Source organism: Betta splendens, chromosome 8 (assembly GCF_900634795.4).
Source record: "Betta splendens chromosome 8, fBetSpl5.4, whole genome shotgun sequence".
NCBI lineage: Eukaryota > Metazoa > Chordata > Actinopteri > Anabantiformes > Osphronemidae > Betta > Betta splendens.
In genome coordinates this window covers 15,335,273-15,479,451 of record NC_040888.2, presented here as the reverse complement: position 1 = coordinate 15,479,451, position 144,179 = coordinate 15,335,273, and the positions used below count along the sequence as shown (strand labels likewise).

General features: G+C 42.2%; 3 protein-coding genes and 3 long non-coding RNA genes across 27 annotated transcripts; 3 read left to right on the top strand and 3 right to left on the bottom strand.

Moving 5' to 3' along the window:
• Positions 1-10,529: 10,529 nt before the first annotated feature.
• LOC114860649 (uncharacterized) lies at positions 10,530-12,541 on the bottom strand. Its single transcript, XR_003786648.3, has 4 exons — positions 12,223-12,541; positions 11,766-11,897; positions 11,095-11,261; positions 10,530-10,892 (listed from the first exon to the last, which is right to left on the bottom strand). It is a non-coding gene; the product is annotated as an uncharacterized LOC114860649 (long non-coding RNA).
• Positions 12,542-52,688: 40,147 nt separating this feature from the next.
• On the bottom strand, positions 52,689-104,511 carry nags (N-acetylglutamate synthase). Of its 19 annotated transcripts, XR_005897986.2 has the most exons (12): positions 104,135-104,511; positions 103,710-103,987; positions 103,258-103,471; positions 102,523-102,703; positions 102,369-102,408; positions 102,149-102,280; positions 101,848-102,030; positions 99,835-99,958; positions 99,287-99,357; positions 98,954-99,054; positions 91,876-91,956; positions 89,385-89,523 (listed from the first exon to the last, which is right to left on the bottom strand). XR_005897986.2 is itself a non-coding variant. In XM_029159370.3 (9 exons), exons 1-8 carry the CDS (start codon positions 104,498-104,500, stop codon positions 89,343-89,345), a joined length of 1,575 nt encoding a protein of 524 aa, XP_029015203.1. In that variant the 5' UTR covers positions 104,501-104,511; the 3' UTR covers positions 87,247-89,039; positions 89,325-89,342. The 19 variants fall into 19 exon arrangements, 7 of the variants coding, with proteins under 7 accessions (XP_055366641.1, XP_029015203.1, XP_029015204.1 ...); XR_008695271.1 differs by lacking the exon at positions 99,835-99,958 and having other exon boundaries at positions 102,145-102,280; XR_005897984.2 differs by having other exon boundaries at positions 99,287-99,958.
• LOC129604428 (L-selectin-like) lies at positions 58,186-66,026 on the bottom strand. 2 transcript variants are annotated; one of them, XM_055510671.1, is made up of 4 exons: positions 60,184-66,026; positions 59,571-59,857; positions 59,394-59,481; positions 58,186-58,648 (listed from the first exon to the last, which is right to left on the bottom strand). In XM_055510671.1, exons 1-4 carry the CDS (start codon positions 60,536-60,538, stop codon positions 58,608-58,610), a joined length of 771 nt encoding a protein of 256 aa, XP_055366646.1. In that variant the 5' UTR covers positions 60,539-66,026; the 3' UTR covers positions 58,186-58,607. The 2 variants fall into 2 exon arrangements, with proteins under 2 accessions (XP_055366646.1, XP_055366645.1); XM_055510670.1 differs by having other exon boundaries at positions 58,186-59,481.
• LOC121202406 (uncharacterized) lies at positions 68,562-71,907 on the top strand. 2 transcript variants are annotated; one of them, XR_008695276.1, is made up of 10 exons: positions 68,562-69,065; positions 69,178-69,323; positions 69,413-69,590; positions 69,780-69,856; positions 69,946-70,126; positions 70,215-70,463; positions 70,542-70,714; positions 70,790-70,938; positions 71,064-71,245; positions 71,499-71,907. XR_008695276.1 is itself a non-coding variant. In XM_055510673.1 (9 exons), the coding sequence occupies exons 3-7, from the start codon at positions 69,425-69,427 to the stop codon at positions 70,604-70,606; spliced, it is 738 nt and encodes a 245-aa protein (XP_055366648.1). In that variant the 5' UTR covers positions 68,562-69,065; positions 69,178-69,323; positions 69,413-69,424; the 3' UTR covers positions 70,607-70,714; positions 70,790-70,938; positions 71,064-71,907. The 2 variants fall into 2 exon arrangements, 1 of the variants encoding a protein (XP_055366648.1); XM_055510673.1 differs by having other exon boundaries at positions 71,064-71,907.
• LOC129604432 (uncharacterized) lies at positions 103,396-117,000 on the top strand. Of its 2 annotated transcripts, none has more exons than XR_008695282.1 (4): positions 103,396-103,531; positions 103,736-103,995; positions 113,894-113,995; positions 114,242-117,000. It is a non-coding gene; the product is annotated as an uncharacterized LOC129604432 (long non-coding RNA). The 2 variants fall into 2 exon arrangements; XR_008695281.1 differs by lacking the exons at positions 103,396-103,531; positions 103,736-103,995 and adding exons at positions 104,306-104,440; positions 104,509-104,639.
• A 10,592-nt stretch (positions 117,001-127,592) lies between these two features.
• Positions 127,593-130,181, top strand: LOC129604437 (uncharacterized). The gene is made up of 4 exons (XR_008695286.1): positions 127,593-127,740; positions 128,302-128,414; positions 128,487-128,604; positions 128,679-130,181. It is a non-coding gene; the product is annotated as an uncharacterized LOC129604437 (long non-coding RNA).
• The last annotated feature ends 13,998 nt before the right edge of the window (positions 130,182-144,179 follow it).

Here is a 144,179-nt window from a genome sequence, read left to right as displayed (position 1 = left end):
TAACAAGCAGCATATACAGTAGTAGGCTGAGTGCCATATTGTGATGGACAGCTTTGGTTTAACAAGAGGGGTATATATGAAATATATATAGTCTTCTTGATTAATGGTTTATTTAGCTAATCCTAAATATGTGTGATGTTGCTGTGTTGGTGGACAGGTTAAGTTTCTGCTTTGGGCTGTGTGTGCGGGAGGGGGGGTGTTGGTGCAACCAGCTGCTGAATCAAATCTGTTAAGTAAACAATCAGTGCAAAATAAATAAGCTGGGATGTACCCTAGGCTGACACATTCATACCTAAACAACTGTTGTACTGTGGTTTACCTTGGAGATTAATACTAATATCAATAATAGTGTTAAGGTATGTGCACATAATCATACAAACATATACATATCACATACATACACATATGCATTGTTATACATATCCCATACTACTTAATAATAGTCATGACATACAACACCACAATTTCCATATTCACACATTATTGATATTGGTAGTGATAAGTATCAGTAATACCTACAGTTGGGTTTAGAAAGGCTGTTTATCAGCTCAGGTGTTGAGTGTCCCACTACAAGGTTAGTAAAGCTGTAGCTTAATATTATTCACCCCAAGGATGAGGCAGATGTTGGTGCATGAACAATGCCACTTGTGAAAGCCAGGGTGATGTGAGGAGCTTGGCCACTACGCCCATCCAACAAGCAGAGGAAAGAATCCTAGCAGCCAGGGAGCCCACACACCTTCAGTTTAGGAGGGCAGGTGTTGCGACCCAAGCCGCTCACACAGAGCCCCCCAGGCAGAGTTGCAGCAGCCATAGAGACAGCACCCGAGGTCAGAGTGGGCCACCGTGGGTCAACGCTATCCGCCCCATGAGAACCAGGGGCAAACACTCCCCCCAGTCGGAGGGCCGGCCTGAGAGAATGGAGCCTGAGGACCCACAGTCCATAAGAAGCCCGCTAGGGGTTGCGCCCGCGCCCAGAGTGGGGCCCACCCCCAGTCCACCACCCCTACACAAGCAGAGCGGGGCCTACCCCATCGGCCCAACCATATCCCCTGGCACCACATAGCGCCCCCACACACACACTACAAACTATCTCACAACGAACTAGTCAATCACACGTGAACCCATGCACTCTCAGATACATTCTCGCACCCACGCCACCGCACAGGAGCTTGACGTGGCTGGGCGAAAGGTATAGCGGGGTTCAGATGTGGCTGCGCGACAGTCTCAGCGGGGTTCAGACGTGGCTGGGCCACAGGTGCAACGGGGTTGATGCAAGCTGAGGCACAGGGGTTGATGCAGGCTGAGACATGGGGGAGAGCTGAGGGCAGCCGTTGAGGCTTGACCAGGAAGAGGGCGGGGAGTTTTGGCGAGCGCAGAACGCCAAGCAAGATCCAGCTTGTCGCGCTCCACGCGCAGGTTGACTAGTACCTGCCTCTTTTGTCAAGCCACCCAGGCTCTATCGCAAGCATGTCCATGAGACAGTACGTCACACACAATCAAACCTCGGGGGTAGGCGCCTCAGCGAAGACTTTTAGCAGACCTCCATGGCACAAACCATGCTAAGCTTGGTTAAATCCGTCACGACAATATTCATGGCAACAAAAATGAACGTCTCCACCAAGCAGGAACAAAAAGGGAAATAATCCAGAACAAAAAATCACCGACTGGGAGGAGCTGGCTGGGTCCGAGTCTGGCCAGATTGTTCTGTCACACTCGGCAGGAGTAGCAAGGTGAAGGCCCAAACGCACAGTACAAAGAAGAAGAGTTTGTGGGGAAGTTAATGAAAATCAGAGGTCAAAGCAGGCAGAGGCTGGTACACAGGAAAATGGTGAAGGCAACGGTACAGACAAGAATCAGGCAAGGCAGTCAATCTCCAGGCTGAGTTCAATAAACAAGGCAGAGTCCAAAACGGCACAGACAGGGAGTAGGCAAGGCACAGTCAAAAACAAGATGCAGAACCGTTACACGGAAGGACTTACTTGAATGAAAGCTGGAGAGTTGACACAGGTAACGTGATCGAACAATCTGGCAAGAGACTAAGGTGAATACTGGAGACTAAATACTATGACTGATTACTAATTGACAAAGGCTGGAGAATTACATGACAGGAGAGTAAAGCTAAACTAAACATGACAAAACCAGAAATGCATGAAAATAAAACAGGAAATGGCAAAATAATAGTATAGGTTATGACAAGGGGTCTTAGTTTTTGTCTGCATCCAGAGCTCTCTGGGTAAACCGCACCGAATGGGCATTTGGAAATACCCAAGGACAAAAAAAATTTCAAAAATGACTATAGCTGATTATGTTGTGTGTCAGCATATAGTAATGATCCCATGTTCAGGTTCAAGGTCTAGGTCTCAAACCTTACCTTGTGTGAGAGTGAGACACCTGGGGAATTTAGTTTAATTGTATTACTTTTCTATTCTGGTATTTTTTTGTGCCTGCCTTTGCAACAGCTTGAACTTTTCGTTTTCTGTCATTTTGGGGTTTCCAGCATGTCCTGTGATCATAAGGTTATTTTTGGTTTAGCCCTTTTCAGCTCTTCATTAGTAAGTTATATCTTGTGTTCACTAAATGCTGTATTGTTCAACAACAGTGTTACCAGAAACCACCTCCATGTTTAGTACCGTACAAAACATTCACCTGTACATTTACCAAAAACACAACCTTTAGACCCAGCAATCTCAAGACTCCTGAGCGAAGGAAATGATTCCATTGATCTAGTGTCACGTCTATTGTTTCTTTTTCTTGCTAATAATAGTTTCTTTGTTACAGTTGGAGCATGCATTTCTTTATTTTCTCTAATTTATGGTTTAATAAACATATCCTCTGTTGTCAGGATGGATATAACTATAAAGCATGTAAGCCATAACTTTGATACGGTATCAAATGCCAAAATTAGCTATTGCTAAAAAAGCTGATATTGTCAAAAATTTAATTATGAGTAAGGATAGTGTTACCAGGACACATCAACACAATGAGGTAAAAATTATGCATCCACCTGCCAGCCACGCTGACACTTCCCAAACTCCTAAAAACCTTTTGTGACTGGTTTTAAAATGGACCCCCTCCAGCAGTTTCCAGTATGACATCAGGGGGGGCACAGGTCACCGCTTCCTTTCCTTTCTTCTGTTGTTTTTATGTCCCCTTTTCAGTCGCTCTCAGCAATTTTGAAACAGTCTTTCTTTCCACATTAGTTGCTTTAAAAGCCTATTAACAAACCCCCTGCTCCTGCACACCTCTAAACCCACTGCTGTTTTCTGTTAGCACTTAGCCAGGTTAGCAGGGTTTACGAATGGCACGGGTGAAACTCTGCACTGGAATAAAGAGGAGGAGATGTCTAAATTGGACCTGCACGTTTTTGAAGTTTTATGGTGGTGCTTTCCCTGAGCTTTAGGTTACAAAATGTATTTTACAGCTGCCGTTCTGCTTTCTTCATGGTGGGATACATAAATATTTTCCCCGTCAGCGGGGAAAATTATAATTTCTATTACATCCAGGTTGAAGATCTACTGTAATAATTCGTAATAGACCTAGTTTAATATTTTTTAGAAATGCAGGTTAGTGGTTGAAATTTTGAGACAGTGCTGTGCTGGTGACTATGTTAATATTACACTGTAACAGATAGTACACATAGATAGTACACACATAGTAATTCTTAGGATTTTTAGGATTTGTCCTTTAAAAAGCATTATGTTAAAGGATTTAACAAAAGGAGGAGTTTTCAATTCAGTAAAGTGAAAAGCATTGGAGGAACATTTTGATCACATTTAATTACCTGGACAGCAGGTGAATTTTAGTTTTAGTTTCAATGTTTAATCAGCTTGAATGGTTTACATTGTAGAACCCCTTTTTGAGGTACTGTGAATGTCATAAAATATGACTACAGTATACAAGTATACAGTGTACACAAAGTTCAACTTCTTCTCAATAAATGTAAATCAATGGACATTTGCAGTCTCAAATTCAAATTTGCGGTTTTCTCAACCTTAAACAAAGCGTAAGGGCCAGAAAGGCAAGAGTCGCAGCTTTCTGGTGATGTGCAGCATGTGGGTGAGGTAAATGTAAGACAGTCATAAATTAACCCAAGGGTAGGCCTGTAGTCCAGCAAGTATATTTATTCATATGTAAACAGTAATGTGAAATAAAATATGACGGAATAACACAGAAAATTTAATTTACATTCCAGCATTTCTACAAAAATATTGAATGAGGATACAGTTATGTAGTTACAAAAATCTACCTCCAGCTCCTTGATGGCCACAGTTCGCTAGTTTTTCAACTCTTACAATCAACAGCTAGAAATGTAATCAGCAGGAACAGTTGGGAAAACCAGCAGGACAGTGGCCCTAAAAAACTGCTTCCATGTGTCAGTGGATCAGGATCTTCCTGACTGGCAGGAGGCAACAGATGAGGCAGGGCAGCATCACATCTGGCACCTGCAACATCAGCACCAACGCAACACAGGGGTATGTACTCTCCCCACTATTCTTCTCCCTCTACTCTACTGTCTGCACCTCAGGGAACCTGTCTGGGAAACCTCTGAAGTATGCAGATGACATGACTGTCATTGGGCTGATCTGATCAGGCGGGAGGTGGAGCAGCTGGTCAGAACTAGCTAGAGCGCAACACACCAGTGATGTGTTGTTTGTGAACGATTTGTTCAATATGAACTAATCTTTTATATGACTTGGGAGGAATGAGTCCTCTCAGTAAACGATTTGTTCATTTTCATGCATTCCACAGGCCAGCAGCTGCTTAATCATACCAGTTGGGGTTCTTCGTACTACTTTTTCCATTAACAGAAAAGGGTATGCGAATACTCCTACAGAGATTCCCCCTCCATCAGCTTACTGGAGAAAAAGTCCTCACGATCAACCTGTGGACGATACTTAATTTCTTTTTTGGCTGCACCCTCAAGGTGATCATAAATAAAATAAGCCTGATTCAGGGCAGAAACCTAGCCCGCATGCTCGCCTTGCTTCATCCACCCAATCCCCAATGCCAATACCAATAGTCCCTCTAAAAGTTGGGAATCTGAGCTCTCTAGGGACATACAAAATCCGTCCAGCAGAGGAAACGTCCCGAGGATAATGCGACTGTTCATTGGAGGGTCCACTCTGAGAGGGTGGCCCATTACTATTGACTGTCTCATTCTCTGTCTGTAGTTGAAGCACAATGTCCCTAAATTCTTGTAGCTCAGCCTCCATATTCAATTGTGTAAGCAGGGGCAAGGATAAAATGGAACAGACCACGCCAAAAGAAAAATCCAAGGCTCCACAGCAGTCCAGGAAAGACTCTCCCATGCCGGAGCTGCTACTGCTTTGTCTCTGACCACTAATTGCACTTAACACAATCAATAAAAACACAACACATTAAAATCAAGAAGCGGAAAAAAAAGCGAAAGGAGTTAAAACGTATTATGGGGTAAAAAGCAGTAAATAATGTAAATAATTTATGTTTCATGCCACCAGAGAGTAAAAAAAACAGAGTAGGATCATATCCAATTCCTTGCTTGTCCTGTGCAAACTTGGTAAATTAAGCTGATTCTGATTCTGTCCATTAGTGGGTGATTCTTATACACCCACTAATGGGTGTATACAAATGAAATGGGTGGGGTAATCAATAATGACTGGTGCTTATTGGCCCAAACCATAACTGGATAAATGTTATTGGCTGCTGAAATCCCTGCAGGCTGAGAGTTACAGAGGGCCATGACAGTGAGGCAGACCGACACACATGCAAATGACTGAATTACTCATTGCTGATACTAAAAAGTTTTCAATGCCAGTTTTCTTTCACCATGTTGCATTTACAATTTTATTTATGTTTTATTGCTACTTCTTTTTTCTTCCTTTTTTGTCTACTTATTCACAGTTTCCAGGATGTGCAAACTTCCAGCCACCATTTAACCTGAATGCTTCCAATTTCTTCATAACAGTGTTTGTAGTAGGTAGGGCAATGTGCAGGTCTTGATCTTACTTACCACAACACTCCTCTACGCTGTTAGTAGCATTGCCTCCTACCAGTGTTATTAACTAACGTTGAATTAAGCAAAATCTTCTGCTTTTCAAACTCGTTAAAAGTATGCATATGTAGATCTGAGTATAGCCAATGAGCATGCATTATGCAAACTGCAGTTCTCTGGCAAGTTTAAATAAATCTGTTACCTGTTCAAACTTCTCTTTCCACCATGAGTCCACAGCTGTTTTTCCAGACCCTGTCATTCACATTGTCTGTCCTTATGGTATCAGCATATACTTGGAATAAACAGCTGGAGCTTTGCATGTGTTGGTTGTTGAGCAGACTTGAAAAATTGTGTCTGAAGGCAATATTGTTTCCCTAAAGAGTACAACACTGACTTGCACTCTGATTTCTTTTCATTTTAATTTTTTTTTTTGGCAAAAATCCAAAAAAAGTTACTCTATGTAGATGATCTTTAGGGTTCGCACCAGTTCAACCTGCTTCTCTTTCTCACTACTTACTTAGATACCACCAATAACTTTAACAGCAACATCAATTGAACCTCCCCAGTACTCTCCCCAGTATTCTTTTTAGATTTTACGTGAGAGCTCTGCAGCTGAGTTTTGTCAAACTGAACTGTCCTGGCGGCCCCTGGTGGGCACAAGACATATCTGTTCTCCCACAACCAGAACTCCCATTCATACACACAGACCCCGGATCCTTGCAGCTCCTGTAAGATGCTGCTCTACTGGTACTAGTACTGGTCATACTAGTGGAGGGGTTTTACAGGTTTAGGTACATGATGGGAGAATTCACTGAACACTTTGACAACGCCAACAATTACAATATGTGGGAAAGCACAGAGCACTTTGCGATGTCGAGGAGAGATGGAGGGAGGGGCGCAGGAGGCTAGAACCATGGATGGGCCAAGGGTGTGTCTTAAAAGAGAATGGGGAGTGTTATACGAAGGAGGTGTTCTGTTTCCAAACGGAAGGCAAGGTGTGGCAGAACAAAATACTACTACTATCTACTACAAAGATGTAACCACAACACACAAACATACAAGTGTGTACAGAAGGGTCACAAGTTATATGGATCAGAAAACAGAAGAAAAAACATGTGCGGAGGTGTGCTTGTATTAACTTGCAAAGAAAGTACTATATTATACTATAACAGTACTACTGTATATTAACAGAAAGTACTATAATGTGTATTATGTGGTTAATGAATGCATAAAGAATTAATGAAAATTTGTAGAAAATTGTGATCTAAGACATCCCACAGAAGGTTAAGGTGAATACTTGGAACATAAAACAGCAGCATGGAGCCATCAGACTTACCGTAGGTTCTCATTCTTTAAGGTCAGTTTATCACCAAGATACTACTCCATGACAATTGGACTTACATTTAGGGGGTACAGTAGTCTTACAGAAATGTAAGGTGAAACCTCTGCAAAAACACAGTAAAGTTCCTAAACCAATTCCATCTGCCTCCCAACAACATCTTCATTAAAAATGTAGAATTAAGAATTTAAACTTATGTCAGTTTTTTTTGGCAGAAAAATATGTGTGCGTGTGTGTACTTTTACTCACTCAGTACTCTGGATCTTGGAGAACTATAGGGCCATTTCAAACTTACCCTTTATTTCTAAGATTATTAAAAAAATCGTGGCTAAAAAATAATCTGACCACCTGACTAGGAATAGCCTGTATGAAGATTTTCAGTCAGGATTTAGGAAACATCATAGCACATACAGTAAACAGCTCTGGTTAGAGTCACTAATTATCTTCTCTTAGGTTCAGACAATGGTTTAGTTTCTGTCCTTGTCTGGTTAGATCTTAGTGCTGCATTTGGTACAATTGATGATAACATTCTATTACAGAGACTAGAACATAGCATCAGAATTAAAAGAAGAGCACTGGGATGGTTTAAATCCTATTTTTTGAACAGATTCCAGTTTGTTCATGTTAACAACAAATCCTCCATATGCACAAGGATCAGCTATGGAGTACCACAGGGTTCTGTGCTTGGTCCAATACTGTTCAGTCACTACATCTCTCCTCTAGGTGAGATTATTAGGAAGCAGTCTATAAATTTTCATTGTTATGCAGATGATTCTCAGCTATATATGTCTTTGGAACCAAATGAAACAGTCAAAATTTCAAAGTTGTTTAAAATATATCAAATCCTGGATGTCCCAAAACTTCCTTCAACTCAATTTAGATAAAACCGGAATTCCTACCATTGGGCCTAAAATTCACAGAGTGACACTATTGAGTCAGATAGCTGCCCTGCATGGCATAACATTAGCTTCAGATTCTACTGTGAGGAACAGGATCTATCTTTTACATCATACATTAAACAAATCTCCAGAACCGCCTACTTTCACCTTAGAAATATAGCTAAAATCAAAGGCATCCTCTTTCAGAGCGATGCAGAGAAACTGATTGATGCATTTGTTACCTCTAGGTTGGACTACTGTAATTCCTTACTCATAGGATGTCCTAACAGCTCCTTAAAAAGCATACAGCTAATTCAAAATTCCGCAGCCAGAGTTCTGTTAGAGATGGTTCAGGTCAAGGGCAATGATTGTTAGTCACAGGAACCATCTCTTATTTAGGCTGCAATAGACATAGACTGCTAGGGGCCTTAATTTATACACTGAGCTCCTCTGTTTCCTTCTATCTCTTCTGTCTGATAACCTCCCATCATTGTTCCATGTTCCTCTTTCTCTCCAGTAGTTGTGCTTCTCCCCTGCTCTCTCTCTCTCTCCCCCACTCTGTCCTCACCTACAGGTATCATTGGACTCAGAGCTATGTTTCTGTAATGGTGCTATATAAATTGAATCAAATCGAATCGAATCGAATCAAATCGAATCGAATCGAATCGCATCGTATCATATCGAATCGAAAAAGTGAGGACGTTTTGGCCAGTCCTGTCTGAAGGTTAAGATGTGATTTTAGGGCTGAGGTTTGAATTGAGCTTTGGTTGGGATTACAGCAAGGGTTAGATGTCTGCTGCCTTTAATTGTGATGGTTAGGAGTATGGTAAGGGGCTAGAGAATGTCAACGGAGGTCCTCACTTCGACATCAGTACATGGATGTGTGTGCGTGCGTGCGTGCGTGCGTGCGTATGGAAGGCCAATCAGTCCGTATCAAACTATTCATGCGCTTGATCTGGGCATAAGCATGCGCAAAAAGCATACGTAAGACACACAGAATGCCCGAAAATTAGCCAAGCGTAATTTACGCTTGCTTGGCAGGACATTGCAGGCGTAAAATACGCCCGTTCGGCTGCAAAAAAGCACGCGTAAAATATGGCCGTTCGGCTGCAAAAAAAGCACGCGTAAAATACGCCCGTTCGGCTGCAAAACAGCATGCGTAAAAAACGCTTGCTCGGTTGGACTAAGTTGCGTTTACTCGAAATCGGAGAAACTACGGTCCCGTAGTACACTGAGGATTGAGTGCTTCTTCAAGTCATTTGCGGTACATCCACAAACTATTGTACCAGGACTATTGCGAAGACAACACGCAAAGTACAACTAGTTTAATAGGATTTTTGTTTTGTACATTTTGATTGGCGAAGCTGGTTTTTCCCTCAGTTATTTGAGGTCGGTAAAGTACCTCCAGACTCGAGCTACGGGATGACTCGGAAACCAGAGAAACCCTCGTACCTGCGTTGAATGCGACATACATTAGGCTCATTCACCAAAACATTTCGTTTCACAGTCTAAAACGAACATTCACAGATTTATTGGGTAATTAATTATGAAATATCCACAACCAGACTCATACATTCCCAGAGCAAACAGTGATTATTATTGGTAAAACAGTGATTATTGGAATTTAAATCCAAGCTACTGTATGTTTTTCTATTGTTGGTATCCATCACTCAAATCTAAGTCAAAAATCTAAATCAAATCCTTCTAACTGCACTTTTGCTTTCACTGTTTTTTCCAAAGACCACTAAATTATTTTTATTCCGCTATGTGCTGTCATAACATCTAGCACTTGTGTCCTAATGGCAATTATTTCACTCAGAAAAGTTTGTTATACAGCTTTCCATCAGCACAGGCGCACCACAGGGATGTGTCCTCTCCCCACTGTTCTTCCTCTACACAAAAGAACCAGCTGGAGCTCAACACGCTCTAGACTATGAAGATTACGGTGGACTTTAAGAGGAGTTCCTAGGGTCCACAAACTCCTTGGACCTGAAGTGGTCCCCACACATAGACACGCTTCTTCCACCAGAGGCTATGCTTCATTCAGATATCATTTGGGAGGTGAATTTTCCCTTGATCTTCGGGAAGATGTAGCCGAAACCTTGCTTACCTGCTTAGTCCCCAGCGCTGTTCACCCGATCTTCATCAGCACTGATGATCTTCCTGGTCTCTAATATTATATGCTAGATATTACATGTCCTGATTATACCAACACCATGACAAGGTCTAATCTGACATTGTTTAGAAATGTTACACCCCAATTACATAATGTGTCACATTCTACCATGCAAAAGATGAAACAGATCATGTACCTCTACTGTAAAATACAGACGTAACTGTGGACATTTGTAGAGTTTTTTTTATTTACTGGGGAATACTGAAATCTATTTGAAATACAGTCAAGTGTTACACGTGACCACACAGGCGTCGGTGCTATACAACCCAGTACTGTACCTTCTTTTATCTTTCTAAACACTAATATAAACATTACCTGCTATAATCAAACAGAGACAACAGATGTTACAGAATTTGTCTTTGTGAAAAGTGACATTAAGTGTACACACAGAAAACTTTGTATCAGGAGCAATAACAACCACATCATCTTAGGTAAATGGACTCTTTAATGCATGCTTGAGCCCTAGTTGACAGCATTAAAACCAATGGCCACTTGTGCTTCTGGTCTATGATGCATGTGCACGTTAATCTGTAGAGGACAAAAAGACAGTAATTGTTTAATGTAGAAGGCATAATTCATTAGCCAGTAAAAGTCATGTGATCACATGTTTGATAATGATAAATGATCAAAACACATCTCTTGGAAAAGGAATTACTTGTTTGTGACAGACTTGTTCGACTGAAGCATCTATATATGTCATATTTAAGAAAAGTTATTTTCCTGACCTCACCTCTATTACAACAGAAACAGCACTTCAAGCAGCCCTCGGTTCAACGAATATGCAGAGAGTCAATTGACTCTATGACTTGTGAGTTTTACTTTTGCTGACACCACCTCGCATGACAGTCCAGCCATGACGTGCCTCTTTATCGCCGTAACAGCTTGTGTCTATAAGCACTGTGGAAATAAAACAAACGACATGAAATTACTGAAATAGTTTTAAGTCTCAAAATACATATTACAGTACACTAAACAGCAACAGAGCGTAACAGGTTTCAACATATACCTCGCTCTGCTCACTAAAGTGCAATTACTTCTTCATATACAGGGTGGCAAAGATAACGGGAACTAAATTAGGTCCGCTGAAAAGTTCTAAGTGACCGTACTGTCACGCTGTATTAGCGCAGCTAGCTAGCTAAAACATTAGTCCCCTATAGAGCAGAGGCATAGACGTTTTAACAATTATTGATAAAGCAACCGAACAGCTGCTGAACAAAGCAAAACTTACATAACGACACCTTCATAACAGTTCTGCGTAAACACACACCTCCATGTGTTGATGAGTGTAATTCCCACATAATTAAACAAATAGGTAATGAATTAGCATGTAGTATGCAGTTAGTCTTTGTAATCATAAAGGCCTGAAAAACAAGATTTCACTTGTCAGTCTGCAGTTAGTACCTTGTTGAGCCCCCTGTTGCATTTCCTTGACCTCCTGAATATTTCTCAATGTTTTCAAGCATGTCTTGTACTGCTGTTGCATCCATCAACCTCCCTCTTGAGCACTCCAGACAGCGTTTAAGGGTTTCCATTCTGAAATATGTGAAAAAATGTATATATTAAACAGGACGGATTTACCCTTATCATACATATACAGTAAACATATATACTGTATATATGTTTGTTCTTTTTTGTTGCAAAGCATGCTATAACTACTGACATGACAATACCACTTTAAGAACTTATAACAATTAATAAATTGTTAATGTATGCATGTATGCAACGCTTCTGCAGTAGTACTGTAAAAATCTGAGTACATTTTTGTGCACCCAGTAGCGAATCTGCGAATGGCGTGCTAGCTTGACCACAGTTAGTGCATGATAATGATAATGAACAGAATAGCCTAGGACTTTCTTACCTTGTTAGAACTGTTTGAAATGCGTCATCTGGTGGACTGTCCCCTTGTAGAAGTCGAGTACACTTATTAACGATTTGTTTGCATCGTAAAAGGAAAGTTCTCTGAGCCATTATGATGCTAGTGGTAGCACTTTTTTATTGTGTCATAATCTTTAATCTAACGCAGACAACAAGACAGTAAAATTCACTATACTTATTGTAGCGCCGCTCGCTGTACACATGTGCTACTCATTGTCATAAATAGATGCAGTAAGATTAATTACCGAAAGGATCAAACAAGCTACAGTTGCCGTTTGCTCCGGTGTGTCACCACGGTCAAATGAACCCCGTTTACTTTTCCGTGGTCAAATGAGCCGTCGCTATATTCAAGGTGCGCGATTCGTGCTATAGTTACGGTAACTGTTGCGATCACTGAGAAAAGCCGAGACTCTCACTTTTAGGAGCATCTGGGGCGATATTAAGATAAATGTTGCAAGGAAATGAATTAAATTTAAGAAATTACAGAATTTACAGTGAATGTCTAAATATATTCACTAATGGAAAATATAAAGAGGCAATTTGCCTCTTTTCTAAATCTTGGATTTGAATAAATTACTCAAATCGGGACATCACTAACTAGTACTTTATAGACTACTACCACAGGAAATATCAACTTATTTTACTGCATAGTTTTTAAATAATGCATAAAGTATCATTCAGTAAGTTCAACTGACACCAGTAGCTGAACTTTGCCCTTTGATAACTCCTGTTCTACTACAGCAAATATCCGTTACTTTTACTGTATATTTTTGGAGTAATACATTACTAAGTTTTCGTATAGTTAAATAAATTTAAGTCAATGACCAAACTTGACCCTTTAATTAAATAAATTCTGCCAATTTAGAGACTGGATTCCATCGAAGTTGCCTCATAGTTCTACTTAGTACTTCATATACTACTACACAAAGTATAAGCTCATTTCACTGTACATTTTAAGAGTAAAGTATCGATCCACTGTCACATGGTACGTAAACAGACAACCAATTAAGAAACTTTGATTTTGAATAAATCATGTTACTAAAATTATTAGATTAGTAATATATAATCTACTGGGGTAGTAGATTAGTGTCTTGCCAATGGGTAATAACTAATTTTACTGTAAACTCTGTGCAACGTACCACTTTTCTTGTGTGAAACTACATCATATTGTGGGGAGAAGGTGATAGTGAGGCAAAGAGGATCAGCTATTGGTTGTAATGCTAATTACTGTACAATAGTTTATGAATGCAAAATAGGTTGATATTTGCTTTGGTAGTAGACCATGAAGTACTTAGTAGAACTGTAAAGTAATGATGATGTACCAATGTGAGGAACTCATTTTATGGAAGGTCAAATTCAGCTATTGATGTCAATTGAATTTACTGTACACTAGTTTATTTATATATTACTTCAAAGCTATACAGTAAAATAAGTTGATATTTGCTGTGGTAGGAGTCCATGAGGTATTAAGTAGAGTTATAGATGGTCAGACACTTTTGCTCCAAAACTATACAGTAAATATATTTGATATTTGCTGTGGTAGTCGTTCATGAAGCAGTAAGTAGAACTGTGAAGGAAAAGTGATGTAACATTTTGAGGAATAGGAGTTGTCAAAGGTCAAAGTTCAGCTATCGTGTCAGCTGTGGATGAGAGGCTATGAAACGGTTACAAAAGCTGGATGACAGACCTTTTTTGAGTGAAATAATTGCCAATAGGACACAAGTGCTAGATGTTATGACAGCACATAGAGGGAGAAGAGCAGTGGGGAGAGGACACATCCCTGTGGTGCGCCAGTGCTGATGGTGCGAATGCTGCCCAGCCTCACCTGCTGCCTCCTGTCAGTCAGGAAGCTCCTGATCCACTGGCACGTGGGTTTGGGGACGGTGAGCGGGTCAGTTTGTGGTGGAATATTCCAGGAGTGAGCTAAAATACAAAAATAGGATCCTGTTCGTCTTCATGACCACAGACGTCAGGGCGACAGGCCTGTAGTCCTGTATTCAGTCAGGCTGGAGATGGTGGACTGGAGGGGGGTGGCCTTTTGGTTTTTTGCCTTTGATAGAATTGTGTATGATAATTGAGACATTATTGCTGACATGACACGTCTTACTCATGGTCCTGGTAAAACGTTCTAAATTTTTTTTCGTTGTTCCTAGTCAACCTACAAACTATTTGCAGGATGAGGACTCGAACAGGCAACACTGTGGATGAGAGGCTGTAAAACAGCTACAAAAGCTGTATAACAAACTTTTCTGAGTGAAATAATTGTGATTAGGACACAAGTGCTAGATGTTATGACAGCACATAGCGGAATAAAAATAATTTAGTGGTCTTTGGAAAAACCAGTGAAAGCAAAAGTGCAGTTAGAAGGATTTGATTTAGATTTTTGACTTAGATTTGAGCGATGGATACCAACAATAAAAAAACATAGTAGCTTGGATTTAAATTCCAATAATCACTGTTTTACCAATAATAATCACTGTTTGCTCTGGGAATGTATGAGTCTGGTTGTGGATATTTCATAATTAATTACCCAATAAATCTGTGAATGTTCGTTTTAGACTGTGAAACGAACTGTTTTGGTGAATGAGCCTAATGTATGTCGCATTCAACGCAGGTACGAGGGTTTCTCTGGTTTCCGAGTCATCCCGTAGCTCGAGTCTGGAGGTACTTTACTGACCTCAAATAACTGAGGGAAAAACCAGCTTCGTCAATCAAAATGTACAAAACAAAAATCCTATTAAACTAGTTGTACTTTGCGTGTTGTCTTCGCAATAGTCCTGGTACAATAGTTTGTGGATGTACCGCAAATGACTTGAAGAAGCACTCAATCCTCAGTGTATTGCGGCGGGACCGTAGTTTCTCCGATTTCGAGTAAACGCAACTTAGTCCAACCGAGCAAGCGTTTTTTACGCATGCTGTTTTGCAGCCGAACGGGCGTATTTTACGCGTGCTTTTTTGCAGCCGAACGGGCGTATTTTACGCCTGCAATGTCCTGCCAAGCAAACGTAAATTACGCATGCTTTGAGACAGCAACGAGACACCTGTTTTTTACGCTTGTCTTTATTACATTACATGCGTATTTTTCACCCGTTAATGTAATCGCGCGTAATTTACGGGCGTTCTGTGTGTCTTACGCATGCTTTTTGCGCATGCTTATGCCCAGATCAAGCGCATGAATAGTTTGATACGGACTGATTGGCCTTCCATACGTGCTTGCGTGCGTGGGTGCGTGCGTGTGTGTGTGTGGGACTAATTGGGGGACAAAGTCACTGGCTAGTGTGGGAGACTCTGAATAAAAGGCCTTTCTGCTATAAGCGAGATCAGCAGGCCAGATGTGTTTGTGTGAAGTGGTTGGAGCCAAAGGCAGGGAAGGTCTTGCCTTTGGCCGTCTATGGATGACAACATTAGTCACTGACATGCACTTTGGGGAGAAGAAATATCTCCGTCCTGGATTTTTTCCTTCCTTTTATTTTGCTAACACATAAATGGACACACACACACACACACACACACACACACACACACACACACACACACACACAAACACACACTCACACACACACATACACAGGCAGGCAACTCCCCCTTTCTGTCCTCAGGATAGGAAAAGCAGATATCTTCAGGTCATACACTCCTTAAATTGAGATCAAATCTATGGTCTTCCATTAGACTTTCTTATGTCTATCTGAATGATAAGCCTTTGTTCACACTCAGTTATGTTTGTGTTAAGGCTCACACTAAAAAAGGTGAAAGTTGCATGCAGATTTATTTTAGTCATTAAAACTGTACACATGTTTTTTTGCCTCATTGGGGCAGTGCTTTATATTATCAACTTCAAAAGACCAGACATTATTCTCCCCAGTGTGGGATCAATAGTCCAATCCTCAGTTCAGAGGCACCTCTCCTTGTTCCCGCACAGGGTGTGTCTTTTAGTAAGAGCCAGAGAACGCTTCTTGGAATGTGGGTAGAAGAGAGGCAGCCAGATAGCTTCACAAACCTCTAATGTGTTGGTATTGTTTGTATCTATTGTGATTGTATTTTATTCAACAATGTGTCTGTGTATTTTTGTGTCAAGGCAGCCAGATGTATCACACTGTTTAATGTCTTTACTATTGTAAATGACTGATAACCCAGACTGTGAACTGTATGATTATCATAAGAAACTATTACTAAAATAAATATTACTTTAAGTGACAAAGGTATACTCCCGTACTGTTGCCGGTTGTAAATTTGTTTCATTGATTGTACACATCATTTATTTGTTTATTCTAATCACATGTATTATATTCATAAAAGCCTAATAATGGTTACATACATATTAACTGAAGTGTGATTATTTAATTGGTAAAGCAGGGTCTGCAGCAGTTGAGAATTATTACATTTTAAAGTTTGCTGAAATATCAGGGTCATTTATAAAGAGTTTACATTTATGTATACATTGCTAACAGGAAGTGCTAATGGATAATTTGTGACTACATTTGACAAAATTATTAAAAGTATTGCTAACATGATTAGCTTGCTCTTTTGACCATATTCAAATCACAAAGAAAACATATCAGGACAAATACTGTAAAACTGAAACCATCCAGATGCAATCCACATCTCATCAGTATACAACTTAATTCTATGTTTGTTAATGCAATGTCAGTGCTGACAAGTGATTAGAGAATATGCAGCATACAATTACACTGTGTTGCTGCAGATGTTGAGTATGTTTTTGATTAAAACACAGTACATGTCACCATTTACACTGCTGTCTGTTGCTCTCATAACCTCTTTTTGTTTACTTTTGTCCCTCTGTCTCTCTTTCTCCGCTTGTCTTAGCCTGCCTCCAGCATACCTCAAGTGCCAGCCCACCTTTAATGGTTACCATTTTCCCAGCCAGCCTCTCATCTGTACTGATTTTCTTCTTGTAGGCAACACTTATAGTGTTTTAACCCAGTTCACATAGATTACATTGCACAAGTGGGAGGAGTAATTTAAAATAACACTACTACAAATTCATGATTATATTTCTTCAGGACAAATGTGTCTACAGCAGCCCAAACTAAATGACCACTCTCAAACATGTGCGGACTCAGTTGAACTGCTTTGACCTCTGCCTACAAAAACATATAGACAAGCCAGGGCAGGCATGATGCTGTGAATATAGCATTACACACATACACACATTAGTACAGAATGAACTGACACAGAAGAAGATTTGTGAAGAAGAAACAAAAATTAGGTCTGAGTTTTAGTCACCTCAACACAAACATAAGCTTCACTGCAACAAAGAAAAAAGTAACAGTTTATTTGTCTACAAACTTTGTGGATGTGGATGTGATCTTTTTAAACATTTAAATGTCTTATATATAGCTTGTAAATAGGAAGGACAATTTTTACACAGGATTCATATTGATTCATTTTCCTTCCTTTTCGAATTTAGTGGTTTATTCTGTTTTTGTTCCTTTCTTCTACTATCTTTTCTTTTCTTTCTTTATTTCTTGCAGTATGAGTAAACAGTTGATTGTGGTAAATACGTTATCTATCAGGAAATTTGAGACTTTGTCTAGTCTGTCCTGCTGCCCATGTGCAAGTTAGTGTATTTATTATGATTTTCTTTTGAGAACGATGGGCAGATCAGAGGGTGTTTAGAGTCTCCAAAGCCCCCTCTAGTGGATAAATGCACACATTGTTCTCTTTCTTGACATTTAAGAAAGCAGCACAATTGGCCCACTAGCAGTGTCTTTACCACAGCATTAAGGGAACTTTTAGCAAGGCGTGGACCAATCAGACACACACAATGCTTAATATAGTCTTAGCTTGATGCGTTGTTGACCTCAGCTGTATAAAGCAGATCAGCCTGGTGTAATTCTATGTTGTAGTAATAACACACACAGTAAAGTCTGCTTTGAGTAACATGGTTTTATAAGTCAGCACATGATAAACTTTAACTATTTAATTTTTAGTGTTTGTTTTTCCCCTTTATTCCAAAAAGAATAAAGAAAAAACACACTGCACAGAAAAATCAACAACACACAAACTGGATACAAGGTTAAAATGTAGTTCTCTGGTTATCATTACATCCTCTGTATGACTGCTGACATTTCTTGTTGGAAACTATAGCACAACAACAACCACAACCAGACTGCAAATGAACTGGTTCAAGGGTTAAAAGTGTAAACCTACTGACACCATTGCCCCCTGGTGAGCATGTTAGAAGCCAACCACATGGTTCCAGCACAGCTACTGTATATTGGCAAACCTCACTGCTCTGTATAAAGTAATGCAAGCATTTCACGCTTCCATCTGAAATCATACATTCTTCAGTGTGTATTTATCCTGTATTGAACCTATGAATGCTGTGTTGCTGACATGTTAGTCCTTCTAACACATTTTACAGTTCCTTAGCGTTTCGCTTTAACCTAGTTTGGTTTTCATTACGAATTAAAAAATACAGCTGACTGTGTGTTTACTATAAAATTAATAATTATTATTATTCATTCATTCATTAATCTTCCAGCGCTGGTCGAGCTGGCTGCTGATGACAACAGCTCCTGTCCTCTTCCTTCTATTTATTACTTTCTTCGCTATTTAAGCCTATTCCTCTCTTGTTCGAAGATAAGTGTGTACATAACTTGTACACAACTTGTATACAGCTTTTTCTAAGTGTGGCACAGTACAAATGCTGTTTAAAAGCGCTGATGTGCATCAGAGCCAGAGTGGGCATTGTTTACACGAGATCCCTGCCCAAGTTAGCATCCTAGGCGAGATTATGATTTTGCGTCCTCTACTCACTACCACTCCAACACCCTCCACAACCCACAATGGAGAGGAGATAAATGCTCTCACAATATGCATCAAAGACTACTGTATATTACCTTCTGCTGTGAAAACACTGTTCCCTCCAGGGTGGTACGGTGTTTCGCCAACAACAAGCTGTGGGTCAGCTCTGATATCAAAGCTCTGCTAAAAGAGTAGAAGAAAGCGTTTAGATCAGGGAACAGGGAGGAGCTGAGGAGGGTGCAGAAGGAGCTGAGGAAGAAAATTTGCAAGTGGAAGGCCAGCTACAGGAGGGAGACGCAGGAGCAGCGGCAGCAGAACAACGTCAGTGAGGTGTGGAGGAGCCTGAAAACCATCTCTCAAAGCACCACACCCAGAGGCTGAGGGGGACCTGAGCTGGGTCAATGACCTGAACTTACATTTCAACACCCACTTACCACCACCAGTAGCTGCCTCACACCACTAGACTACCCCCCATAGCCCTTCACACCTCTACACAAAGCCCTTTAGCGTCAGCCCTGCAGACCAGCAAATCATCCCAACAACACTCCTTCACTTTACAGTAGCTCAGGAAGACCAAGGTCTACCTGGACCCGCTGCAGTTCGCCTACCAACCTGGCATTAGAGTAGAGGAGGTTTTTATCTTCCTGCTACATCAAGCTCTTTCTCACCTGGAGAAGCCCAACAGCATTGTGAGGATCATGTTTTTTGATTTCTCCAGTGCCTTCTGAAAGACAAACCGGAGGAGGCTGGTGTGGACCTTCATCTGACGGAGTGGATTATGGACTATCTCACAAACAGGCCACAGTTTATGGGAGCCAGGGACTGGGACACTTTGACCTGCAGTGTGGGGGGCCCACAGCGGACTGTACTGGCCCCCTTCCTCTTCACCCTCTAAACATTAGACATTCTGCTAAAAAAGCTCTGATGACTCTGCGATTGTTGGACTAATCACCGATGACAACAATGCATAGTACAAAGGACTTATTTAGGACTGTGGACTGGTGTCAGCAGAACTACCTCCTGATCAATGCAGGGAAAATGAAGGAGCTGGTGGTGGATGGTGGTGGTGGTGGTCATCCCACTGATGCGCATCCAGGGAATGGACATTGTGAGTGTGGACTCTTACAAGTACTGTACCTGAGTACTTGGGTACACACCTGTACGGTGTGGTCTGCTGGAGCAGCAGCGTCACAGTGAAAAACAGGAAGGGACTGGACAGGGTCATCACGAAGTTCAACTCTGTCATGGGCTGCACTCTTGACACGCAGGAGGTGGGTGAGATAAGGGTCCTGGCTAAACTGTCAACTACCTCCCACACCACAATTGATAATTGTTGGGAAAAAAAATATAATCCCTCTCTGTAGTTACACTTTAAATAAAAGAGACACAATCAGTTAAGACCTTTTAGGATTTTTTTACTTGCGCAGGAGTGAGCAGTTTACAGCAAAGGCAACGTCCTCTCACTAAAAGAGAGAAAAGAGTACAGCGTATTTATATACTTTGGTGCGGTGCATGGTCATACAATTAATGGTTAAAATATTCCCTGCACAGAGCAAGCATTAAGGACAAAGATGCTACACAGATGGAGGTTACAACAAATCAGTAAAATATGTTTCAATGATTAAATGCAATATTTTTCCAACGATAACCCACCCACTGCATTAGTGGTTATGCAGACATTCGCTCTGTGCAATATTTGTGCAAAACTTTGCAATATGTAAATTAAATTTATGACTGCATACCTACTCTGACCACTGTTCAGTGTTATACTGCCAACCCAACTCAACCCAATTTTACTAATTTGTTGCATTTTTTTTTTACTTGCTGCTGTAATTTTTTCTTCTATGTATCATAATTTGTGCTGCTTTGAGATAAAATTTCCCCACTGTGGGACTATTAAAGGCGTTCTTATTCTTATTCTTAATTTTTGACGGAACAGGGAAAAGACACAACGATGCATTATTCATTTAAACTTTATATATCATCACATGTTCAGTCAAAACCTTGTCATTATTGAATGAAATGTTCTAAATAATCACAAATCAATTGCGTTATCAAAATGTTATTAAAGCAAGCACAAAATATGGGCCATGCAAAACCAAGTGCAATTCAAACTTGAATTTAAACATATTAAGTTATGTACCATAAGTAATTATGTTCACCTGAATGGTGACGATCACTGTTCAGAAGGATTTCAGTCCTGTACCATCAAGTGAGTATATACTGTGTATGTGTCAGGAACGCATGGAGGAGGACTCAATTGCACAGCACGCAGACGTGATGAGAATAAATGCTGGTTTTATTTCCACAATCAGAGTGAGACGATCCAGGTCATACACAAGAGCACGGTTTTAAAGCACAGTCAGGGAGCAGGCAATCTCGGGTCATATAGGCAGGCAGAGTTCGGTACACAAAAGATCACGGTGACGGTACAGACAAGGGCTAGGCAAACTCACGGTCAGATATTCAAGCAGGGTTCTTATCCAGGTAACAGTGCAAGCAGGGTTCAGGCAGGATTCGGTAGTCAGGGTAAACAGGATCAATGCACGAGAGACAAGATACGAAACGCTGGAAAGAAGTGCTATGACTTGACAATCTGGCAAGGGGCTATGGGAACTGGTGGTGGTTAAATACACAGGTGAGTGATTACAGATTCAAGACAGGTGCGTGACTGAAAACCGGAGGTGAAACGGGAACTGCTGAGGCGTGACGTGAAAGGGTTACAGAATAAAACAGGAAACTGAAACCAAAATACGGGTGAAGAAATAAGTCCTTTCAAAGTAAAAGCGGAAACTAAACACAATGAACAGGAACCGGAGGTGTTACAAAATAAAACAGGAACTACTGCGCTAAACAGGAAACAACAAGAAACAAAACAAAACCCAGATCGTGACAGTATGACCTGGACCGTCTGTGGGTCCGATCTCTGCCTATGAACAACAAACAATGAAGATAGAGTAAACTATTTTTTTTTGACAGTGCACTTACTTACTACTTATTTACTTCTCCAATATACATTTAGTTTAACTCATGAATGGTTTAACGTGAGACAGTGAAAGTACCATTGTTGTGTGTGTGTGTTCCATTTTTTCCAACATCTGCTCAGTTGTTACTGAGTTCACTTGAAGCTCATTAGAACCTATAATGATACGGTACATATACTCCAACATATTGCAAAATTAAGAGATTTCTTACCCATGGTTCCTTTTATTTGCCTTATGTCCGGCAAATATTTCCATCCATCCATCCTGCTTAATCCCATACGTTGGGGTAGCAGGGGGGCTGGAGCCTATTCCAGCTGGCTATAGGCAAGAGGCGGAGTACACCCTCCCATCGCAGGGCAACACAGACAAACAACCATTCACACATGCACTCACACCTACGGCCAATCAACCTTAAGCATGTTTTTGGACCGTGGGAGGCCATTCAGAGTTGAAAACCCACACAAACATGGGGAGAACTTCAAAAGGAACTCCACACAGAAAGGCACCCGTTCCGCGTCTGGGAATCAAACCCAGGACCTTCTCAGTGTGAGGTGACAGTGCTACCCACGGCACCACCGTGCCACCCGCAAATATTTCCTTTAAATAGAAATGGGTCCGGGTTGTTATGTATGGAGGTTTATGTCTGAAAGTCAGACTCAAAATTCAAATGTCATTTAGCAATTCAATATGCAATGTTGTCATTCAATTTGAAAATGGATTTTAAATTTGGCAATTCAATATGCAATCATCCAAAACAGATGCCCAAGCCCTTCAGCTGGCTCACCTCGATGTGGAGGAGCAGTAACTCTACTCCGAGCTCCCACTGGCTGACAGAGCTCCTCACCCTATCTCTAAGGGTGCACCCAGCCACCCTGTGGAGGAAACCCATTTCAGCCGTTTGTATCCACCATCTTGACCTTTCAGTTCTCAATCAATCCATCTTCACCACGATAAACCGGTACACCGACCACATTACTGCAACTGCCACACTGATCCATCTTTTAATCTCATGCTCCTTAACTCCTTCACGCGTCACACTTGGGGAGCAGTGAAAGAGCTCTCCTCCAATCTGGTGAGAGCAAACCACGATCGAGAACTATGGCCTCAGACTTGGAGGAACGGATTCTTATCCCAGCTGCATCATACTCAGCTGCAAACTGCCCCATCGAACAAAGGTCCTCTGCAATCAGTTTGATGCAGCCAACAGGACAACGTCATCTAGGTCCATCCAGAGTTTTTTCCAGAGTTCCATAACAGCTCAGGCTGCAACGCGCTTGGCCTGTCGTTACCTATCAGCTGCTTCAAGAATCGCCAAAGGCCATCCAGGTCTGATAGGACCCCTTTGTCAGGGATCGCTCGGAAGAGGACCCACATGCACAGCACAATACACGATTTTCTGGCGTTAAAGCGTGTGGTTTATTCCAGTATGCGGAGTAAAGTCCAGGCAGGGTCATACACAGGTGATCAGACGGGTTATATGGGATTAGGCAGAGACGTAGTCAGGAGCAGGCACAGATCATAACCGGGAGGAGAGTAATATACCAAACATCAGGCGTAGAATCGTGGTCAGGCAGGCAATGGTCGGCAACAGGCAGTAGTAACAAGGTCGAGCATCAAAAAAAACCAGGAAACACGAAGACACGGCAGGAACAATGAAACTGGGAAGGCACGACGACACACGAACAACGATCTGGCAAGGGACTAAGGACACTGGTGGTGGTTAAATACAACGTGGCTTGATTACTGATACAGTGCAGGTGCGGATAACGACCAGGTGAAGCAGGGGCAGCTGTGACAAGAACAAAAACCGGAAATAAAGCTCAAGCAGAAACAGAAACCAGGAGACTACCAAAATAAAACCGGAAACAACTAGACACAAGACCCAGATCGTGACAGTACCCCCCTCCCAAGGGCGGATTCCAGACGACCAAAAGAAAGAAAAAAAACAACAAACCCGAGCAGGGCGGGCGGAGGGAGGACCGGCGGAGGGACAGAACCAAAAACGACCCGCACAGAACACCGACAGGGCGGGCGGAGGGCGGACTGGGGGAGGGCAAAACGGGAACCCCCATCAAACAAAATTCACGCCCGAACACAACAGACCAGAGGACCCACCAAAAACCCAAAACAAGGACGAGCCTCAAACCCGAAAACAACATGAATGTCCACGAGACAGGAACAAAGTCCATGACCAGAAAACTCAGAGTCCAGGGAGTCCCTCACGGAGGGTGGGGACGCGGCGAGATCCTGCTCAACCGCCGCTGAGGCAGGGGGGCACCCCCAGCGCCCCTGGGCTGGGCCAGCGTCCACGGGGGCCCCCCCGAACGGCGACGTCCTCCAGGCGGACGCCGATCCTGGAGACCGAGGGGTCGAGGTGGACGTCGCCGCAGGAGGCAGCGCCATCCAGGCAGCAGGAGGCGCCGAGGGCGAGGCCACCAGTCCGGCAGCAGAGACCGAGACGAGGCAGGAACCAATGCAGGTGCGGCCGGAGCCGAGCCGTCAGGAACCGATGCCGGTGCGGCCGGAGCCGGGCCGCCAGGTACAGATGCAGGTGCGGCCGGAGCCGGGCCGCCAGGAACCGATGCAGGTGCGGCCGGAGCCGAGCCGCCAGGTACAGATGCAGGTGCGGCCGGAGCCGGGCCGCCAGGTACAGATGCAGCGGAAGCTGCGACGGGCGCGACCCCCTCCTGGAGGTCTGCCGGGACTGCGACGGGCGCGACCCCCTCCTGGAGGTCCGCCGGGACTGCGACGGGCGCGACCCCCTCCTGGAGGTCCCTACTGCCGCCGCACCCCCTCCTGATTTTCGCCGCTTCTTCTTTCTCTACCCCCTCCTCTTATTTCTCCGGGACTGCGCGCGCGACCCCCTCCTGGAGGTGCGCCGGGACTGCGGCGGGCGCGACCTCCTCCTGGAGGTGCGCCGGGACTGCCACCCCGAGACTGACAGGGACAGGAACGGCATCTACTTGGCCGACAGGGACAGGAACGGCATCTACTTGGCCGACAGGGACAGGAACGGCATCTACTTGGCCGACAGGGACAGGAACGGCATCTACTTGGCCGACAGAAACAGGAACGACCCCAACTTGGCCGACAGGAACAGGAACGGGGACGGCCGCAACATGGCCGACAGGAACGGCCTCAACATGGCCGACAGGGACAGGAACAGGGACTGGAACGGCCTCAACATGGCCGACAGGAACAGGAACCGGGACTGGAACGGCCTCAACATGGCCGACAGGAACAGGAACGGGGACTGGAACGGCCGCAACATGGCCGACTGGAACGGCCTCAACATGGCCGACAGGAACAGGAACAGGGACTGGAACGGCCTCAACATGGCCGACCGGAACAGGAACAGGGACTAGAACGGCCGCAACATGGCCGACAAGAACGGCCGCAACATGGCCGACAGGAACGGCCGCAACATGGCCGACAGGAACTGGGACGGCGCCCCCTCCGGAGCCGGCATGACTGCTTACAGCTGCCGAGCTCGACGGAGGAGACGTCGGGCCTGATCGGGTGTGCACAGCACCCGTTCGACAGGTGGAGTCCTCTGGCTGGGATAAGACCTGCGCGTGACTGGACTGAACTGGGACAGGAGCGTGACTGGACTGAACTGGGACAGAGCTCGACTGTACTAGGACAGGGCTCGACTGTACTGGGACAGGGCTCGACTGTACTGGGCTCGACTGGACTGGGCTCGACTGGACTGGGCTCGACTGGACTGGGCTCGACTGGACTGGGCTCGACTGGGCTGGAACCTGAACTGGGCTTGACTGGGCTGAGACCTGTACTGGGCTCGACTGAACTGGAACCTGGACTGGGCTCGACTGAACTGGAACCTGGACTGGGCTCGACTGGACTGGAGACTGAACAGGGCTCGACTGGACTGGAGACTGAACAGGGCTCGGCTGGACTGGAGACTGAACAGGGCTCGGCTGGACTGGAGACTGAACAGGGCTCGGCTGGACTGGAGACTGAACAGGGCTCGGCTGGACTGGAGACTGAACAGCTCGCGGCTGGACTGGAGACTGAACAGCTCGCGGCTGGACTGGAGACTGAACAGCTCGCGGCTGGACTGGAGACTGAACAGCTCGCGGCTGGGCTGGAGACTGAACGGAACACGGCTGAGCTGCAGACCACGGAGACAGGGGACCGCACGAGTGCAGGAAATCCTCCCAGCGGAGCAAACGTGGGGCTGGGCAGGCTGGTGCAATCGTGACGGTCCGACGGGGCTGGGAGGAGGAAACCGAAACCATCGGCGGTGCGACCGGCGCTGGCGTGGTGCGGAGCACGTCGCTTAGCTCATCGAACCTCGCGCACAGCCGCTCATAGAGGCGACGAACACTGGGGCGCTCTAACGCGCTGTCATCGTCCTCCAGCGTCAATATCGCCACCTCCACGGCGCTGCGCTGGTTCTCCGGGTTAATCGCCCGTCGGTAATCCTCCGCGAGGATTTGAAAATAAACGCGTAGGTCGCTGGGTAGCTCGGCGCAGGTGAACTCCATACTTCCTCGCAGGTGAAGGAGACTCGCCGCCAAAAAAAAAACCAAGAAACAAAACAGTCACTGACCTGGGCGACGGCTGAGTGCTGGCTGGGTCCAAGTTGGGCCAGATCGTTCTGTCAGGGATCGCTCGGAAGAGGACCCACATGCACAGCACAATACACGATTTTCTGGCGTTAAAGCGTGTGGTTTATTCCAGTATGCGGAGTAAAGTCCAGGCAGGGTCATACACAGGTGATCAGACGGGTTACATGGGATTAGGCAGAGACGTAGTCAGGAGCAGGCACAGATCATAACCGGGAGGAGAGTACAATACCAAACATCAGGCGTAGAATCGTGGTCAGGCAGGCAATGGTCGGCAACAGGCAGTAGTAACAAGGTCGAGCATCAAAAAAAACCAGGAAACACGAAGACACGGCAGGAACAATGAAACTGGGAAGGCACGACGACACACGAACAACGATCTGGCAAGGGACTAAGGACACTGGTGGTGGTTAAATACAACGTGGCTTGATTACTGATACAGTGCAGGTGCGGATAACGACCAGGTGAAGCAGGGGCAGCTGTGACAAGAACAAAAACCGGAAATAAAGCTCAAGCAGAAACAGAAACCAGGAGACTACCAAAATAAAACCGGAAACAACTAGACACAAGACCCAGATCGTGACACCCTTCTTCAGCTTGATGGCATACCTTACGTACGGCATCCACCACTGGGTTCGGGGATAACCACCATGACAGGCACCAGAGACCATGCGGCCACAGCTCTGAATGGCTGCATTGACAATGGGGGTGGAGACTTAATGTCTCCAACCGCCCTTGGGATCTTGTCGAAACTCTCCCAGAGGTGTAAGTTGAAGATCTCTCTGAGGGTTCAGCCCCAAGAGATGTTCCCTCACAATATATTTAGGCGCGTTATGTCTTTCCTGCCTTCTCTGCCAACAGATCCTTCTATATGACACCACTCACACCACAAGTATTTAAAGGAGACTGATCATACTTTTTATTCTAAAGAATATTCGACTTCAATGTCTCAGTAAGGTCTCTGTAAATTTTCATTGCATAAAACTCTTTAGATCATCCACACTTCCTCTGTCAATGTGTGGTTTTCACTCCCCATTAGTAAAAACTCTGTTTTGTGGGCGTGTCGCAAGCGAAGCTGCTCACGTATACCTTTTTTTGTTGTTGTTTTTTTTTTTTAAATTGGCTTAATGGATAAGAGCCACTACACGGTTAGGATACAATAGGTGGCAGTAGTGCGAGATTGGGAATGCAGTCCAACGCAATCCTTTACAGAAAAAGACCCACTACAGGACTGCAGGACAATAGCCAGCTGGTTTGGTAGCATAGCTCAACCATACATGTACGATCCCGAATCTGACCCTGAAGCTGAAGAGGAGGCTGTTGAAGTCACCACACTTCGGCTGATGCATGATGTGTGTCATTGGTAATGTCGCATTTACTTTTATTTATTTGATTTATGTAATTTGCAAAAGCGACTAGCGGTTGCTACATTATACAAATAAATAAAGGTTTGAGAGCATACAGTAGCTGAAATAATATAAATACATTTTACACTGTTTTTGTCTTACATGTGCTGCTGCTCTGACAGTTTTATTTAAAAAATGTGCATTAATATTGAGAGCAATTGTGGTGGAAATTTTCCATAAAGAAGCAGATAAGAAAGTTCTCCTTTTGTGCGATTTATTGAAATAATAAAGAAAATAAAAATATTGGGTAAAGCAAATAAAAAGCATGGATGTTGATCGTGCACATCAACAAACCAAAAACCAGCTGGGGAGATCAGTGCACACACCACGAAGGTGTGATGCAAAGAGCCCACGATCCTCAAGTTGCTTCTTCCTTTTAGCTTCTCTGTCCGACTAGGGTGGAATGTCTTTCTAACCCAATCAAATTACATGCACAATCTCCTCCCTGTTGCAGTGTGTGTGAAGATGTTTACATTCTCACACCTGCATCGCTGACGTCCAACTATCTGTGAGAAAGGAGCACCAAGTCTCAACAGACAGAGACACAACTCCCTGACCTTGGGTTTGGGCAGAGACAACCATTGAACAATGTAGGTGAAATGTCAAATGCATACAGTAAGACAAAACATAAGATATTAATTGCAGAACATAAGTCATAAATCGTATAATAACTGCATAGAAGTAAGGAAGACACAATTTTTTCCCATAACACTCCCCCCTTTTGATTACACATTAATCAACCACTAAGAAGAAAAATTGTCAACATCACATTCTGTAATAATAAAAGACCCTTGCAAATGAAACAATAAGGGTATTACCTCATCAAGATTCAAAATACACCTTCACATAAAATGCAAGTAACTTAGGGACAAAAGGTTGGGAGCTGTTTTGGTGGGTAGTTATACAAGAATAACCTCTGTATTGGCATGCCAAGCTGCGGACATGAGAACAGATTTCCATTTTCCAGACATTTCGTCTAGCCAATTCCAAGAGGAAGAATCTATACCAGAGTTAGCTGAAGGCCGTGGAGCGCCTTCGCCACAATACCATTAGAATCAGTGTTATTCAGGATGTAAGTACAACATGCGTCTCCAAACATAACACAAACGCCTCTTTTCTCTGCTAACAACGTGTCTACGGCCATTCAATTGTAATGTAATAAAGACAATTAATGTATGATAGCCATAGGTTTCCGATGGGGTTCTGTTTCATATATTCTTAAGATAGATTTCATGCTTTCGGATCTTTAATTGTACATTTGCGTCTAGAGCGAATAGGAGAATCAGGGATTTAACAAGAATGATGATGCATATTTCCGCTTGTGTTGTATTTCATCTGTAGATGAAGGATAAAACTAATTGTAGCAGTGAATAAAGTGATTGTGAGCAAATTAAACACCAAATCAACTTTAGGATATTTAAACTCAGTGTTGTTGTTGTTGTGAATTTTCTCATTCAAAAATAGTTTGTAAAGTTACAAGGAAACATCATATGATAAAGGCAATAATCAGAGTAACATAAAATGTCTAACACAACAAGGTCACAATTGATGTCTCATAACAATCTGCTTCGTCCTGTTGAACAGTAGCGTTAGATTGTTTCCAACCTGTGTTGATGTATTTCCAGTTCGTTGGCGTTCTTCAGGTTGTGATCAGCTGATCACAGAGACACTTGGGATTTGTTATCACCGCCAGGTTTCCTCCCAATGTCGTCTGAGTCACTGTCACTCCCGTGATGTGAAGAGTCTACACGTCGTCCAGCGTCGGCAACTCAAGGCTGCTTGTGTGTGTGTTTTCTCAGGAGCGTGTGTGTAGATGTATGGTCTGATAGTGTGATTCACCGGCGCAGCTTCAGGCGGCGCTTGGCTCACACCTTTAGCTGAACGGTCAACGCAGCCTCGCCTCAGTGCGTGTGTGAGCACAGCGAGGGTCGTCCTTCTCAGTTCTTTTCGTTAGTGGTGAATTCTCTGTGTAGATGTAGATGGAGGGTCGTCTGTTGGATCCGGGACCTTCCTGGAGTAGATGGAGTGGATCCAAGTCGCTCTCTCTGCAATCTTTCAGCCGTGTGGGTCGTCAAAAGGACCTTTAAGGGGCCTCGCCACCGTTTGGAGTCCCAATGCTTCCTCCTGAACTCCTTAACAATCGCCCAGTCTCCTGGTCAGATGGTGTCGTGGTCCTGTCGCCTGCTTTCACCTGTTAGTAAATCTGAATCGTGGGGAAAAAGTGCTTGGGCGGCACGGCTGCCCTCAGGCCCAAACCAGACTCCATGGCTACAGGTGGAACTATTCGTCTGCCAGAGTCTGCGTTCCTGTGAGGTAGAAAATGTTTAAAGCACAGGGAGATGAGGAAGGAAAGGTAGAGAGGAAACTAGGAGAGGGAACAAGGATCAAGAGAGGGAGGGGTTGTCGAGCAGCGACCTTCGCAGCAGCGTCTGCAGCTGCATGTCGGCAGAAACAAAGTTGTCAATGATGTTGTCAGTCGGACAGTTACAAACAGCATTAGCTGTAGGAAGCAGGACAGCGTCCAGCAAAGCAGAACCTAATCAATCATAGGTTTGCAATCATACTTCAAAAGCTTCCTATGCTTCCACAGAGCGTCTGTGGAGTCTGTGTAGATGGTAACAGACTCTCCTTCTGCTAGTTTGCCAGCTTCAGTCAATACGATCAACTCTGCAGCCTGAGCAGAGTAGTGTCTTAGCAAAGCGCAAGACTTCAAGACGACCTCTTGATAGTAATGTTCAGGATGTTGAGTAAGATGGTGTTGCATCTAAGTCGTCGGGCTGTAGAAAGATGTGATCTATTCCAAAAGAATCAAAGACACAGTATGAGGACAAAAGAACAGAAGTCGTACAACCTGATTTCTCATTCACTGTTTGAGTGAAAGGTCGCGTAGGGTCAGATCAGGAAGACCCAAAGTAGGAGCCTGAGGTCAGTGAACGTTGTTCAGCCTCAGACGTTCACGTAAGACAAGAAGTGGACGATGAAGACGTCTGCATCAGAACCCTGAGTGGGGCCTCAGAGAAGGTAAAGTTAGGAACGAAAGTCCTACAATAAGAACAAAGACCTAGAAAAAACATAAGCTGTTTATACATGCAAGGTTTAGACAGGTTTCAAATTGCTTTAACTCTGTTGGGTGCGATGGATTTGCCATCAGCTGTAATTACAATGACCCAGAAAATAACCTTTGTCTGAACAAACTGTAATTTAGACAGGCTCTCTTTGTGGCCTGTAGCGTCCAATGATTCAGTAGCTTAGTGGTGTCTGCAGCTAACGCTGTGTATGGCTTCCTTTAAGAGGGTGTTGTTGTCAGAAGCCGTCTTTTATACTCAGTCCCCCACATGTGGACCACGCACAGATCAAAAAAACCATGTCTGTATCCTCAGTACAGACGAAAGCTCGGTTCCACGAGCCAACCCTTAGTAACCAACGTCTCACCACCCAGAGCAGACTTTCACCTAATTAAGAACATGTATTATTGGGATTATTATTTTTTTTTTTTTTCCCGATCTAATTAACTTTCCTAATCAAATTTAGTGTTTTAACCAAATAGAAGATTTCTTTTCTTTTTTCTTTTTTTTCCAACCAATTAAAATGTTTTAACTAAATTAAAAATAAAAGTTCAAATCTTTTTTTTTTTCCCAAATCAAGAATTAAGAATTAAGAATGCCTTTATTAGTCCCACAGCGGGGAAATTCCCATCAGCAGCCAGGTTGCCCGGCGCTAGTCCGACAGTGGAAGCAAATTGCAGTACAAACAGTAAAAATAAAACGCACACACATACAGTGTCACACAGTACAAGTGGAAACCTTGCTGTAATTTTTTCTTGGGTTCATCAGGACAGATAGATAAGGTCGGAGAGCAGACAGTGAGACTGTAAGGAGGGGAGGGGGGGGGGGTGTATCTGAATCAGTGTAGTGAAGTGTTGTTTATAGAAGTATGACCGAGGCCGACCAAGATGTTTACAGGTCAGTCCAACAGTTGTCTTTGAAGGGAGTCACAATAAGGGGAAGAGGATAGATAGAGGCACAGCTGGTGAGCTAGATTGGACCCGGGAAGGGAGGGGTGAGGGAGAAGGGACAGAGTAATACACAGCCAAAATTAATACATTTTAACAATCCATGACTAATTTGTCTAGATCAATACTCCAATCGGTCAGAACTCAGGGCTTCTTCGCCTCTTGTGGGACCATGGGTCACCCGTGACATCTCCTCAAGCCTGTCAGACAAGGCTGTCACCACATTCACCAAGTGTTCAGTCTGTCTGCAGATGTTATCCCTCAGTCCCTTGTCTTCCTCTGAACGGGCTGAGTCAGTCCTGCAATCCGGGCATCCGAACGGGCTGAGATGTTACTAATCAGTCCCTCAATCCGGGTCATCCTCTGATGCAAATCATCCGAACGAGCTGAGATGTTAATTATCAGTCCTTCAATCCGGGCCATCCTCTGGTGTAATTCCGTCAGACGAGTAACCATGGCCCCCGTCGGCGTTTGCAGCTCCACGGCCGGTGGACACGCCAATGAGCCGGCCACAGATTTTCCAGAAGAAATCTCTCTCACCGAGCCGAGCCAAATTAAGATTGAGTTTGAGATTTGAGATTTGAGTTTGAATCTGAGTTCGTGGATCTCGTCAGAGGCGATCCAGACGGGTGAGCAGTCCTCCCAGCTCTGAATGTCTGTAGAGGTTTGGAGGCTGAGAAACCCTAGTCCTCAGGACTATCGTCCCTGGTCACACCGTCCAGACGACCTGCCGCGGGATCCTGCCGACAACGCCAATTTCTGTGGTGGAAATTTTCCATAAAGAAGCAGATGAGGGAGTTGTCCTTTTGTGCGATTTATTGAAATAATAAAGAAAATAAAAATAATGGGTAAAGCAAATAAAAAGCATGGATGTTGATCGTGTACATCAACAAACCAAAAACCAGCTGGGGAGATCAGTGCACACACCACGAAGATGTGATGCAAAGAGCCCACAATCCTCAAGTTGCTTCTGCCTTTTAGCTTCTCTGTCCGACTAGGGTGGAATGTCTTTCTAACCCAATCAAATTACATGCACCATCTCGTCCCTGTCGCAGTGTGTGTGAAGATATTTACATTCTCACACCTGCATTGCTGACGTCCAACTATCTGTGAGAAAGGAGCACCAAGTCTCAACAGACAGAGACACAACTCCCTGACCTTGGGTTTGGGAGCTAGAGTTGAGAGTCCATCAGGCAGAGACAACCATTGAACAATGTAGGTGAAATGTTATATGCATACAGTAAGACAAAACATAAGATATTAATTGCAGAACATAAGTCATAAATCGTATAATAACTGCATAGAAGTAAGAAAGACACAATTTTTTCCCATAACAAAGAACTCTGATGTTTCCAATCCCTTTTCCTTAACCACTATACTACACAGGACTTAAACAACAGTTGTACAAATGAGCCTATATAACACAGGACTAACGGTGGGAGCCAGTCGCCACATGCTCTTAAATGTTGTACACAAGGTGATACCGCATTAAAGGTGGTTGCCAACCACAGTAGAGGCTGACACTTTTCATGCGATATTTACTTAGGACTTCTGGCAAATTGGTTTTCTCAAGGTCTGCAAAGTAGGCTTCCATGGCGGCAATGACTTCCTCATTTGACTCAAATTTCTGCCCGGCGAGTGATTTTTTTCATGTTTGGAAACAAAAAGAAGTCGCAAGGGGCCAAATCTGGAGAATATGGTTGACGGGGCAGCAGTTCATAGCCCAATCGACCAATTTAGCCATGGCGAGGGCGGAGGTGTGAGCCGGCGCTTTGTCATGGTGGAAGAGCACTATTTATTTCGCCAAATGGGGCCGTTTTTTCTGCAATTCGGCGTCGAATCATCCCAACAATTTGGCATAGTATAGCCCTGTGACTGTTTTGCCCTTCTCCAGGTAGTCGAGGTAGATCACACTGAGTCCCAGAAAACGGTAGCCATCACCTTTCCGGCCGATAAGACAGTCTTTGCCTTCTTTGGAGCACGTTCTCCGGATGAAGTCCACTGTTTCGATTGTTTGACTGTCTCTGGTGTGTACCATGTTTTGTCAACGGTCATGAAACGACACAAAAACTCCTTCGGATTGAGCTTAAACAGCATCAATCACTGCTCTGAAGTGGTCTCAAGGTTGCTCTTGTTGTCCGGAGTGAGAAAACGCGGCACCCATCGCGCCGATAGCTTTCTCATGCCCAAAATTTCATATGACCCAGGCGGTCTTTTACGATGCCTACTGTCTCAGCTATCACACACACCTTCAATCAGCGGTCTGCCAATACGAGATTGTGGATTTTTGTCACGTTAACCTTCGTGGTAGCCATTTTTGTGGCTTATCAAAGACCGATGTGCGACCACGCTGAAATTCACAAAAACAAAAGTTTTGATGGTTGCCATCGAAGGAGAAGAGTCCCCGTACAAAGCATCCAAGCGCTCTTTGATTTCGCTGTGCAATTTCCCTTTTAAAAACAAGAATCGGATAACCAATCAATATTGCTCTTTTTCCATTTTTCTAAAATCCATGGACACGCCCACTTCTACACGCTGTCAAAATGTCCAATTCGACTAAAATTTCAACAGTAACCGTCTAAAAGAATGTACTACACAAAAGTAAATTTTTCTTGTGATAGTTGCGCCATCGAGTGGTGAGGCTAAGTACTTATTGGACCACCCTCATATATCTCCTTGTCTTATCCTGCTTAGGCAGAGCTTTGAGTTTATCAACCTTCTTTGTGTGATGTGTTATTGTGTCAGGACCATAGATCTGTTCTGTCTCACTGAAACCTGGCTGCAGCAGGATGACTATGTTAGTTAAAATTAGTCGACTCTAATGAGTCACATCAACTATCATGTTCCTAGAAGTACAGATAGAGGTGGAGGAGTAGCAGCAATTTATAACTCAGACTTAATAATTATTCCTAAACCCAAACATAGTTATACAGATGGAGCGGCAAATTTCCGTTGCCTCGTTGCTACAGGATTTCACACTGATCTTGTCATGACATTAGCATGACTTAGGTATCATTCCACCAACCCCCCCTACACCAGTCATGACCCCCCACTGTGATATACTTAATTTGGGCTGCCTTGTTAACGCCCCCTAAACCTTTTTTTAAGAAATGACCTGCAATTGCACATTCATGCACCAGGTGGAGCAGTGATGTGTAATCCAGGCCCACAGGCAGATTGGAAGTGCATGAGGTTTGCGTACTATATATATATATATATATATATATATATATATATATATATATATATATATATATATAAACGGAAAAACCCACATTCAAGGCTGACGGCGAAGCAACTAGTAGCTCAGTGTTCCAACATCCACAAACGGCAACTGCTATCACAACTTGAGATTGACGAGATACAACACAAATGCTACGGCAAGGGGGAGCCAGGACGCCAGGTCAGAGGGGAGGCTTCACCGTCTCCCCAACCGGAAATTGGGTATGAAGCCCCAATAAGCACAGATACGCTGAGCGAGGCAGCAACTGACCTGAAAGATAAGATCATGGCGAGATTGAACAGGCAACCCCGAACCCCACTACAACGGCTAGGTGAAGTACCATCAGAAAGTCTCATGGAAGATGTGAATGCAGCATTGAGAGCGATCCCTACCACAACAATCACGGAAACCAATGAGCTGGTATACGCTTCAGCATCAGTGATCCTAGAGGTGCTTGGCTATAAGAGCAACCATGGGAGCCATGAGAAACAATACCCACCATGGAAACGAAGGTTGGAGGCAAAAATCAAGGCAGCTCGGAGGGAAGTGAGCCAAATGACAGAGGCCCAGAGAGGTGCAATGAAAAGACCAATGCCTAAGAGGTACAGCCAGATGACCATACCTGAAGCACTCGAGACTGCCAAGCAAAGGCTACAAGCCTTGGCCAGCCGTCTAAAGAGATACACCAGAGATAACGAAGCCAGACGAATAAACCGGCTGTTCGCAACACAACCTGCGAAAGTGTACTCTCAATGGCAGGGTAATAACAACAGAGCAGACCCACCAAGGCTGGAAACTGAACAGTACTGGAAAGGCATATGGGAAAGGGAGGCATCACACAACAGTGATGCACAGTGGCTGGTGGATCTGAGGGAAGACAGTCCTAGGAACAGCAAAGATACTGCGCAGAACCCTCAAGCTTCCTGGCCTCCGGTAGACCACCCGCGTGGGGTGAGAAGGGAGTTTATATATATATATATATATATACACACTCTATTCTCACCCTCCGCGGGTGGTCTCATCCACTTTCCAAGCTCGGGTCCTCTACCAGAGGAAGTGGATGGAAAGTGGATGAGACCACCCGCGTGGGGTGAGAAGGGAGTTTATATATATATATATATATATACACTCTATTCTCACCCTCCGCGGGTGGTCTCATCCACTTTCCAAGCTCGGGTCCTCTACCAGAGGCCAGGGAGCTTGAGGGTTCTGCGCAGTATCCTTGCTGTTCCTAGGACTGCACTTTTCTGGACTGAGATTTCGGATGTTTTTCCAGGGATCTGTCATAGCCACTCCTCCAGTTTGGGGGTCACAGCCCCTAGTGCTCCGATCACCACAGGCACCACTGTGGCCTTCACCTTCCAAGCCTTCTCCAGTTCTTCTCTGAGCCCTTGGTATTTCTCTAGTTTCTCATGTTCCTTTTTCCTGATGTTGCCATCGCTTGGTATTGCCACATCCACCACTACAGCTTTCCTCTGCTCTTTGTCCACCACCACAATGTCTGGTTGGTTCGCCATTACCATTCTGTCAGTCTGGATCTGGAAGTCCCACAGGATCTTGGCTCGCTCGTTCTCTACCACCTTGGGAGGTGTTTCCCACTTTGACCTTGGGGTTTCCAGTCCATACTCCGCGCAGATGTTCCTGTATACTATGCCAGCCACTTGGTTATGGCGTTCCATGTATGCTTTGCCTGCCAGCATCTTACACCCTGCAGTTATGTGCTGGACCGTCTCTGGGGCCTCTTTGCACAGTCTACACCTTGGGTCTTGTCTGGTGTGGTAGATCTGGGCCTCTATGGCTCTGGTGCTCAGGGCCTGCTCCTGTGCAGCCAGGATGAGTGCCTCTGTGCTGTCCTTCAGCCCAGCCCTTTCAAGCCATTGGTAGGATTTGTTGAGATCAGCCACTTCAGTTATGTTCCGGTGGTACATCCCGTGCAGGGGCTTGTCCTCCCATGATGGTCCCTCTTCCAGCATCTCATCCTCTGTTCTCCACTGCCTGAGACATTCACTCAGCACGTCATCTGTCGGGGCCTTATCCTTGATGTACTTATGGATCTTGGATGTTTCATCCCGGATAGTGGCTCTCACGCTCACTAGTCCTCGGCCTCCTTCTTTGCGGCTAGCGTACAGTCTCAGGGTGCTGGATTTGTGATTTGCTGACCGAAGGGCGAACGATCCTGATAATGAAGGATCCCTCAAAGGGTACAGTCCCATCCAACTACCGGCCAATAACCTGTCTCTCCACAACATGGAAGCTCATGTCAGGCATCATCGCAGCTAAGATAAGTGGGCACATGAGCCAATACATGAGCGAAGCACAGAAGGGCATTGGTAAGGATACCAGAGGAGCCAAACACCAACTCCTGGTAGACAGAACAGTCGCCCAAGACTGCAGAATGCGACACACCAACCTGTGCACAGCCTGGATCGACTACAAGAAAGTCTATGACTCAATGCCACACACATGGATCACTGAATGCTTGGAGCTGTACAACATCAACAGAACTCTAAGGGCCTTCATTGCAAACTCGATGAGGTTGTGGAGAACCACCCTTGAAGCCAATGGGAAGCCACTTGCCTCTCGTGGGGTGAGAAGGGAGTTTATATATATATATATATATATATACACACTCTATTCTCACCCTCCGCGGGTGGTCTCATCCACTTTCCAAGCTCGGGTCCTCTACCAGAGGCCAGGGAGCTTGAGAGTTCTGCGCAGTATCCTTGCTGTTCCTAGGACTGCACTTTTCTGGACTGAGATTTCGGATGTTTTTCCAGGGATCTGTCGTAGCCACTCCTCCAGTTTGGGGGTCACAGCCCCTAGTGCTCCGATCACCATAGGCACCACTGTGGCCTTCACCTTCCAAGCCTTCTCCAGTTCTTCTCTGAGCCCTTGGTATTTCTCTAGTTTCTCATGTTCCTTTTTCCTGATGTTGCCATCGCTTGGTATTGCCACATCCACCACTACAGCTTTCCTCTGCTCTTTGTCCACCACCACAATGTCTGGTTGGTTCGCCATTACCATTCTGTCAGTCTGGATCTGGAAGTCCCACAGGATCTTGGCTCGCTCGTTCTCTACCACCTTGGGAGGTGTTTCCCACTTTGACCTTGGGGTTTCCAGTCCATACTCTGCGCAGATGTTCCTGTATACTATGCCAGCCACTTGGTTATGGCGTTCCATGTATGCTTTCCCTGCCAGCATCTTACACCCTGCAGTTATGTGCTGGACCGTCTCAGGGGCCTCTTTGCACAGTCTACACCTTGGGTCTTGTCTGGTGTGGTAGATCTGGGCCTCTATGGCTCTGGTGCTCAGGGCCTGCTCCTGTGCGGCCAGGATGAGTGCCTCTGTGCTGTCCTTCAGCCCAGCCCTTTCAAGCCATTGGTAGGATTTGTTGAGATCAGCCACTTCAGTTATGTTCCGGTGGTACATCCCGTGTAAGGGCTTGTCCTCCCATGATGGTCCCTCTTCCAGCATCTCATCCTCTGTTCTCCACTGCCTGAGACATTCACTCAGCACATTATCTGTCAGGGCCTTATCCTTGATGTACTTATGGATCTTGGATGTTTCATCCCGGATAGTGGCTCTCACGCTCACTAGTCCTCGGCCTCCTTCCTTGCGGCTAGCGTACAGTCTCAGGGTGCTGGATTTGGGGTGGAACCCTCCATGCATGGTGAGGAGCTTTCGTGTCTTAACATCTGTGGTCTGTATCTCTTCCTTTGGCCACCTTATTATTCCCACAGGGTATCTAATCACTGGCAGGGCGTAGCTGTTTATTGCCTGGGATTTGTTCTTGCCATTGAGCTGGCTTCTTAGGACTTGCCTTACTCGTTGGAGGTATTTGGCTGTTGCCGCATTCCTTGTTGACTGTTCAAGGTTGCCGTTTGCCTGTGGTATTCCAAGGTACTTGTAACTGTCCTCAATGTCTGCTATTGTTCCTTCTGGGAGTGAGACCCCTTCTGTGTGGATTACCTTGCCTCTCTTTGTCACCATCCTCCCACATTTCTCGAGCCCGAATGACAGTTTGGCTTCACTTCACACTTGCAAAGAACTGGCTCGTTACGTGAACAAAAGACACAAAAGTGAGTAGGTGTGATGAACCCTCCCCCAAGACGGACACCAGACTGAAAGAGTTGACATGACTCAACTTCTACACAACTTCACCTGAGCCATGAAAACCAGATATATTTGTAAACTGCTTAAAAAGAAAATTCTTCATGGATCCATAACTTTAAAGGTTCCACTGAAATCAAGGCTCTGTTAACATAATGCTGTATGAAGGAATTTAGTTACTGTCCATACAGTAGGTCTCCCTCAGAGGACCAACAACATAGTGGTTAAGGCACAGAAGCTCCCAGCTAGAGACTCCTGGTGTAAACTTGCCTCTGGTGTCTTTTGTTTACCACAAAAATTTAAGTTAGACAAAATACAGAGATCTTCATACATATGTGTTATGAGTTATGCCAGCTGATATTCTTTCAGTTCTGTGTCATTTCAGCCACCTTTTACTGCCAAATGTCACCGCAATCGGCTGATTGTGACTGCTCGATAATTTTCAAGTTAACTTACAGACTTTTCTTAAAGCAGAAACATTACCAAAAGTGCAGGAACCTTCAGTCTGAGTAAAGTTAGGCACTATCCTCTATTTACAATAGGCTTCACTTCACACCTGTAAACAACTGGCTCATCAGTTGAACAAAGGACTGTGAGAAGGTGTGATGACCATGTCCCCCATGAAGGACATATAATGTAGAAGCTCCTTGAGAAACATTTCTGCTCTAAAAGAATGTAGTGACCCAACTTTCAGACAACTTGGTTTAGAAAATGGTCAAATGAACTGGACGTTTATAAAATCTGTGAATAAAACTTGTTAACACTAGAACTACTGGGTTTTCTAAATATACCCATTACCACTAGAAGGTGGTCAAATGATCTGCTCGGCTATCTGAGACCCTGAATCATCTGTGAACAGCTGCCTTTGTTAGGTAAAGAGGGCCATCACTGACGCACTCTAGGTGGTGGGTTGCGTGGGCTTGCTGACCCTGCTCCTGTCTGCAAGGCTGCACAGTACCTATGAGTCTAAGAGTGACATCTACTGTTACAATGTTCAACCGCTATGTGCTTGGATTTACAACGTGAAAGGACGAGTGTCATTGTTGCGGTCTCACCGAAGGAAGCAATAAGATATCATCATCAATAATACAATAAGACAGTTTTAGATCCTTCTCAAATGTGGCGAAGCTTTGTTTATTTACAAAAAAAACTAGTTCAAATATTGTTTGCACTGTAACGTCATCAAAAATTACAGAAAAGATGACAGTACACTCATCAAGTTTTAACAAATGTGCAATAAAAAATATAAACAGAAAACGCTTGAAAACGTTTTTTATATTCCGTTTATTTCGTTATTACTGCTTTCACCTGTAACACATAAAGTCATTGTAGAGCTACAACCATGTTCCTACAAAGTTAACCAGATGTTTATTTCGTTATTCCCTCTTTCATGTCCGGCTGTTGAATGAAAGTGGGCGTGGCCATCCACGTCCCAGAGCGGTGACACTGGGGGAAGGGGAAACGCTCATCAACACGCAGGACAAAGATCTGCGTTTCTCTGCTGCTACAGCCTCGGCTGCGTTGGGTTGTTAGTGTCCCTTTCACCTCTACCACATGAAATGTGTTCCTACGAAGTTGATCAGCTGCTTTCAGAATCGTTTTTATTCACCGGGTTTATTTTTATTTACAAAATATAAACAGAAAACGCTTGAAACGTTTCCGTTTTATATTCCATTTATTTAATTATTTTTATTTACAAAAAAATCCCATACGCTTTGCACTGTAACGTCACTAAGAATTAGGAAAAAAGACAGTACAAAGCGTTTTACATTACATCCCGTTTATTTCGTTATCCCCACTTTCATATCTGTCTGATAAATAAAAGTGGGCGGGGCTATCAGTCCCGTAGCAAAGGTAAGCGCTGACTGTGGGGGCTGGGCGCATCAACATACAGGACAAAGACCTGTGTTCCTCTGCCACAGCCTCCTCTTTCAGCCTGTTGCTTTGGGCCGTTATTCCCCCACTTACTGGAGCCACATGTTGACAAAGTTGACCAGCCGCTTTCATGTAGACACCAAACTCTATAAAGCATTTTACTTTACATTCCGTTTATTTCGTTATTAATATACATGCAATTGCAAATGCTGCTCTGAGCTCTTTTACTTTGATGAGTTTTGTGTCTACATGAAAGCGGGCAGAACAACGTCCATGCGTGTGTCACGCTGAAAGCGGCTGGTGAACCTCTTGGGAACATGGCTGTAGCTCTGCAATGACTTTATGTGGTACAGGTGAAAGGGAAAATAACGAAATAAACGGAAATATAAAACAGAAAAGCTTTCAAGCGTTTTCTGTTTAAATTTTTTATTGCACATTTGTTAAAACTAGATGGGTGTACTGTCTTTTTTCCTAATTCTTAGTGACGTTACAGTGCAAAGCGTATGGGATTTTTTTGTAAATAAAAATAATTAAATAAATGGAATATAAAACGGAAACGTTTCAAGCGTTTTCTGTTTATATTTTGTAAATAAAAATAAACCCGGTGAATAAAAACGATTCTGATTCTGAAAGCAGCTGATCAACTTCGTAGGAACACATTTTATATGGTAGAGGTGAAAGGGACACTAACAACAAAACGCAGCCGAGGCTGTAGCAGCAGAGAAACGCAGATCTTTGTCCTGCGTGTTGATGCGCGTTCCCCTTCCCCCAGTGTCACCGCTCTGGGACGTGGATGGCCACGCCCACTTTCATTCACCAGACGGACATGAAAGAGGAAATAACGAAATAAACAGCTGGTTAACTTTGTAGGAACATGGCTGTAGCTCTGCAATGAACTTTATGTGGTACAGGTGAAAGAGGTAATAACCAAATAAAACGGAATATAAAACGGAAACGCTTTCAAGCGTTTTCTGTTAACCCAAACTAGATGGGGTGTACTGTCATCTTTTCAGTAATTTTTTAGCATTTGCATGTTGTTGTATATGAATAACGAAATTACAATCTACGTTTGAACAAAACTGTGGAAGAGTTCCGTGTCTACATGAAAGCGGGGCAGAACAAAGTCCGTCTATGACTCACTGCCGAAAGCGAGCTGGTGAAACATGCTGTAGCTCTGCAATGACTTATTATGTGGTACTGGTGAAAGGGGAAATAACGAATAAAATTGGAATATAAAACCGAACGCTTTCAAGCGTTTTTGGTTATAATATATTTTTAATTGCACATTTGTTAAAAACTAGATGGGTGAGCGGTGTGTACTGTCGCTTTTCTGCAATTTTTAGTAACGTTACAGTGAAATAATGTGTGAACTTTATTTAGTTTTTTTGTAAATAAGCAAAGCAGCAAAACTGTTTTATTGTCTTGTTAATGTTTTTTATTGCTTCCTTCGGTGAGACCGCAACAATGACACTCGTCCTTTCACGTTGTAAATCCAAGCACATAGCGGTGGAACATTGTAACAGTGGATGTCACTCATAGACTCATAGGAACATGAGTAGGAACCCTGCTCTGCCTTGCAGGCAGCAGCAGGGTCAGCGAGCCCATGCGTCCCACCCCACAGAGAGCTCGGTGATGGCCCTCTTTACGTAACAAAAGCGGCTCTTGGCAGGGTGCCAGCTGGAGCGTGGCGGACAAGTGAACACCCAGCCGTAGTTAGGGGTATATGTAAAGGTGTACGTCCCTTAGTAGTTCTAGTGTTAAAAAGAAAGTGTTAAGTCTATGGCTTTAGGATATAAAAGTTTCCTATTTTAAACCAGTTTAATTATTATTATTATATAATTATTTATTTTAAACAGTTTAATTAAAATCTGTGGGTGAGAAGTGGGTGAGAAGTTGTGTACTTTAACCACTAGGCTCTTTTAAGTGATGGATGAAGTAGTTCACAAAGTTACCTGATCTGGTTACATCAGGTTACATCAGGTAACAGCGCTGCAGGAATCCGGTGCTTTGGGGAGAAGGGGGTGGTGTGAAACCAGTCTAACTGGTGCTGTGGATGGTCGTTAAATATCTGGAAACATCGACCATCTTCTGTCTTCTTCTGTCATCTTCTTTCTTAACCGCTTACTCCCTAGTGCGAGGTCACGGGGGTGCTGGAGCCTATCCCAGGCAGGGCAACACATAGACAGACAACCATTCACTCACACACTCACACCTACGGGCAATGGAGTCTTTGGACTGTGGGAGGAAGCCGGAAAACCCAGAGAGAACCCACGCAAACACGGGGAGAACGTGCAAACTCCACAAAGAAAGGCAATCCAGGAATCGAACCCAGAACCTTCTTGCTGTGAGGCGACAGTGCTACCCCACCGCACCACCGTGCCGTCCTCTTTTTTTAATTTAAAACAGCTCCTGAAGCAGGCAGAATGACACACGCACAGGAGTCCTGAGAACGCGATGCTGTGAGAGAACGCGATGCTGTGAGAGAACGCGAGACTCTGCGAGAACAGCACGAGAAATTAAACAAGGCAGCGCGACACCGGTAGTAAACAACAGCGCGACCAACTATCCGCCAATTTAAATAAATAAATAACTACCTTATTTTACGGAAAATAATCAACCACCCCTACCATTCTGGATAACACCGAAGAAAGTTTCGAGTACATCGACGAGTGCTTCGAGCGTCTGGTAATGGGGAAAAAGGAGACGGCCCCCAACAAGCGTTCCCGTCCGTCTGACTCACCTGAGTCACCCGGAGCTAGCTCGGCGGACAAAAACATCACGGACATCCTGGAGTCAATCGAGAAAAAAATATCAAGTTGGCTTGATATACGCACGTCTGGCGCAAGAGTTTATGGCCCTCCGCGACTTCCTGGAATTTAGCCAGCAGCAGGTGGTTTCTCTCGCCACCGAGAACGAGGCCCTGAAAGGAACGGTGCAGTCCCTGACGGAGGATGTGGCTCAGCTAGCGGCCGAAATTAAAAAAATAAAAGAAGGCATCATCGATCTGCAGGCCCGCAGCATGAGGGACAACCTGGTGTTCTCGGGATTCCAGAAACAGGCGGACGGAAGGAAAACACGGAAACCACAATTAAAAACTTCCTTAAACAACAGATGAAGATTCCAGCGGACGCAGTGGACAAGATGGCGTTCCACCGTTCGCATAGACTCGGAGGAAGACGACCGGATGGCCAGCGCCCATCGTTGCCAAGTTTCATGACTTTAAGCAGAAGGAACTGGTTAAGAGCCGGGGCAGACAGCTGAAGGGAACCGACTACAGCGTCAACGACCAGTTCCCCAAGGAGATCCTCGACCGCCGCCGCCGACTGTTCCCCATCCGTAAGAGGTTCATGGCAGAAGGCTGCATCAGCGTCGACAAACTGTACGTCAACGGAGAGCTCTACCGGGACCGGGAAGCAACTCCGTGGCTGTACTAGCAGGTGGTATGTAACAACAATGGTTTAATATAAAAGGTTTGTTAAAAAAATAATAGATGCAATGCAACTATGTGTTATAACTTTACATCCAGTATTCAAACTCGTTCTCTCGCAGATGCTTCATGTAAATGTTTATTGTCAATCTAATGTCACTCACTCACTCACTTTGCAAAGCGCTCACCATACGTAATCACTCACTTTCCTTTCACTTTAATTTTCCTTCCCTTTACTCTTTTTCCTTCACCTACTTTCACTCCACACTGTCTACATCCTTTTCTCTATTCTTCTTCCACATAGTCAGCCAGCTATGTAGCCTTCCAGCAGCCACACACAAACATCTACTGCACAGGGGAAACACGTGCACATACATAGATAACACACAACTCAGAATACACAGGTACTTAAGGTTAGCCGCACACCTAAAGTCTGTCACACTACATACACACAAGACTAGTGATCCACAGCAGTCAGGTAAGATATGACACCACTGAAGATTGTCACTTGGAATGTACGTGGAATCAATAAGAAGGAGAAACGATTTAAAATATTTAACCATTTGAAAACCCTACAAGCAGACATTGTTTTACTACAGGAAACTCATATTCCCAAAATTATAAATTACACTCTGGCATCAGCAGAGTTCCCACATGCTTACTTAGCCGGTTACAATTCTAAACAAAGAAGGGTCGCCATCCTGATAAATAAAAAGATTAACTTTACGCATAACGATACCATTGTAGATCCAGAAGGGAGATATATAATCATTAATATCTTGATAGGAAACATTGAATATTGCATAGCTAATGTGTATGGCCCTAATGCTGACGACCCCTCTTTCTTTCACAGCTTCTTCACATCACTGTCTGCTTACTCTGGTTCCAAATTTATAGTAATTTAGTATTTAACCCAGAGTTGGACAGGCTAAGCAAAGCTGTGAGCAACAGGAACTGGCAATCAGTACAGACCTTAAAACAGTACATGGATGACTTCGGTCTCTGTGACACATGGCGTTCTCTTCATCCTACATCCAGGGAATATACCTTTTTCTCACCAGTTCACCACTCTCACTCCCGTATGGATTATATTTTAGTAAATAACTCAGTCTTACAAGATGTCTCTGACACCAATATTCACTCTATCACAATCAGTGATCATGCACTAATGTCCATTTCGTTGATTAAGACAGCCACACCATCAACCAGGAATTGGAGGTTTAATACATCATTACTCAATGATCAAGACTTCATCAGTTATGTCAGGAGAGAATGGAAAACCTTTATAGAAATCAACGATACACCCGGAAATCTCACCCCTGTGTTCTTTGGGAGACTGGGAAGGCAGTTATGCGCGGTAGAATTATTTCATATTAATCACACAAGAAAAAAAAAGGACATGTTACTTAAATTAGAATTAGAGCAAAAAATAAAATCTCTAAAGATTAAATATGCTGCCTCTCCAACCAATGATGTCCTAGAAGACCTAAAGAATCTAAAGCTGAAATTAAATAATATAATTGATTGCAAAACTCAGTTTCAGATAGACCAATTACACTGGGAGAACTTTGACCATGCTAACAAATGTGGTAAATTTCTAGCTAACCAATTAAAAAAATAATAAAGAGAAACAAATCATCTATTCAATAACTAATAAGGAAGGCAACATTACTCGTGATCCCCATGAAATAAATGATTCCTTTAAAAACTTTTACCAAGAGTTATATACGTCCCAAATAGATCCACCCACCTCAGCCATAGAGGGGTTTCTGAATAAACTAGAACTGCCAAAGCTAAATGAAGAACAATCTACAACTCTAGACTCATTGTTATCTTTGGCAGAACTACATGAAGCTCTGCAGGAGATGCCCAATAAAAAAGCTCCAGGACCAGATAGATTCCCAACTGAATTTTATAAAGAGTTCTGGTCCATGCTGGCACCCAGCTTTTACAAAATGGTAGCTGAAATTAAACAACAACATTCATTACCCACAAATATGAATTCTGCCTTCATAAGCCTGCTCCAAAAACCAGGGAAAGACCCTACACTCCCATCGAGTTATAGACCAATTTAACTAATAAATGTACATCTAAAAATAGTGTGTAAAGCACTTGCTAGAAGATTAGAAAAAATCACTCCATATATAATTCACTCTGATCAAACAGGCTTCATTAAAGGTAGACAGTCAACAAACAATATGAACAGACTAATTAATTTAATTGATTATGTCACCATCCATAAACTAGAGTCAGCCATCATCTCCTTAGATGCAGAAAAAGCTTTCGATAGAGTAAACTGGAAGTTTCTTTTAGCCACTCTGCACAAATTCGGCATTGGGGAAACATTCATAGACTGGATCCAAATATTATACAACTCAGCAAACGCTGCAATCAGAACAAACAACCAGATCTCACCAAGGTTTAATCTGCATAGAGGGACAAGAAAGGGCTGCCCACTTTCCCCATCACTATTTGCAATGTTTATTGAACCTCTAGCCGCAGCTATAAGACAGCATGAAGGAATTACTGGAATATCGACCAAATCAGTAAATCATAAAATAAGTTTATATGCTGACGATGTGTTACTGTTTCTCCTAGAGCCACAGACGTCTCTTCCTACAACTATCAGCCTCATAGATGAATTCTCAGGACTTTCAGAGTACTCTATTAACTGGACCAAATCTATAGTGCTACCACTTAACCTTAAGGTGACTAACATCTCCTCTACCACACTCCATTCAGGCAACATTAAATACTTGGGCATTGAATTGTTGTCTAGGCTATCAGAGCTTATTGATCTAAACTACAATCCATTATTAAAACAAATAGAAGCCAACCTCAAAAGATGGCAGTCCTTACCCATTTCACTTATGGGAAGAATTGCCACCATAAAAATGATGATCCTGCCAAAAATTAATTACATATTCTCAATGATTCCAACTCAGCCAGCCCAGGCGTGGTTTAAGACATTAGACTCCTACATCTCACATTTTTTGTGGAAAACCAAGCCACCACGAATTAGTTTAAAAACTCTTCAAAAATCCAGACGCTGCGGCGGCCTAGAACTACCTAACTTCCACCACTATTTTCTTGCCAATAGACTGAACCATGTCCACAAATGGATAAAACCCATGCCAGCAGACTCCTCCTGGATAGACATTGAACAAACATTTTGTGGAAATATTAAAGTTGCAGATCTACCCTTTATCAGCACCAAAATCAAACATCATAGTTGTTACCAGAACATTAGCATAAAAGCATCTCTGCAAGCCTGGTGGGAGTTTCTTAAAAATTAATCGGTCTTCGCTTACTCTTGCCTGCCTGTGCCCGGAGGGGTGTCTCTCCCCTGGGGCGCTGCCCCTGCTCGGGTGGGGCGCTGCCTGCCCTAGCGGTCCAACGCCCTCTGGTAACTGCTCAGGCCTGTTGCAGGGGGGGTTGGCGGACTACTCAGGCTAGAACCTTCATTGGGCCCTGGGTGGAGGCTGGCCCTCAATGCACAACCGCAGAGTATGTGTGTGGGTTTGAGTGTCACAATACTCGGGGCGAGCATGGGCATACTTGAGCGAGAGAATGGGTAAGTGTGAAAGAAGGGTGAGGATGGCTCTGGCTGTGCTGCATGTGGCGCCTGGGCAGTAGTACTGCGGTCCCTGGGTCTCGGCTGTCCCTTCCTGGCTGGGGGTTGTGGGGGGTGGTGGGATAGGTAGCAGAGCCAGTCGGGAACCTGGCTCTGCGGACCCTGGTGCTCTGCTTCCCAACTAGGTGACCCTGGTGCTCTGCTTCCCAACTAGTCCGCCATTTCTCCGCATTCATCCACTTAGGTCTGCAAGGGGCGTCCTTCTGATAGAGGGACCGGGGCTACTGGGAAGTGGTTCCGTCCCTTCCAAGTGGGATGCTCTGCAGTTTTAATTGCATTAGTCATACACACTTGTCCAGGAATCTGGGGGCTCCTTCCGGGGGGGCCAGTAGACAGAGCCTTCCCATTGATGGCTCTGTCTGCTGGACCCCTCGGAGAATTGGGTATCTCCCAAAGTTCCTCATACTTAGCCACATACACATACATTTAGGGCCGGGGGTGGGCTCCTTCACTGGGCCCTGGGGCTAAGGCCAGTTGTGGCCTCGGCCACTGGCTCTGGTGGAGAGATCACCACCCAGTTTTAACTGCAAAAAGACATTTAGGGCGAGGGGGGGCACTGTCCGGGGGACACACCGTCAGCCAGCGGTTGTGCTCCTGGAGGTGTCACCCACCTTCAGTGCACTTTAGTTCCACACACTCACGTCCAAGCTGGGTTGCAGGGTTCTGGGGTACCTTTTTCTGCTGCCCTCTGCCTCCCCCGGGTTGGGGGGGTTGGTCGGGGCTCGGGAGGAGCTGCGGTCCCTGCCTGAGGCCACATGGACGGCAGGCCGGAGACCTACCCTCCCCACGAATGTGATCAAGCGAATGGTGTGGGTGCGAGAATGTATCTGAGAGAGCATTGGTTCACGTATGATTGACTAGTTTGTTGTGAGAGAGTCTATAGTGTTTGTATGTGTTGATGTGATGATGTGTGTTGCACATGTGGGTGGGTGTATGCGTCTGTGTTTGTGTGAGTTGGTATGCGTGTGGTGCGGTTGAAGTGTGGGGGGTCCGGTTTTTCGCCCGGGGTACGATGATCGTCTGCCTGGGTGGTCTCTTTTCTGCTGACCCCACCAATTGCTGGCCTTGTGCTGCAGGCCGCTGTGGCGCCAGGGGATGAGGTCGGGCCGATGGGGTAGGCCCCGCTCCGCTCGTGTGGGGGTGGTGGACTGGAGGCGGGCCCCACTCTGGGCGCGGGGGCATCTTCTGGCGGGCTCCCTACGGACCGTGGGTCCTCGAGCTCTACTCTTTCAGGCCGACCCTCCCGCCGGGGGGAGTGTTTGCCCCTGGTTCTCATAGGGTGGACAGCGTTGACTCCGGTGGCCCACTCTGGCCTCGGGTGCTGTCTCTCTGGCTGCTGCAGCTCTGCCTGGGGGGCTCTGTGTGGGCGGCTTGGGTCGCAACACCTGCCCTCCTGGAACTGAAGGTGTGTGGGCTCCCTGGCTGCTGGGATTCCTTCCTCTGCTTGCTGGATGGGCGTAGTGGCCGAGCCCCTCACATCACCCTGGCTTCCACAAGTGGCATTGTTCATGCACCAACGTCTGCCTCACCCTTTGGGTGAATAATGTTAAGCTACAGCTTTACTAACCTTCTAGTGGGACACTTTCCAAATCCAACTGTAAGTATTATTGATACTTATCACTACCAATATGAATAATGTGTGAATATGGAATTTGTGGTGTTGTATGACATGACTTATATTAAGTAGTATGGGATATGTATAATAATGCACATATGTATGTATATTGTATGTATATGTTTGTATTAGTATGTGCACATACCTTAGCACTATTATTGGTATTAGTATTAATCTCCAAGGTAAACCACAGTACAAAAATTGTTTAGTTAGCCTAAGGTACATCCCTGCTTCTTATTTATTCTTTTTATTTTTTTTTTTGCTCCGATTGTTTACTTAACAGATTTGCTTGGTTTCAGCAGCTGGTTGCACCCCTTAACCTCCAACCCCCCAAATTCTATATATACTCTTCTTGTTAAAGCAAAGCTGTCCATCACGATATGGCATTCAGCGTAATATATGCTGCTTGCTAAACTGCTGGACAGAACAAAAAAAAAAAAAAGAATGACACACACTACATTCAAGTGAATAAGAATAATATATAGAATGAGAATTTAATAATTTCATTTCTGAAGTCCAACTCAACCTAATACAGCCAGTAACTGATAAACCTCCAGAAGGAAGTTTGGCAGCTTTGGCAGCGTGAGCTGCCGATGCTTATCTATAATAAAAAGAAGTTAGTATAACATTTAATTCTGAAATGAAGTCAACTGTTCCAGTTTTCTCAACTTTTTAGTTCACTGTTTACACAGACTATTGTCTGTCTGTCTGTTTGTCTGTCTGCCCTAGCAAACAGTGTAGAACTGACGTTATCAGATCGATGTCCTGTTTTCAGAACTGTGCCTATACTTGCTGTTTGACTCTAACGCTACAGGTCAGATACTAAAGCTCCACCTTTTGGTTTTACCCTGGAATTGCGTCTTTGGTGCTAAAATAGGGGTGGCCTCATAACATTTTTAACACCTTCCCCAGACAGACCAAGGAGGGGGGCTGCTGACAGTCGGCTCATGAGGGTGTGATAAGTGTGTGATCAGCGTCAGAAGAGTGACTGACAGTCTACTGCTCCTTAATAGACACTGTTGGTTTTACTCAGCAGGTAAATGAACCCACTTATCGTTTTAACCATACCCTCGATCTTGTCATGACATATGGGTTTGAAATTGCCCCAAAGCCCTCTGTTATGTGACCATTTCTTAATAACTTTTGAATTTAGCACAACCGACCCTATAACAGCTGGAAAGAAATGTTACTATAGCAGATGTTTATCTGACAACGCTGTTGCCAGATTCAAGCAGATGATTCCATCATCTTTTGCCTCATTGTCTTGTAGATACACAGAGGAGAACAGTCACCTTAATCCTTATGAACAGGTTGACTGTCTTGTAGATGATGCTGCAGCTTCTCTACGTACAATGTTAGACACAGTGGCTCCTCCTCTGAAGAAGGCAGTGAATCAAAGGAGGTTAGCTACATGGTATAACTCAGAGATCCGCAGCCTAAAGCACAGGACCAGACACCTAGAAAGACAGTGGCGTTCCAACAAAATAAATGTAAACTGCATTGCATGGAAGGACAGTCTAATATTATATAAAAAAGCACTTTGTGCTGCTAGAAAAAATATTATTCCTCTTTAATTGAGGAAAATAAAAACAACCCCAGGTTTCTTTTCAGCACTGTAGCCAGGCTGACTAAGAGTCATAGCTGTGTTGAGCCTACTATCCCCTTAAATCTCAGCAGCAATGACTTTATGAACTACTTTAGTAATAGAATTATCACCATTAGAGAAGACATACAGCAGCAACTTCTTCCAAATGACAGAAAGCACTGTCTAGATCCATCAACTTTAAATTTACCAAATCACCTGTTTTACCTAGACAGCTTCTTCCCCGTAAGTCATATTGAGTTAACCCTCAATAATCAACTCTTCAAAGTCGTCCACTTGTCTTTTAGATCCAATCCTAACCAGATTACTCAAAGAAGTTTTACCTTTAATTAGCTCGTCTAGTTAAATTAAATCAACCAATCTTTACTTTATTAAACAAATCTTTCATCTTAGAAATATAGCTAAAATCAGAAGCATCCTCTCTCAGAGCGATGCAGAGAAACTGATCCATGCATTTGTTACCTCTAGGCTGGACTACTGTAACTGCTTACTCATAGGATGTCCTAACAGCTCTTTAAAAGGCCTACAGTCTATTTAAAATGCTGCAGCCAGAGTTCTGACAGGACTTAAAAAGAGAGATCGGGAGGCAAAGCTTTTAGCTACCAAGCTCCTCTCCTGTGGAACCAGCTCCCTGTTTAGGTTTGAGAAGCTGACAAACGCTCCACCTTTAAGATCAGGCTTAAAACCTTCCTTTTTGATAAAGCTTATAGTTAGAGATGGCTCAGGTCACTGGCAATGATTGTTAGTCACAGGAACAATCTCTTAGTTAAGCTGCAATAGACATAGACTGCTGGGGGACTTAATTTATACACTGAGCTCCTCTGTTTCCTTCTACCTCTTCTGTCCAATAACCTCCCATCATTGTTCTATGTTCAACTAACCTTGTCTCTTTCTCTCCAGTAGTTGTGCTTCTCCCCCGCTCGCTCTCTCTCTTCTCCACTCTGTCCTCACCTACAGGTATCATTGGACTCAGAGTTTTGTGTCTGTGGTGGGCAGCTGCTGATCCAACCATCCTGCCTGTATCCAGTCCCTGGTCCTACCATCCTGCCTGTGCTCTGTTGTTGCTTGTTGTTGCTTGTTGTTGTTTCTGTGCTTTTCTCTCTCTCTCTCTCCCCCACCCCAACCAGCCGAGACAGATGGCCGCCCACATCCAGCCTGGTTGTGCTGGAGGTTTCTTCCTCGTTAGAGAGGGAGTTTTTCCTCTCCACTGTTGCTGTCAAATTAAATGCTTGCTGTACAGTATGTGGGATTTGTTGGGTTTAGTTGTGTGAGGTCTTAAACCTTACTTTGTAAAGTGCCTTGAGATAACTTTATTGTGATTTGGCGCTAATTGAATTGAATTCAACCACATTTTCTCACTATCTTCTGTTCTTTTCCTGTTTTAATTTCCTGTTCAACTATAGGTTTCAATTGTACTACTACTTATGGAATCAGATGTTTTGTCTGTACAATGTTTCTTGCTAAACCAGGACCAATATTCACAAAAACCTATTAAACTTGTCGTCTATCGGTGGGCAGATCGATCCTAATATCAATAATATTGATACCAATGCTAGTATTGATATTGATCGATACGCCGACATATCGATACTTTGGTTGAATTTTTACTCCTCCGCACTGCTGCTGTTTTTTCAAAGAAACAACTTTAACTATCTTGCCTGTCTGCACCTCTAAGTGCCTGTGTGTAAGTGTGTAAGCCTGCGCCTGTTTGCCAGAGCAAAGCGGGCACACACAGTAACACCCCTCCCCCTCCTGCTTCGAAATCTCATGTGACTCAGCAACTCAGGCTAGTAAACAAACAAGCATGAGGAGGACACAGACGAAGAAGGATGGAAGAAAGAAAGAGTTTGGTTATATTTTCAAGACAAAAATGAAACAACGGCAACATGAACAATCTGCAGAAAATACACGTTAATCCTAAATACAATATGTTAAATATGTTAAAATGTGTCAACACCACAAATTTATATTACATATTGATATTTACTGTTGAACTACATGTATGTCTGTGTTTTACTAAATTAGTAATACAATGTAAAAACCACCTGTAAGTAATGACATTTTTTAAATCATCAAATCAATTTAAATCTTGGTATCAGCTCAACACCAAAGCTTGCAGTATCACCCACCACTATTGTCTACTACATCCTCCATGCTATTAACCGATGTGTCAGTATCCACAAAATATTGAGGGTAGTCACTGTAACTGTTTCAAATCTGTTTATTTAATATATTCCAAGTGACTCTCATGTTATTCTTATTATCCTTTAATAAATTAGTTATATTGTTTCTTACATCTCCTCATTATCTCAGTTAATCTGTTCTTGTAAGGCTGATCTGCTCTCTATGTATCAGTGTATCTTTGTCTTTGAGGTTGCCTTACATCACAGCACAGATGCAATGCAAATGTATTAAAAATATGCAAAAGACCTTGAATATTCTGCTCCCCAACCTTAAACAAAGGAGCTTAAACAGTTTCCAAGACATACAAGAATGACTTGCATTTCCTCAATTGAAACGTCTCCTATGAAAAAGAAGTATAGTTAGGATCTTGTGCTTAAAAAAAAACACACCTACAGGTCATTTTGAAAGCCTAATAGGTGCTGGAACATGGATCATAAAATTAACCTCCATTTATGAGTTGATGATGACAAAGCATTATCTACATGTAACTTTAGTTTAAATTGGAATGGGAAGAAACACCATTGAGTGACAATGAAGTCATATTAGTATAAATTTTCCAGTTTGACTTATCGTCACTATCTCAGTAAACCCTGTAAATGGTTAATAGAAGAGGGAAGCTTCTTCAGTAACTTCACGTTGATTGAGACTGTACAGAGACATTGATTTTTCTGATAGTTCGGCTTGCTAGTATTGGCCAGTAAAACTTAATAATAGAAAATTTATTGTGAAGTTTTATGAGAAGAGTAACACATGAAACACTCATTCATTTACTGCAATTACCCTCAGCCACCCAATCTAGTTACATTACCTTCTTTTTTACTCTAGAAACATTGTACAGTTACTAATAAAAGTGTTATGGTAGTTTGCTATAACATGCTGCATAGAAATACAGAAATAAAGTACTAGCATATAAAGGTGTGGGCTTTGTGGCTAATTGGAAAAACCTAGGCTGATTAGAAGAGACGGCGTCCATCCCACGTTGAACAGAGCCTCTCTACTCTCTCTCTAGGGGTCAACCCACGGCTCCGGAGCAGCGCCTCTTCCATCCTTATACTGTGGCTCCACGTGGCTTGAAAAAATAAAATAAAATTTATTTGAAAAAAAATTTTGTCACTCAAAATAGCATCGCAGTTGCTGTCGCTCTCCTCCTCAGTCTACACGTCAAACGTGTCCTCACCGCTGCTGGTGTTAAAGATGAACACGTTTCCAAAAAAAATGGAGACCGAATTCAGACTCAGACTTATTAATTACCCTTAGACCTAAACATAATTATAACTCAATCTAAACCTTTTTCACTCAGATTTTAAAACTCAGAAGCCAGTTGCGTTTTGTGTTGTTTACTGTCCTCCTCCTCCATGTTCAGATTTTTTAACTGACTTCTCTGAAATCCTATCTGATTTAGTTCTTAGCACAGATAAAGTTATTGTAGTTGGAGACTTTAGCATGTTTAGCATGTAGATGTTGACAGTAACTGATGATCCTGCCAAAAATTAATTACATATTCTCAATGATTCCAACTCAGCCAGCTCAGGCGTGGTTTAAGACATTAGACTCCTATATCTCACAGTTCCAAGCCACCACAAATTAGTTTAAAAACTCCAGACGCTGCGGCGGCCTAGAACTACCTAACTTCCACCACTATTTTCTTGCCAATAGACTGAACCATATCCACAAATGGATAAAACCCAGGCCAGCAGACTCCTCCTGGATAGACATTAAACAAACATTTTGTGGAAATATTAAAGTTGCAGATCTGCCCTTTATCAGCACCAAAATCAAACATCATAGTTGTTACCAGAGCATTAACATAAAAGCATCTCTGACAGCCTGGTGGGATTTTCTTAAAATTAATCGGTCTTCGCTTACTCTTTGCCAAAACACAACTCTCTGGAACAATCCAGATATCATACAAAAAGGCAATTCACCTTCCAACTTGGCATACCAAAGGGATAACACATCTGAAACATGTTTTCACAAGAGACAAGTTCACCTCTTTTTAGGAATTAGTGTCCCACTATGAAATCACTAGTGCCAATTTCTTAGAATACCAACAACTAAAGTCAATACTTAATGCAAAAAGTAAGAATACTCCCATCCACATGCAACCACCACCAGTAATAGAGCCATTTATTGATATATCAGGGAAAAGGACAGTATCCAAAATCTATATCTTAATTTCCAATGTAGATCAGACAGTGAGCCTTGCGATCTCTAAATGGGAAGCTGATCTTAACATCACCACTAATTACATGTTCTGGAATAATATGTTCTAATTTATTCAGAATGACAAAAAATACAAATTTACAACTAATACAATATAAAATTCTTCATAGAACTCACTATACAGGACAAAGGATGTTCCAAATAGGTCTCTCAAACTCAAATATTTGCCCTCACTGTACACATAACGCAGCAGATAGATTCCTACATGCATTCTGATCATGTTCACCTGTGCAGCAATTTTGGCAAAGAGTATGTGAACACCCGTCAACCCAGTTAAGCTGTTCAATCCCAGCGGCCCCTGCACTTTGTCTTCTAGGAGATCTAAGTGGGCTTGACCTAGAGACAAACTCATCACACACACACTTCTTTCTGCCCTCTGTGTCGCAAAGAAAATCATCCTTATGAACTGGAAAACAAAAAAAAAATTTAGCATTACTCAGTACCTAATCGGCTTGTTAGATTATACCACCTGAGACACATTGTCTGCTTAATCAAATCAATGACCAAAACTATACTCTGATTGATTCCATTTCCAGGTAAGGAACTCGTGTGCTGCGTCATGTCTGGCACAGTGGTGGGTGGGAGACTGGTGGTTGGGGGTGCCTGCCTACCTAAGGAACCGGGACAACGGGACTGGTGGATTCTGGGCTGGCCGCATGGGTCCCCTGCAGCGGGGTTGTGGTGGCTGCTGAGACCGGTGGGGGGGCGGACTTGGGGGTGGACGGAGCTTTCACATTGATGGCTCTGTCTGCTGGACCCCTCGGAGAATTGGCTATCTCCCAAAGTTCCTCATACTTAGCCACATACACATACATTTAGGGCCGGGGGTGGGCTCTTTCACTGGGGCCCGGGGCTGAGGCCAGTTGTGGCCTCGCCCACTGGCCCTGGTGGAGAGATCACCACCCAGTTTTAACTGCAAAAGACATTTAGGGTGAGGGGGGGCACTGTCCGGGGGACACACCGTTAGCGGCCTAGCTGCCTCACCCTTTAGGTGAATAATGTTAAGCTACAGCCTTACTAACCTTGTAGTGGTACACTCAAAACCTGAACAGGCTTTCCAAATCAAACTGTAAGTATTACTGATACTTATCAGTACCAATATCAATAATGTATGAATATGGAAATTTGGTGTTGTATGTCATGACTTTTCTTAAGTAGTATGGGATATGTATAACAATGCATATGTGTATGTATATTATATGTATATGTTTGTATGAGTATGTGCACATACCTTAACGCTATTATTGGTATTAGTATTAATCTCCAAGGTAAACCACAGTACAACAGTTGTTTAGTTATGAATGTGTTAGCCTAAGGTACATCCCTGCTTATTTATTTTGCACCGATTGTTCACTTAACAGATTTGCTTGGTTTCAGCAGCTGGTTGAAATTGATAATTTAATAGTTCTTCCCCAAAACCCTGTGTTATCTGACCATTTCTTATTATCTTTTGAATTTACAATAATTGACCTTGCAGCCGGAGGTGGACAGGGTGCTTTTCTGTGTGGAGTTTGCATGTTCTCCTTGTGTTCGCGTGGGTTCTGTGATGGAAATTTTATATTATCCGTTAATGCTGATCATTTTCATTATTAATGCCTCAATAATCATCTGATTGTTTCTGATTCATGTTCATATTCTTAAGTGTTGATCATACACATCCTTAAACATTCTATGCATTGTTCAAGTATATTGCTGCAAGCATCTGAGCAAGAGGGGTCCTCAGTTATCTTTTGAGCAGGAAGCCAAGTTCTGATTTGATCACTCTGTGAGACAGTGTCTGACTGCCTGACTGACTCTGTGACGTAGCCTCCCTATTTCCTCACCTTTGCTCATGTAGACTTATGTAGACTTGACAAACCCAGCTGCGATAGACTCCAGCTCCCCCTCCATGACCCCACGTATGGGATTAAGTAGACTGGAAGAATGGTAGATGGATAACCTTGCAGCAGCTGGAAAGAAATCTTACTATAGCAGATGTTTATCTGACAATGCTTCTGCCACTTTCAAGCAAATGATTCTGTCATCCTCATCGTCTTGTAGCTACACAGAGAAGAACAGTCACCTTAATCCTTATGAACAGGTTGATTGACTTGTAGATGATGCTGCAGCTTCTCTGCATAAAATTTTGGACACAGTGGCTCCACTGAAGAAGAAGGCAATGAATCAGGAGATTATCTCCATGGTATAACGCAGCCCAAAGCAAAGAACCCAACAAATAGAAAGGCAGTGCTTTTCCAACAAAATGAATGTAAACTGCATGGAAGAACAGTCCAATAATGTATTAAAACGCACTTTGTGCCGCTAGAAAACATATTATTTCATATACATATATTTATTGCTGCATTTGATAAAATTGATCACAGCATTCTATTACAGAGACTGGAACATAGCATTGGAATCAAATGAACAACACTGAGATGGTTTAAATCCTATTCGTTGAACAGATTTCAGTTTGTTCATGCTAATGACAAATCCTCCATATGCTCAGGGATCATCTTTGGAGTACCACAGGGTTCTGTGCTTGGTCCAGTAATGTTCAGTCTATACATGTTTCCTCTAGGTGGTATTATTAGGAAGTATTCCATAAAATTTCATTGTTATACAGATGATACTCTACTCTGCTATTATATCTTTGAAACCAAATTAAACAGATCAACTATTAAAAATTCAAAGTTGTTTAAAAAACATCAACTCCTGGATGTCCCAAAACTTCCTTCAACTAAATTCGAATAAAACCAAGGTTCTTATCATTGGACCTAAAAATCAGAGACAAAGAGACATTATTGAATCAGATAACATAAGTTAAATCTTGTAATGTGTAATCTTTGACCACGATCTCTCTTATACATCACACAATAAAATAAAACAAAATAAATCTCCACCACCTACTTTCATCTTAGAAATATAGCTAAAATAAGGAGCACCCTCTTTCAGATCACTGCAGAGAAACTAATCCATGCATTTGTTACCTCTAGACTGGACTACTGTAACTCCTTATTCATCCCTTAAAAAGCGTACAGCTAATTCAAAATGCTGCAGCTAAAGTTCTGCCGGCCTTTGGCTCTGCTAGACGCCTGCTGTCTGCTGTGAGAAACTTCGTACTCCTCCATATGGATAACCGGATACCAGAGGAATAAATGATAACTTCTCTGCATAACAAATTATGGAGCAATCTCAGTGTCCCTTGATTCTTAAATATTACCCTAGATGGTTTTGGTCAACCCCCATTGAAAATCTGTAAAGTTTCCTTTAATGTATACAATTGCAACTGTTGATTGCTTCCTGACTCTCCCCCAGTCCAATTATTCATGCTAAAAACGTGAAATTTAATACAAATACAATTTTTAATTAATCTATTTAAATACAGCACATGTACTAAATTTACTTAGTTTCCACCAGATAAAGGCTTCCTGTAACAGACAAAGTTCATTTTCAGCTGGCAATTCCTTGTCTCATATGGCGTGGTACCATTCTTCACCAGGGTGCCACAAAATTCTTCACCTGAGCAGTTTTGAATACTCTTGAACTGAGCGTTTTCTCCACCAGCCCATAGCCACTGACCAGCCAGGTAACGCAGGCCCATCCACACCTAAAGTACAGTACCGGCAGTTACAGAGACATATAGGTACAGAAAGAACATGCTCAGTAGCACAAACCCACAACATCAAACTTCCTTACCTCATCAGTGGTGGCGTCTAATATCTTCTGTCTGGTATTAGTGTAGTCATGCTGAGTGATCACAGTGGCCAGGTCAAAGAAATTGTTATCATCAGTGGCTGGGTTACTGGGATTCACCACCTCCAGAGCCCTGCAGTAGTGTAAAGCCTCCTCCCATGTCTTGTTAACTGTCACTAGTAGTGTCTCATCATAACAGTTGAAAGTGTGGGGGACGTTACATCCATCTGTTTGCCATTTCAACGTATTGTTGAATTTAAAAGCACAGTTATTATTTGCAGCTGGCTCTGCTGAAAGAGAAGTAAAGATATGGATTGTCAACTGTAGTGGGCTGCAGGTTGAGGCAGTAGATGTTCAACAAGACTCACCAAGTTAAGTGACTTATGATCACCATCTCTGAAATACGGTACTTTCATTTTGTTTCTGTCTAAGTTAATCTAAGTTAAAGATGCTGACCCAGGGTCATTTATAATAGTCCTGTATTAAGAACAACTTGAAAATAAGAAATTTGCATAATTGTCTGTAACAACACAGCTTCAAATGTTTAGTAGGTAGAAAAAGTCAGCGTAGAAATTGTTTAAATTCCAGGCTTATTATAAGGTCTGGCTTTCCTTACCAGTGTTCCAACTGAAGAAATTGGCTATTTGAGTTCCTCTTGACCATTTCCATGTAGAATTTGAATCTTCACGGTACAATCCTATCCAGCCTTGGGTAATCAAAACCTTCTGATTATCTGCTTCACTTACAATGGTCACCAGGTCAGTGTGATATTCTCTGCAGTAGGCCTGAGCATACCTCCATGTCACCATGTTACTGTAATGTGTGAACATATTAGTTCTTAGGTTCACCACTTGCCCACACACAAGAGGCAAGAGGAGCAGTAGGGTGAAACCAACACACATTTTCCTTTTTGTGTTGTCCTCAAGAAGATTTCCAAATACCTGCAGACACAGGTATTCAGTATGGAACATTTCATTAAAGTTTATTAATCATAAAATATGGACATTTTAATAGTGTAATATATATTGTAATATTGTATCTACTCATAATAAACCAGTTTAAACCAAAATATTGCTATTTGTAGCTAAGGATCTGGAATGGAGCTCTTATTTTGAAAGAATATCGAGGGAGCATTTGTATGCAATTCCTAAATTGTAACATAGTCTCATTAACTACTCATAATAAACCAGTTGAATGCAGAAATATTGCCATGTTTATCTAAAGATTTGGAATGGCTTTTATTATTTAAGGATTCGGAGGAGGGGTGTGTGCTTAATAGCTGAACTGTAAACTAGCCTTATTGACTTCAGATTACCCATTCAAAAAATAAAAAAATAGTGCTATTAAAGCTAAAAAAAATGAATGGTGATTTTATTTTGAAAGGATTCAGAAGAGGTGTGTGATTAATTATCAAACAAACAGTAATGAACTAATTAGTAATATGCATAGAGTTGCTACCCTGAGCAACAGGAGTTTGACCTGTCAGTCAAAGCTGCAGCTGCACTGTTGCCATAGAGATGAAAGGCAGGAAAATTAGGGTCACTCTGCTCTGGGAAAGCAGATTTGCACCCCTGCTAAACAGGCTTATTATAGCAAAACCATAATAGCTATCAAAAAATGATTGTACATTATGAATGCCAAGGCTTAAATGAGCAACTGGTATCAGTTTTATGTTTGGAGACTAAAAATTGTGGCCACAGTCTCAATTTCAAAATGTCGCACTTCTGTGTTTCTCTGAAAAAGTCTCACAGACAAATGTATTCAAGCCTATGAGAGGAACTGCAGAACTCTCTGCACTTTGAAGCAGCTACGGACGAAAGTATAGGTCTGAAGGCTTAACCAGACACACCATTAGAAAGAAGACAAGTATGACTACAAACGTGTGAAAGAATTATATTGATAGAGTGAAAACTGGCTGGTGTGACAAGTTAAAGAGCAAAGCTATGACATCACGCACTCTACTGTAGCTAACACAATAAAACTGAAAATCTACCAAAAACCACACAATATTTAAACTGCCATACATTAAAAATTATTAAAAGTATTTAAAAACTGAACGGAAGATTAATAGTTGAATAGTATAAGATTAGGATAGATTGTTTTGTAGTTCAAATGGTTTCTGTAGCTTAAAATATGCTGAAGTAGTTAAAGCTAAAAGTATATATTTGAAAACGGTTTTCCATTGATTTCAATTGGAAAACTAGCTACAGAATAAGTATAGTTCTGAGTGCTTAACCAGGCACATCATTAGAAAGAAGACAAGTATGACTACAAACGAGTGAAATAGTTATGTCCATAGATTAAAAACTGTGGCTGTCATGAGGAGTTAAAGACAGAATCTCTGGCTTACAAAAACGTGCACCGTCGTTTTTGCTGATTTCAGTCGACTGTCAATGCCCTTTTCGGCGCTGATCACACACTCACCAAACACTCATGAGCTGATGGTCAGTCACCCCCCTTGGTCTGTCTGAGGAAAGTGTTAAAAATGTTAATGAGGCCACCCCATTTCTAGCTGTGATATCACACACTCTAGCTCACGCAATACACATTAATGGAAAAGAAATGGAATTTAGCAAAAACCACCCTATACTGAAACTGCTATGAATCAGAAACCATAAAAGATATTAAAAAGCTCAAAGGGAGAATAATAGTTGAATGTTTAAAGATTGGTTTGTAGTTTAATTGGTGTTTGTAGCTTATAGAATGTTGAAGTAGTTGAAGCTGAAAGAAGACAAAGCTAAAGAGTATTTGAAAAAAAAATTCAAAAAAGCTCAATATTGCAGTATAAAAGATATCAATTAGAAAAATAGAAGCCCACTTTTTAAAAAGCTGCATATGTTGATAGTTGAATGGTTTCTGTAGCTGAAAGTATGCAGGAGTAGTTGAGTACAGATAAACATGTGGAAGGATATAATTATTATTATTATTGTCATTGTACATTGTACAACGAAATTACAGTGGAATAAAATGGTCATAATAGATAAAAACTAAAACCGCTAAATAAGACAATATAAAACACCAGTAGGTTACACCTACTCCAGCTATTACATGCTTCCCTTTTTTAGCAGCGTTTAAGGCCACAATGGCTCTTGGATAAAAGCTGTTTTTTAATCTGCTTGTCCTTGTTTTAATTGCCCTGTATCTTCTGCCTCAAGGCACCAGTTCAAACAGGGTATGTTCCAGGTATGATGGATCCTTCAGAAGGCTCTGAGCCTTTTTTAGGCAGCGGGAACTGTACAGTTCTACGATGGATGGAAGAGGGCAGCCGATGATCCTCTGGGCTCTCGTGGTGACTCTCAGGAGAGCTTTCCTAGCTGCAGCTGTGCAACTGGCAAACCAGGCACAGACACAGTATGTTAAATATCTTTCTATTGAGCAACGGTAGAAGAAAACTAGCAGTTTCCTTCTACCTTTCCTTCTTTCTCAGCTTCTGTTTATCTTTAGAAGACTGAGAAAGTACAGTCTCTGCTGGGCCTTCTTCACCAGAGCAGTGGTGTTGGGGTCCAAGTCAGGTCCTGCTCAATGGTGACGCCCTGGAACTTAAAAGCGGGCCACCCTCTCCACACTATCTACACCGATAAACAGTGGCTGAATGTCTGTTTTGTTCCTCCTGTAGTCCACCACCAGTTCCTTGGTCTTTGTTGTGTTGAGGATCAGATTATTATTTCCATACCAGACACATAGCCGCTCCACCTCGTCACGGTAAGCAAACTCATTTATATCCCAAGATAAGCCCCACCACTGTTGTATCATTAGCAAACTTAATAATGTGGAGGTGCAGTCTTGTGTGTAGAGGGTGTAGAGCAGGGGGCCTCAACACACAGCTGGGTGAGAGCTGTCGACATGTGGGAACCTACTCTAATCCTCTGGGGGTGGGCTGTTAAGAAGTCCAAAATCCAGAGGCATGTAGAGGCAGAGAGTCCGAGGGCATCTAGTTTGGAAACAAGTCTGTGAGGAACGATGGTGTTAAAGGCGGAACTGAAATCCACCAACAGCAGCCTTACATAGCTCCCGGCTGCTCCAGATAGGATAAAGCAGTGTGGAGACTGGTGGTGATGGCATCTTCTGTGGACCTGTTCGCCCTGTATGCAAACTGGTTGCTGTCCAGTGCTGATGGAAGGCATGAGGTAATGTAACTCGGTACCAGTTTCTCAAAGCATTTCATGATAATCTGGGTCAGGGCAACAGGTCTGTAGTCCTTAAGGCTGCTGATTGTGGATGTTTTAAAATGTTGTTTATGATGTTTTTGTCAGGACTGATTGAAGATCTTGGTAAAGACCCCTGTCAGCTGGTCCACGCAGTCCTTCAGCACCCGACCAGTGATGCCATCAGGTCCGGCAGTCCTTCTCAGGTTCACAGACCTCAGCGTGCGCCTCACCTTATGTTCCTCCACACTGATGGAGGGGCCATTGTTGGCGGATCCCTGTGATGCAGCTGTCTCTGGTGGCTTCACCTCGAAGCGGGCAAAGAAGAGGTTAAGCTCCTCTGCTAGTCAAAGATCCCCATCGACAGCAGCGATGTTTGGTCTGTAGTTGGTTAGATGTTGGATCCATTGTCACACCTACCGTGTGTTGTTTGTACTGAGGTTGTCATCAATTATCTGTTTTGTACTCCAGTTTGGCCTGTCGGATGCCTCTCTTCAGGTTGGCTCTGGCAGAGCTGTACAAGTTCATGTCACCGGACCTGAAGGCTGTGTTCCTCTCCCGCAGCAGTTTTTTGAACGTCTCTGGTCATCCAGGGTTTTTGGTTTGGATACACTCGGATGCACTTGTCCACAGTAACTGTCTGTGCAGTGGCTGACATTGCACAGGACTGCTCCTCCAGGCCTGGGTGGTCAGAAAGCTCTCAATTGGTTCTCTCAAAGCAATACTGCAGCTGGTGGGAGGCACCTTTGGGCCAAGTTTTAGTCCTTCTTTTGGTAAGAGCCTGTTGCCTGAGGGTGGTATATGCGGTGGCTTGTTTTGGCTCTTACGCAGCTTCACCAGTACACCAGCCCGGCACCCCCACTTTTGCCTTCTGTCCCTACGCTGCCTTTGTTGTGGATTACCATCCCCTGTGGGGATGGTAATTCACAGGGAACCCGGGGTCCTGGTGATATCCTTCGGGATGTTACGAGAGCAAAAAAAGTCGGCTGTAACCGCTTGTTCACTTCGTAGTCCTAAATGTAGGAGCTCATGCCGGCTGTAAATGTTATTCGCCAAGCAAGATGTAGTCCAAACCAGTTATAACTCACAAAAATAGCCATATAAAACACGAAAAGGCCATATAAACCCCTGAAAAGGAAAGCCCAGAGCCGCTGCGTCTATGCGTGCCGCCATCTTTATGCTTCCGTTTCTAATAAAATACTACTGTAATAAAGCAATTAAGCACTTAAAGCATAGATAAATGTGTCAAACGAGAATTGGGAGTTGTTAAATAAAGCTGAATAATTATAAGCTGAAGAAGTTTAATTTCAAACTGAGGAAAAATTCAAAAAATGAATTAAAATTGAAGAAATGCTGAAAATGTTTTGACTGATTTTGAAATCAAATATAGCTGAATGTATCAAAACAGCTATACAGAGTTTAAGAGCTGAAAAAATAGTTAAAAGTTGTGGAAACGTATGAAACAGTACACACAGTATCTGCAGAAGAAGTGGTTGAAATCTAAATTGAGGAAAGTTGGAGAAAGTATGCGCAGATAATTGCTGAACAGTAAAATAGTCTTATTAATTAGCCGTACTTAAGAGTCAGAGGCAAATGACTAATAAAAACTAATAAATTGAATTGGTGCTTTTATTTTGAGAATATATAAAGGAAGCGTGTGTGGTCAATTGCTAAACTATTAAATGGTCTTATTAATTAGTCGTCATTGACCAGTGGGAGGCATTAAAATAGCTTATAAAGCTACTAAATTGAATGCTGTTGACAGCATGATTAAAGAGATTTTAGTTCAGTAGACTCTGGCAAGGTACAATCTTAGCCCATTACTCACCACAACAGCAAAAATGAGCCCATAGCCATAGCCTTAACCATTTGGCTGCCAAGCAATCACTGAGATGCTTATTTCATAAGATGTATCTAACATATTTAAAGACACTGTGTGTGATCAGTGAAAACTAGATCAACTTGTGACCACTGTGTCTTAGTGTTACGTTAAATTTAGATGTCTACATTTGATAAGTTAGTTTCAGCAGCTGAGTATCCTTGTCTGTTGTTACTGCAATGTCAGATCACACATTTTAACTTGTGTCGAAGTTTTCCTTTAATGGTAGAAAAATCTTGAAAGCGCTGACCTATCTTTTTTTAAATAACTAATATAACACACAAAAAATAAAAGAGGAAATGACAATCACAATTACAAAGCTCTAGAGAAGTGCTCAGAAAATTTATAAATAAAAAAAGGTATACATATTTTTAAATAGCATATTTTAAATAGTAATGCTATCATTTTAAATAAAAACAAAAAATAAAAACTACCCCCCCCCCCCCCCCCCCCCCCCCCCCACACACACACACACACACACGGGACCCCCATAGGGACCAAGTGGTAGGAGATGGATGGGTAAGCATTACATTCAAAAGTTTTAAATAATTTCAAAGGAAGAATAGCTCCATGATACCTAACTCGACTGCCAGCCGCTGAAAGGTGGTTCTATTTCAAAGCAATTAAAATTTAACTAACCTATTGCCAGACTCTACTCATCTTGCTTGTATGTTAGCACTCACCTCAAGAAATAGGAGGACAGGCAGATTTAAATTTGGTTTTCAAGTTCTGTAACTTCTCTTTTCTACTGAAAACAGTAATTTCACAATGCTGGTGCCTAAATCCAAGGTCTGAGGCACTGTGATTGCCAGTCAAAATACAAATTAGAAACAAAGTGGCCCTGTAATATTTACATGTATTAACTCAGTGCTCATACTACCTGTTGCGTGATGCATCCTAAATCTTGATAATCCTACATTGGCCTACCCAGTCCTGGCAAATCAAGCGCCAAAACACTTATCGACTTATCGAAGGAAAACTTGATTGATTTTCAGTGGAGGTTGCCCAAAACAACCTCGGTAACATTTATAAATGAAGGGACATTCAGATTGCTCCAAAAGGTTCTATGCAGAGAAGTTATCATTTATTCCTCTTGTGAGACGCCTTGGCAGATGGTTTGCCATGGGCTCAAAAACTACAACTAATGCTTCCTGGTTTGCTCTGTAGCTGTACCAGCAATGGTCAGACTGAGAGGGGGTAGAGACTGTTCTGTTCGCCATTGTTTTTGGTCGGAGGTCCTGCTGTATATTATTCAGAAGAGAGTACTTCAGCACGCACAGTCTGATATTCGTGGTTAGTTGTATGGGCCAGAGTACAGCACCGACAGGTTACGCCATATGGAGGAGAACGAGGCTGCCGGTGAGCCGAGAGGTATCCTGCAACAGCTGGCAGAGAGTCAGATGCATCGTGTCTCTGTGTCGAAAGAAGCTCAACAATGAATGCAATGAATCTACCGCTGCCAGTTTCTCTAGAAGTTACTACTACTTAGGATGAAGTTACTGCTTTGTATATTTGTTGTCATCAGTTTTGTAAATAGTGTGTATATATTTTGTCATCAGTTTTGGGTTACATACATTCAGAGGAGCTGGAAAGTAGCTTCAGGATGCTGAGAGGAAACAGCTGGAACAAAACTGTCAAATGAGTGCTAAGTAAGTAATGTATTTGACCTTTTATTGTTTTAGCTTGCACTGTGAATTATTTTTTTAAAGGGGTCATAACATGCAAAATCCACTTTTTTGACATTTTGGAGCGTCCCTATGACTCTATGGGTCACACATACACACACTGAGCATGGTAGAAATGCATTTCCTCCTTTTTTCACATTTTGAAAACGGAAATTTTCTCATCCAATGAAAACAGACCACGACCTACTCTGAAACCGTGTCCCAGGTTTCGTCACACTGGTAGGAAGTTCTCCTTGCAAATCCTGAACCGCCACCCCCACAATGATCCTAAACCAAAACTGGACTTCCGCCATTTCCCCCCTCTCACTCACTGCGAACAGAAGAACATGGCAGCACACATGTCCTCTCACAGAAGTTGTTCAGTTCTTGGGTGTTCTAAACAACACCAAAGTCTATTCACTTTACCCAGGGACCAACAAGTGAAGACTTTGTGGGTCACTTTTATTTTTAACGGACCGGTGCCAGAAACACTGCCTCAGTATTTATATGTATGTGCATTTCATTTTACCTCGGACTGCTTCAAGAACGAGGGTGCATACAATGCAGGGTTTGTTTCGCGGCTCCTGTTGAAAAAGGGATCTATTCCAACAATCCGTAATCCACTTGCTGAAGTAAGTACATGTTTGATACTTAAGATGTTTTAAAATGTTTGTCTGTTTAAAATGTAGTAACCCACGTGTGAGGCAAGCTAATAGCTAGCTAGCTATGGTAATGGCTACAGCCAGTCAACCGAGCCTTTGTCCCCTTCAAATGTGCTTATGTGGGCTCCTGCAGCCACACACCTGTGTGGGGAAAAGCTAATGACTATCGGCTTTCAAGCGGCTACAAGCAGGGAACGGTGTGTCAACATTTGTCCTTTGCTTGTAATCACGCACACCTGGGGGGAAGGTAAAGGCTATACCCAGTCCGTCCAGGCGGTCTGGATCTCTCCAGCTGGAATCGTAGGCACGTAGCTTTGCTCCTGTATTTTCTATAGCTGTTAGCGCGCCATTACCTCGCCATTATCAGCTAAACAGACGACTAATTGTGCCACTGCCGTGTTGCAGTTACTGCTAATTACTACAGCCACACAGAGAGGTAAGCTGCAATGTCACACACGATTCCACATGTGCTACCGTGGTCCGCTGCAACCACACACACCTGGGGGTGAGCTAGTAGCTAGTGCCCTGCTAGCGGCTGAGCGCAGTAGAGCGAGCTTTTGTCTGGTTGAAATGTCACAGTAACAATTCAATTTAGTTACTTTGTGTTTCAATGTGTTTTGCTTATCCGGTCAGTTACTGTGTAAGATGTGAGGGAGCAATAAATATAACGGCGTTTTTCTACAGGCGGACACATCGCAGGTACGCAAACGCAAGGCGGTGGGCTGTCAAACCCAGACAGCACTGCGGGCTGTTGGGACACAGCTATCTCGCAGAACATTAGAAGCTCACCACAGGAGTAAAGGGATGTACAGTATGATGATTGTTTTTATATTTTGATTGTTACAACAGTATGGCACTATTCAGTATTCTGTATACTATTCTAGATTTGATTTAGAAGATTTTTTTTCTTTGCTAGGTAAACAGGCTACAGTTGAAAGCAGAGACTTTGGTGTCAGCACAGTTGGTGCTTTTCAATTACCTGTCCTGTCATCTACACCAATTAAAAGACCATCTAAGCGAGCATGTTTGGAGCTGGAGGAGGATGATGATCCTTTAGAGGGATCCTCAGTCACTGAGCCTTCCCTTCAGCATGATGAAACCTATAAACCTGGAGATACTACAACATCCAGATCTGAAATTGACACTTCGTAAGTTCATCTGAATAACTGGCTGTTGATTATTCTAATTGATGTACACATATATTAGAGATATATGGATCATATATTATGTCAATGCGATCCATCTGCTCTTGTTTTTCAGTGCTGTAAAAAGTACCTCACTCCACACACTGTCTGTTTTTCAAAAGATGGAATAGCCAACCTTTAGTTGGTAGTACCCTAGCAGGCAACATTCATCTGTCTGCTGCAATTTACATCAGTGGCGCTTCGTCTTTCAAATTTCAAAACGTGAGTAATTTCTATGTATTTTTTTTCAGCAACTAAACCCAACATTTCATATTTATTGTACAAGTCATTGTGGTTTGTGCTATTTACAGATTGCAAGGCCGATGAAGCTCTATATGTTCGAATTCAACACTTTCCGGCAACATTCCAGGAGCTTTGTGGAACCTGCTATCATCAGTGTCTGGAAAACCTGGCAGAATTCCATACTCCTTCACCTAAGTCAGAAGGACAAGGTTATTTTTGGAGGTGATATGAGGGCTGACTCGCCAGGTAATAACTAATCAGTGTTTGATGGACTGTATGTCATTTGATAAGAAGTACCACAATTTTAACAATAACCACATTTTAATCCTGAAAAAATTCAGTACTTCTCACCCTTTACCCCCCCAAACATACGTGTCTGTGTAATAGATATACCAAGTTCGTGAGAGAAAATAGCATTTCCTTTTTATGTGCCAGGGCACTCGGCTAAATATGGAAGCTATACCATGGTGGACCTCACGATCAACAGAGTGGTGGATTTGCAGTTGGTTCAGGTCAGTTGACAGTCAATGTAATAATGAACTCGTGATTTGTGTCACATGAAACATGTTTACATGTTTTTTTACCTTCATTTGATATTTAGAGTAATGAGGTCGGTGGAAGCCACAATATGGAGAAAGAGGGACTAAGGCGGAGCTTGGCTAAAATGTCACAGCATGGAGTCAAATTGGATTCAATAGTAACTGATCGTCATCCAGCCATTCAGAAAATGTTGAGAGAGGAGAAGATAATGCAATTCTACGATGTGTGGCACATAGAGAAAGGTATATGTATTACTCCAGACATATATATATTTTTTGTGTCCTTTTGGAATAACTTGTTCTGCCATCACAAATTGCCTTACTTTTACAGGAATCACTAAGAAGTTGGAGAATGCCTCAAAAACTAAAGAATGTGAAAAGCTACAGACGTGGATAAAGGCGATCAGAAATCACATTTATTGGACTGCTGCCACATCATCAACAGGACCAGAGAGAATAGCCAAATGGATGTCTCTCATAAATCATGTCCAGGATGTACATACTCATGAGGATCCGAGTTTCCCAAATTGCCTTCATCCTGTGAAGCACACTCGAGACAAACATAAATGGCTGTCAAAAGGTAAATAAAAAATAGAACATACAGTACTTTTTTCCTAAAATGTTCGTTTGGTTACAAATCATTTTTATGCTGTCGTAGGTTCCCCATCTCTTCAAAAGTTGGAGAAAATTATGACTAATAAAAGAATACTAAAGGACGCATAGAAGCTGAGCCCCCTTCACCAGACCTCATTGTTAGAAGCATTCCACAGTGTAATAATTCGATTTGCCCAAAAGAGTGTGTTTTTTTTCCTATAATGGAATGCTATACAGGTATTTGCCAGTTTAAAAATCCTCAGTTATTATAACGTGGACACCACATTGAGTGATATAATGTTGTCCTCATAGACTCTACCTTGCCACATTGCATTTCAATGAAAATGCAGACCGATCACAGGCTACCTCTGCTGCTGGAGACCTGCTGTACAAGATTTTATTTCCAAAGGCAAAGAGGGGCGAGTGTGTTGCTAAACCACTTAAAGCAGCACCGACGTTTTGTAAGTTCACCTCTTTTACGTTGTGTTTGTATGTGTTATAAAAAAAAAGTGAATAACAGTCCTCAAAAACAGATACAATATCAATTACTGTAATAGTTTGCCTTCTTTCATATACTTTGGTCTAGATTACGTTGAAAATCTGCTTGACACTATCTTCGAGAAAGTCCTGCTGGACCCGGGAAGGTATATGGAGGAACTTTGGAACATTCCTGTTCCAGCGCCCCTTTGTGCAGATTTTGAGCGGCCTGACAGAAGGGAGGTCATCGATGCTATGGTTTCACGATTCAACAACCCACAGCAAAACTAGGTTAAAAACTTACTTCACGCCCTATTACGGCTCTTCCTTTTTTTGCCATTTTTTATATAAACTATAGAAAGTTGTAACCTAAATATGACACGAGACACTTCAGTAGTGTACCATTTTGTTTCCTATCTTCTACAGTGATGCCATGAAGGACTTAGAAAGAGATCACATTTCTACTACATTAGCTTCTCTGCACTGGCTGCCTGTAAAATGTAGGATAGTGATCCTCTCCCCCTCTCTCTGTCTTCACCTACAGGTATCATAGGACTCAAAGTTTGGTGTCTGTGATGGGCAGCTAACGGTGTCCAACCATCCTGCCTGTGTCCAGTCCCTGGTCCAACCATCCTGCCTGTGTCCAACCATCCTGCCTGTGTCCAGTCCCTGGTCCAACCATCCTGCCTGTGTCCAACCATCCTGCCTGTGTCCAGTCCCTGGTCCAACCATCCTGCCTGTACTCTGTTGTTGCTGTGCTTTTCTCCCTCTCTATCCCCTCACCCCAACCGGTCGAGGCAGATGGCCGCCCAAAACCAGCCTGGTTCTGCTGGAGGTTTCTTCCTCGTTACAGAGGAAGTTTTTCCTCTCCACTGTTGCTGTCAAATTAAATGCTTGCTGTAAGTGGGATTTGTTGGGTTTAGTTGTGTAAGGTCTTAAACCTTACTTTGTAAAGTGCCTTGAGATAACTTTGTTGAAATTTGGCGCTTTATAAATTGAATTGAACTGTCAAAATAATGTTTGATTAACAATAAAAATTAGCTTGGACTAAGATTGGACTGACTTCAATGAACTCATATAGACATATAGCTTAATAACTTAACTTTTATTGATGAAAATATAGTATTTAAACTGCACATTCTGCATGTGAACCAAGCATCACAGGATAACCATAAAGGGAATAAATAGTAAAAATAAAATTCTTGGAAAGAAAAAAAAAGCTTTGTCCCTTATGAAAAAGGTACTTCAGAAGTTATTCCACTGGTGGTCTGAATCCAACATAGTTCCCTTGTCCGTCGGGGAACTCGGCTCTGATATGCAGCACCACGCATGAGGGAATGACTACCCTGACTCTTCGTCCCAGAAATCCCTAACACCAACTCACAAAACTTCTGTATGACAGAAACCTGTAACGACTTGACACAAACAAACATGTCAGGTTTATCAAAGACTTCTAATCCAGGAAATTGCTATATTTATTAGTTTCATGTTAGTACTTGGCTACTAAACATGCTCTTTATAATTATAGCAAGAATTTTTGTAACAGAATTTTTAAAATGTCATATACATTATAAAAGGCTGTAAAAACCGTTAGGTTAATTGGTAATTTAAACCTACGCCCTCTCAAGTAGGTCATGCTTTGATTCATCTGTAATTAATAAAGTGTTTATAAAATGATGTGACACTAACTGGTTTATTCCACGCACAGGCAACCGTCCATAATCTGCCCGATAAATATTAAATTCTTTCTGTAAAGAATAACAATTCATACTGTACATACAGGCATACTGGTAAACCATACATGATGATGGGTTTGGCAACTGATTCAGACGTCTCTGAACCTTAGTTTCAAAACAAGTGGTAAGGTTAATCTAAAGATTGATATCAAACCCCACTTTATATTAATAAAATTGTTATACATACCTGTGCAATCTCTTGACAGCAACAGTTTTCAGCCTCTGTAGGCATAGACTGGCACTTTCCACATTGGCACCTATTTAAAACACAAATATGGGAATATATAATCTTCAACTAAAACTATAATAATCCCATTTTAGATACATTTTCAGTCACAGCAGCAGAACAAACAAGAACAAGACAAACATTTAACATATGTTTTTAGATTATTTAGTTGAGCTCTGCTCCCAAACATGCTTTTATATATACGTATAATTAAAACCTAAGCAGTGTTTTCTATTAACCACTTTTAGTAAGTCATGTCAACAATGTCTTGTTCAGGTAATTCAAGCTGCATCGGCCATTAGCAACCTAATACTAGCAACTGCTAGCATAAACAGTAGCAACAGGTAACCGCAAGAACCACTAATCACGCTAACCCTAACCCTTGTATAACTGAAATAAATTGATGTAAGTGAGAAATTACCATTGTGACACATCTTGTATCATCCGAAATGTGGTGACTTCAACAGCCTCCTCTTCAGCGTCAGGGTCAGATTCGGGATCATAGACGTATGGCCGTACTATACTACCGGACCAGCTAGCCATTGTCTGTTAGAATGTATTCAATTACCGTGCATGCTGTGAGTCCTGTAATGGGTCTTCTTTTTCTGTGGAGGATTGCGGTGGATTGCACCCACAATTTCGCGCTACTGCCACCTATCGTATCCTAACCCTGTGGTGGCTCGTACCAATAACGCCAAGAAAAAAAAAAAAAAGGTATGCGCTTCCGCACAGAGGTGTGGCGAGCAGCTTCTCTTGCGACACGCCCAGAAAACAGCCTGTTCACTGAGTGTGACTGAAAACCACACATTGACAGGGGCTGTGTGGACGATCAATAGGGTTTTATAGAATGAAAAGGTACAGGGACCTTGCTGAGACATTGAAGTCCAATATTCTTTAGAGTAAAAAGCTGTATGATCAGTCTCCTTTAAAGTTACGAGCTGCTGCTTGGTGTATTTTGTACTGCCAGAAGTAGCATTAGCATACGTTGCTAATGCTAGCTTGTGTATTAGCTCTGAGTGGCTGGCAGTAACTAATTCAATATTACTATTTCATTTTGTAGGCAATATCAGATTCACCACTGCCCCTTGGCTGAAGTTGTGGATTCTACTGCTGATGGGGGAATGTGTGTGTTATGGATTATTAGTTTTGCACTGCATCTAAACAGGGCAGCAGTCGAAACTAGCCTTAGGATGCCAAGGACAAACCAGAAAAAACAGCCAGGACAGAACAGTGGAATGAGCAATCAGTAAGTAATATATATTCGACTGTTTATTGTTTTACCTTGCACTGTGAAGTTTGAGTAGAGTTATAAGCTGCTGCTTCTCCCGTTTTGTACTGTTAGAAGTAGCGCTAGCTTATGCTACTAATGTTAGCCTGTGCAATAGCTTGGGGGGCAGCAACTCTAATACTAATTCAATAATTAATTTAATCCTTTTGTCGGCAATATCGGCCAGTCGCATATCATCACAGAGACTCCATGAAAAGACAACAAAACCAGAGGCTTTTGAAGAATCTGTGGCTTTATAACAGCTGTCTGCTTTGATTCAAAATAAAAAGCTGCTGAACGACTTAGAAACAATGTCTTTATTCAAACACACTGTTAAAATACAACCTTTTGTTAAAAATGTAAAGCAATGTCTGAACGTTTGTTTGTTAAATTCAGTTGTGCTTCTTTCAGCGCACAAACACGATGCATCTGGCTCTCGGCTGTCTGTCGCAGGATGCCGGCCTTTGGCTCTGTCAGCAAGGTGAGGACCCAAACGCACAGCACACAAACTGGGATTAGGCAGGGATTAGGCAAACAGTGGTCAAAAACACGCAGTGATCAAAAACACGACAGGGCTGAGTTCAATACAAGCACAAGGCAGGAGCCATGTTTGGTACATGAGTATGACTTACTGACATGAATGGCGGAATGCCGGATCATAAACACAAGGTAACATGAGCAAACAATCTAGCAAGGGAGCATGGCATGAACTTGAATACAATATACTTGAATATTTAACTAGATAAAGCATTTCCAGAAGTAAATGCACAGTGAATGTGTGGTAAATTCTGTTCCTCCTATGGAGTTATTTCTGTCCATTGCAACAAATGTCAAGTTGACCGTGGTGTCAGGTTGGCCACTAAAACAAATAAACTGCTGCAGCTGAGTAAACATGGACTTTCAATGGACACAGGCACTCGATGGTTGCATAAACAACACAGCTTTAAAAATTGGGCATTGGGAGATGTGTTCTTAGAGTGCTTCGCAGAGGGTCTGCTGCGGACACCCAGCTGACCTTTTTCGACCTCTCAGTTCTTTCTGCAGAAGAACAAGCGGGTGAATTCGGCCACCACCTCTCCCATGATTATTCTGTGATTGTACTATTTCATTCTATGTAATAAATTCATGTGTTAATTTGAGCATAAAAGTTGAGTCTGTGTGAAATCTCTAACAAGGTCGGAACATGAAATACACGACAGAATGGCGTCACGAAGGGCAGGCAAAAAAGGAGTCGAGCGCAGAACCAACTTTTGTCCAGACTGGTCCGGGCGCACGACCATCGTCATCAGTGAAGGTAAATAGCGCTTAAACCTTTTACATGACGATTCTCTGTGTTCGTGACAGTGTGAGCAAATGTCGGTAAGATTAGAGAAATCTGATCATTAAATTCTGATTTGGCTGCTTCTAGTAAAGTATCTGTGTGGGAGAGACAAAAAGAGGCGGTGGAGAATTTAACTGTGCCTGTATTGCTGTAAATAACTGCTTTGCATAACCAACTGCTTTGTGTATGTGCTATCTTGCGCTTGGGAAAAAATGACATGGCCTATTGACCTCTAGAAGTTACGTAGGTTAACTTGAGGCAGGCGACGGATCGGGAAATTTAAAGTATGGGCGTTGTAGTCTGCATTCGGATAAAATAAATTTAAGGCTGTGTAAGTTCTGTGTCGATGCTGGAAAATTTGGCCCAGGTATTGAGCGGGGTCACTGAACCATACCTTGTTGAGCAGCTGTTAAATTAAAGGGGAAGACGTACGGTACCGGCGTGCACCTCGGTGCAACGGGTTGTGAAATTCGGACAATTAGACCTGCTCGATAGACTCGAAATTTTGTAGGCACTGTAGGCTTATGTAATGCATGGGGAATCTACATTAAGCCTTGGACGGATTAATCCAAGTGTAGAGTTTCCCAAGGTTTGTGAGGCCTGGTAACATAGGGATAACCGGTAAAAGCGCTTTCTGTTTATTGTGTGTTGAACTGCAGTGTGTCGATGTGCCAGTATTGCGCAAGTATAGTTAAGGCATAGTGTGATAAGTGCTAAGTTGTTGCGGTGTTAATAATTAACAGGTGTCGAGGTAATAACATTTGAGTTTGTGTCGGTAAAAAGTCTTGAGTGTGTGTTAATGTGCAGAGAGTGTGTGTGTGAAACGGGGGGGATAAAGCCTCGCTGTTCAGTGACTGTGTGTGTGTTTGTTTGTTTTTGAACAGTCTGTGGAGAGCAGACAGGGGTAAGTGCTGTGTAGATTACATTTTTGAACGTTTTGATCATTCTATCATTTTTGTAATTCTAATTCTAATTTGTTAAAAAATTCTGCGTATTTTAGAGACTACGTTTCCGGACTGTGGTTGGGACTGGTCAAGCAGGTCACAGAGTGTGTGCAGATCGCGGCCTCCTGGTTTGGTGAATACTGCCCAGAGCAGGAAGTCAAATAAGTCAACTAAGTAGGATAAAACACCTATAATAAGTCCATTAACATTCATTCCTGATCTTCCCATTTAAGTGTGTCAAATACATATCTATGTATATGCCCTATTTTCATGTTATGTATCTTGCCGGTTGCTTTCTTCTCCAGATATAGGAATAATGAGAAAACATCCCCTATTTGCTCAGGAGATTCAGAAGTATTCGAAGAAATAGAATAAGCGGACGCATAAGGCTACGTCACCCTGGCCAACAGAGGGGACATTTGATCTGAGGCAGTGGGTAGAGATCAAATCTGTGAAGTGAGGCCTTAAACGGGAACGAGAAAATGCAGTGTTGCATTTTATTAGCTGTGTAAAAATGATGGGCAAAAAGACGGCTCAATGTTGTAATAATCAATCTAATCAGATCACTATAATTAAGTCTCTTTCAGATGCGTCCCAGATGGATGCAGAAGAAAAAACCTGGAAGGACAAAGAAACCAGTTCACCCTGTAGCTGATCTAGAAGGGACAGACAGGGCAGTGGAAAGGAATGAGTTATTAGAACTGCCCGACGTTTGTTTAAAAACAGAGAAAATGGACTTCCTCTGCTGGTCAAAGGGGCAAAGCGTCAAAATCTGCCCTGGCCTTCAAGACCGGAACAGAATAATCTGACTGACACTGTGGGACTTTGCAACTTGTCACTAGAACAAATAACTGACCACGTGATTCATGCTGTTGAGCTCTGTCAGGAAAGAAGGCAGTGAAAGAAGCATGGCCACACCTCAGGTGATGTACATTCTACCAGGAGGGTGGACAAGACGACCTCCTATGAGGAGAGGAGGGACTCCTGCAGCCTGAGGAGCAGGACGAGGATGCTGTGGAAAAACTGTGAACTGCTTCCAGTGTGGGAGGTATGGATATGTGTAATGCCAGTGATGGAACAAGAGTCCACCTGGACGGCCAAGGAAGGCTGAGGCTGAAGCAGGGCCACTGAGACAGTGCAGGCTGTCATACATGAACTGTGTCAATGGACGTTATCAAAAGCCAAAAAGCCGAAGGCCTCTGAATCTGTGTTCTCACTTTGCTGCACACTTTAGTACTTTGAGACTCAGACAAATATCTAAATTTTTAGAAAACAAAATAAATAAGTCGAATTGGTGAAAATAACTCAGTCCTTAAAGCTGCCAAAAGCTTAGAAATAAAATAAAATAAAATAAAATAAAATAAAGGGCGGCACGGTGGTGCGGTGGGTAGCGCTGTCGCCTCACAGCAAGATTCCCGGAGGCGGCCCTGGTGCCTTTCTGTGTGGAGTTTGCATGTTCTCCCTGTGTTTGCGTGGGTTCTCTCCGGTTCTTCTCCGGCTTCCTCCCACAGTCCAAAGACGTGCATTAGGTTGATTGGACTCTCTCCATTGCCTGTAGGTGTGTGTTTGTGAATGGTTGTCTGTCTGTGTGTTGCCCTGCGACAATACATACAGGGTGTACCCTGCCTCTCGCCCATAGCCAGCTGGGATTGGCTCCAGCACCCCCGTGACCCCGCATATGGGAATAAGCGGTTTAGAAAATGGATGGATGGAAAATAAAATAAAAAAATTTCCAATTTTACAAGGCAAGGGAAAGGGAAAGGTATAGAGAATATTTCAAAATAAAGTCCCCAATTTACTCACTCTGCTGTTCAAATGCTTCACCTGATGCTCAGTGGTTGACTGTGTTTTATCCTCCAAGAGGTTTGACTGTATGTGGGTTTATATGGACTTTCTTTAATAAGATACAATATTTTAGTTGTAGTTTTTATCCACAGTTGTTACAGTATGTTGTCATTAGAGACTCCGATAGTCACGGGGGAAATTACAATTAGATACAGTAGTGATTGTGGTGTTGTTTGTGTTTCTAGGTTTATTGCTTTGTTCAACAGGTTGAACAGGTTGTGTTATGTCTAATGTGTCATCTCTGACAGTTTGTGAGGATGCATCTTATCTAGTCTGTACGTTAATTTCGTCATAGAGTCACTTAGTGCATGCATTTACAGCACTTCCTGAAGTAAATAACTTTTATCGCAGTGATTCTGTGTTCTTAATCAGGTTAGTTACTAAAGCTTAATCCTACTTGTTTAGCTGTCAGATGACATCGAGGGTGTAACCTTGAAGTTTAGTTGCTGTATAAGGTTCTTAATTTCACTTAGTTTCACACTTCACACTTAGTTTATTAAGTCCCAGTAAGGATAGATAAGTAAGTGTAAGACAGGTGATTGAAATGATTTTTAGGGGTTTTACTAATGTGCCCATCTTAAGTTAGCGATTCGATTGTCCTCACTTTCTAAATTAGTAATTTTTATCACATGGATCATCACTTGGATGCAGTATGTGTGTATGGGAAGTATGAAAATAAAAATGAAGGAGTGAAGGAAAGGGAAAGTGTGAATGTTGACAATAGAGAGATGAAACAGTGCTGTGAACCTTGCATTTCAGTGTGTAGCAGAACGCATAAAACTAACATTGCATGAAGCTTTGCTTGACAGAATAGTGTTTTAATGCATCAACCAGTGACCTACGTTTTTATGTAAAACAGATAATTAACATATGCAGGTGCTGTGCTGTTCCATTGCAGGAAAGAAGAGGGCAAAGAAGATCAAACTCCGGATCACTGATGGGCCCTGAGTGACACTGCTAACTCATTTAGCAGAACAAGGTCACAGGCTAGCCTTTCTAAATTATAGTTCTCATAGAGCAAGATGTTTCTCTCTTAGCTCACGTGCACGATAAAAACCCTGAGCTCATGACAGTGACATGACTGACTGATATATGCTCTACGTACTGACTATGACATATGTCAATGATGTTTATTGTTGTTGATATTATATAATGAGGGTTTAAACATTTTCATTCTGCATCTCAGTGTGTAGTTGCACACAGGAAGATCACATTAACAACTTCAACCCTTCTCTCTACACAGAGCAGCAGTGGAGAAACTGTGTCAGCTCGCTTCAACATCTCGCTTAAACTGATTTTCTTTCCTAACCGATTTCTCTCCTACCCTTAACCTCCGTCCGCAGGTTACTTCAGTATCAGAAGAGGGTCTTCTATCCTCTGACCTGCTTCAAAATTGGTTATTTTATATTCTCTGATTTTCTGACTTCTGCACGACAGCCTGGGACAAAAACAAACTATATGTTCTATTCAGTCTAGCCATAGCTCTGTAGGATGGTTTATGCTGCACTATGGTGCAGAGCTTTCTGCCTCTCAGCTATCAGCTCTCAGGTCATAGCTGGAGCACCAGTCTGAGGGGGACAGAGGATGGTGCAGCAGAGGAGTGCTGGAGCCCTGGACAGTCTGGAAGCGAGTGACTCTGTTCGGTGTGAGGGCCACAAGTGAGCTGGGCCAACTGGGTCGCTAGCCGAGAGGCGAGGCACCAGATGAGGTTCCGAGGACAGCGCAGAGGATGCACTGCCACATCTTCCAGTACAACCATTATGGAAGAGCCACTGGAGCCGAAGGAGCTGATGGAGAGTCCAATTAATCCAATTCCAGCTAGACCAAGACATCTCACCCACCTACTGTAATATTGTGGGGCTGCGCGGACCAACACAGCTATAGGAGGCGGAACAACGTGGGAGCACAGACCTTCATGATTGACTGTTGCTGCATGTGAGGACCTGTTGGAGCTGAAAGAAGAGCCTAGGCAAAAGGAGACGTCCTAGGCAAAGGACGAGTTGGAGCCGAAGTTGAAACCAGGGGATCCAGTGTATATCAAGGGGTTCAGGAGAACTTGGGACCATGCCTGACAAGAAGGTCCAGACATGTTGGTCAAGACGACCTCGAGAGCAGTTCAAGTTAAAGGCTCTCCCACCTGGTATCATCTGAACCACTGTGTTAAAGTATCAGAGGGGGAAATGGATTGATGTTTATAAAATGGTTCATGATAGTCAGGTTAATCATTGTATGAGTAATGATACCTGTGTTGTTTGTTATAATGTATCTAATTGACCTGCCATGAGGGTCCAAGTGTGTTTGTGAACTTGTCAGTAATTTGTTTTTGTGTTTATTTTTAGAGGCAGGTACCAGATTCACCTGTGAAACGGAGGTCATCAAGCTGGCTGCCCTGAAAAGTCCTGTATTAGCAGTAGGATAAATTTGGCTATTTTAATTGATTCATGTGTCCACTTTTCTAAGGTTAAATGAAACTTAAAATGGGTTGAGACCTTGCTAGTGCTTATCACTGGTTTAAGGCGGTAAAGTAAATTGGGCTTAGCTTTGATGGACATTTGTCTGTCCATTGAGGGGGAAAGTTTGTGGTAAATTCTGTTCCTCCTATGGAGTTATTTCTGTCCATTGCAACAAATGTCAAGTTGACCGTGGTGTCAGGTTGGCCACTAAAACAAATAAACTGCTGCAGCTGAGTAAACATGGACTTTCGATGGACACGTAGGCACTTGCTGGTTGCATAAACAACACTGCTTTAAACAGTGGGCATTGGGAGATGTGTTTTTAGAGTGCTTCGCAGAGGGTCTGCTGCAGACACCCAGCTGACCTTTTTCGACCTCTTAGTTCTTTCTGCAGAAGAACCAGCGGGTGAATTCGGCCACCATCTCTCCCATGATTATTCTGTGATTGTACTATTTCATTCTATGTAATAAATTCATGTGTTAATTTGAGCATAAAAGTTGAGTCTTTGTGAACTCTCTAACAAGGTCGGAACATGAAATACACGACAAATGCTTCCTATGGAAGTCCAAAGTGTTCAGTAATACATTAATTAATATTACATTATGACATAAATACCCATACAAATAAATGAGAGACAATTATGTGAACTGACCATGAGATTATGAAATAATCAAATATTTTCCAAATTAAGCTTATTATTATGAAATATGTTTCATTATTCAGTACAATCTGCTTATTATAATGAAATTCATATCATAATAGGAGGGAAGACAGTTTCTGACTTGCTCAGAGAAGTTGTTAAACAGAGAGAGGGTGATGCAACGCCTCAGACTGAAAGAGTGTTGCAGAAGCGTATTTTTTTTTTTTGTCCAGCAGTTCAACAAGCAGCATGTATTAGGCTGAATGCCATATTGTGATGGACAGCTTTGCTTTTACAAGCTTTTATGAGTGGAGTAAGAAATAGATATACTCTTCTTGATTAATTGCCTATTTAATGTTTTATTTAGCTAATCTTAATTATGTGTGATGTCGCTGTGTTGGTGGACAGGTTACGTTTTTGCTTTGGGGTGTGTGGTGAAATGGTGAGATCTGGTTGTTTAATCTTTTTATATTGTTTGTTGACCGTTTACCTTTAATGAAGCCTGTTAAATCAGAGTGAATCATATATGGAGTGATTTTTTTCTAATCTTCTAGGAAGTACTTCACACTATTTTTAGATTTATTAGTGAAATTAGTGTAACTTGATGGAAACGTAGGGCCCTTTCCTGGTTTTTGGAGCAAGCTTATGAAAGAAGAATTCATATTTGTGGGTAATGAATGCTGTTGTTCAAGTTCAACTACCATTTTGTAAAAGCTGGGTGCCAGCATGGACCAGAACTCCTTATAAAATTCAGTTGGGAATCCATCTGGTCCTGGAGCTTTTTTATTGGGTATCTCCTGCAGAGCTCCATCTAGTTCTGCCAAAGATATCAATGAGTCTAGAGTTGTGGATTGTTCTTCCTTTAGCTTTGGCAGTTGTAGTTTATTCAGAAACGCCTCTATGGCTGAGGTGGATAGATCTATTTGGGATGTATATAACTCTTGGTAAAAGTTTTTAAAAGTATCATTTATTTCATGGGGATCATGAGTTATGTTCCCTTTCTTATTAGTTATTGAATGGATGATTTGTTTTTCTTTATTATTTTTTAATTGGTTGGCTAAAAATTTACCACATTTGTTAGCGTAGTCAAAGTTCTCTCAACGTAACTGATGTATCTAAAACTGCGTTTTGCGATCAATTATATTATTTAATTTCAGCTTTAGATTCCTTAGGTCTTCTAGGATTCTATCACTGGTTGGAGAGGCAGCATATTTAATCTCTAGAGATTTTACCTTTTGTTCGAATTCTATTTCAAGTAGCATGTCCTTTTTTTCTTGTGTGATAAACATGAAATAATTCTACCGCGCATGACTGCCTTCCCAGTTTCCCAAAGAACCCAAGGTAAGGTTCCTGGTGTATCGTTGATTTCTATAAAGGTTGTCCATTCTCTCCTCACATAACTGATGAAGTCTTGATCATTGATTATCATACATTATTAATGATGTATTAAACCTCCAGTTCCTGGTTGATGGTGTAACTGTCTTAATCAAAGAAATGGACATTGGTGCATGATCACTGATTGTGATAGAGTGAATATGGTGTTAGAGACATCTTGTAAGACTGAGTTATTTACTAAAATATAATCTATACGGGAGTGAGAGTGGTTAACTGGCAAGAAGGTGGTACAGTCAGGACCATAAATATTTGGACAGAGACACAATTCTTCTAATTTTGTTTCTGTACATTACCACAGTGATTTTTAAATGAAACAACTCAGATGCCATTGAAGTGCAGACTTTCAGCTTTAATTCCATGGGTTGAACAAAAAGATTGCATAAAACTGTGAAAAACTAAAGCATTTATTAAACACAATCCCTTCATTTCATGGGCTCGTAAGTAATTGGACAAATGAAATAACTGAAAATAAAATGGTCATTACTAATATTTGGTTGAAAACCCTTTGTTGGCAATGACAGCCTGAAGTCTTGAACTCATGGACATCACGAGATGCTGGGTTTTCTCCTTCTGAATGCTCTGCCAGGCCTTTACTGCAGCGGCTTTCAGTTGCTGTTTGTTTGTGGGCCTTTCTGTCTGCAGTTTAGTCTTCAACAAGTGAAATGCATGCTCAATTGGGTTAAGATCAGGTGACTGACTTGGCCATTCAAGCATATTCCACTTCTTTGCTTTAATAAACTCCTGAGTTGCTTTGGCTGTATGTTTTGGGTCGTTGTCCATCTGTATTATGAAATGCCGCCCAATCAGTTTGACTGCATTCACCTGGATCTGCGCAGACAGTATGTCTCTGAACACCTCAGAATTCATTCGGCTGCTTCTGTCCTGTGTCACGTCATCAATAAACACTAGTGTCCCAGTGCCACTAGCTGCCATGCACGCCCAGGCTATCACACTGCCTCCACAGTGTTTTACTGATGATGTAGTGTGCTTTGGATCATGAGCTTCTCCACGCCTTCTCCATACTTTTCTCTTGCCATCATTCTGGTAGAGGTTGATTTTGGTTTCATCTGTCCAAAGAATGTTTTTCCAGAACTGTGCTGGCTTTTTTAGATGCTTTCTAGCAAAGTCCAATCTGGCCTTTCTATTCTTGAGGCTTATGAGTGGCTTGCACCTTGCAGTGTACCCTCTGTATCTACTTTCATGCAGTCTTCTCTTTATGGTAGACTTGGATATTGATACGCCTACCTCCTGGAGAGTGTTGTTCACTTGGTTGGCTGTTGTGAATGGGTTCCTCTTCACCATGGAAATGATTCTGCGATCATCCACCACTGTTGTCTTCCGTGGACGTCCAGGTCTTTTTGCATTGCTAAGTTCACCAGTGCTTTCTTTCTTTCTCAGGATGTACCACACTGTTGATTTTGCCACTCCTAATACTGTAGCAATTTCTCGCATGGTTTTTTTCTGTTTTCTCAGCTTAATGATGGCTCGTTTCACCTGCATGGAGAGCTCCTTTGACCGCATGTTGTCTGTTCACAGCAAAATCTTCAAAATGCAAACACGAGTCCTCTAATCAACTCCAGGCCTTTTATCTGCTTCACTCATAATGACATAACAAGGAAATTGTCCACACCTGCCCATGCAATAGCATGGAAGTCAATTGTCCAATTACTTACAAGCCCATGAAATGAAGGGATTGTGTTTAATAAATGCTTTAGTTTTTCACATTTTTATGCAATCTTTTTGGTCAACCCATGGAATTAAAGCTGAGAGTCTGCACTTCAATGGCATCTGAGTTGTTTCATTTAAAATTCACTGTGGTAATGTACAGAAACAAAATTAGAAGAATTGTGTCTCTGTCCAAATATTTATGGTCCTGACTGTATATTCCCTGGATGTAGGATGAAGAGAATGTGTCACAAAGACCGAATTCATCCATGTACTGTTTTAAGGTCTGTACTGATTGCCAGTTCCTGTTGCTCACAGCTTTGCTTAGCCTGTCGAACTCTAGGTTAAATACTAAATTAAAGTCCCCTCCTACCATAAGTTTGGAACCAGAGTGAGCAGACAGTGATGTGAAGAAGCTGTGAAAGAAAAAGGGGTCGTCCACATTAGGACCATACACATTAGCTATGCAAAATTGAATGTTTCCTATCAAGATATTAATGATTATATATTTTCCTTCTGGATCTACAATGGTATCATTATGAATAAAGTTAATCTTTTGTTTATCAGGATGGCGACCCCTCTTTGTTTGGAATTGTAACCGCCTAAGTAAGCATGTGGGAACTCTGTTGATGCCAGACTGTAATCTATAGTTTTGGGAATATGAGTTTCCTGTAGTAAAACAATGTCTGCTTGTACGGTTTTCAGATGATTAAATATTTTAAATCATTTCTCCTTATTGATTCCACGTACATTCCAAGTGACAATCTTCAGTGGTGTCATACCTTACCTGACTGATGTAGAGCATTAGTTTTGTGTGTATGTAGTATGACAGAATTTAGGTGTGTGGCTAATCTTGAGTACTTGTGTATGCTAGAAATAGAATAGGGAAGAGAAGGATGTACACAGTGTGGAGTGAAAGTAGGTGATGGAAAAGAGTAAAGGAAAGGAAAATTAAAGTAGAAGGAATGTTAGTGATTCAACCTTGATGAGCACTTTGCAAACTGGAGTGAGTGACATTAGAATGACAAAAAACATTTATATGAAACATCTGCGAGAGAATAAATTTGAATATTGGATGTAAAGTTATAAAACTTAGTTGCCTTGCATCTATATTTTTTTAACAAACCTTTTATATTAAACAATTTTTTTTCATACCACCTGCTAGTACAGCCCCAGAGTTGCTTCCCAGTCCCGATAGAGCTCTCCGTTGACGTACAGTTTGGAGACGCTGATGACAGCCCTGCAGCCGTCTGCCATGAACTACGGATGGGAACAGTTGTCGGCGGCAGTCGAGGATCTCCTTGGGGAACTGATTGTTGATGCTGTAGTCGGTTCCCCCTCAGCTGTCTGCCCTGGCTCTTAACCAGTTCCTTCTGCTTGAAGTCATAAAACTTGGCAATGATGGGTCGAGGGCGCTGGCTATCCGGTCTTCCTCCCAGCCGGTGGGCACGATGAAACACCACACAACATTGTCCACAACATCCACTGGGAGCTTCATCTGTTGGGTCAAAACGTTTACTTCCACCTGCTCTGGAATCCCATAAAACACCAGGTTGTCCCCCATGCTGCAGGCCTGCAGATCGATGATGCTTTCTTTAACTTTTTTATTTTTGGCTGCTAGCTGAGCTACATCCTCCGTCAGGGACTGCACCGTTCCCTTCAGGGCCTCGTTCACAGTGGCGAGAGAAACCACCTGCTGCTGGCTAAATTCCAGGGATTCACGGAGGGCCTAAAACTCTTTGTGGAGGAGTTCCACTAGTAAAACTTGCTCCTTTTTTTCTATGGACTCCAGGATATCCGTGATGTTTTTATCAGTGAGGTAGCTCCGGGTGAGTCAGACGGACGGGATCTTTTGTTTGGAGCCGTGTCCTTTTTCCCCATTACCAGACGCTTGAAGCACTCGTCGATGTACTCACTCAAACTTTCTTCGGTGTTATCCAAAATGGTAAGATGGTTTATTGTTGTCTGTAGGATGAAGTAGTTATTCATATATATTTTTTGGCGGGTAGTTTATCGTGCTGTTGTTTACTGTTGGTGTCGCGCTGCCTTGTTGAATTTCTTGTGCTGTTCTCGCAGAGTCTCGTGTTCTCTCACAGACATAGCAGAAGTGTATTCTTGATGAAACTGTCTCTGGTCCAAGTTCATACTACAACAGTCAGTCGTTAAGGAGACCAGATGGTAACGCTAATACATGTGTTCTGTAGCAATTTATGACCATGTTAATTGGTGGCCAGCTTCAGAATGCGGCACTGGTTGCTAATGTTTGTAGCAGGAAGAACACGATAGCTGTCCTTGTCGATGCCTTGAAAATGTTTTATTATCTTGTTGTCTGTGCATGATCTACACAAATCGAGTTTTACTACTCAAGTTTGAACGCAAACACGTCGTGTTGTAGTTAAAAGAAAATAAGGACTGAGTAAGTCTGCTCCTGTTGCTGCAATTTGCTTTCAATAAGGTGGCAATGTCAAATCTCAGAGTTTTGTCTTTTGAGAAAGTGTTCTCAAACACTTTCAATTCTGTTTCGTTTATTCTAGATCTATATACATCCAGTTCCTGGCTTTTGTGTCTGTGAGCATTTCTTTATGACATCAAACTATTTAGTGGCAAAGACAGGATGAGAATTGGAATGTCAAAGCACAGCAATGAGGACACAGGTTACACAGGAAAGACACATCCTAAATAATCTGTCTGTGACCAGACCTGTGATCTATTTCATATTACAGCACCGGAGCCATAGGATGTGAAAGCACCGTTTGTAATTGACATTTTTGTCCATACAATAACAAACAATACGGTAAATTATTTTCATAAAAATGCCACCGGCCTTCTTTAATGTTTCCCCATTAAACATGACACAAGATACTTTTTTTAACTGAATGTATTTAGATAATGAAACAATGTTAGCCAGTATATTGTTCAGTCTAGAAAATCACAGCTTTACTGATGGACAGATGTTTCTTTATTCCTTCATTGTCCTCAAACCAACGTTAGAGCTAGATTAATAAACTAACATAGATTGCACAATAAAATAAAAAACGCAATGAATTGTATATGCGCTGTATCAAGTACTTAGCATATTTGATTAACACAGTTAACTATGTAATTATGCACAAAATACTGTAGCTCTACGATGTCCATAAACTACATAATAACTGACCTTGTTAAAGCTTTCAAGTGGATTTTTAACCAAAATACCATCACTAAGTTCCTTATTACTTTCTCTTCCGATATACTACTTTTACCGATGTAACCCTCTTACGCTTTCACCCGTGTGAGAATAGAGTGGTACTCCCTTCTCCCCCTACGCGGGTGGTCTCATCCGCTTTCCAAGCTCGGGTCCTCTACCAGAGGCCAGGAAGCTTGAGGGTTCTGCGCAGTATCCTTGCTGTTTTTAGGACTGCACTTTTCTGGACTGAGATGTTGGATGTTTTTACAGGCATCTGTTGTAGCCACTCCTCCAGTTTGGGGGTCACTTCCCCCAGTGCTCCGATCACCACAGGCACCACTGCGGCCTTCACCTTCCAAGCCTTCTCCAGTTTCTCTGAGCCCTTGGTATTTTTCTAGTTTCTCATGTTCCTTTTTCCTAATGTTGCCATCGCTTGGTATTGCCACATCCACCACCACGGCTTTCCTCTGCTCTTTGTCCACCACCACAATGTCTGGTTGGTTCGCCATCACCATTCTGTCTGTCTGTATCTGGAAGTCCCACAGGATCTTGGCTCGCTCGTTCTCTACCACCTTGGGAGAAGTTTCCCACTTTGACCATGGAGTCTTGAGGCCATACTCTGTGCAGATGTTCCTGTATACTATGGCAGTCACTTGGTTATGGCGTTCCATCTATGCTTTCCCTGCCAGCATCTTACACCCTGCGATTATGTGCTGGACCGTCTCAGGGGCCTCTTTGCACAGTCTACACCTTGGGTCTTGTCTGGTGTGGTAGATCTGGGCCTCTATGGCTCTGGTGCTCAGGGCCTGGTCCTGTGCAGCCAGGATGAGTGGTTGTGTGCTGTCCTTCAGCCCAGCCCTTTCAAGCCATTGGTAGGATTTGTTGAGATCAGCCACTTCAGTTATGTTCTGGTGGTACATCCATATTGTGGAGAGACAGCTTATTGGCCAGTAGTTGGACAGGACTGTACCCTTTGAGGGATCCTTCATTACCAGGATCGTTCGCTCTTCGGTTAGCCATTCAGGGTGAGTCTCATCCCTTAGCAGCTGGTTCATTTGTGCTGCCAGGCGCTCATGGATTGTAGTGAGCTTCTTTAGCCAGTAGGCGTGGACCATGTCAGGGCCGAGTGCTGTCCAGTTTTTTAACTCTCTGTTGGATGTCTGCCACTGTGATAGTCAGTGGATTCTGTTTAGGGAGGTTGCTGTGGTCTTTGCTCAGATCCACCAGCCACTGTGCATCTCTGTTGTGTGATGCCTCCCTTTCCCATATACTGTACCTTTCCAGTACTGTTCAGTTTCCAGCCTTGGTGTGTCTGCTCTGCTTTTATTACCCTGCCAATTAGAGTACACTTTCACAGGTTGTGGATGGACACTGGATGCTCACTCAGCCGTGGCGGGGGTTAGAGCCGGGGGTGTAAAAGGTCTGTCTGGTAGAAACAGTACAGACAGTAAACGTTTTATAATGTAACAAACCCGTAAAAGTCCAAAGACTGAGGACTTGCAGATGTTCCAACAGTAAAAAGGACAACTTATAACTTGTCAAAATGTTTTTAAGTTGTAAGTTAAAGAAATATCAAGTATAAATTCCAGGACAGGTAAGAGATGAGTCTGAGTAAAACTGAGAATAGTGCAATGTCTTTAAAGCTAAGGAAACAAACTCCCCAGGCTCATATAAAAAAAACAACAACAAAAAAACAGTAACAAAGAGTCACCAGCTGGGAAGACGTGGCTCAGAATCCTGCAGCATGTGGAGGGGATTGCTGAGAGGAGGTGAGAGAAGAAGTCTGGAAAGAGTCCGGGAGGTTTTTGGCATACTCCACCAGTGCATATGAATCCCTGATATCAGACAGGCCAAACCAGAAGACAGTCCACATCCCATTAACAAAACTTCCATCACAGTGTTTAAAGTACCTGGAAAAACAGAAAAGGCCACATGTCAAGTATCAACATTTGCTTGAACTTAATGTTGCCAGCTTTAGTTTTAGCTTGAATCCTATGTAAACAATGTCAGGCTGTTATGAAGGAAAACAACTTGGATGACTGCTACACGGGGAAAAGCCCCACAACTTTGAAGGCTTTTTTGATGGTCAAGATGTGATTTAAGGGCTGAGGTTAGAACTGAGTTTTGGTTCAGATTAGACCAACGGTTAGATGTGTGCCTTTAGTTGGGATGGTTAAGGTTACTGTATGGCAGTGTTTCTCAAATAGTGGGGACGATGCTGGGGGGATGCTGTGACTACGGGGAACATGCTAGGGACTCAGCACAGAGCAGGACATACTGTACTCATGTTAAAACATTGACTACAACAAAACGATAACAAGGGTTAAAAAGAGTAAAAAAAGTTGACCAACATTGAAAAGTTATTTATTGTACATTGTATGCCTTTTTTGCCATTTATCATATATCTGTTTTTTTCTAAAGAGAAGAAAATAAAACTAAAGTACTGAATTGGTGTTTTTACAGACAAAGACTGTGGCTATTTACTATACTGTAAAATAGTTTCATTATCTATTTGTAACTAATCAGTAAGAGCCAAAATTCTCACCATAAAAGCAAATGATTTAACCCCTCAAATGCAGAATATTGCTAGAAAAGCTAAAGATTAGATCGAAGAAAGGACCTGAAAATGAACTATAAATAGTAATTAGATAAAGCATTTCCACAGGAAAATGCACAGTAAATGCTTCCAAGCTGAAAATATTCCTGAAGAGTTGCTGAAAGTAGCTGAAACATTTAAAACGGAAAGAAATAGCTCAAGCATGTAAAGCATAGTTGAATGTATCTAAAAAGAAATAGGAATTGATTAAACAGTGCTGAATATTTGCAGAAGAAGCTGAAGTAGTTGAATTTCAAATGGAGGAAACTTGAAAAATATTTGCTGAAATTAAAGAACTGCTTAAAATCAAGGAAGTGTGTAAAGGTTTGCTTAATCTTTTTAAAATATAGCTGTATATTCCTTTTTAAAGGCATTTGATGAAGTGTTTGTCCTAAATTGCTAAACTGGAAAAAGCGCTCATTAGGCAGTCCTAAATAACCAAAAAAAAAAGTGCTCTTATTTTGAAATGATTTACGGAAAGCTTGTGTGGGTAATTGTTAAATTGTAAAATTGTTTCATTAACTAGTCATAAAAAAACAGTACTCACTTAGACTCATTATTGATTCACAATTAACCATTCAAATGCAGAAATTATTTTATTAAAGCTTAAAATTTGGTTTAATGCTTTTATTTTAAAAGGATTTAGAGATGTGTGCGCTTTAAAGCTAAACTTTAAAATAGTCTCATTACTTGTCACAATTAACTATTTAAAAACAGAATTTATGCTATTAAAGCTAAAAATTTGGATTGGTACTTTTATTTTGGAAGGATATTAAGGACACCTGTACAGGTAATTTCTAAACATTAAAATTGTCTTATTATCTAGTCACAATACACCAGCAGAACGCAGAAATACTCTGCCTGGGGCCAGAGCGGACGACATTGAGTCTTATCTTAAGCTCCTGTCTAAGGATAAGCGTAAGCACGCTAAGATCGTAATACACGCAGGAGCTAATGACGCCCGGTTACGCCAATCGGAAGTCACTAAAACTAACATTGAGTCAGTGTGTTCGTTTGCCAAACAATGTCGGACTCCGTAGTTTTCTCTGAACCCCTCCCCAATGTGACCAGCGATGACATGCTAATTGGAGCACTTTTTGGGGAAAACCTGGGCTGATTAGTAGAGACCTAAACATAGTTATAACTCATTTGAGAGCCTCACTCTGAGCCTTTCTCACCCAGACTCTAAAACTCAGAAGCCAGTTGTGTTTTGTATTGTTTACCGTCCTCCTGCTCCATATTCGGAGTTCTTAACTGAATTCTCTGAATTCTTATCTGACTTAGTTCTTAGCACAGATAAAGTCATTGTAGTGGGAGACTTTAACATTCATGTAGATGTTGACAGTAACTGTCTCAGCACTGCTTTTAACTCCTTAATAGACCCTATTGGTTTTACACAGCATGTAAATTAACCCACTCATCGTTTTAACCATACCCTCGATCTTGTCCTGACATATGGGGTTGAAATTGATAATTTAATAGTTCTTCCCCAAAACCCTCTGTTATCTGACCATATCTTATTAACTTTTGAATTTAGCATAATTGACCTTACAATAGCTGGAAAGAAATGTTACTATAGCAGATGTTTATCTGACAACGCTGTTGCCAGATTCAAGCAGATAATTCCTTTTGCCTCAATGTCTTGTAGATACACAGAAACAGTCACCTTAATCCTTATGAACACGTTGACTGTCTTGTAGATGATGCTGCAGCCTCTCTACGTACAATGTTAGACGCAGTGGCTTCTCTGAAGAAGAAGACAGTGAATCAGAGGAGGTTAGCTCCGTGGTATAACTCAGAGATCCGCAGCCTAAAGCACAGGACCAGACAACTAGAAAGACAGTGGCGTTCCAACAAAATAAATGTAAACTGCATTGCATGAAAGGACAGTCTAATAAAATATAAAAAAGCACTTTGTGCTGCTAGAAAAACATATTATTCCTCCCTAATTGAGGAAAACAAAAACAACCCCAGGTTGCTTTTCAGCACTGTAGCCAGGCTGACTAAGAGTCATAGCTGTGTTGAGTCTACTATCCCCTTAAATCTCAGCAGCAATGACTTTATGAACTACTTTACTAATAAAAATATCGCCATTAGAAAAATGGAGTTACCTCAATAATCAACTCTTCCAAGTCGTCCACTTGTCTTTTAGATCCACTCCCAACCAGATTACTCAAAGAAGTTCTACTTTCAATCAGCTCATCCATATTAAATCAAATCAACCATCTTTACATTTAGGCTATTTACCACAGGCTTTTACGGTAGCTGTGGTCAAACCCACCCTGGACCCTGGAGAACTAGCCAACTACAGGCCCATTTCAAATTTACCCTTTATTTCCAAGATTCTTGAAAAAAATTGTGGCTAAAAAATTATCTGACCCCTTGAGTGGGAATAACCTGTACGAAGATTTTCAGTCAGGATTTAGAAAACGTCATAGCACAGAAACAGCTCTGGTTAGAGTCACTAATGATCTTCTATTAGCTTCGAACAATGGTCTAGTTTCTGTCCTTGTCCTGTTAGATCTTAGTGCTGCATTTGATACAATTGATCATAACATTCTATTACAGACACTGGAACATAGAATGGGGATTAAAGGAACAGCATTGGGATGGTTTAAATCCTATTTGTTGAACAGATTCCAGTTTGTTCATGTTAATGAGAAATTCTCCACATGCACAAGGATTATCTACGGAGTACCACTGGGTTCTGTGCTTGGTCCAATACTGTTCAGTCTATACAAGTCTCTTCTAGCTGGGATTATTAGGAATCATTCTATAAATTATCATTGTTATGCAGATGATACTAAGCTATAGTATGTCCTGCAACCAAATGAAACAGATCAACTAGTCAAAATTCACAGTTGTTTAAAAGACATCAAATCCTGGATGTTCCAAAACGTCCTTCAACTAAATTAAAATTAAACCGAGGTTCTTATTATTGGCCCTATAAAAACACAAAGACACTGTTAAGTAAGATAGTTACTTTGGATGACATAACATTAACTTCAGAATCTACTGTAAAGTACCTTTGTGTCATCGTTGACCAGGATCTCTCTTTTACATAATACATTAAACAAATCTCCAGAACCGCCTAATTTAACCTTATAAATATAGCTAAAATTAGAAGCATCCTCTGTCATATCGATGCAGAGAAACTGATCGATGCACGTGATACCTCTAGGCAAGACAACTGTAAACCTTACTCATAGGATGTACTAACAGCTCCTTAAAAAGCCTCCAGCTAATTCAAAATGCTTCAGCCAGAGTTCTGACAGGACTTAGAAAGAGAGATCACATTTTATCCAATAGCTTCTCTGCACTGGCTGCCTGTGAAATGTAGGATAGAGTTTAAAATTCTCCTACTCACCTACAAAGCACTTAATGATAAAGCTCCTTCTTATCTTAAAGACCTCAGTTCCTTATGCTCCCAGCAGAACACTTCGTTTTCAGAGCGCTGGGTTACCTAGAGTCTTTAAATTTAGAACGGGAGGCAGAGCTTTTAGCTACCAAGCTCCTCTTCTTTGGAACCAGCGCCCTGTTTAGGTTTAAGAAGCTGACACAATCCACCTTTAAGTTCAGGCTTAAAACCTCCTTTTTGATAAAGTGTATAGTTAGAGATGGTTCAGGTCACTGGCAATGATTGTTAGTCACAGGAACCATCTCTTATCAAATAACCTTCTGTCATTATTCCATGTTTAACTAACCTTGTCCCTATCTTTCCAGTAGCCGTGCTTCTCCCCCCTCTCTTTCTCCCACTCTGTCCTCACCTAGTGGTATCATTGGACTCAGAGCTGTGTCATAGCTGACGCAAAGCTGTGAGAGAACGTGAGACTCTGAGAGAACAACGTGAGAAATTCAACAAGGCGGAGCGACACTGGCAATAAACAACAGCTCGACAAACTATCCGCCAACAAATATATATAAATAATTACTTCATCCTACAGAAGACTATAAACTATCTTACCATTCTAGATAACACAGAAGAAAGTTTCGAGTACATCGACGAGTGCTTTGAGTGTCTGGTAATGTGGAAAAAGGACACAGCTCCAAACAAAAGATCCCGTCCATCTGACTCACCTGAGTCACCTGGAGCTGGCTCGGCTGAAAAAAACACCACGGACATGCTGGAGTCCATAGAGAAAAAACTAGAAAATATCTATGCGTGTCAGGCCCTCAGCGACTCCCTGGAATTCAGCCAGCAGCAGGTGGTTTCTCTCGCCACCAAGAACAAGGCCCTGAACGGAACGGTGCAAACCCTGACAGAGTCCTGGTGTACTGACATGCTTTTTTGGTATGTCGCTGTGTTCCCATGTGCAGTCTGACTTTTATTTACACTGCACTAAGTTCAGCCCGGCTGAGAGTTCATCATGTCCCTTCCCCCACGGACGGGCGCATTCGTATGATAATGTATTCTTACCTTGGCTGAAAGCTCTGTTGAAAAAGGCATCTAAACTTTACCCTCAATTGATCTGCTAGACTACTTAATTTAAAACTTAAAGATCCATGCACACGCTTTTTTCATGCTCCACATTGCTAAAGAATTGGACCTTGATGTCTCAGTAAGGTGTCTGTAACCTTTCATGCCAAAAAGTGCTGTAAATCGCCCACACGGCCCGTCCGAAAATGTGTGTTTTAAGCTCTTGTCCACAACGCTCTATTTTCAGAGTGTGTCGGAAGCTAAGCTGATCGCCACACTCCTTTGAGGAAGCGCATAGCCGTGATCCGCCGCGGGAATCAAACGTCACGGTCACTGAATTCATTGTAACAGTGACGTTGGCTAACTCATCTTTGTAGTGGAGTTCAACCATACGTTTGATCCAAAATCTGACTATGAAGTCGAATGGGAGGCTGTGGTTACAGTACACTTCGACTGGCGCAAGGTACGTCTAACTGGCAGATTCACGTTTAATTTAATTTGATTTATATAATACGCAACTTGATTAGCTGCTAACGCTAATACCAATGGTTGCAAATTAGCAGCCTGAATTAATACAACAGAATATTCATAACACGACTACAGCTTGTTTGGGGGCATAGCTCGATAAACTAATATAAACTCATTTTTACATGTTTTTTTATTTCTCGTTCTGCTGCTGTGTGAAAATAATTTTTCTATAATGGGATCTTCAGCTGCAGCTTTTATTTTGCCGTATTTGTCTGTAATTAAATGCCAATGTAGGAACAGTGAACGCCTACAGAGGCATGGTGTGACAGCAACTATTGCTTTCAAGATAATGCATGTGTTTATTACTTTTATTAATAAATTAAAATTTCGATAAATCTTACCTCAAGACGCCTGAACTAGTTGCCAAACCTACTGTCATGTATGGTTGATGATCCAGGACTGGAGCCAGTATGATTGAATGTGTATTCATTACAGAACACATTTAATATACAGTATATCAGACAATTACACATGCATGGAATAAATCAGTATCTCAGAAATTTATAAAAAAAAATTTAGAATATTTTACTATTTACAGATTAATCATAATGTACCTGGGAACTCTGGTTTACAAACATAGTTTTGTTTCTAAATATATATTGACCTAATATTTTTTTAATTGCTTTTAGTAAGGTGTATGATATATCAAGTGCTAATATATAACTAATAGAAATGTAGTTATTGTTTTTTTCAGTACTATGTCTGTGTGTATCTCAAGTTGTTGCAGGTATCTAGCCTAGAAGTCTTGTCATCTGGTGCTAGGGACTTCTAGGGCGAAGAGCCCAAGTCATCCCACCAGTGTCCCACCAGGGCAGTGTTTCCTGAGGGACAAGGCACCTATGTTGGACTTAGACCACCTGTGAAACACCTAAATTATTGTTTTTTGCAATACCTCAATAAAAGCTGAAATATTATAAAACATTTGTCTGTTTTCCCTCATTAGGTATATACATACAAAAATAGTTCAGTGAAACAGCAATAGTCAAAGCCAACTTTATTTTTAACCAATGCACCAGCACTATAATGCTGGATAAGTTACCGTCACAGTTCAATTTGCAGACCACAAAATGAACGGGTAGGATTCATAGTTATGTTGAAAGCATAGTTTCTGGAGTGGAACAGGCACAGTCATGAGCAGTTGGCTGGGGAGATGTGAGGATCTTTTTTGTCTTCACGTGTTGGAAGACATTGGAAACAGTGCAGCTGCTGTACAGATGGAGGATGCAGCTGTTTTCCTTGACACCACTCTAGAAGGTATAAAGAATAGAATAGCAGATTAATGAAATGACCAGTATTTCCTATGTATCTCACAACCTTTACAGATCTAAACAATAAATAGAGGTAGTTAGATCAGTTTTAATGGTGTGTGGAGCAAACACGTTTTCAACTTAGCTTTTATAGTGCTGGTTTGTTAAATCTTAGCATGACATTAATGACCTCCTTTCTGTCAGGTTGCTCAAATTCTGCTCAGAGGGCCGGTGGGACAGGGATGTTTACAAGGTCCTCCATAGAGCAACCTGAGTCCAGCAGGACTTTATTGAAGATGGTCTCCATCACATTTTCCACATAATCTTAGTTACAAATTACCCGTCAACAGACTAAAATATCAAAATAAGTTGACCAACTGCATACAGAGTAAATACATGGACAATAATATAGATCAGATTATGAATACCACAACTACTGAAATGTGAAATGCAAATTCTCTGTCAAATAAAACTGCATATTGGCCAACAAATGATTATACTGCTGTTAAATGTACATACCTTTGCTTCTGAGGTGAGCACTCTTCTACTCTTCTACAAGGTAGCTGCGTGTCAGTTTGAGAAGCAATCTTCTCGTGTTTCGGTAGCTGGCATGCGTCAGCCTGTATAAAAAACATGTCACGTTTACAGCATAAGTAGTTGACAAGATAAGCAACAACACACGTTAGACTTAGATAGAACTTGCAATAACCCAAATTCACGGGTCAGCCTACAATATACTCTGGCTACAATATACACATGACAGGCTCGGTAGTAATTAGAAACACAGCTGACTCTCACAACTTACTAGCGCTAGCCGCTAACGCTAGCCACTAAAGCAGCGCTACTATCGCACTAGCCGCTATAATGTGAGCTGAGTGAATGACCTCAGTACCATACATCCCACGATTCGAACCGGACAAATGCTGGAGAGGCTTGGACTCATCCAAATTGCGTGTCAGCACCTTGCAACACTGTCTCTCTCTGTCGCTGTAGCTGTTAGATTCAACGGTTCTAGCAATTAGCCTTCCTTACACAGGAGGGAAGCTACATATAAACATAAACAGAGAAACTTCTGGAGTACATACATCAAATAAGTATTAAGCATGTACTTACATTTGGGGAAGCAGCAAGTGGGCGCTTCCTTAACCTGAATGACTTCTTCTTTTTGTCTTTTAAATGGCGGGTGGCGACCAACTGAAAAGTGCATTAGCGCCACCTCCTATGGTAGACTGCGCAGTGAGTGACTTTTTAATGTTTCAGGTACATTTAGGGCTCCAGCTTTGTCTGGGGGGGGGGGGGGGGGGGGGTTAAGCTGGTTCTGTGATTGGTCAAGCGAATGCAGACGTATCCAGTCCGCCAAATTTGAAACGATGGTTCTTGAACCGGATTGGATAAACTCTCAAAAATGTGAAATAAGTAGGGGGCGTACTTCTAACACACCAGGAGTGTCTAAATGTGACGTAGGGAGTCAAATAAACGTACCAGAATGTCCAAAAAGTGAATTTTGGACCTTTAACATTCAGTGCAATAATTATCTAATTAATTTAACCAAAAAACATGTTAATTATTGAGCTGGACTGTATGAGCATATTATCGCTGGAACATCATCTATATAACAAAGAGTGAAGGACCTACTTTCTTTCGTAAAATAAGTAGTACTAGCTCAGACGAGCTAACTACTAGCTAACATGCGGAACCAGTTCTGTATGTATACATATAAACCATTGCGGTAAATTTCCACGGACCAATCCACATGGCAATCAAAATAACTGTCGACTATCAACGGATTGTCCACCCACAGTCGTCATGAATGCAGACCCGAAAATTGACGGTCAGTAAAAACCATGACATTACGTCTCTATGGCAACCGTTTTCTAGGACCCCTTAGCTGTCCCCTGAGATGCCTGGCTTAAAAATGTAAGGTGGCGGTATAGCAACAGGAACAATGGGAATTTACAACAAAACATTTATATTAATTCAGTGGATTTACTTAGTATCTTAAGCTAGGTCAAGGGAGCTAGGCAACATTTTTTATTTAAATTAAATAAACCTCACCACTGAAATCATAGAGACACTCAAAACAAATGTATTCTTGTTCTAATTCATTTAAAATTCAAAATCAGCATTTACCAGACTGTTTCAAGAGCAGGAAGACCCCCTACTTTAATCTTGCCTAACCAAAAGTAATACAGTTTACAAAATACATGATTTCCCATGTATCTGTCATTTGAATATAATAAACAGAAGCCCCCAATGTAATGCAACTCCCAACCAGACATACTGTAACTATGCCATACAATATACTAAAAACGTATATAGTACCAAACAGTGTAACATCACAAACTAAGAAATGAAATATCAGAACTAGCCATAGATGGATTTTTCAGTGTTTGAATTTTAAGAGAACAATCACTTCTACCCATCTTGAGCATTACATCAGCTGCTGAACAAAAGGTAAAAGTGTTTTTTATGTATGTAGGGTAGTCCAGGTGGAGCAGTTGACAATTCCAAAAATAGAAAATGTGAGGCAGATTGGCCAGTTCATTCATTACCACATTCCCATCCAAGATAATTCCCAGTCTGGATGGGTTGAGCTGAGGATTTTCGGGATTCCCGCTGGTGTTTCACTGTACGAGTCCTTGTCAGTTACATCCTAAAATAGAAAACTGTTAGTATAGCAGTACATATTTCATTCATGTACTATGATTAGACATGTAGTATACTGGTTGTAAACCCAAGAAAAAAAAAACGTTATTTCATAAAGCAATAAGACAAAACAAGACATAAGACAAAACTGCAAGCCCATAAATATCCTTCATGCTAACTTGAGTCCTTATCTACTTACATCACCACCGTGAGCCTTTACAATAACTTTAAAGACTTACAGTGCAAGTCTTCAAGAACGTGGAACAATCATTCCCCAAGATGATGGAAGACTTCTTCCAGGCATTTGTGTCTGTTGGAATAGTGTTCGGAAACACAAAGCAGAACATTTTTGCCTAACAAATGCACGGGAGATGACAGTAACGAGAACAACAGCAAAATACAAAGGACACACAGAAAAAGTACCTTACATATATTAAACTTCACAAAGCTTCTGGTGATATTGTTGGTCAATTAGCTTACATGGCTACATGTAGTTAAAACGTTTTCCTCTAACAAACGTCCTATGAAGCAAAGACATGTTGCTAAGTTAGCTAACATGTGACTGACAGGTCACATTCAGTTAAACAACGTTTTTTTACCACTAACCAACATCCTATGAAGCAAAAACACGTTCGCTAACGTGTGACTGACAGGTCATACTCAGTTACCACTTACACCACTTAGAATTTTCGCAAAACCAAAGTAGTTACCTTAATGCTAACCTTGGTTAGCTAACAAATAGGCTACACTAGTGGACAGTGAAAAAACACTGAATGTTCCTACTCACAAGACTTCACGTTAGTTGAACTGTTCTTCTCAGGTGGAGGTATGAGTCTGCCAGAGACTGTCTTTGCCTGTAGTCCGTGTTACAGGACTGTTTGACTGAGAAGAATCCAACCGAGGTTTTTCTGCTGCGGCAAAGAATCATGTAGGCATCTCTAAAGCTTTCAAGAGTCAGTTTGCTGCTGTAGTCTACAGTAGGTGTACAGTAACGTAACGTAACCGTGAGGGGAAAGCTCCCCCACTCATTTAAAACAATGAAGTGAGGTGAGGAAAATAGGAATAAATATGTTGCAGCAATAATAAGGGGATCTGCTGAGTTCTGTTGTTACGTTATGGAATTCAACAGATCTACAGCTGCTGAAAAAAGAATTGCATCACCCATGATTATTAAGGTTATTTACGTAAAAATGACAACTACTGGAAAACATTCATTATTTTAAAACCTAAATAGGCCAATATCTTCTACCAGATGTCAGAGCAGTGGGTTCTAGTGGGTTCGAGGAGGACATGGGCATGCCCCTGTAGAATGACTAGTCATAGATAATGTCTCAATGTGAATGCGACACATTTTCTTGGAGAGTGCTTCATACTCCCCACATTTGAGCACACAACAGATACTTCATAGTAAAATAGGTTTGCCAGCCAACTGCAGGATTAAAAATCCTTAGTCAGCAACGCACCCATTGCACCGTGGCGACGCAACAGTACTGCAGTAAAAACGCTTGCCACTTTGGACTGCTACCACTGTAATTTATTACCTTACATTACAATATTTTGGTTCTGACCGGTTAATTAGTTATTAAACTATTTTACAGTTAAGCAATTAACCACGAATAACATGATTATTGTTATTATTATTAATATATTAATATTATTAATAATAATAATAATAATAATAATAATAATAATAATAATAATAATAATAATATTATTATTATTATTATTATTATTATTATTATTATTATTATTATTATTATTATTAATAATAATGTCGTGTTTTGGACACATGAAGTAATAAATAAATAACTAGACTTATTGTTACTTTTTCTTTTTTTAAGTCTCACTAATTGTTAAAATAAGTTTTACTTTCACTTGTTCTCTGGCTGCACAGTTTTGTTCATTCTTCTCGTTCATCATATACAGCTTAGGCTCTGTGGCGAGCATCAAGCATTACAGTTCGTCCACGATTCGTTCATATGGATCCTTACCGTTTACTTATTGTTTGTTCGTTCATTTGTCATGTGACAGCTACCAAGTGACTGTCGCATTGTGACTGTCGCATAAAAGATGCAGGACATAAGTCACTTCATAGTGGTGTGTATTTGCTTTCCTAGATTTTCACATGACTTGATTTGCTTTTGGCATTTTGTGTATTATAATTTGTCGCTGAAGCAAACCATGATTTCTTCAGTATATAGTGTTTGAAAACCGCAGCCACCTGTATGTGATTGTGGGCGCTGTAGCCCACAAGAGGGCCACGGCGTTGCCTGCACCAAAATGAACGAATGACTCAAAATTATTTATTGACTTTACTGTTCCAGAGTTAAAGATCCAAGTGAGTTAGAAGAATCAAACTTATCATTTCTAGTTGAAATGTGCTGTCGTGGATTGATACTGTCAGCTACAACCAGATAACGGTTGCCCGGTTATCAGCTACACAGACATCTAATCGTGCTACTGCCGTGTTGCAGTAACTGCCAACGAATACAGCCACACAGAGAGCTAATCGGCAAGGTTGCACACAGGTCCACCCCAATGAAAACCATGAGTTACAGTAAGGTTCCTATTTGTGTTGCATTATCCGATAGCTGTTAGCCCTTTGCACTTCAGAGCTAACAGCTCGGTGATCACTACAATAGGAAGTTGCAGATAAATGTGTCCATTCTTTCGTGATTTTAGCTGTGTTTTGGGCTATTATTCTGGTTCATAACCTGCAACTGTGATCAAGCTTTCTGACATTACCATCAATGTGGCCCATTAAAAGAGGAAAAATACATGCAGTACACAAAGTCCTTACCAGGGGTTGATCCTGTTGGTGGCTCTAGACCTCCAGAATAGCTTGCCCAAGTCTTGCTTAATACACTCCCAGAGGATGTGGCTTGTGCCCTGGCCCTGCTTACTGCTGCTCACTACAAACTTGTCCAGGTAGGGGGTGCCATTGTTCACTGGCTCCATGGTGATGATAGCTGCTGCGCTGTAGCTGGAAAAACAAATATAAATAAAAAAATTAAATCAAGGAGACTCACTAAGTTCAGTTCTATATCTGACATACTGATGTGTGTAAAACTTTACATATGTACAGAAATATACTCACACACCCTTCAGAGAGATAGATGGAATGCAGTCGTCCCTTCAGAGAGTTGATATAATCATGCTTCAAAGTTTTATCAAATGATTTGTTGATGAGAGCGAACAGCCGAGCCACATCAATGTCATTCAGAGAACTATACCTGGGCACAGAAAGATCATTTGTTGTGACTGAGGTTTGATTTATATATAATATTTTTTTTCCTTCTATACTGCATGTTAGCACCTTACCGATGTATGGGGTCCCCATTTTTGAAGAGTGTACCAGAACCTGACACAGATGGACAGACACATTGGTTGGGTGTCCACTTAGGTAATGCCTCAATACAGACAACACGTGTATACACGTATACATAGCAGAAACTCTATTAGTCAGCATTCTCACCCCTGTGGCTGAACAGCTCTGTCAGCAGTGTGTCCGCGGAGGTAATCACTGCAGAGGACTCGGTTGGCAGCTGGTTGAGCAGCCTGGCTATGGTGATCACTCTGCGGCGCTCAGCGATGCTAAGCCAAGGTGCTGTTGAGAGGCAGGGCAAGTCACTAGGTAAAGACACAGAGTCCATCACCTGGAAAACAAACAACTAGTGTTAGTAGTGGAAAATTACAGTGTACTTGTACAAACACACACTTATAAAATGGCAAAATAACACAGTCGCTGGCGAAATGCCGGACAAAAGAAACCAAGCGGCAGCAGGAGAGAGGCTGCGTTCTAATTTCTTCATATTGAGCGTTAAATATCAAACAAAGATATTCTCGTTCGCTACATAGCGCTACATAGAAGAGCGCAACTTAAATGGTACAGACACTACATGTAACAGCAGCATTAAAATAAAATCACGTTGGAAAGAAACTCTATGCTTGCTTTGTTTATTTATATTTTGGATATTGAAGCTTTATTATTCAAACGCTGGATTTTGTGTTTTGTTTAAGATTTAAAGAGTCAAAATCAAAAATTTGTTAGAATAAACCCTAAAGGGATTTCTAATCCACAAAACATAAAATAATATTTTAAAACATTTTTATCAGATTAATCGAAAAAAACTAATCGACAGATTAGTCAAGAATATTGTTAGTTGCAGCCCTAGTATAAACTCTGTCTACTACAAAACATCAACCATACCTTGTGCCCAAGGCTGCGGAGGCCTCCTAAAATGTTCAGGAACATGACTTTATGGGGTTGCAGTGATCGCGAAATACTCGCTGTCACTTCTGTCGAATCCAGCATTACTGAGCAGCCTTGGCTGTTCCTCCCCACTGGGCAAACCAAAGGGATCGACCCACAGTCCAGACACCATTGGAGGAGACTAGTGTCCAGGACAATGGATGATGGACTACTAGAGAGGTAGTCAGAGAGGAAATAAAGAGTGCAAAGAACACAGATGGAAGCAGCAGAGGTATTTATGATTTTTTTAAATCAAATTTTACATATTTTCAACCATAACATACATTCAAAGTGAAAAGTACACAATCACTATACACAGTACGTTATAGGAGCTTTCTTATTGAACATGTATCACAGATTAATTTCCATAACAGCTTCATCAGTAAACGCCATCTGTTGTCAGTACTCACCTGCTTCCTTGTGGCGCTTCCTGCAGCAGGAGGAAAGATTCAGCAGAGAAAAAGGGCAGGACGGTAGCCGAGTGCTGATGCAGGGCTTCAGTTAGCTGCTGGCTCCGCTCGATGAGTCCTTGGCTGCATCGAGAACCGGCCACCGGTTCACAAGGTGGCGCATCCACCTGCTCCGACCAGGCCATGACCACCACAGGTTTCATATCCATACGCTGCAGAAAGGAGAGCCCGAACGCCAGACTCTGAACCATGTCGCTGTCAAACACTGAACTGTCCACCTGCAAAGGTACGGATCGGTTTAACCCAACTAACCACGTTTTTGACTAGCTCTGTTCTTTTCTCTCGAATAAAAACCTTGTGCGGTTTACTCGAGACAAAGGTTTCAACGCTGTCTACAGAATGAATGACAGTTCATGACATCCTACCTCTATTACGGCAAAAGCAGGCGACTGAGCCGAGCTAGCTCTCTGGAACTGGGTTAGCCAGTACCGAGCCTCTCGGGGGTCTCCGCCGACCTCGCTGAGGAAAGCCCTCACATCCCGGTAAACTAAGTTCTGCTTCGTCAGCACATGTCGCTCGGCAGCGGAGGAGTAGCCCTGGTGTTCCTGCTGGGCCAAAGCCGCGGACTTTCCTCTCACGCCGGTAGCTTCAGAGCTCACCATGAGTCGCTGGGGGCGGAACATTCTCCGCTGCCGATCGCCAGAATTCCGGCTTAGGACCGGGCTAGACAGGTACTTTCCCGCCATGACCACGGCTCGACAGCCGGAGGAACCGCTGTTCACTTTGGCCATTTCCACAGAGTCCTGAGTCACGGACGGAGGACCACACGCTGCCGACCAACTTGCTTGACCAGCTCAGCAGTTTTTACGGTTCAGGTTCACGGTTTGGTTCAGGGACGAGCCGCGTAACAGCCGAGGGCGCCATCGCATGGTAGGAAAAGAAAAGGGTTCCACATACACTGCACACAGGCCACAGGTACGGTTCTGGAATGCTATGCAAGCGAAATAAGTTATACACAGGGCTGGCTGGGGGTCAGGGGGTTAATCCCTGAATTTCAGAGAACAGGTACAGTTTACACATAAACAACGCAGTTCCTCTGCCCCTGTCAGTGGAGCAGGGAACTGAAGTTGTTGAGTAATACAACTTCTAAAAAGATGTAAAGTGCTTCTCTGTCTTACCGTTCTCAAAGTGCTTTTTAACACTGCTTTACATTCACCCACATACATGTGTAAGGAACAAGAACTAAGATAACTGAATAACTCTACAGCTATGCTAATCTGTGTCCTGAAACACTACACAACTCGAGATAGTCCTGTGCATGCAGAGGGACAAGGAGATGTTGTCTCTTTTGGGGTGCTTTCTCAACAGAGCACAAACCCCATTTGCTTTTCACACATCCAGCATATCACTGCGCAACAATTAAATTAATTAAACTTTCAAGTTATAACATTACTTAAATCCTAACTTTAACTATAACACTATAACCACAAGAACGGTTGCTTTGCCCATAAGCCTTAGCAGCTCAGGGCAGGAATAGCTCCCCTGGGCTGCTACAACTTAAATAATAATACAATGCTCATTGAAGTTATTTTTGTGATAACCATTATGGTTTTGCTGTAACAAGCATGGGTGCAAATCAGCTTCATGCAGTGAAGCTGATATTGATTTGTTTGTTGGAGGTTCCTGCCCTTGGAGCACCGTCTCCATGATGATGGCACAGCTGCAGTAGATGGGTGATTGAGTTCAGCAGCAGTTTGACTGACAGGTCAAACTCCTAATGCTCTGTGTCCATAGCAGCTCTATGCATATTACTGACAAGTAATCATTACACTGTTGAGTCCGGATCAGAGCAGGTGTACACAATCAGCTTTTTTTTAACTGTCTGATCTTTCTTTTATGGGTATATTATCTATACTTGTCCTTTGACTTATAGATACAACAATTGACATGTGATTTTGTATTTAAAAATCCTACTTGCCTTGGGTTTACACCCTTGAGACTGTTGCAACATCTAAGTCTTTGTTTAATTAAGTAAACATCATAACGGAACTTCTAGACACAATAAGAGATTGTCTTTTTTTGGACGCTCCCTCAGCAGAGTGCAAATTCCATTTATTTTTCACACTGTGCCCTGAGGGTCACTCACAGACAGAGAGTGTGTGTGTGAGTGACCCTCAGAGCGCAGCACACAAAAAAACAAGAACACAATACACATACACATGAACAAAATGCTAAATTAATTTCTCCAAAGTTATAACATTACTTAAAACATAACTTTAACTATAACACTACAAACACAAGAACGGTTACTTTATCCATAAGCCTTAGCAGTTCCGGATGGGAAAAACCCCCCTGGACTGCTACACCGTGTTAAAATAACTAAGCGTTTCTCTCCATGTGGAGAAAGCTCTTTTACTATGTCCTTATTCAGCTTTGATATTGTGTGGCTCAATGGCTTAGATGGCGCTGCCTTAGTCTAATTATCTAATTACTAGCTAAAGTTTCATTAAGATTAACCCTTACAGACAGAGGAGTTTTACAGGCCGATGGCCACCGGTAGGAAGGATCTCTGGTGGCGTTCTGTAGAGCACCTAATACTGATCAGCCTCTGGCTGAAGGTGCTCCTCTGTCCAGCCAGCACACTGTGTAGGGGGTGGGAGGTGTGGTCTAGAGTGTTTAGGTAGGTAGGTTGTTGTTCCTGTCCAGTTTATTTTCCAAGTACACTCCCAGATATTTGTACTCAGTCACCACCTCCATCATGACCATAAAGTCAATCACCAGCTCCTTGGTTTTACTGGTGTTTAGTTGGAGGTGGTTCTGTCCGTACCAGTCCACAAAGCTGTTCACCACTCCCTGGTACTCTGTGACATCACTACCCCGGATACGTCCTACGATAGCAGAGTCTTCAGAAAAGTTCTGGAGACGGCAGAACTCTGAGTTGTACCTGAAGTCAGAAGTGTACAGGTTAAAGAGGAAGGGAGACAGGACTCTCCTCCCAGCAGCGCAGGCCGGATGGTGTTAAATAGACTGGAGAAATCAACGTACATGATCCTCACTGAGGCACCAGGCTTGTCCAGGTAGTTGAAGGTGCGATGGATGATGGCTTCGTCATCCACTCCTAGTTGTGATTGATATGCAAACTGGAGGGGGTCGACTGAGGGTTTGACCAGAGAACGCATGGAGTCCAGGATGAGCCTCTCAAAAGCCTTCATGATGTAAGAGGTCAGGGCCATGGGTCTGTAGTCATTGAGGACTCTGGGACATGGTGTCTTATTCCCTGGCACAATGCATGACTTTTTCTACCCAAGAGGAGCCCTCTCCAGCTGCAGGCTCAGGTTGAAGTTGTGTTGGAGGACACCACGTAGCTGGGGAGCACAGACTTTCAGCACCCTTGGGCTGATTCCATCAGGTCCTGCAGCCTTTCTTGGATGAAGCTTGTTCAGCTCCTTTCTCACCTGATCTGCTGTGACTGTGTGTGAGGTGGGGGCGGATGAACCCTGTGGGTGATGTGAAGGGGTGGGTGATCATGGGCAGCAGGGGGTTTATGGGCCCAACCTGCAATCTGTTAAAAGAAGTTACTAAGTTTGTTGGCCCTGTCCACAGACCCCTCGGTCACCTGGCTGTAACTTGTAGCCGGTGATGGTCCTCATGCCCCTCCACACTTCCCTGGTGTTGTTGTTCTGAAGTCTGTGTTCCAGTTTCCTCCTGTAAGCCTTCTTCCCCTCCCTGATTTTGACTGACAGCTCTCTCTAGACACTCCTAGCTGCCTCCCTGTTCCCTGACCTGAATGCTTTCTTCTTTTCATTCAGGGTGGCTTTGATGTCACGAGTGACCCATGGTTTGTTGTTAGGGCAGCAAAAAGATTTGTCAGGTACATGGGTGTCCATGCAGAAATTATATAATCTGAGATGTAGTCTGTCAGTCCATCAATGTCCTCACCATGAGGTTCACAGAGCGTCCCCATTCAGTGTCTTCAAAGCAGCTCTGCAGAGCAACACGGTCCTTATCTGTTTATCTGTCCATCTTTTAACAGTTTTAATGGTGGCAGGCAGCCTTTGAACCTGAGGTGTGTATTGTGGCACCAGATGAATCAAATTGTGATCTGACTTTCCCAGAGGGGGGAAGGGCAGTGGAAGAGTAGACATCCTTAACATTAGCATGCATCAGGTCCAGTGTTCTCTCACCTCTGGTGGGACAGCTCAAAAACTGGGTCAATGTAGTAAGTGACTTGTCGAGGTTGGTGTGATTAAAGTCACTGGAGATCATAAAGAAAGCGTCAGGATCTCTGGACTGCGGGTTGGAGACGTATGACGTCACACGCTGTGGCAGCGTTCGCGGAGGGGGGGGCGTAAACAGCAGTGAGGATAATGTGTGGTAAATAATATGAACGGAGGCCAATGGCCAGCAATTCGATATCAGAGCTGCAGATCCGCTCTTTGACCGTCACATGTCCAGGATGGCACCTCTTATTGTTAATAAAAACGGCCCCCCACCTCCTCGCTTCTTCCTGGTCCCCACTCTGTCTCAGTCAAAGCGCACGGCGCTTAACCCGTCAGTGTTAACGCTGAAGTCTGGGATGCCGTCATGCAGCCAGGTCTCTGTGAAACACATCAAACTGCATTCAGCAAAGATTTTCTCCTCTCTTACTAGAGCTGTCAGTTTGTTCATTTTATTATCCAGTGACCTCACATTGCCCATAATCAGCGAAGGGAGACAGGGCTTGAATCTTCTCACTTTCTCTTTGCGCAGCGCCTTTCTTCGGTCTTTATTCTAGGTCTAAGTTCACAAACTTTTTGGCGTCCTCTGCATCCCCTCGTTTTCTTCCTTATTTCTTCGGGGAAGCTTGACGTTTCTAGTGGAGTCTGGTATTTTGCTGCCGACCTTAGCGAGATCAGCTAATTCCGGCTGTAAACAAAGTTTGCGTGGTGCCGGGTCTGCTCTTGCGCTCCAGCTTTACCCATGAGGCAAAGTATAAATCCAAGCGAAAAAATGGACCACAAAACTCTCTTACGGTTTAGTCGTTAGGCACACACTTCCTCCATATCCTTTCAAAATAAAAGCACCAATCCAACTCTTTAGCCTAAATAGCACTTTTTCTGCTTTTGGCTGGTTAATAATGATTACTTGTTGAGCCTTTTAAACCACCTTTTCAAATGTATAATGCTCTACATTCAGTTCATCAGCTACTTTCAGCAATTTGTCAGCATTACATTCAGCATGAAAGCTTTAACTGTGCATTTTCTTATGAAAATGCTGTATCTAGGTCTTATTCTTATACTTATTTTGCCCCGTTTTTGGGTTGCTATCTTTAGTTCAACGCTTCTTTCAGCGTTCAACATTCAGCGTTCTAAACTTGCGTCATTGTTACACGATTAAGACTTTTTACGTTTTCAACTTTTAAAGTTATTCAACTTTTAAGTCTTAAGTCCTTTTATAATGGTCGTCTATGGAAATCATCGTGAACTTCTCGTCAAATTTGCCTCGTTATGTCATCGTCATACTTTGTTGTAGAAACGTCATTCAACTTTCTAAACGTGCGTCATCCTTACAAAATCAAGGCGATTACTTTTCACATATTCAGCTTTTCAGTTTTTACGTTATTCAACTTTGTTTATCGTGTTTTTATAATGGTCGTCTATGGGAATCATTGTTCAACTTTTCATCAACTTGCCTCTTTCAGCTTCTATCATCATCATACTTCAGAGAACTTTAAAAGCGTCTATCATCTATGATCTTTATCTGTGTGAATCAGTGTTTCCTTGTATCTTCTACTGTTTTTGACTTTTGAGCATTTAAATATCGGGTGTTTTTTGTTAAATTTCCAGCTTTTACATTAGTGGGTATTACATTTTGTCGCTTTCATCGCTTTGTCGTAAGCAGCTTAATCAGCGTTTGGCATTGTTGTGGCAGCAGATCGGCTCTCCGACGTAATTTCTCAGAGAAATGATTTATTCTAGTTATAGTCTGTGAGCCCAAGGCAAAAAGTCTTCTCAGATTTGTCAGAAGACTTTTTGCAGAGTAATGAATGATAATTTCTCTGCATAGATTATATGGAGAATTTATTTGAGTGTTCGTTCATTCTTACATACTAGCCAAAGTCGTTTTGGTTATCCCCCATTGAAAAATGGTGAGGTTTTTCTTTAAGTAGAAATAGGAGAAACAAAATAGTTAAAGTGCAAGTGATGTTGTTTTGGTATTTTGTACAAAACCTTTTGGGTTATATTTCCATAGTAGTTAGTTCTGCTTAATTGAGACTTTTTGGCCACGTAAGTGGACCGCCCTCTAGTGTTGATAGAATGTGCTGCTAAACATAATGTACATGTTTGTGTACAGAAGGACTCATATCATGCAAAATCCACTTTTTAGACATTTTGGAGCGTTCCTTTGACTCTATGGGTCACACATACACACACTGAGCACGGTAGAAATGCATTTCCTCCTTTTTTGCACATTTTGAAAATGTAAATTTTCTCATTCAATGGGGAAAGACCTCGTCCTACTCTGAAACCGTTCCCCCGTTGTCGTCACACACGTAGAAGGTCTTGCAAATTCTGAACCGCCACCCCCACAATGATCCCAAACCAAAACTGGACTTCCGCCATTTCCCCCCTCTCACTCACCGTGAACAGACGAGCACGGCAGCACCCATGTCCTCCCATAGAAATAGTTCGGTTCTTGGGTGTTTTAACCAACACCAAAGTCTATTCACTTTACCAAGGGATCAACAAGTGAGGACTTTGTGAGTCACTTTTATTTTAAACGGACCGGTGCCAGAAACACTGCATCAGAATTTATACATATGCGCATTTCAAACGAGGGTGCGTACAATGTTGGATTTGTTTCACAGCTCCTGTTGGGTAAAAAAGAATCTATTCCTAGAGTCTGTCATTCACTTACTGAGGTAAGTACATGCTTGATATTTATAATGTTTCAAAATGTTAGTTTGTTTAAAATGTAGTAACCTATGTGTGAGGCAAGTTAGTAGCTAGCTATGCTAACGGCTACAGCCAGTCGACTGAGCCTTTGTCCCCTTCAAATGTTCTCATGTGGGCTCCTGCAGCCACACACCTGTGTGGAGAAAAGCTAATGACTATCGTCATTCGATCGGCTACAGGCAGGGAGCAGTGGGTGTAGCTTTTGGCCTTTTTCTGTAATCGCATACACCTGGGGGGAACAGCTGATAGCTCTCAGCCTTCGAGCGGCTACAGGCAGGGAGCGGTGGATCTAGCTCGCTGTAGTAAGTACGTGCTTGATACTTAATATGTTGGTTGGTCTGTTTAAAATGTAGTAACCCACATGTGAGAAAAGCTAATGGCTATCTGCTTCGAGCGGCTACAGGCAGGGAGCAGTGGGTCTAGCTTTTGTCCTTTTTCTTTAATCACATACATCTGTGGGGAACAGCTGATCGTTATCGCCCTTCGAGTGGCGACAGGGAGGAAGCCGTGAATCTAGCTCGCTGTATGTAGTAAGTTTGTGCTTGATAGTTGTGATGTCTTAATATGTTAGTTAACCCACATGTGAGAGCTAATCGCTAGCGTTGCTAACGGCTACAGCGAGTCAGCCGAGCCTTTGTCCCTTTTTAAATGTGCTACTCTGAGGTGGTGCAATCACACACCTGTGTGGGTAACAGCTAATAGCTATAGGCCTTCGATCGGCAACAGGCAGGGAGTGGTGGATCGAGCTTTTGTCCTGTTAACGGGCTGCCGCTCCTATTTGTGTGTTGCGTTAGCCACTAGCATGCCCTTAGGCCTTTGCACTTGGTCGATCGCTACAATAAGAAACTGCAGATGAACGTGTTTATGTTAGTTATTACCCCGTACTGTGTCACAGCCTAAATCAACTTGTGATTTGGGGTTATGTCATTGTTCTATCAAATTCTAACATGATTAGTTAGAATGATTACTGTGTTGTGTTGCAAGCTTAGTTGCTAATTAGTCACATTTGTAGCAATCCACGTCTGGACTGAGGTAACCTGACCTACATGTGAACTTAACTCCCTCCTTTGAAGAGCCCCTACGTCCCTTTCAGTCCCCAGATATAAGGGACCCTGAATCTTTCTCCACAACAGGAGACTGGCTTCTATCGCGACAGGCACCAATTGACGCCAACATCTCAAATGTCTATATCAAAGGACCATGAGTCCACTTTGTTGATCTACCTGTAAATCCCTCAGGATTCTACCTCTGCTTATCATGCCAAGAGGAGAGGCTGTCAGGAGAGGCTGACCACCAGCCATAAAATGTGGAATGTGCTCATCAAAGAGAAAGAGAGACTTAATTTGGACACAAGTTCTGGTTCAGACGCACCAGAGCTTTCAACCTCCATGAAACAGATGTCATTGTATTCTGTGGACAAAATGTTTTTATTTGATATTAGATTGGTTTCTGTGTGATGTTCAATGCCTGATCTACAGATTTGCCAGGAAATTCCTAAAGTTACAAAGGGACTTCAACTCATCACCATGCTTTCCTTTGTGTGTAGACACAAAGTTGAAATAGAGAGACTCACCTTCTTTACTTCTTTTAATCTGTGCAACATACACATGGACTATTTCCACCAGCTACAATTCGGTATCCTCATTATTGTATTACATTTTTAGGTGTTACAGTTGTTTAATTAGTAATGTCCAGATTAGGTCATTTATAATTTGATTTTTCTTGCATTTATTATTCATGTATGTTTTAGTGTTTACTGGGTGTTGCATAAGACAAGACCAGGCATCATGAATAACATTTAATTTGTTACAGCGTTGTAAGGGACCACATATAAGACCTTAAGATTCTATGCATTTAATGTTGCTGGTTAACCATTCTGACTTCTCTGCTCATTTGAGTGTCAAAGTGATCATTACATGTTTATTGTGTCATGGTGTGATGGAACTTTGAGCTTGATGAAAAGAGGAAAGCTTAGTTATCCCAGATTTAGGAGCGATCCAAACCAAATAGTTTGATTCCTGATCTGAAGAGGTGGAACTCTCACCACTGGTTGAAGTCATTTCTCCACCCTGCAGTGACCACTGCCCCAGGCGTATTTAAACCAGTGACACCCTAGGCGAATCGGATTTCCCTCTATCTTCAAACTTCTTTCACCTTTTCTTTTTGCGTCGCATTACTTTTCTTTAATTTTCCTTTGTTCTTAAATTTTTTAAACCTAAGTTAAACTTAGAAACACGAATAACAACGATTTTTATTACGTTAGAAAGTCATCAAGAAACTCCGCGAAACTGAAACTATTACAACCAGTCCTTAATTGACTCGCTATTTTTGATCGAACTAATTAAATTAGATTTCAGCCCGTTTCCTTTTTGGGCTAGTTTAAGTAGCGCTGACGCTTTGAAACACCTTGGAAAGTCCAGCCTGGCTGACTGTTACTTCGCTGACCCCGAGCCGGCGACGATTCCTGGCCCAGAGGCCGTGCCACCTGGACCAGAGAGGGCACACCTGCTCAACCAACCGGTAACGGGAGAAGCTGCACAGCGGCTACAGCTCCAAACTAAGGCAAGACGAACATCTCTAATCCTCTGAGAAGTCTGGTGTTTCTCAAAGCGCTAAAATTGAACATTCCAAATTGATTAGTTATCCTTAGATTTGAACTAGTTAGAGACAAATACTCTTCTCGCTTGATCAAAGCCATCACACACTCAGGTCTTGACCATTCTTTGGTTTTTCACTCATTGATTCATTCACTGTTCATCATCTCATTCTGATCGTTCTCTCATTTTCTATTCTGTTTATTTGAGTATTTCCATATTATGTTATTCATATATCCAGTAGTGTTAGATTAATAAAACGTTAAAAGGAATCTGGTTTTGTGTGCATTGCTCTTCAGATTTAAGCAGAGGTCACTGAACCGCGACAAGAATTCACGGCATAAGAGACTGATTTGGTTTTATCACAAGAAAGTGGTTATTGTTGTTCATGAGTGGTAACTCGTTGAATTGATATCTGGCGTTGACTAGATTGATACAAGCGTGGTTTCAGCTTTAAAACAAACCTGGTGCCCCAACTTCGAGGTATATTAATGTTTCTGCATTAATATCAAACTATTAATCATTTGAATCCGCTACACATCTCTACAATACCTGCTGCTTATCTGGTCAGTAACCTATAGCTTGTGTACCATAGCCATTATATTTGTAGGACCAATACAATTTACAGTAAATGTAAGTCTTTTCTATACTGTAGGGAGGCACATCCCAGTTACCCACATGCAAGGAGGCTGTCAAACAGAGAAATCACTGCAGACTGTTGGTACACAGACATCTGCTGCCCAGCTCAGGAGTGAAGGTATGTAAGTTTGTATGTACTGTACCAACAGTAAGATAGGCAATAGAAGATTTTAATTTTAATTGGTATATACTGTTTAGATTTTATATTTGAATTGTAACAACTGTTTATCTGTTGTTTTAGCACAGACAGGCCTGTCCTCTTGTTTGGTTCAATTTTTTGTCTGGTATTGTGTATTCTTACATTAGAGAAGGTTTTGACCTACATATTAATGAACATTTCACTAATCTACAATTCTGATTGCAGTACCTTTTTTTTGATGAGGTGATGGTGAGGACAGCCACAGCTTCCATCTCGTAGAGGACTGCTTCCGCTCAGTCTTTCAAATAGTAATGAGAACAAAGATCCATACATCTCCCGGGTCATCTGTTTACAACTATACCTGTCCTGCTGCAGGAACAAATCTCTAACATAACCAAGTTTACCCCCTACCCAGGACATGGTCTGTTTACCCTACTTCATTTCATCTGCAAGGCCCTGCAAAAGCTTCTATCCTCAAACCCCCAGACTTCTTAATTAACTCAGTAACCTATACATTGCACACTGGAGTGTGAAGGTAACAGTTCGTTTTAGCTTTGGAGTAGTGGTGCATTTTTTGGTTGACAATAAAGTTGGCTTTAACTATTACAATTTCACTGAACTCTGTTTCTGAAGGGAAAATGCTTTTATTAAGGAAATCATTGTATTGAAATTACATGTTTTTCTCTTTCTAATATGGTAAGCTATAAAGGTGAACCGGCCATAAATAAAAAGCATATAAATTATATATAAATTAAAAAAAAAATTCTCAATGAGTATTGCACTCACAACAAACACATTTTTACTCAAAAGGGTAAAGGAGTTATTCCACAGGTCTACATCCATCATACAATGAGTGTTTTAGTGTTTTATCCATCAGGAAACTCTGCCTTCATCTACAACCCAAGCATGAAGAGATAGCAATTCAGATTCCCTAACCCAGGAATCCCCAGCACCAGCTCACTAGCCTCTGTAGACTAGATACCTGTAACAATTTCAGATACAGAGACATATTACTGTCAGATTTATCAAGAATGATCAAAAAACAATGATAAAAAACATAAAGCAGTAAAAATACATCAGGTCAATATATAATTTGAACCAATGCTTTTTGTTCCCAGCTAGGTCATGCAGTGATTGCTCTGAATATTAATGCACATTTTTTAAATAAAATTATGTCAGAGCAGCAGCACAAGTAAGACAAAAACAGTGAAATGTGTAAATGTAAAATGTATTTATATTATTTCAGCTATGCTCTCAAACTTATTTATTTGTATAATGTAAGCTAAAGTAGTGTTTTCTATTAACAAGAGTTTTCCAGGTAAGTCGTGTTGTGAATATTCAAGGCCATTTAGCATACGCATTAGCAACTGCTAGTCGCTTTGCAAATTACATAAATCAATTAAATTGAAGTAAATCCAATGAGACACATCTTGCATCAGCCGAAATGTGGTGACTTCAACAGCCTCCTCTTCAGCTTCAGGGTCAGTTTCGGGATCGTAGACGTTTGGGTTTATGACGCTACCAGATCAGCTGGCTAATGTTGTGCAGTCCTGTAGTGGGTCTTCTTCTGTGGAGGATTACGTTGGATTGCATTTTCAATGTTGCACTACTGCCACCTATTGTATCCTAACCATGCGGTGGCTCGTATCCATGAAGCCAATTTAAAAACAAAAAAGGTATGCGCTTCCGCACAGAGGTGTGGCGAGCAGCTTCGCTTGCGACACGCCCACAAAACACAGCGTTTGCTGATGGGGAGTGAAAACCACATATTGACAGGGGCAGTGTAGACGATCTACAGGGTTTTATGGAATAAAAATTTACAGAGACCTTACTGAGACATTGAAGTCCAATATTCTTTAGAATGAAAAGTATGATCAGTCTCCTTTAACGAAATCCCCTAAGTACACAAGTGTTTCCCTGCTTCTCTGAGATCATCTCAGTCCCGTTTTAGATCCGTCTTCGGGGGTGGAATCCAGTAACATGCGGTCAGGATAGGCAGGGGAGGCGTGGGGCCTTACGTCGCCGGACAAAATACCATAATATGAATACATAACATAAAATAAAAATCAATATCTGTCCACTGATCTGTGTTATAAATGTATTTCCTCTACATTTTTCAAAATTTCTTAACATTTCCACAAGTAAAATTGCTAAGTGTGCGCATTTCTGGTACTAATATGGGGAGAAACGCGAGAAGAGGCATCAATGAGCCGAGCCTCAGCCCAGGGCTCAAGCCTCCATTCTCGAGTGGTCATTACATGGGTTAATGTTTCACAGCTTTTCACCAACAAAATGCAGATATTTTCTTCACCGTCATTTCCCACAAGCTCATTAATGCGTTTATCGATGTGTGTTTAACATAATTACTTCCTTGATCGCGTAAAAACGAGCAAAAAAAAAAATCGAAATGAGGCAAGACAGGAAATAGCCTCTATGGAAGCCGACAGGTGCTAAGCTGCTACTGTCAGGCGATTCAGTTCTTTTTTTTTTGTCAGGCTCCTCTTTATGCCAGTGACGTTGGCAGTGCTCCAGTAAGTTAGCAAACTAACTCAGTTAGCTTCTTTCCCAACTCTCAAGATGTAGGAGAATTATATAAGTCGTCTTAACACATTTTCAAAACAAATGCTCATAACCGATGGAAGACCAACGCCGGAGCTTAAAGGTTTGCTTCAAACTACGAGACAGAAGACAACTCGCTCCTTTCAAATGAACTGGTACACCCAAAAAGACTGGCTGTGCTGCCACAAACCGTCTGTAATGTTTTCCCTGTTTACTGTTTTCAACCTGTGATAACGTCTAGACTACAGTAACACGGGATATTGTATAAAATATATAACTAAGACAACAAATGTTTTTCAGTTTTCTAAAAAATTACTGATGACATCAACTTACATTTTTGAGTCAAGTAACGTCAAATTCTTGTGTTGACTAAAAGTGTTGTGTTAAATAAATAAGGCAGAAGTCCAGTGTTAACCGAAAGCAAAGTCTCATGTTTTTATTAATGTACATTGTAAGTGTGTTAGGTCCAGTGATAAATTCTGTGGTATTTTGTAAAGTCAATGTTCTGTTTTAAGTGAGTAAAGCGAGTTAAAGCCAGTATCACTGTTTGGTCCCCTCTGTTCCTCTGTTATACTTAAAGCAATGGATTTTGCCCATAGTGAACATAAAGATACTAATTCAAGATCTTTTATTGCAAGTCTGTCTCTGGAGAATTCGGTGCTTCACCAGCCATGGAATCATTTGGAAAAATACTGCATTTAATCATTGAAACATAGTAACAGGAATTTATTTTGCTGATCTGCTGAAACCCTGTTAGCTGTGCTATGGCTTTGAAGTTTCCTCCCTTCTGCTCTGCAAGAAATAGGGAGTACCGGTGTGTAGCATCCTTATCTGATGAGCCCAATGCTTGCTTTGTGCAGAAAATATTTCCCACGTACTGTGTGACTATGCACCTCCCAGAGTGGAATATATATTATGAGCTGAATCCTTGTCTTCTCTTCAGTGAGAGGAAGTTGCCTTTACTGTAAACTGCTCACTCCTTGCAAGTAAAGTCCTGAAGAAGGTCTCAACTGATAGTGTCTGCTTTATTTAAGATTTACAAAGGGAACTAACAATTTCACTAACATAACTGGGGGCCTCGTCCGGCATCCCAAGATCCTCGCTTTGCCGGGACATCGAGTCGGCGACTGAAGTCTGTGCACAGCCAGGTTTGGAACCTGCAGAAAATCCTGGAATGTGAATTTCTGCCCAGTTCAGACGTCGGCTGGTGGTCCAACGAGGCGAGGTGACGGGATCCTGAACCAGAGCCAGGACACAGATCAGGCGAGTATGAAAAGAGTAAATCCTAAGGTATCTTAAATTCCGTGAGTGGTTCACGAGTTAAAAGAAGACTTCAGAAAAGTTCCGTGACGAGGTCACGAGGTAAAAGAGGACCAGGTCCTCGTAAAATAGATTAATGATAGTTTGTCTGGTTGAAGCAGTGGCAGAGTGGAAACCTGGCGGTGTTAACGTAAACTCTGTGATTAATGTGGCGGAAATTTGAGAGAGTTGTCTTTTGTGTGATTTATTATAAAAATAAAGGAAAATTAAAATAATGAGGAAAGCAAATCAAAAACAACAAAACAAAAGAGAACTATCAGAGAGGAAGGAGCACTAAGTCTCAACAGACAGAGAGACACAACTCCCAATTTTTCCCATAACACTCTCCCCTTTTGATTACACATTAATCAAACACTAAGAAAAAAATTGTGTAATAATAAAAACACCCTTGCAATTGAAACCATGAGTGTATTAACTCATCAAGATTCAAAAATACACCTTCACATAAAATGCAGGTAACTTAGGGATAAAAGGTTGGGAGCTGTTTTGGTGGGTAGTTATAGAAGAATAAACTCTGTATGAGCATGTGAAGAAAATAAGCCAATAATCATATTTTTATCAGATTATATTTTGTGATCAGATAGCCTAAGATCATCGTCAAATTCATTAAGTGAAGTAGAGTCAGGGTTTCTAAACATAGCGCATTGTGTCATTTGATACGAGAGTGTTGCACGCATGATGAGACCTCTAACCAGTGGGATAACGCAACAAACTAACAAGAGAATCACAGCCATCACAATGATAAAGGAAACAGCTGTGCACTTGAGAACAGATTTCCATTTTCCAGACATTTCGTCTAGCCAATTCCAAGGGGAAGAATCTATACCAGAGTTAGCTGAGACACTGAAGGCCGTGGAGCGCCTTTGCCACAGTACCATTAGAATCAGTGTTATTCAGGATGTAAATACAACATGCCTCTCCGAACATAACAAACCCCTCCTTTCTCTGCTAACAACATGTCTACGGCCATTCGACTGTAATGTAATAAAGACAATGAATGTATGTTAGCCATAAGTTTCTGGTGGGGTTCTCTTTGATGTTGATCTTAAGATAGTTTTCATGCTTTTGGATCTTTAATTGTACATTTGGGTCTAGAGTGAATAGGAGAATCAGGGATTAACCAGAATGATGATACGTACTGCTGCTTGTGTTGTCTTATAACCTCTGTCATCTGTGGATGAAGGATAAAAGCTAATTGTAGCAGTGAATAAAGTGATTGTGAGCAAATTAAACACCAAATCAACTTCAGGATATTTAAGCTCAGTGTTTTTGTGAAATGTTCTTAGTAGTGTAGTAAAGTTACATCGAAACATCATGTATGTCAACCATATGATTAAGGTAATAATTAAAGTAAACAAAATTCTAAACAATTCTAACAGCTTGGTTACAATTGATGTCTTGTAACAATCGGCTTCGTCCTGTTGAGCAGTAGCGTTAGATTGTTTCCAACCTTTGTGTTGATACATTGATTGTTTGTGGGAATTCTCAGGTTGGTTTCAACCTGTTGGGAAATCTGAATTGTGGGGAAAAAGTGTTTGGGCGGCACGGTTTGCCATCAGGCCCAAACCAGACTCTGTGGCTACAGGTGGAACCATTCGTCTGCCAGAGTCTGCGTTCCTGTGAGGTACAAAATGTTTAAAGCTCAGGGAGATGAGGAAGGAGAGGGTAGAGAGAGTTGGAGAGGAAACAAGGATCAGGAGAGGAAACGAGGATCAGGAGAGGAAACGAGGATCCGGAGAGGGAACAAGGATGAGGAGAGGGTTGTTGGGCAGCGACCTTCGCAGCAGTGTCTGCAGCTGCATGTCGGCAGAAAAAAAGTCTTCACTGACGGTGTGAGTGGGACAGTTACAAACAGCATTAGCTGTAGGCAGCAGGACAGCGTCCATCAAAGCAGGAACCTTATCATGATGTAAGATAAGTTTGCAATCAGACTTCAAAAGCTCCCTATGCTTCCACAAAGCACCAAAGTGTGACAAGCATCTGTGGAGTCTGTGTAGATGGTAACAGACTCTCCTTCTAGTTTACTAGCTTCAGTCAATGCGATCAACTCTGCAGCCTGAGCAGAGTAGTGTCTTATAAAAGCGCCAGACTTCAATACGGCCTCTTGATAGTAATGTTCAGCGAAAAATCGAAATGAGGCAAGACAGGAAATAGCCTCTATGGAAGCCGACAGGTGCTTAGCTGCTACTGTCAGGCGATTCAGTTCTTTTTTTTTTTGTCAGGCTCCTCTTTATGCCAGTGACGTTGGCAGTGCTCCAGTAAGTTAGCAAACTAACTCAGTTAGCTTCTTTCCCAACTCTCAAGATGTAGGAGAATTATGTAAGTCGTCTTAACACATTTTCAAAACAAATGCTCATAACCGATGGAAGACCAACGCCGGAGCTTAAAGGTTTGCTTCAAACTACGGGACAGAAGACAACTCGCTCCTTTCAAATGAACTGGTACACCCAAAAAGACTGGCTGTGCTGCCACAAACCGTCTGTAATGTTTTCCCTGTTTACTGTTTTCAACCTGTGATAACGTCTAGACTACAGTAACACGGGATATTGTATAAAATATATAACTAAAACAACAAATGTTTTTCAGTTTTCTAAAAAATTACTGATGACATCAACTTACATTTTTAAGTCAAGTAACGTCAAATTCTTGTGTTGACTAAAAGTGTTGTGTTAAATAAATAAGGCAGAAGTCCAGTGTTAACCGAAAGCAAAGTCTCATGTTTTTATTAATGTACATTGTAAGTGTGTTAGGCTCTTGATAGGTACGTTCAGCATGTTAATCAACGTGGTGTTGCATCTAAGCCATCGGGCTGTAGAAAGATGGGATGTTTTCTGTTCCAAAAGGATCAAAGACAGTATGAGGAACCAACAAGGTGATATCAGAGTAGCCAACAATGTCACTTGATGCCAGAACGTCTCTCTCTGCCGCAGCCACTGCTCATAGACACCGTGGACGTTCAGCAGCAGCTGGATCAAGCAGGAAAATAGGTTACAGGACAAAAGAACAGAAGTCGTACAATCCTGATTTCTCATTCACTGTTTGAGTGAAAAGTCGCGTAGGGTCAGATCAGGAAGACCCAAAGTAGGAGCCGACTGAAGAGCAAGCTTGAGGTCAGTGACCGTTTTTCAGCCTCAGACATCCATGTGAGAAGAAGTGGGCGATGAATACGTCTGCATCAGAACCCTGAGTGGGGCCTCAAAAAAGGTTACGAACAAAGGTCCTACAATACGAACAAATATCTAAAAAAGACATTAGCTGTTTATACAGTGGCAGCCGTTACAAGTGTCTACCCCCACTGTGCTTTGCTTTCGAATGCGCCGCGTCAGCGCCTTGTATGCACTGCGTGAAAGAGTGTGTTTAGTCCTTTTGGCCTGTAGGTGGCGATTGACTCCCACTTTTGGTTCTAAAACATCGTAGTTGACTATGTCATATAGCCTCTTGTAGAACGGCCACTTTTCAAGTCTCAGCTGGCCTAGTGGTTAAGTAGCATGGCTGTAAGGTTTTTCATCCCGGCTTCGAATCTCAGTGGGAGCACTCTTTCAATTTTAAATATTGGAAAAGCAGCGTCTCATCATTATCATTTGACATTGTTGTAATATTTAGTGCATGGATCCCCAAGACTACGAACCGCTGGTTGCCTGTGGCGGACAATTATAGTATTTAGTATAGTTATGTACGTAAGTAAGTTGGCAAATTATGGCAGTTTAAAACCGAAAATAAAAAGCTAAACGGTGCGCCCTCCTGCGTGCGGCATTCGATTTGTGGCAGACAGGCTACTGTAACACTGATTTCTCACTGTTGCTACGGGCTACAATTCTTACAATACAATTCTTCTTTAATACACGACACGGTAAGACAGTACGGCACATGTACACTTTATTCTTTACGTCGCTCTTACCCAACGCGCGTCACCTTTTTACTGTCCCCCGTCAACAAGAGCAGGTAAGAGCTAACGTTAATTACAAAAAAATCACAGTAGCTGAAATGCCAAGTTTCCCAAACATAAAAAAAATAAATAAAAAGGAATACTAACTAAGGTTACACTACTACAATTTTAAAAAGTGAACAAGGATGATCTAGACCAGCAGCAATTTATAAATCAGATTTATTAATTACTCCTAAACCTAAACATAGCTATACTGTAACTCATTTGAGAGCCTCACTCTGAGCCTTTCTCACCCAGACTCCAAAACTCAGAAGCCAGTTGTGTTTTGTATTGTTTACCGTCCTCCTTCTCCATATTCAGAGTTCTTAACTTAATTCTCTGAATTCTTATCTGTCTTAGTTCTTAAAACAGATAAAGTCATTGTAGTGGGAGAATTTAACATCCATGTAGAAGTTGACAGCAACTGTCTCCGCACTGCTTTCAACTCATTATTAGACACTATTGGTTTTCCAAAGCAGGTAATACCCTTGTATGACATATGGGGTTGAAATTGATAATTTAATAGTTCTTCCCAAAACCCTTTTTTATCTGACCATTTCTTATTAACTTTTGAATTTAGCATAATTGACCTTACAATAGCTGGAAAGTAATGTTACTATAGCAAATGTTTATCTGACAACGCTGTTGCCAGATTCAAGCAGATGATTCCATCATCTTTTGCCTTAATGTCTTGTAGATACACAGAGGAGAACAGTCACCTTAATCCTTATGAACAGGTTGATTGTCTTGTAGATGATGCTGCAGCTTCTCTACGTACAATGTTAGACACAGTGGCTCCTCTGAAGAAGACTGTGAATTAGAGGAGGTTAGCTCCGTGGTATAACTCAGAGATCCGCAGCCTAAAGCACAGGACCAGACAACTAGAAAGACAGTGGCGTTCCAACAAAATAAATGTAAACTGCATAGCATGGAAGGATAAACGGTATATAAAAAAGCACTTTATACGTGTGTGGGCTCCCTGGCTGAGTTTGGCTGGATGTACTGGCCGATCTCCTCCTATCACCCTGGTTTTCACAAGTGTCATTGTTCATGCACCAACTTGTGACTCACAATGTTAAGCTATAGCTTGACTAACCTTGTAGTGGGATACTCAACACCTGATCTGATAAACGTAGCTTTAAGTATTATATTACTGGTACTTATCACTATCAATAGCAGAAATAGCATGTGTGATTATTATAGTTGAGATGTTAATGCCATGGCTGTTATTAATTATTATAAGATTATGTATTATAATGCATATATGTATGTATTGTGTTGTGTTTGTTTAGTTTCAGCACCTGGTTGCACCCCCCCCCCCTCCACACACACACACACCCTAAAGCATAAACTCAACCTGTGCACCAGCACAGCGGCATCACACATATTTACGATGAACTAAATAAAACCATGAATACCATTAATCAAGAAGAGTATATTTCTTAAAAACTCCTCTTGTAAAAGCAATGACTGTCCATCACAATACGGCATTCAGCTTAATACATGCTGCTTTTAAACTGAAAAAAAAAAAGAAAAAAAACTTAAATTCATCTGTCACAGGAGACTTTTCTCGCTTTGGCTGAACCAGTAGTAAGAGTCTGAAGAACAGTAGAGGGCAGCAGACACTGGAGGCCGTGTGTGTGTGTGTGTGTGTGTGTGTGTGTGTGTGTGTGTGTGTGTGTGTGTGTGTGTGTGTGTGTGTGTGTGTGTGTGTGTGTGTGTGTGAGACTCACCTGGACAAGGCCCAGCCATTATTTGACTGACAACAATGTACAGCAGGCAGCATTGTTTACATGTTGTAACTGTATTACAAAGCATATTAAATACAGTAAGTATTTAGACATGTCAGGCTGTTAATGACTCTGTTTTCCACACAAATCTCACACACAAATGTATATTGGAATTTTATCACATCACCCCACCATTGGTCTTATCACCAATCATCCTTACTGGGTAATGAACATCTTAGTCGTTTTATGTAACTTAATGCAATGTAAAAAAAGCCCCTTCCCACCTCTGTGCGTCTTCTGCTTGTCTCTTGCTTGTTTGTCTGCCTTTCTATGTGGGTGGTCAGTTAATCACAGACTGCAGTTCTTGATCCCTCTGAGGGTGAGAAGGCAGATAAATTAGAGCTTAAGACCATCTCTGATTAGACACAGAGCAGCATGTGTGTACAAGTGTATCAGGAGTGTAAAAGTAACTTCTTCATTAACGGCATTTGTTGCACTAAATGAAAAAGTTATAAACATGATATATTTAATATACAATATACAATATATACAATATACAATATACATACCTCAGCTTTATATTAAAAAATACTGAGACCATAATACCAATTTTTGAAATATTTGACATTCTTGCCTACATGCAGTATTACACTAATTCGAAATTCAAATTGCAGTTCAAACATTATGTAAAACTAGTATAATTAAAACCAGTTCACTACAAGGCCTGAACTCTGAACCACAATGTCAACAGAACAACTGTCTCTTGCAGACAGGGTGTACTAGCTGATATACTCTATAGGCACAAGTTTAATTACAATCAATGATAGTGCCTGTAAAGACTCTCGAGATCTGAAGTGCATGGCAGTGAACATTGCTTACTTGAATGTTGTTTGCCGTGGGCTTGAAACTAAAAAGCACTGAGGGCTGGGAGGAACGGTCTCCACAGGTGCTTCATTTCAGGGACCTTCCAGGGTGGAATCAGCTAAATAGTCATTGATATAGGTTAGGCTGAGGTAAGAGAGGGAAAAAGCTGGACACTGGGGAGGCAAAATGAGCAATGACACTCGATGTGTCTAGTGAGCTTCAGGCTAAATGTAGGTAAAAAATGTTGTCAGCGTCAGTTACGACACTAATATTAGTTGTTATCTCACATACTGTCTCATGGTTCACCACTTAATCGGCTCCACACATTCATGTTAACCTAATTTAAAGAAAGATTCCTTGACTTTTCATTTGGTGTAGTAATTAGTCTCAAATTCTTATTCTAATACTTTGATTAATGACCAAATTACATTGTATTTCCAGTAGCCCCAGCTGTATTTTATGTCCATTTGCTAATACAACAGATTTTGTTTAGCTAACATGGTGAAATAGAAAATGAAAGTGGTGCACCTAAAGTCTTTCCCAAGTATAAACAAGTAGATAAAACAGAGCCATCCATCTAGCTGAATTACAAGAAAAATGAAAAAAGAACAAAGCTATGTTTTGCAATCTGTGTGAACTGACCCTTTAATACAAGTACAGTAACTCTGATTTAGTTTCTCTTTTACATTTATAATAATATGTAAACATACTCATACATACATCTCTTGTTGGTGCTGCTATGTGACAAACATAGAGATAAATAGTTAACAAGCAACCTGTCAACAGGGATGCTAAAAGTACTAAGCACAAGTGACGGTTTATAAGATGCATTTTTCATCAAACATAAAGAAAGACTGCTTTGAAGCTTAGCAGACGGCTTGTGGGCACATGCCCCTCTGGTAGTGTAGACTCCGACAAAACCCCAGTGGTGCCACCCTGCCACCCTGTTGCCACACAGAGACATGAAACGCTAAATTAGAATCACTTGGGATGGCAGATTTGGATGCAGAATCAGGGTGGGCTCATTGGTGTGGTTTGATGTGTTGGTAAAATCCGGTTATGTGTGGGTATAAAGTATTTATTTTGGTGATAGCAGGGTGTGTATGCATGTGTGTCTGTGTGTGTGTGGTCAGTTTGTGTGTGTTTGTTGAAATCAAGTTTAGTCTGTCTATGTCAAACCATACGGTCCTCTGATTAAAATGTCACATAGCAGACTGAGAACTAAACAGGTTGTTAGGTTCAGTCACAGTATATTTTACTGTGACTAGACAACATATGAGAATTGTAAACAAACTCTCATATGTTGTTTTGCATTTAAGTAAAATTGAAATAGTAAAAAAATGCAATTCAGTGTCTCCTTTTATAAATGTTGTGGTTGTTGTTAAATTGTTCTTATTGATTTTTTCATATATACATTACATACATACATACATTATATGGATGTCTCTTGTTATATTTTATTCTTACACATTAATAAACATTGGCAGTGACAGATCATGAGAATAAATATATAATATAATAATTATTGATGTGTAGTATTCATGCTTAATCAACAACTTGAGGATCTACTTGAAATATTTTAAGTGAATCCCCAATTAAGTTAGCTCAACTTAACTAAGTCAAAGATTTATTATTTTGAGATATTAGTTGCCTTATCCATAATAATATATTTGCACTACAGCATTGCCATGGAGAAAAAAGTACTGTAGCATTAGAGGGAAATACTGCACTCACGCACAGTAAATAGTTAAGCTAACAATATGATCTGCTATTGGCAGCACAGTGGTGTAGTTATTAGCAGAATTAAACTGAATGCATTATCAAATATAAATACATTTTCATAACTTTTAGGTGTTTTATTTTAAACTGTAGTTCAACAGTAAATATAAATAAGTAATATAAATTGGTTGTGTTGCCACTGTATTTAACATATTGTATTCAACATTAACATGTATTTTTTGCAGATTGTTGCCATTGTTTCATTTTCGGCTTGAAAATATGACTACACTCTTCCTTGCTTCCGTCCTTCTGCTTCGTCTGTGTCCTCATGCTTGTTTGTTTACTGGCCCGAGTTGCTGAGTCACGAGAGAGGGAGGGGTGAGGGGGAAGGGAAGGGATTTCATTGTATGTCTGCTTCGCTCTTCCATACAGTAGAGATGGGAAGTTTGGTTTATTTAACTGACTCAGATCTTTATATCTCGATCAGTAAAGCGAACAAATCATTTCGAGTCATTCGTTCATTTACAGCAGTCGGCGCTGTGGGCGTTGTAATAATGGTCGCAGTTCTCAAACACTATATACTAAAGACAACATGGTTTGCTTCAGCGGACAAATTATGACCACAAAATGCCACAAGCAATTCAAACCATGTAAAAACCTAGCAAATTCGCACTACATTACGTGTCTTATGTCCTGAATCTTCCCTGCCATTGTTAACAGTGCGACAGTCACTTGGTAGCGGTCACATGATGAAAGATGACATGAAAGAATGGACAAATGATCCGTAAAGATCCATATGAATGAATCAGGAATGAACTGGAGCGCTTGCTTCTCGCTACAGAGCCTGCGCGGCTCGGCTGTAACGTCACAAATAAACAAACGAACGAATCCCAAAAGAACTGTAGTACTTGGTGCTCGCCACAGAGCCTGAGCTGTGAACGATGAATCAGAATGATGAACTAAACCCTGCAGCCTGAGCTGCCTTTTACGTAACAGCTGGTAATGAACAAGTGAAAGAAAAACTTATTTTGACAATTAGTGAAACTTTTAAAGCAAAAAGCAACAATATATTAAAATAATAAAATTAAAAAAATATCCTAAAATATTTACCTGGTGCATTGGTGCATTTATCTTGTCCAAAACGTTATTATTATTATTATTATTATTATTATTATTATTATTATTATTATTATTATTATTATACACTTTACATTATATACACATATATATGTCCTGCTGACTGGGCTTAAGCAGCTGCTGCCATGTGGTATGGGATGCCGAATGCAAAAGAAGCACCTATAACTAGTTTTCTCACATTTAACTAAATGACACTACATTTTTTCTCACATTTAGTTAAATTTGCAAAAGTCTAAATGTTAAATGTAAATGTTAATTGTAAATGTTAAATGTTCGCCAAGTGTAAAACTGAATATTCAAGTAGACTCCACCCCTACCCTCAAACAGCGCTCCCAGATCCTAGATCAGTGACACAGACAAACGAACACCTCAAACAGTAGCTCCGCCCACATCTGACTGGATCGGTGGACAACAATACTGGAGAGAAACCTGGGGTGTGTTCCAGAAAGCGGGTTATGTGACATACCCAGGTAAGTTTGAGGGTATGTCAGTGATTAACCTCAGCTTTCAGTTCCAAAAACGAAGGTAACTTTCAGGGTATGTTTGTAACCATAGCAACTTAGTCTCTGAACATAACCTGCTCCGGAGCTGGTTATGTTTCGGGGTAAGTTTGTTTCGGAGGTTACTGAGCAGGGCGTGCCTGTTTGATGACGAGCCCGTGGACGTGAAGGCGCAGCTTATTATATTTTTTTCCACTGTGAGAGGATCATGAAGCCACGTATCGATGTTTTTTTCACATGATTTTCATATGAGAATTATTTGAAGATGGGAGTGTTATCGTTTTTCTAAAGAATCGTTAATGTATTTAACAAACCATTTGAAACATTTTATCTCAAACTTAAAAAACGTGGGTCTGCACTTATCTCATAAAGCATTCTGTGCGTAGCTCTTCGTTTTTTGCATCATTGACATTTTTGAGTGGCAGGTGTGTCCTTTCTATGATAATCTATGGCACATATTTTAATACGGACACCTTGGACGTACTGCACAGACGCACACTTTCCGTATTACTTTATTACTTTCCATTTCAGAGTTTCCAAACGTGATTGGGTGCATCGATAGCACCCACATTCCTATTAAAGCTCCTTCAGTCAATGAGGGAGACTATGTTAAGAGGAAGTCATTTCACAGTATCATTGTACAGGTAACTATTATTTCCTGTTCAGTATCTTTTGGGTTAAAGACCATTAAACTCATTACTGTTTCCATTAAATAGGTATAATTTGATGCAACCCATCTCATCACTAATGTTGAAGCCAAATGATCAGGGTCAGTGCATGATTCTAGAATCTTCAGGGAATCATCACTATGTCTATTCAGTATGTTTCAACAGGGTATGTTGTAATTTACACAAAATCATGTTTTTTACGGTATTGTTTTATTGTTTTACACATTTCAATCATTACAGGACACTACAGTAGCTACTTGCTGGGGGACAGAGGGTTCCCTTGTCTGCCCTATTTAATGACACCCTACCCTGAACCTGAGCCAGGACCACAGACGCGGTTCAACCGGGCCACAGCAGAAGACGGCCAAGGTGGAGACGACCACAGGCATCCTAAAGGCGAGGTTCCAGTGTCTACGTGGCCTCAGGGTCAGTTCAGAGAGGGCATGTGACAATATAGTGGATTGTGTTGTCCTTCACAACATTGCCACAATACGAGCCGAGCAACCCTCCTTGTCCTGCTGAAGATGAGCAAGAGGATCCAGTAGTGAACCAAGTAGACCACAGAGATGGAAGACTCTTAAGACACATGATTTGTCAGAATCACTTTTATTAAGATTTCTGCACCAAAGCACTCATCATTTCTTCATGTCCTGAAAAATAAAATGGAATATTATTTACATTGCTTCACACAAAGTCCCAGACTGTGTGCTTTCTGGAGGGTCCAATAATAAAGGCTCCAGAAGGATTACACCTTTTAAACAAGAATATTACTATTACCTAATATTATTCAAATCTCATGGAATTAATAGTACAAAACCATGTAGAAGTTATGTTCAATTTTCCTTTACAATAAAAGAGGAGAGGGCAACATAACGGTAATTAAATAAACTCAATTTACTTTTTTTTATTCTTTTTTTTCCTTCGCCGATGCAGCTGTGTTGCTTTTTCTATTAATAATCGGCTTAAACTTTTCATTCTCTGCATTAAAACCTCCAACTCCGCTGTTGAAATACGCTGCCATTATAGTGTCGCTTTTTTCCATGGTGACTCGTGAATTTGGTGATCTATTGACAATGTCTTTATATATACACCGTGCATGTGCGTTAACTCTGGGTTACCGACAGGAGGTAGATTAACCTAACTCTTATCAGGTATTTTGGAACCGACATAGTCAGGGTAAGCAGGTTCTGGGTTAATCAACCCAGAGTTCAGGGTTTAGCAGAAGGTTAATCAACCCTGCTTTCTGGAACACACCCCTGAAGTTTAAGCCATCATGGTCGTCAGCTCCGACTCGGAACTTGAACGGGCTGTAACGGCAGGTGTGTGGGCTGAGGCTCCGCTTCAAACTGCTGTTCCGTCGTAAACACCATTAATGAGGAGCTAAGTATGTTTGAATAGAATATCTCTGTGGCACCGGTGGAGAATTAGTTAGCTAATTTTACTAGCTAGCCAAAGTTACTTCCACGCTATAAACGAAGGTTTCCAGGGGTGCACATTGATACTGTGAAATGACTTCCTATTAACATAGTCTCCCTCATTGACTGAAGGAGCTTTAATAGGAATGTGGGTGCTATCGATGCATCCAATCATGTTTGGAAACTCTGAAATGGAAAGTAATAAAGTAATACGGAAAATGTGCGTCTGTGCAGTACGTCCAAGGTGTCCGTATTAAAATATGTGCCATAGATTATCATAGAAAGGACAAACCTGCCGCTCAAAAATGTCCTGATGCAAAAAACGAAGAGCTACGCCCCGAATGCTTTCTGTGATAAGTGCAGACCCGCGTTTGTTAAGTTTGAGATGAAATGTTTCAAATGGTTCATTAAATACATTAACGATTCTTTAGAAAAACAATAACACTACCTCCTTCAAATAATTTTCATATGAAAATCATATGAAAAAAACATCGATACGTGGCTTTATGATCCTCTCACGGTGGTAATAAATATAATAAGGGTCCACGTCCACGAGCTCGGAATAAAACGGGCACGCCCTGCTCAGTAACCTTCGAAATGAACTTACCCCGAAACATAACCTGCTCCAGAGCAGCTTGTGTTCAGAGAGTAAGTTGCTATGGTTACATACATACCCTGAAAGTTACCTCCGTTTTTGGAACCGAAAGCTGAGGTCAGTCACTAACTTACCCTCAACTTACCTGGGTATGTCACATAACCCGTTCTCTGGAACACACCCCTTGTCAGATGTGGGCGGGGTTTGTGCGCACTGTTTGAGGTGTTTGATTTTGCGCCACTGATCTGAGATCAGCATTACGAGCGCTGTTTGATGGTAGTGGTGGAGTCTACTTGCACATTCATGAATATTCAGTCTTATAGTATTTAACATTAACATGTATTTTTTGCAGATTGTACACGTTGCCGTTGTTTCATTTTCGGCTTGAAAATATAACCACACTCTTCCTTGCTTCCGTCCTTCTGCTGTCTGTCTGTGTCCTCATGCTTGTTTGTTTACTGGCCCGAGTCGCTGAGGCACGTGAGCGGGAGGGGTGAGGGGGAAGGGAAGGGATGTTAGTGTGTGTCTGCTTCGGGAACAGATGTGAAATATGGGAAGTTCGGTTTATTTAACTGACTCGGACCTTTAACTCTCGATCAGTAAGGTGAACGATTTATTTCGAGCTATTCGTTAATTTTGTTCATTTACAGCAGGTGGCGCTGTTGGTGTTGTAATAATGGTCCCAGTTCTCAAACACTATATACTATATATAGGGGTGGAGTCTACTTGCACATTCATGTATATTCAGTCTTACACTCGGTGAACATTTAACATTTATCTTTAACATTTACATTTAGATTTATTGCACATTTAACTAAATGTGAGAAAACATGTTGTGTCATTTAGTTAAATGTGAGAAAACTAGTTATAGGTGCTCCTTTTACATTCGGCACCCCATAATGTGGCAAGAGAAGGTACTGCATGGAACTGAACGAGGCGTTCACTGAGAGAAGTCGTTCCTCCCGAGTCATAAAAGATCGTTCACGAACGACACATCACTACATTACAGGCACAGGTATGCCGCTTACACACAGGCATTTAGAGATGCAGACAGACAAGATAGTTAGGTTGCCTCTGAAAAAACAGCAGCAGTGCAATTCAATCTGCCCACCCCTAATGTGGTAGCGTTGAAACAGTGTGCTCTTGCTACCACAGAGGTGTTGCCAACTTTAGTGGTATTAATGTGCAGAAGGCAGCGATGGATAGTGATTAATTGCTTCTGTGGTAAGCTGCAACTGTTTTGAATGTGCACATCTAAATCTTTTTGGATTTTTTTTCCCCAAACATATACAAATATTATTAGCAAAAAACTAATTGGCATTACTATTTGATCTAGCATGAACGCATCAAAATAAATGAATCACTATCTTGTGTCAGATTTAACAGTAATTTGTCCATATTCACATTTTTTAATACAAATGTATTTAGTTAATAAAACATATCATATAACAAGTTTAACTTTTTATAAACATTTAACTTTTAATCTACTTTTGGCAGCTTTGAGGAAGACTAAGAAAGTTTAGGTTTTGCACAATGCACAAGAAATGAAGTAACACGTGATCACCATGACTGACAGAACAAAACACATCTGCTGAGATCGTAGCCTAAACAGAATAAAATCAAGCAGGAACTCCATCTCATCTTATAGGGGTTATTCATTACAAATCATTTGTTTCATCATCATCATCATCATCATCATCATCACAAATCATGTCTTTTGGAAGGAGTAGTAACTGCTAAATAAGGAGCTGATGCCTACTTAATTCTCCTCATGACTGAACTTTGGATGTCAGCATAGCTGTTAGAAAACACATTCAATAGGCAAACACACACACACACACACACACACACACACACACACACACACACACACACACACACACTGGAATAACACCCTCGTGTTTCATCCGAGCAGTGTTTTCTCCCAAACACCCATCTTTTTTTGTTTTTGCCTCAACTCCGGTGAAATTCCGACACGAGACGAAGGGAGCAGGAGAAGGATAAAGGAAAAACATGTTGGAATTTTCTTCTCCACTTAGATCTTCAGGGTTTCTCAGCAGCAATTAGGGAGAAGTGTTACCAGATGCTTTTGGCCATTGTCGAACCAAAAAACCCACATATCTGCACAAAGTCACCCTGTATCCAACGCGGGGAAAAGGAAATGCTTTTGAATTTTCAAAATGTGACAATAAATTGGTTTAATCTAAAAGGTTAATAAGGTTTTTAGACTGCACAAACTATTCACTTTTTGAGAAATGGAAACAGCAGGATGTGGTTTCTGTAATTTGTTGCTCCTAGTTCTCAAAAACATCTAAAACATGCACACACAGGTGCACTTACACCTGTACTGTACGTATACTCACATATGAACACAGACTACAAAGCAGATTACATTATTATGTGTTATTATAATGAAAATGTGTAGTAATTAAAACTAGTATCCATATTCTTTATGTCAAACAGATCTGTTTATTATCATCTGCTGATCCTGAGTCAGGTCATATAGTGGCAGCAGGTTTAGCAGTATAGACCAGATGCCCCTCATCCAGGCAACGTTTTTCAACTCCTCTGGCTGAATTCCAAAGTGTTCCCAAGCCAGATGAGATACATAATGTCTCCAGCATGTTCGACCTCAGGGTCTCCTGCCCAGAAGACTTCCAGTGCCCAGAAGTGTTTTCTTCAAGGTGCCCCAACCATCTTAACTCCATCTTAATGTACTCATAAAGGAGTACATTTAGAAAGAGCTCAGTAGAGCTGCCAGAATAATTATACATTTTGAGTAATTATGTTTCAAGGTCATTATAATATATATGCTAAATAAATGTTCTGTCTGCAATATCCTTCCATCCATTTTTCTACCGCTTATTCTCATATGGTGTCGCGGGTGGTGCTGGAGCCTATCCCAGCTGTCTCTGGGTGAGAGGCGGGCACACCCTGGACAGGTCGCCAGTCCATTGCAGGGCAACACACAAACAGACAACCAATCACACACACCCGGGCAATTCAGAGTGACCAATCAACCTAATGCATGTTTTTGGAAGGAAGCCGGAGAACCCAGAGAGAACCCACGCGGGCAGAACAGGCAAACTCCACACGGAAAGGCACCCGGCCCACCCAGGGAATCGAACTTGGGATTTCTTGCCTGGGAATTCTCACCGTGCCACTCTGTCTACTGTATAGTATCAATAATTATTCATATCCATATAAAGAGTTTATTATTGATGTAAAAAAAATTCCAAAAACTGACACATTTAGATAATTCTTTTTTATTTCGCCGATTTTCAACGGGTGTTGACCAAAATGATGTTGGGTAAAATTTAGGAATGAAGGGACACAGATTGCTCCAAGGCAAATATTAGCATATGCATACAGCAGTAATATTCAATAGGTGGAGGTGCTTACTCATACAACTAACCATGAAAATCAGACTGTGCTGAAGTACTCGCTGTCCTCTAAATAATCTACAGCAGCCAAAAGCAGAAATATTGCTATTAAAGCTAATTATATAGCTTGGTGATTTTATTTTGAAAGGATTTACAGGAAGTGTGTGCCTAATTACTATACAATCCAATAGTGTAGTTGAGTAATCAGTAATGAGTATGGAACTAAATCTACATCAGAATTGGCTGACTGACGGTAAGCGTATCACGTCACTTCCAGTTACTGAGGTTTGCTGCCGCTGTGTGTGTACAGCTTTACTCTCCACTATTTTCTAAATATTATCGTTTTATATCTGTTAGCGACTGCTAAGAGTTGCAAAACAAGCAAACTCAAGCATCCTTTCCTTTCATTACACGTCCTGCTAATTTACACTGTTATTTAAGTGTTTTCTCCGCTAGCGTAGCTCCTAGCTTACTTTCCTGCTATGGCTTCCTCCTTTTCCTCTCCCTCTAGCTCTGTTCGGTGCTCGGTGTGTCTTATGTTTAGCTTATCCTCTGCCTCCTTTAGTGATGGTAATGGTATCTGTAATAGGTGTACGCTAGTTGCAGGGTTGGAGGCGAGGTTGTTGGACTTAGAGTCTCGGCTTCGCACTTTAGAAAACAGGCCAGCTAGCCAGGTCCCTTTAGCCGATGCGGAGCCTCCTAGCTTAGCTGCTACCAGTCCCCCAGCAGGTCCCAGGCAGCTGGGTAACGACTGGGTCACGGCTCATAAGAAACGTAGCTTTAGGCAGGCGCTCACGGTTCACCACCAACCGCTTCACGTTTCAAACAGATTTTCCCCACTCAGCGACACACCCGCTGAGAAACCCACTCTGATCATTGGTGACTCCATAGTCCGAAACGTGAAGTTAGAGAATCCAGCGGTCATAGTTAAGTGTTTGCCTGGGGCCAGAACGGGCGACATTGAGTCTTATCTTTAGCTCCTGTCTAAGGATAAGCGTAAGTACGCTAAGATCGTAATACACGCAGGAGCTAATGACGCCCGGTTACGCCAATCGGAAGTCACTAAAACTAACATTGAGTGGGTGTTCGTTTGCCAAAACAATGTCAGACTCCGTAGTTTCCTCTGGACCCCTCCCCAATGTGCCCAGCGATGACATGTATAGCCGGCTGTCATCGCTCCACCGCTGGTTGTCTAGGTGGTGTCCTGCAAACGGTGTGGGCTTTGTGGCTAATTGGACCAGTTTTTGGGGAAAACCTGGGTTGATTAGAAGAGACGGCATCCATCCAACGTTGAACGGAGCCTCTCTGCTCTCTAGTAACATGGCCATGTTGCTTAGTCTCCCCACTCCGTGACAACTCTGAGTGGAGACCAGGACGCATAGTCGCAGTCTTACACGCCTCTCTGCATGTTCTCAACAGCCGCCACCCGCTCTTAGTCTTAGTTATCACATAGAGACCGTGTCTGCTCCCCGACCACCTAAACTATACAAATCACACACAAATCAAAGAGGAGTGACTTACCAGAATTTAATAAACATCAAAACAGTTCCTCTTACAGAAAAAAGTAACAGTAAGTTAATAAAGTGTGGTTTATTAAATATCAGATCTCTCTCATCTAAATCCTTGTTAATAAATGACTTGATAAGTGACCATCTCATAGATCTGTTCTGTCTCACTGAAACCTGGCTGCAGCAGGATGAATATGTTACTTTAAATGAGTCGACTCCAATGAGTCACATCAACTATCATGTTCCTAGAAGTACAGGTAGGAGGAAGGTGGAGGAGTAGCAGCAATTTATAACTCAGATTTATTACTTACTCCTAAACCTAAACATAGTTCTAACTCATTTGAGAGCCTCACTCTGAGCCTTTCTCACCCAGACTCTAAAACTCAGAAGCCAGTTCTGTTTTGTATTGTTTACCGTCCTCCTGCGCCATATTCAGAGTTCTTAACTGTATTCTCTGAATTCTTATCTGACTTAGTTCTTAGCACAGATAAAGTCATTGTAGTGGGAGACTTTAACATTCATGTAGATGTTGACAGTATTTGTCCCAGCACTGATTTTAACTCATTAATAAACACTATTGGTTTTACACAGCAGGTAAATGAACCCACTCATTGTTTTAACCATATCCTCAATCTTGTCCTGACTTATGGGGTTGAAATTGATAATTTAATAGTTCTTCCCCAAAACCCTCTGTTATCTGACCATTTCTTATTAACTTTTGAATTTAGCATAATTGACCTTACAATAGCTGGAAAGAAATGTAACTATAGCAGATGTTTATCTGACAACGCTGTTGCCAGATTCAAGCAGATGATTCCATCATCTTTTGCCTCAATGTCTTGTAGATACAAAGAGAACAGTCGCTTTAATCCTTATGAACAGGTTGACTGTCTTGTAGATGATGCTGCAGCTTCTCTACTTACTTTTTTACATACAATGTTAGACACAGTGGCTCCTCAAGACAGTGAATCAGAAGAGGTTAGCTCCGTGGTATAACTCAGAGATTCGCAGCTGGTTAGAGTCACTAATGATCTTCTATTAGCTTCAGACAATGGTCTAGTTTCTGTCCTTTTTCTGTTAGATATTTTGGACAGAAGAGGTAGAAGGAAACATAGGAGCTCAGTGTTTAGATTAAGTCCCCCAGCAGTCTATGTCTATTGCAGCTTTACTAAGGGCCGCCGCCTTATCGTGGTGGAGGAGTTTGTGTGCCCAAATGACCCCAGGAGCTATGTTGTCAGGGGCTAAATGCCCCTGGTAGGGTCTCCCAAGGCAAACAGGTCCTGGGCGACGGGCCAGACTAAGAGCGGTTCACAAACCCCCTGTGAAGGGCAGACGACCAAGGCCAGAGACGTCGCCCGGTATGGCGCAGCCGGGGCCCCACCCTGGAGCCAGGCCCTGGTTGGGGCTCGTATGCGAGCGCCTGGTGTCCAGGTCTATTCCCACGGGGCCCGGCCGGGCACAGCCTGAATGAGCGACATGGGGCTTTCCTCAAGTGGACCCACCATCCGCAGGAGGAACCGTAGGGGGCCGTTGCAAAGTGGATTGGGCAGCAGTCGAAGGCGGGAGCCTAGGCGACCCAATCCCTGGATAACCAATCTGGCTATTGGGACATGGAATGTCACGTCACTGGGGGGAAAGGAGCCTGAGCTTGTGCAGGAGGTCGAGCGGTACCGGCTAGAAATAGTCGGGCTCACCTCCACACACAGCCTGGGGTCTGGAACCCATAACAAACACCATGTTCGAACATAAGGGTGTCCATCGGTGCACATGGCACCAGGACACCCTAGGCCGGAGGTCGATGATAGACTTTGTAGTCGTTTCACCTGACCTTCGGCCATATGTTTTGGACACGGGTGAAGAGAGGGGCTGAGCTGTCAACTGATCACCACCTGGTGGTGAGTAGGATCCGCTGGCAGGGAAGGAGGCTGGAACGACTTGGCATGCCCAAACGTATTGTGAGGGTCTGTTGGGAACGCCTGGCTGAACCCTCTGTCAGACGGAATTTTAACTTACACCTCCGGGAGAGCTTCGACCAGATTTCGGGAGAGGTTGGAGACATAGAGTCCGAGTGGATCATGTTCTCTCCGCTCGGAGCTGTGGACGCAGGGTCTCTGGTGCCTGTCGTGGTGGTAATCCCCGAACCCGGTGGTGGACGTCGGAGGTAAGGGACACCATCAAGCTGAAGAAGGAGTCCTACCAGGTATGGTTGACCTGTGGGACTCCTGAGGCAGTTGATGGGTACCGGCAGGCCAAGCGTGCTGCAGCCCGTGCTGTTGCGGGCCTGGGAGGAGTTCGGGAGGTAATGGAGGAGGACTATCGCTCGGCCTCAAAGAGATTCTGGCAAACTGTTCGGCGCCTCAGGAGGGCGAAGCAGTTCTTTACCAACTCTGTTTTCAGTGGAGGTGGGGAGCTGTTGACCTCAACTGGGGATGTTATTGGATGGTAGAAGGAGTACTTTGAGGATCTCCTCAACCCCTTCGACATGCCTTCTGGTGAGGAAGCAAAGGCAGGGGACTCAGAGGCGGACTCGTCCATCACCCAGGCTGAGGTCACTGAGGTAGTTAGTAAGCTCCTCGGTGGCAGAGAAGCGGGGGTGGATGAGATCCGTCCTGAGTACCTCAAGTCTCTGGATGTTGTGGAGCTGTCTTAGGTGACACGCCTCGGCAACATTGCGTGGAAAAGGGGAACAGTTCCTCTGGACTGGACAACTGGATCACAATTCTCAGCCTCCCTGGGAAAGTCTATGCCAGGGAACTGGAGAGGAGAATTCGGCCGATAGTCGAACTTCGAACTTATACCCTCAGCAGGGTGCTTGAGGGTTTGTGGGAGTTTGCCCAACTAGTCTACATGTGCTTTGTGGATCTGTAGAAAGGCATTCGACCACGTCCCTCGTGACATCCTGTGGGGGGTGCTCCGGGAGGAGTCCAGGAGTCCAGGGCTCTTTGCTACGGGCTGTTCGGTCTCTGTACAACCAGAGCAAGAGCTTTGTTCGCATTGCCAGCAATAGGTTAGACCTGTTCCCGGTGCATGTTGGACTTCGGCAGGGCTGCCCTTTGTCACCGGTTCAGTTCATTATTTTTATGGACAGAATTTCTCGGGGCAATTTCGCTCCAGCGTGCGCTGGTGCGGTTTGCAGCTGAGTGTGAAGCGGCCTGGATGAGAATCAGTTCCTCATAATCTGAGGCCATGGTTCTCGACCGGAAAAAGATGGTTTGCTCTCTCCAGGTTGGAGGAGAGTTCCTGTATCTTGGGGTCTTGTTCACGAGCGAGGGAAGGAAGGAGCATGAGTTTGACAGACAGATCGGTGTGGCGGCTGCAGTAATGCGGTCGGTGTATCGGTCCGTCGTGGTAAAGAGGGAGCTGAGCCAAAAGGCAAAGCTCTCAATTTACCGGTCAATCTACATTCCTACCCTCACCTATGGTCATGAGCTTTGGGTCATGACCGACAGGGCAAGGTCACGGATACAAGTGGCTGAGATGAGCTTCCTCCGCAGAGTGGCTGGGCGCTCCCTTAGAGATAAGGTGAGGAGCTATGTCACCCGGGAGGAGCTCGGAGTAGAGTCGCTGCTCCTCCACATCGAGAGAAGCCAGTTGAGGTGGCTCGGGCATCTGGTTCGGATGCCTCCTGGACGCCTCCCCGGGGAGGTGTTCCGGGCATGTCCCTCCGGTAAGAGGGTCCCGAGGAAAACCCAGGACTCGCTGGAGAGACTACGTCTCTCGGCTGGGAACGTCTTGGGGTCCCACCGGAAGAGCTGGAGGAAGTGTCCAGGGAGAGGGAAGTCAGGAACTCTCTGCTCAGACTGCTGCCCCCGCGACCTGGCCCCGGATAAGTAGATGAAGGTGGATGAAGATTGATGAAGATGGATGGATGGATGGATGGATGGATGGATGGATGGATGGATGGATGGATGGATGGATGGATGGATGGATGGATGGATGGATGGATGGATGGCTCCTGTGACTAACAATCACTGCCAGTGACCTGAACCATCTCTAACTATAAGTTTTATCAAAAAGGAAAGTTTTAAGCCTAATCTTAAAGGTGGAGAGTTTGTCAGCTTCTCGAACCTGAAGACGGAGCTGTTTCCAGAGGAGAGGAGCTTGGTAGCTAAAAGCTCTGCCTCATGTTCTACATTTAAAGACTCTAGGAACCACAAGTAGCCCAGCGCTCTGAGAACGACGTGTTCTGCTGGAAGCATAAAGAACTATGAGGTCTTTAAGATAAGAAGGTATCATTGAGTACTTTGTATGTGAGTAGGAGAATTTTAAATTCTATCCTACATTTTACAGGCAGCCAGTGCAGTGACGCTAATGTAGGAGAAATGTGATCTCTCTTTCTAAGTCCTGTCAGAACTCTGGCTGCAGCATTTTGAATAAGCTGTAGGCTTTTTAAGGAGCTGTTAGGACATCCTATGAGTAAGCAGTTAGCCTAGAGGTAACAAATGCATGAATCAGTTTCTCTGCAACGCTCTGAGAGAGGATGCTTCTGATTTTAGCTATATTTCTAAGATGGAAGTAGGCGGTTCTGGAGATTTGTTTAATGTATGATGTAAAAGAGAGATCCTGGTCAAAGATGACACCAAGGTCCCTCACAGTAAAATCTGAAGCTAATGTTATGCCATCCAGGGTGGCTATCTGACTCAATAGTGTCTCTCTCAGATTTTTAGGCCCAACAATAAGAATTTCAGTTTTATCTGAATTTAGTTGAAGGAAGTTTTGGGACATCCAGGATTTGATGTCTTTTAAACAACCCTGAATTTTGACTAGTTCATCTTTTTCATTTGGTTCCAAGGACATATATAGCTGAGTATCATCTGCGTAGCAATAAAAATTTATAGACATACATGTATAGGCTAAACAAAATTGGACCAAGCACAGAACCCTGTGGTACCTCATAGCTAATCCTTGTGCATGTGGAGAATTCCTCACTAACATGAACAAACTGGAATCTGTTCAACAAATAGGATTTAAACCATCCCAGTGCTGTTCCTTCAATCCCCATTCTATGTTCTAGTGTCTGTAATAGAATGTTATGATCAATTGTATCAAATGCAGCACTAAGATCTAACAGGACAAGGACAGAAATTAGACCATTGTCCGAAGCTAATAGAAGATCATTAGTGACTCTAACCAGAGCTGTTTCTCTGCTATGATGTTTTCTAAATCCTGACTGAAAATCTTCGTACAGGTTATTCCCACTCAGGTGGTCAGATAATTGTTTAGCCACAATTTTTTTCAAGAATCTTGGAAATAAAGGGTAAATTTGAAATGGGCCTATAGTTGGCTAGTTCTCCGGGGTCAAGGTTCGCTTTTTTTAATAGAGGTTTGACCACAGCCACCTTAAAAGCCTGTGGTACATAGTCTAAATGTAAAGATTGGTTGATTTGATTTAATATGGACGAGCTGATTAAAGGTAGAACTTCTTTGAGTAATCTGGTTGGGATTGGATCTAAAAGACAAGTGGATGACTTGGAAGAGTTGATTATTGAGGTTAACTCCATATGAGTTATGGGGAAGAAGCTGTCCAGGTAAGACAGAGGATTTGGTAAATTTAAAGTTGATGGATCTCGAAAGTGCTTTCTTTTATTTGGAAAAGGTTGCTGCTGAATGTTTTTTCTAATGGTGATAATTTTTATAGTAAAGTAGTTCATAAAGTCATTGCTGCTGAGATTTAAAGGGATAGTAGACTCAACACAGCTATGACTCTTAGTCAGCCTGGCTACAGTGCTGAAAAGAAACCTGGGGTTGTTTTTGTTTTTCTCAATTAGGGAGGAAAAATATGTTTTCTAGCAGCACAAAGTGCTTTTTTATATTTCATTAGACTGTCCTTCCATGCAATGCAGTTTACATTTATTTTGTTGGAACGCCACTGTCTTTCTAGTTGTCTGGTCCTGTGCTTTAGGCTGTGGATCTCTGAGTTATACCACGGAGCTAACCTCCTCTGATTCACTGTCTTCTTCTTCAGAGGAGCCACTGCGTCTAACATTGTACGTAGAGAAGCTGCAGCATCATCTACAAGACAGTCAACCTGTTCATAAGGATTAAGGTGACTGTTCTCCTCTGTGTATCTACAAGACAAAGATGATGGAATAATCTGCTTGAATCTGGCAACAGCGTTGTCAGATAAACATCTGCTATAGTAACATTTCTTTCCAGCTGCTGCAAGGTCAATTATGCTAAATTCAAAAGTTAATAAGAAATGATCAGATAACAGAGGGTTTTGGGGAAGAACTATTAAATTATCAATTTCAACCCCATATGTCAGGACAAGATCGAGGGTATGGTTAAAACGATGAGTGGGTTCATTTACCTGCTGTGTAAAACCAAGTGTTTATTAATGAGTTAAAAGCAGTGCTGAGACAAATACTGTCAACATCTACATGAATGTTAAAGTCTCCCACTACAATGATTTTATCGGTGCTAAGAACTAAGTCAGATAAGAATTCAGAGAATACAGTTAAGAACTCCGAATATGGAGCAGGAGGACGGTAAACAATACAAAACACAACTGGCTTCTGGGTTTTAGAGTCTGGGTAAGAAAGGCTCGGAGTGAGGCTCTCAAATGAGTTATAACTATGTTTAGGTTTAGGAATAATTAATAAATCTGAGTTATAAATTGCTGCTACTCCTCCACCTTCCTCCTACCTGTACTTCTAGGAACATGATAGTTGATGTGACTCATTGGAGTCGACTCATTTAAAGTAACATATTCATCCTGCTGCAGCCAGGTTTCAGTGAGACAGAACAGATCTATGAGATGGTCACTTATCAAGTCATTTATTAACAAGGATTTAGTTGAGAGAGATCTGATATTTAATAAACCACACTTTTTTTAACTTACTGTTACTTTGTTCTGTAAGAGGAACTGTTTTGATGTTCATTGAATTCTGATAAGTTACTCCTCTTTGATTTGTTTGTGACTTGTATAGTTTAGCTGGTCGGGGAGCAGACACAGTCTGTATGCAATAATTAAGACTAAGAGTAGGTGGCGGCTGTAGAGAACATGCAGAGAGACTTGTAAGACTGCGACTCTGCGTCCTGGGCTCCACTCTGAGTTGTCAAGCAGTGGGGGACTAAGCAACATGGCCATGTTACTAGAGAGCAGAGAGGCTCCGTTCAACGTTGGATGGATGCCGTCTCTTCTAATCAGTCCAGGTTTTCCCCAAAGTGCTCCAATTAGCCACAAAGCCCACACCGTTTGCAGGACACCACCTAGACAACCAGCGGTGGAGCGATGACAGCCGGCTATACTGTACATGTCATCGCTGGTCACATTGGGGAGGGGTCCAGAGAAAAGTCCGACATTGTTTGGCGAACAAACACACCGACTCAATGTTAGTTTTAGTGACTTCTGATTAGCTCCTGCGTGTATTACAATCTTAGCGTACTTACGCTTATCCTTAGACAGGAGCGTAAGATAAGACTCAATGTCGCCCGCTCTGGCCCCAGGCAAACACCTAACTATGACCGCTGGATTCTCTAACTTCACGTTTCGGACTATGGAGTCACCAATGATCAGAGTGGGTTTCTCAGCGGGTGTGTCGCTGAGTGGGGAAAATCTTTTTGAAACGTGAAGCGGTTGGTGGTGAACCGTGGGCACCTGCCTAAAGCTACGTTTCTTACGAGCCGTGACCCAGTCATTGCCCAGCTGCCTGGGACCTGCCGGGGGACTGGTAGCAGCTAAGCTAGGAGGCTCCGCACCGGCTAAAGGGACCTGGCTAGCTGGCCTGTTTTCTAAGGTGCGAAGCCGAGACTCTAGGTCTAACAACCTCGCCTCCAACCCTGCAACTAGCGTACACCTATTACAGATACCATTACCATCACTAAAGGAAGCAGAGGATAAGCTAAACATAAGACACACCGAGCACCGAACAGAGCGAGAGGGGGAGGAAAAGGGGGAAGCCATAGCAGGAAAGTAAGCTAGGAGCTACGCTAGCAGAGAAAATACGGAAGGGCCGGAGTGATGCGATACGCTTACCGTCAGTCATTGCCTCTCAGTTTTTTTCCCCCGTCGTTAATATCTACGTATTAAATTAACGATCAGTAAACACATTGTTACAATACTGCATAACACTTGACTTGGAAGAAGGACAGACCACATAATAATAATAATAATAATGGAAAGTAAAGTGAAGGTGCATCGTTCACACAGACATAGATGCGGAGAGAGACAAAAAGAACACAACAAAGAGTCAGGGACAGCCAGCAATGAAAGCAAGGTTTCTAAACATGTTGAATTTTGCTCATGATGGTGACCTCCAAGTAACTGCACCAAGACATGGTCATTTTAAATAATGCTCATCATATTTTCAGTTTGTGACAGATCTGTACTCCAGCCAGGTTAGTTTTTCATCCAAACATGAATACTGACTTACTGACTACTTTAATTCAATATTGATTCTCTAAAAATATAATGATATTATGTAACTTCCATTTTGGCAAAAATGTTTTTGGCTTTTGGGTTGATCAAAAACCTTCTGCACATGGTTATTTGTTAGGTCATTAAATCCAGGTTGCAGTTCATTAGATAGTGAATCTCTTTGTGTGTTGCTGAAGCACCAGAACTCTTTCATGTGGTTGTCACACTGGAGGACATTTGTCTTTTCATCCACTTCACCTTTCTGTTTAGCTGTGTAAACTGATCTTACTTGCACTGGGTGGTTTCACAGGGTGCGGCATAAAAAACCTTTCAGAGGGATTCAGTTGGATTTGAGTAGGAGGATGACTGATTGAAGGTGGACAGCATGTTTTAACATTGGAAGCTAAATTGAAGAGAGGGTTAGCTGAAGATACACTAACAACAAAGCTACTGAGAGGTACTAACATTTATATACAGAAGC

Excerpts from the sequence above, each read along its gene's own strand:
- LOC129604428 (XM_055510670.1), bottom strand. The coding sequence starts at position 60,538 with ATGTTCCATACTGAATACCTGTGTCTGCAGGTATTTGGAAATCTTCTT. Across the intron at positions 59,858-60,183 it reads TTTCTTCAGTTGGAACACTG|CAGAGCCAGCTGCAAATAAT; the intron begins GTAAGGAAAGCC and ends CTTCTCTTTCAG. Across the intron at positions 59,482-59,570 it reads TAGACGCCACCACTGATGAG|GTGTGGATGGGCCTGCGTTA; the intron begins GTAAGGAAGTTT and ends ACTGTACTTTAG.
- nags (XM_029159368.3), bottom strand. The coding sequence starts at position 104,500 with ATGGCCAAAGTGAACAGCGGTTCCTCCGGCTGTCGAGCCGTGGTCATG. Across the intron at positions 102,704-103,257 it reads TCCGCAGCCTTGGGCACAAG|GTGATGGACTCTGTGTCTTT; the intron begins GTATGGTTGATG and ends TTTGTTTTCCAG. Across the intron at positions 102,031-102,148 it reads TCCATCTATCTCTCTGAAGG|CTACAGCGCAGCAGCTATCA; the intron begins GTGTGTGAGTAT and ends TTGTTTTTCCAG.
- LOC121202406 (XM_055510673.1), top strand. The coding sequence starts at position 69,425 with ATGAAGCTCTATATGTTCGAATTCAACACTTTCCGGCAACATTCCAGG. Across the intron at positions 69,857-69,945 it reads TGGATTTGCAGTTGGTTCAG|AGTAATGAGGTCGGTGGAAG; the intron begins GTCAGTTGACAG and ends TTTGATATTTAG. Across the intron at positions 70,464-70,541 it reads ACATAAATGGCTGTCAAAAG|GTTCCCCATCTCTTCAAAAG; the intron begins GTAAATAAAAAA and ends ATGCTGTCGTAG.